The sequence below is a fragment of the Chionomys nivalis genome, chromosome 1 (genome assembly GCF_950005125.1).
Source record: "Chionomys nivalis chromosome 1, mChiNiv1.1, whole genome shotgun sequence".
NCBI lineage: Eukaryota > Metazoa > Chordata > Mammalia > Rodentia > Cricetidae > Chionomys > Chionomys nivalis.
In genome coordinates, this window is record NC_080086.1 from 77,198,177 (window position 1) to 77,342,355 (window position 144,179).

Consider the following 144,179-nt stretch of genomic DNA (forward strand, 5'->3'; position numbering starts at 1 on the left):
GGCCAAATTGAAGTGCCCAACACTTTCTTCCTCCTTAAAAAGAAACAATCAGAGCAGTGTTTAGGTAGCTGTATTATAGGAGGGTGTTGAAATCCAGAAAGAAAAGTTGGAACCTTTTCATGACAACAGTAAGAAGAGCATGATGTGCCAGTCCTTGTCTTCTCACCTCCCCAGATAGATCAGGACTCCATCCACATCACCAGCAAAAAAGGTGATGAAGGGAGTCCCAGAAAACTCAACCAACCCATGTCCATGGAAACTTTCATGGGCTCCACAGCTTGTATCACAGTTAAGAGAGAATAATGAGTCTAAAAGAGTATTTTTTTAATACACACTGTCATGACCAATTGTAGGGATATAGCCCCACCCATTGGGAGCGTGTTCGCCTTGGGCTAATGTTTACTGATAAATCTGCCGGGCATGATCCCAGCAGCCCCTTTTCTCCGCTTTTCCTGTTCTCCGCGGGAACCTGTGGTCCTGTAAGTCTATTTCCTTATTAAAGCTGTATATATATTTATAATCTGTCTGCATTCATTTACGACGCCACATTTGGCGCCCAACATGGGGCTCGAACCCACGACCCTAAGATTAAGAGTCTCATGCTCTACCGAACCTGAATAGTCTAGAAAGCTAAAAGCTTAATCTCATCTTGAGAAGGGAGCAAAAATTTATACTGTTCCAAGAGCCTTAAAACTCTATACACCCCAATCTGTGAGCATCCCAACACATTTGTGTAGGGGACTGCAACCCAATGAACCCACATTGATACAGCAGAGTGAATGCTACCCTGAAGACCAAGTGTATACAAATCTCTGTACTATAAGTGTGGTCTTAGTCAGGGTTTTATTGCTATGAAGAGACATAAAGGTAAACATTTAATTGGAGCTGCCTTATAGTTCAGAGGTTTTATCAGTGGGAAGCACGGTGGTATGCAGGTAGACAAGATGCTGGTGAGGTAGATGAGTGTTCTACATCTGGATTGCAGGCAGCAAGAAGAGAATGGACACACTAACGCCTGGCTTGACCTTCTGAAACCTACACACCCTCCCCCATGACACACTTCCTCTAACAATGCACCACCTACTCCAACAAGGCCACACCACCCAATGGTGTCAGTCCCCATGGGGCTGTTTTCATTCAGACTACCACATGTAGTTTATCTTGGAAAGGCCTGAGGATACACAGAAACTGAGGTGTGAAGCTATGTCTACCCGTGGACATAAAGTACCATAGCCAATTGCATAGAATAGAGGTGATTCTATGGTTGGCATTGTGAGCATAAGCATCTTGCAGTGGGCCTTAACCAACACTGCCACAACTAAGAGTGAGCATGGTATAGTTATCTGATGCCACTTCCTTCCTCTACAGCCATCCAGATAGGGGTTTCTTGCACAATGAAGTCTGACACTGAGAAAAAAAATATAATATCACTGTCCTGCATCACTACAATTCATTCCATTGGGTAACCCCACTATTACCAGATCTGAAAATGAGAGTGGAGCAAGGATACCTTGTTCGTAATTTCCCCATCCTAGGCAGTTAAATGAATCTGGATTTCTACCAGGATGCTGAGGTTCTCCGACACTACTGACGGATTATATTCCACATCTGTGAGTAGGTAAAGTGGTTCCTAACCACTACCTCCCCCTGAATCAAGTTACTTGTGAGTCCATGTCATATGATAGACTGAGGGCAGATTTGTATATGTTTGCCACTGCTGGGGTTGTCAGTGCCAGAGATGACTGAAACACACTAAGATTCACCTCAGTTACATAAAAACATCCCCATCGGTGAGATGACCATATAAGGACCACTCCCCTCCATCACTATGTATATCACACACATTAAAAGCTAAAATTTTCCAGCCATATATATCCCCAGAGAGAATAAAAAGAGAGAAAACACAAGTAAATAACAATGTAGAGGGGAAAAGTAGATAAAGCAATTGATGCCATGCAAATAAGAAAATATCATTAAAAACTAATGAGCAACTATATGTGCAGAAATTAGAAAACCGAAAAGAAGTGGACAAACTTCTGGCCAGGTATAACCTACTAAAACTGAACTGTGAAGCTACAGAAAGGCTAAATAAGCAACAAGAGTGAGTCAGTAATATAGACGTCAAGTTCAGAAGTGTATGCCTTGGCCACCGAATTCAATTTGAATTATATTAAAAAACTAAAACTATATCCTTTTCTAAGTCTGTTTTAAAATAAATAAATAAATAAATAAAATGACCTTTAGCTTCTATAGCTTCAACTTTGCCCTTTGAGGTGTTGGTGGTGAATATGGCACAAGGGCCCATGCCAGAGAAGCTGTTGACAGCTGATGTCTTCTGAGGTGTAGAGATCAGTCTCCTTTAAGAGGGAGGCTCCAGGTAGACCATGCCCCAGTGGATGATTACACCTATGACTATATGGGCAGCCCAAATTGGAATCCACAGAGCATTTTTTAAAAATCAATATTGTGGGGTGATATGATCAAAATATACATGAAATACTCAAAAGATTAACAAAAATATGATGTTATAAAACTCAAACAAAGCAGCAAAAAACAAACAACCCAATCAAGACATTAGTTTTGGATTATAAACAGAAATTTCTCAAAAATAGAAATAATAAAGCTATGAAATACCAAAAAATAAAAAAAATTAAAATAACTCTTTTGAACTATTCCTTAAAGTTAGGATTATACACTAAAAATCACCCATCAGGAGTAAGTGGAATGTATTCTGAGAATACAAATACTGTCCAGCAACACAAAGTAATCAAGGAATAAGGGCCTGGGTTAGAGCTAAGTGGTAGCCCTTTTGCTCAGCATGTGTGGAATCCTGTGTTCTACTTCTCTTACTGAAAACAAAGAAAAAGAAATGTTTAAATACATGTAACATCACATGAACAAAATGGGTAAGAAAATCACATTTTCATAATTAATGCAGGAAAAGCATCTTGTAAAATAAAACATATGGCTTTATAACAAATCTCTGAAAAAAAATAGGTAGAATAAGCCAAACTTCTAAATAATTAAGGTTATGTGAACAAACCTACAGCCAACTTCATACTGAAGGGGAAGATCTGGGCCAATACGAGAATATCAATCTCATTGTTCTTATTCAACAGAGTATCTAAATCTTTAAGCAAGAGAGAAAAAATAAGACACATAAGTAGAATGGGAGGAAGTACAATTACATCTGTTTTCAAACTATGAGTATGTGTCTAATAAAATACTAATAGAATGGGTACATAAACTCAATGAAGTTATATGTTACAAAAGTAGCATGCAAATATCAGCAGAACTTTTATACATCAACACTGAGAAAGGGGTTACCAAAGAAATGCCAGTTACAACAACTATAGAAAAGGAATAAATTGAACCAACAAAGTTAAGAGCTCTGAGGTAGTATTAAAGAGTTCCTCAATAGTTCAGAATGGAGTATAACAAAGGTTTATTTGTTTGGGGATAAATCACAGTAAGGGTATGTATGCATGCTCTGGGAACTGGGAACCGAATCCAGCAGAAAAAAAAAATGGGCCTCAAACACTTTTTGTCTGCACTTATAGTACAGAATTGGAGAAAAAAACTGTAACTATCATCTGAAAAATGATGCATGTCCAGCACATAAAAGAACTTTAAACCCGACTATGGCCCACAGTCCTGGCAGCTTTACCGAAAGCCAGAGAGGTCCCAGGGAAGACACCGCCCACTAAACCCCTTTAAGCCTGTACAACAACCCCAGACTTCATCCTCGCCCCGGGCTTCACTCTAGGGCCCATAACACATACAGCATACTGGACTCCAGAGTGATCCTAGGGACCCCCAGGGAAGACACCACCCACAAAACCTCTTTAAGCTTGTGCAACAACCCCACACTGCAAGTATAGCCCTCCCCCCAAGACTCCAAATTCTGGTCTACAACTTCCGAAAAAGACTTCGGCTTTACCAGAGACCAGGTCAGATCTAGGAATCACAAGTAAGATGCCACCCACTACCTGCTAAGCCCACTCTTCAAAGCCCACTCAGCAATCCCAGACTGCACCCAATCCTCTGGGCTCCACACAAGGGCCTACATCCCCAGCAGCTGTGCTGAAGACCAGAGACATCCTAGGGACCCCAAGGAACACACCTCTCACAGCTTCCTAAATCCCTTTCAGCCTGTCCAACAGCCCCAAACTGTACCCTCACCCTTGAGCTCAAAATCCTAGCCTACTACTTAGGGAAAAAAAATAATTGGCTTTACCAGAAACCAGGCTCCAGGAACCTCAGACTGCATGCTCTCCCTTTGGGCTCAGTATCCAAGCCTACAACTTCAGAAACAGACTTCAGCATTACCAGAGCACAGGCAGGATATAGGGAACCTCATCCCCAGACACTATACTGGAGGCCAATCTGGTTCTAGGGCTCCCAGAGGCCAGACTAGATCTAGTAGCCACAGACAGCACCCCCTCCCCCTGGGCTCCATATGCAAATTTAGAAGAAGGCTTTGGCTTTACCAGAGGTCAGAAGACCAAAGAGAAGATAGAAACCAAGAAAGAAAGCACCGATCCAACAAAGTTTAATGCAGGAATCAAAACCTAGACCTATAGTCATCTCAAATCCAGAGGCCTAAACACCAGTATAAGAACATAATCAATAACAGAAAAGGCAATATGGCATCACCAGAGCCCAGCTATCCTACAACAGCAAGACCTGAATAATCCAACACACCTGAAGCACAAGAAATGACCTTTAAAAATAATTTAATGAAGATAATAGAGTTCCTTAAAGAGGATATGAAAAAATTACCTTAACAAAATTAAGGAAAAGATAAACAAAAAATTGGAGAAATCAATAAATCCCTAAAAGAAAAACAAGAAAAAGCAAACAAATAGATGAAGAAAACTGTTCAAGACCTGAAAATGTAAATAGAACCAATAAAGAAAACATGAATGGAGGAAAATGTGGAAGTGGAAAATATGGGTAAGTAAACAAGAACTACAAATGCAAGCATCAACAACAGAATGTACGTGATGGAAGAGAATCTCAGACATTGAAGGCATGATAGAGAAAATAGATTCATCACTCAAAGAAAGTGGTAAAGCTAAAACATTCCTAAACAAAACATTTATAAAATCTAAGACACTGTGAAAAGACTAAACATAAGAATAGCAGGTATAGAAAAAGGAGAAGAAATCCAGTTCAAGAATGCAGGAATATGTTTAACAAAATCATAGAAGAAAATTTTCCCAAACTAAAGAAGGACATGCCTATAAGGGTACAAGAAGCTTATAGAACACCAAGTGGATTGAATCAGAAAAGAAAATCCCCTTTCCACATAATCAAAATACTGAACACACAGAACAAAGAAAGAACATTGAAAGCTACAAGGGAAAAAGGCCAAGTAACATATAAAGGTAGACCTATTAGAATCACACCCGACTCCTCAACAGAGACCCTAAAATCCAGAAGGAACTGGACTGATGTCTTGCAGACAAAAGTGCCAATCAGCATAGATGGAGAAAACAAAATACTTCATAACAAAGTCAATTTTAAACAATATCTATCCACAAACCCAGAACTACAGAAGCCCTACAAAAGATACAAGAACAAAAACTCCAACCCAGGGAGTTAACTATACCCACAAAGACACAGATAATAGTTAATCCATGTGGTACTGAAAAGAAAGCCTTATTCAGGTGAAATATTCTGTAGATACATGTTAGATTCATTTGAGTTACAATATCTGTTATTTATGTTATTTCTCTATTTAGTTTCTGTCTGGATGACCTGTCTATTGGTGAGAGTAAAGAGCTCAAGTCTCCCACTATTAATGTGTGGAGTTCTATGTGTGATTCAAGCTTTAACAATGCTTCTTTTAAAAATGTGTGCCCCTAAATTTAGGATATAGATGTTCAGAATTGAAACATTATCTTAGTGGATTTTTCCTTTGATAGATATTAAATGCACTTCTTTATCTCTTTTGATTAATTTTGGTTGGAAGTCTATCTTATTAGATATTAGGAGAGCTATACCCCCATGCTTCTTGGGTCCATTTGTTGGAAAATCTTTTCTAACAGTTTACTCTGAGGTAATGTCTGAGGTGTCTTTCTTGCATCAAAGACAAGTTACTTTCATAAGGTGTGAGAAGTGTGTTTAGCTGTGAGGATAAAGATAAATGTTTGGATTGTTGCTAGGTACTATCCTGGCTTAGTAAAATGGCAGAAGATGCTTCTCCAAGACCCATTATTCTAGTTAACTGGGCAAGTTTCCTGCACCAGGACTATTTTCTCTCTTACAGAATAGGTCTCAAGTTCACTTAAAGAGCTGTTGGTGAATGCTAAGATACGCATGCCAATACTGGACTCAGAGAGATATTGTTCTATTTTTGTCATTTCATTGTCGTAGTTCATAGGTGTTATAACTGGGTAGGACTGTTGGTTGCCTGCTTCCTTTGGAAACTTCCATGGTGATTTCTAGTACTGTGAAAGTCAGTCATCAGGAGAGAAGCATTCAGGTCAGTTCCAGATAAGCGTGAATTGAACAAGGGCAATATTAATAGGCATGTCAAAGTGGACAGGGGAAAGTTCACTCACCCCATGACCAAAAAGTGAAAGACAGAAAGAGGAAGCTAAGTCTCAATTGATCCTGTAAAGACACTTCATCTACCCAGAGATTCCCCACTACATCCTATCCCTTAAAGGTCCCCAGTAGCATTGCTGGAGAAGCTTTAGTACACAGACCCTTGGAGGACAGATTTGATCCAGACCACAGCTTTCATTTACAGGGAAAACACAGGTATATAGATCTTCGGAGGACAGTTACGATCCAGACCACAGCTTTCATTTTGCAGAAAAATGGAATGAAGTGCAGGTCATTATGTTAAGTGAAATAAGACAGAAATATCACTAGCACCTATTCTTTTCATATATAGATATTTTAATGTTGATTAGACTATATAGCAGAAATTGCTAGAGTCTGAGAAGAGAAAGGAGAGGCGAGATTGAAGGAGACGATAGTAAATGTACCAAGACACAGCTAGAAATAACAAGTTCTCATATTCTATAGAGCTGAGAGGCAATAATAGCTCACAGTTACACAGTGTGGAGCTAAGCACAAAGTGATTATAAAGAAAGAGAAACATTAATTACTGTTAATAACTGAGTGTTAATAACACTCAGGAGCCTGCAGCAGAAGACTCATGAGTTCTACCTGGGGCTACATAGAAAACTCCAGACCAGCCTAGGCTGTAAACTGATAGCCTGTCTTGAAACAGGAAAAAATGCCCACACATATGTAAGTCTGTGTATATCCACATATCATAGATAGATAGATAGATAGATAGATAGATAGATAGATAGATAGATAGATAGATAGATAGATAGATGCATGTATTGCTATACCGTATAAATGTAATCACTATGTATCAACCAAAATTTTTTGAAATGTTTGAGAAGGTTAATGTTACCACTCTGATTTGAACATTGACTGCAGTTTGCTAATAACCTGATACTGTTATACAGTTATGACAAGTTATCTTCTCTACATCTGTCCAATACAATTGAAAAATGACTTAAAATGCCTTTTAAACTTCCACTGGGAAAATGTAATTGAACAACTGTCAATGATTGAAAATATTTGAAAGCAAATTGTCTCATCTTGTAGTTCATTGAACAACCATACATTTTCAAAATGTGGTAGAAGTATAATTAGCAGATATTTTTCACATTTTACTTCCACACCTGACTTGGAAGCCTGGTGAGTCTGTCATCAATGAGAAAAGCTGGTACAGAATGTTTGGGAAATGTTTATAATAAGCATCACAGCATTTGAAATGCCCGAAGACCACAGTTTATTTTTAGCAGCCTTCTTCATTAGCACAGCATATGACAGTGGTATGTATAGTATGGGATTGTGTAATTCCATGTTAACCAGTCCTTACCACATAGTTAAACAGGGTACCTAGTAAGTACTAGAAAACTTAATTGCTAAATCTTTATCTATCCATTTGATAGAAATTAAATAATAATTAAAGGTATATTTATTTTGATTATAGTGACTTGATAAAACATTTTTGTTGCAACGTTAAGTGAGAAAAGATATAGGTTACCATGATACTTTGGGACTAGTATTCTCTAGAAGACATTTCCTTTCCCATGGCCACACAAGTCCTATAGGCCACAGGGTGAAGTGACAGCATTACAGCCCCTTCTTCCTGCAGGGACAAAGGGGAATCCAGTGATACTGGCTGATGAAAGGTGACATTTGTCAGTGTTGTGAATTCCTTTGCAGGTTATTGTGTAAGTCTGAAATATGGAGCGACAGGGCTCAACACTCTGTTTCGACTGCAGAGACTACTTGACTATGGGTTCTCTAATCTTAGATTTGCCCCTTCAACATCCTTAGCTTCAGTTTTATATCTACTAAAGAGCTATCAAGAATAAGTTGCTGCATGTGTCAATTATTAGAATTGAGTTCAATAATTAATTGAATTTTAATACTTGGCATGCTGTAATGGCATGAAATTTGCTTTTTTATTTTCATGCTGGGAAGATTTTCCAGGTGAAATAAAGCATATGTACTAATGTATTCCATTAATTAATTAAGACTAAATTAATTAATAGTTAATGGGATTCATCCTCTGTAAAAACCTACTTCTTAACATAGTTCAATATGCTCCTTTCCTGGTAAATTAGCTATTGTAATGGTCACTACCTCCTGGAATAATACAGTGGAGGATAGCGTTAAATAATGTGTTTAATGTGCTTAGCACACTACATATTTAAGAATCAATAAAGTGATTGTCTTTAAAAATTAAGAGAAATGGTCCCGTAAGGGGGCTCAGATGGTACGAATGATTGTCCCCAAATCTGAAGACATGAGTTCAATCCCTGAAAGCCCCAGTGTTGATGGCAAAAATCAAGTCCTCATTCTTGTCCTTTGACCTCTCCACACATGGTGTGCATGTGTGCATACAAACACAGACACACACACATGCATGAGCACTAAATGAACAAATACAGGTGAAACATTTTAAGTACAATAACAAAGTATATGACTGTAATTCATCCCCTGTTCATGATTTTAGTTGAGTGTTCCTCCATCAGATTAGCTGGCTGAATCTGACCAAATGCTTCCTATAAATGAAACCATGCAGGTGCAATATAAATTTGCACATTGAAAACTACAGGAGGCAGCATGGCAGAAGTGTGTGCCAAGTGCTAAGTGAAATCCTCCCCGGTGTTTGTAAGAAATCGTTCTTCCCTAAGTACACAGTACTTCAGGTTTTCTGCTTTGTTGCTGCAAAGAAGGCATCATTTCTGGCTAAGGGCAAGAAACGGAGTCTCAGAGACTCACGACAGCAGCTCTGGGAGTTTCAAAAGGGAAAAATGTGACTTGGGTAATTTGATAGTGATTTCTTTTCAAATTTTGGAGAAAAGAGTAACTAAAACAGCTGAGTTTTCTAATTTGTATTTTACTTAAAATGCCTCTGGGTGTTCCCTGAAATGCTAACGACAAAATTCACTCAATGTGATGTGAGAAAGAAACCACTAGAAGGCTTGCCCAGGAAGTCACCACCAATGAAATCTTCCCCACTGTACCCGTCAGAATGGAGGAGTCACTCAGGCAAGCTTAAAGTACAAATGGAATGTAGGGGGTTAATACTGGGAGCACTGGGATCTGCGAAACATTACCAGCCCTGCTGTCAGATGGAAAAGTTTGTTGTGAAGATTTTAAAAGTGTGAATAGAGGACAGCCTGTCATTTACTGCTGCCAGCCCTGTGATGATCTTCGGGCACTGGAATATGTCCTTCTGTGTGTGTACATACACCCAGAGATAGTTATAGAAATACACACAAACATACTCACATAAGCGTGCAAACACATACACACAATAATATACACACAAACTTATACACATACATGCTCATATAGACATGTACACACTCATGTAGGCACACAATCACATGTATACACACAAATATAACCACATATACATACATTCACAAATACATAAAATATTCACATATGCACACTCACATATATATACATACATACATACACACAATATTATACCCACACATGTACATAAATACACATGCACACATGTACTCATATATATGCACACATACACACAAACACACTCATACACAAATACATGCATATATACACATACATATTCACATATATACACTCATAGATACACAGTCTCATATTCAAATATGCACACATATAAACACATATACATACAAACATTCACTAAATCACATCGACATATACATACATGTATACACAAATTTACCTATGTACAAAAATCTCTCAAGGAAGTTGTTGTGTAACAGTTTCCTCTAATATTAAAGCATTAAGTCCTTCAGGGAAACTTCTAGAAGGGGAAGGTAAACAACTCAAAATACCTTCAGAAAGTCCCTGAAACTGTCCAGATTCACTAGGCCCCTCCCTACTGAGGAAGAATAAAAACTGCAAGTCCCTCCCAAAAAAGCAGAGCCAAGCTATAAAGAAGACTGAGACCTGACCAGTTGCCTGGAAGAAGCAGACACCATCTCAGCTGCCTAGAAGAGGCTTCGACCAACTGAGGTACCAGGAAAGGACACTCGCCAGCCTGTTGAGCTGCAGGCTGTGCAGTGTGCTCCAAGTCCCCGAGTTTGTGAGTTCTCACCCACATTGGGTGGGCTTTGCTGGTGCAGCTGGTTTTTGAGTCATCTCTGCTTTTGTAAGTAACCCCTCACCCATATTCCTATAGGTAACCCCAATAAGACACATTAGTTCATCTAGTTGGACTTGGTGGTATCCGTACTTTTGTCTGTCATGGGTTCCCTCTCTCAGGCAAATAGACGTATGTGCTGGGTCTCTCCAGAAAAAGTTTTGTTATGCAAGAGAGTAAAGTAATGTCCCCAATGTTTATTGATATCCATATCATTAGAATGAACAAAAAGGAAGCTGACTAAGTTTATGGTTATGAAAAGTAATATCTATGGTTTCCAAAGCATTTTCACAAATATTATCACATTGCTCCTCATGGTGGCTATGTGTGTTAGAAAGAAAGAGTGACACTGTTCCATTTAAATTAAGAGATAGAAATACAAAACAGGTGTGGATTGAATGTAAAATGCCCCCAACAGGCGCACGTGCTTGGTCATTTGTTCCCCAGCTTATGACACTGGAGAGGTGGCTGCACCTTTAGGAGGTGAGTTTTGCTGAAGGAAGAGAATCAGTGGAGGGTGGTCAAGGCTTTATAGCCTAGTCCCACCTCCTGTTCCTTCTCTGCTTTGGAGTTTACAATATTGTGATGCCCTCTGACTGTGAACCAAATGAATCTTCCATGATTTGGCTTCCTAGAGATCTTGTCACAGCAAGAAGAGGCAACCCATACAATAGAAGAGAAGACAGAATTAAAATCTCAGTCAGTAAGGTGTAAACAGCACACATTTCTTTCCTCCTCTGAGGATGAGAAAATAAATAAGGAAGAAAGAAAGAAAGAAAGAAAGAAAGAAAGAAAGAAAGAAAGAAAGAAAGAAAGAAAGAAAGAAAGAAAAGAAGGGAAGGAGAAGAAAAGAGGGAGGGATAGAGGAAGGGAGGGAGGAAGGGAGGGAGGGAGGGAGGGAGGAAGGAAGGAAGGAAGGAAGGAAGGAAGGAAGGAAGGAAGGAAGGAAGGAAGGAAGGAAGGACACTGAAAAAGCTGTGTGGCACTAATCCTTTGGAGTAACATAGAATAGCCAGCCCTTCCTGCGCCTCTCAGGCATTCCTGGGCAAGGCTAACCTACCTTAAGTAGCATGGGAAACTATTACCTTGGCGCATCAACTGACAGACTAATCCATTCTGTCTTAGTTACTTTCTTGTTGATGTTGTAAAATAACCTAAAAAAAAAAAAAAAAAAGCAACTTGAAGGAAAAGGGGTTTAATTTGGCTTACAGCAGCTTAAAGATACAGTTAGATCTCCATGATGGACAGACATGGCAGCACACAGAAAGTGTGGTGAAAGAACCAGGAGGGTGACTGACTCTTAGGAAGCAGAACATGATTGGGAAGTGGGGCCTGGCTAACAAGCTGGCAACATGTCCCCAGGGACACACTTCCTACAGTAAGAGTCCACTGAAGGTTCTCCAGCCTTTTAAAATGGCACCACCAGGTCAGGACCCAACGTTCCATGATGAGCATCTAAGGGACATTTCTCGATCAAATTGTGACACTTAAAGTGGCGGGGCAGTGAACGGTGGGGCAGATACCAAGGAAACTACCTTGAAGTGTTCAGGAGTCATCTCCCCTCCTCCCTCATTGACTGACAGGGTAGCAGAGGCACATTCTCATAGCCTACAGTGCTCAGCAGTGAGCAATCATGGGGTCTTCAACACTTTTCTCACACTCCTTTTACATAACCAGACACTACAGCTCAAAGGCAGCTCTTTGTAAAATAACCCAGTGTCACCACCGGCTGCTACTAATTCCCACAGAATTCCAGCTGACAGCTGGCCCTCCAGGGTGGTCACACTTTGTCTAGGAAACCACGGCAAATGGTCTCACCAGCTGAAAGAGGCTGAGGAAAGTGAAGTTTGTAAGCCACAGTCTCTATCCCACTGTGTGTACTAACATGCATCCTTTCTTTCTTCTCCCTAACTCATGGGTTTATAAGGATTGAACTGGATTGTCTTTTGCTGTGAATGTTTTTACACTGTGGGTGTTCTTTGTGCATCTTCTATGTTAGACTCTCGTCTAATATACAATCTGTGAGTGCTTTGTGCTATTTTACAGGTTTTCTTTACACAGTCTTTATCTGTAAAGAATTAGAAACTTTATGTTTAACAAAGTGCAATTTATTTTTTCATATTATTTTTTTCTCCTTTGGGTTTCTTTTAGAAGAAGCAATTTCTTTTTTTTATATAAAAGTTGGTTATACTTTTACTGGATACTATTACTTCTCAACCTCTAATCATATTGCTCTACATCTCAGAGAATACAAGCACCAAAAAGTCCATCTTCAGGGCAGTAGATTGGAGATAGGAATTTTTCACATTTCCATACCTGGATATTTTATGAATAAGCTCTTTGACTTTTTATTGTTTGAAAATTTCATATAATTTTGCTAGGAGAGGAAGAACTGGACTCTCACAGGCATGATCCCCCCTTCTTGATTGTTCAAAGCAGAGTGGTCAGCCCTTAAACCACATACATGTAACAAAAATGTACTCATAAGGTTACATTTACATATTTGTGCATTTATACATATCTATGTATGTAACAATAATAATCAAAGAAAAAGAGGCTATGGATTTATTTGAGAGTAGGGGAACATTGGAGGAGTTGGGGGAAGGGTACTCAGGAAGTACTGAAGGGAGAAAAGTGGGGAAGAAATGTAATTTTATTTTAACATATATATGTAAGTATATACATATATGAAGAGTTTACACAACTGGTTAATGTGCACAGAATAAGAGACTGCAAACTGATCAATTCTAAATGGGACATCTATATCCCATCCCCTCCCCCCAAGACTCAGGGATTCTCATGGAAGAGGAGACATTCTCATAGAAGAGGGAACAGAAATATTAAAACAACCGGAATATTTTCTAGACATTATAGGACTGTTACACATAAGTAATCATAATGGTTGTGACTGTCTGCATAAGACCCACACAAGATCAAACCAGACAAAATCCACCACAGACTAGGGAGGAGCTCATGGAGTTCCACTATAGCTGAGGAACTGTTAGCAACTGATGGATGCCATCTCTCATTCTTCCCATTCAACATATGTATATTATATATTTTATTTTAACTTATATGTGTGTGTGTTAAAAATAAAATTACATTCCTTTGTTTTCAGATGAGATCCCTGATAATCTCCAACTCAAATAGATAGTCCTATAACTGTGCATGTACTGATAACAATAACTGTACTTAGTGGGTTTAAATGAAGAGCACATGAACTTGGGAGGGAAATGTTTGGAAAACAGGGAAGGAATTGAAGAGAAGAAAGTGTGGTAGAGTTAATTTTTAAAATTAGAAGAATCAATTTCTAAATTTACCCTTATGCATTGTTCTAAGAATTTTATGTCCTTTCTTTATCAAAATATCATCCTAAATGCCAGTAATCCCAGAACTCAAAGGGTTGAAGATGAGGATAGCAAGTTTAGCTTTAGATAATCATCTCACAATGCAAGACCATGTCTCATAAAAATAATACATTATACAGCAAGAAAAAGCTTGCCTCCTTCAGTGAAGGTAGCTTTAGCTATCAAGCATCATGTCTTCTTTTATCTACGTATGATTTCCCACCAAAAACTTTGCTTCAACTTCCTCAAGTGTTCCTTTACTTCTAGTCAGCTCACAACTTGCCTTTCCCAGAGATACGGCAACACATAGAGTTGCACACCTGTATAGATATGGCTAATTAAGGATGCTTTATTAGCTTGATGTTATGGAATAGAAATATGTAAGTTTTTTTTGTTTTGGAGTGTGTTTTTTTATTGTTCCCATAATTTTTAGTTTAAAACCATTTTTGAGAAAGTCAAACATGAATATATTTACATAATTGTCATTTCCTCTTTCTGACTTCTCCCATGATTCCTCAATCCCTTTCAAATTCATGATTCTATTTTCTTTAATTATTTAATGAATATTCCCAAGTGCGTGTGTATGTGTGTGTGTATGTGAGAGAGAGGGGGAGAGATTTCTGTAACTCTTCATCTAGAGCTAGGGACTTGTGACAGTTTCTCCATCCACATTGGCATGCCAACTGATGTCACTGTGAAGATCAAGCTTAAGTGATTATGTTAAAATTTCATGGGTGCAACTTCCCTGTCATATAAGGAAACATAATCTGAAAGCAGAGATCTTGGCCCGCTGACTCTTACAGCTCTTCCACACCTCCTTTTGCAGTGTTCCCCAAGCCTTAGGTGTAGGTGTTGTATTTACATTAACTTGGGTTGGAAACCCCACAGCTTCTTTCTACATTTAATCAGTTATAGTTCTCTGTAATGGTCTCTGATGCAGGAAAAAAGCATTTTTAATGAGAGTGAGAGCTACACTTATCTGTGGGTATAAGGATAAATATTAATAATGTGATTAGAAAATATACATATATAGGAAACTGATAATAATAGATTATTCCTAGTTCCTATGATCTTACCAGTCATAAATAGTGGACTAGTTTTAGAGTTCCAGGCATGAGTTACCTACTATTAAGTATCTCTTAGGTAGAATTGGACAGTCATTGACTGGCCCCAGGACATTATATCTTGCCAGGCTGATCATTGTTCTCAAGCATTTAAAACGTAGTAGGAGCATTGACTATTTTTTCTCTTTGGCAGCTTGCATAATCCCTCCAGTACCATGAAAGCCAGTCCTTAGAAAGGAGGCTTCTAGGTCATTTCCACCTCTGTTTCTCAAAATCCTACATCAGAAGTGTACCATGCCTTTAGTAATACAGTCCTACCTTCAAGTTCCAGGAGCCAATCCAGGTCAACAGCAATCTCCTGTATTATTTTCAGAGTCTCTAGGACTCTGCTTTTGGGAGATATCCTATTTCCAACACTAAGATATGTGTTAGTTTGTTTATTACAGTTGTAGGAAGACTGTCACCCCAAGTAGCATAACTTCACTCAAATTAAGGAAATATGTATTTTTAAGGATGAGGAAAATGGCAAGAAATATGAATCAATTGTTAAAAAACACTTGCTGCTCTTCCAGAAAATTGAGCTTCATCCCCAGCACACATGCTCATGCCATCTGCAAAGTACAACTCCAGGGCACCTGATGCCCTCTTCTTGTCACCCTGGGCATCCTCATGTATATGGCACACAAACAAAACCCAAAAACACATACATAATTATACATATATAATAAAAATAAAAACAAAATAGAAACAAAAATGGACGCACAAGGAAATATTTTCTTCCCTTTTCCTGTTTTTGTGCTAATGCTCACTGTGTTCAGTTACTTGAAAGATGGCCTTTTCCTACATTATCACTCTTCATGAAATCCTTATGGAAGTGACAGCTGCAACCAAGCATTTAAAAATACTGAAAATGCCAGCCATTGTGCTCAATGTCCTTTCTCTGCCATTAGGACTCCTCTGCCAGCTGCTTCTTGCAATCGTTCTTAACTTTTAAGTGAATGGCTACATTTTAAGATGAGAAAACACTGGATAATAATTCAAGTTCAGCTCCATTTTTCTCTTGGAGTTAAGCAATAGTATTCTTACCACAGATTCATAGGCAGACCCCATAAGCACAAATATACCTGCCAGTTCTAATGAAACACATGTTTATCTTTACACACTGAAGCCTGGAAAGGCTCAGCTTGGGGAAAACATTTATCAGGGTTTATGTTCAATGAAGGCACTCATCTGGTTTAATCACACCAAGAACGCTCTTCCTGGGATCCTCTGAACCATGCAGGATTTAAAGTGCATGCAATGTTTTGCTAACACTGCTTGGTTCATGGAGGGTCTATGGCAGGGCAAAGTGGAATGGCGTCCCACTCAAGATGGAGAAGTGACCTTGGCTTAGCAGAAGAACAGACAGAAAGTTTGTGACTCATCCTGTTCTGAACTCTAATGGGAGGAATAATTTCTCCTGGAGTTATACTCATGATGAGATATGAGAAAGCAGGAGAAGACAACGAGACAGGAAGCAGAGCTCTGGCTACCACTAGATAAAGCAGACAAGAGAAGATTCAATTCCAACCCATCTAAAGAAGTCAACAATTTACTAAGGGTTGGTATTAAAGATGGGCTACTGGGAGAAGGATCAGAAATAAGGCAGAGTGGATGTCAGTCTTGTCTCACAGACTCGGTTATTTAATCATCAAACATGTGGAGGTGGAAGGACAACTTACAGGATTCCGTCCTCTCCTTCCACCATGTGTGGGTCCCTGAGATTAAACTCAGCTTGTCAGGTTTGGAGGCACGTGCCTACCACTGAACTATCCTGCCAGCCCTCTCAAAAGTGTAGGGAAATAAATGGTGAACTAGACAAATGATTCCTCTTTGTTTACATCATGGTAAAATGGGAGGAAGCACAGGGAAGCTCTATAAATGAAAATATGCATGTATGTATTAAGTACTATTTCAAAAGTAGAATAAAAGAATGTAGAACTATGTTGGAGATATAATCAAATTATTGAATAATCTGATTTATATTACTTACAAGGCAAACATCACTGTTGTTAGAAAATATGTTATAAAGGAATCAAAGGGACTAGTTATGATGATAGCTGAGAATGTGTGTTGAACTGAGATATAGTTTGTAAGTGTAGTATGTTCATGTAGTATGTGTTTAGTATATAGTGCAGAGATGCAGCTAGACTTAGCATTATTAATTAAACAAAGATAAGGAGGAAGGAAGGTGATAAATTTGCAAAGACAGAAACGACTGATTAAATGACATTTTAGGTAAGTGGCATCTACTTTTTTAGAAAGTGGGGCTGGCCCTCACTCAAAAATGTTATATAGATTAAGGGAAACTCAATCATCATAACCAAGCTCTTTTATTTTATTTCCAGAAATTAAGAAGTCACTTTACTAGACTATACTAGATAGTATGGAATGAGTATATCTAAGACTGGATTATCAAACAAACAGAGCTCAAACCACCATCTTAACTTGAAGACAGATACTGCACAGTTACACTTGAACAAGATGGTTCATGAGGTTAAAACTCTGTGCAGTGTGTGGAGGAAAGCCAGTGTTGAAGCTTCATGCCTCTATCAGCTTTCCATATGAAGATGGCCATTATGACCTTGTTACATTATATTCTCCATTTCCTTCCCTCGTCTAATGTAATTGCAAATGAAGCCACATTTTCATAGAATTGCTTTAAATTTCTTCTGGTCAAATAAGGCGAGTCTCAGCAACTTAAGTTAGTTTAGCATCCCTTGGCAAGTTGTAAGAACACTTAATGAAAAAAACATGGAGATTTCTTTCCAATTACTGAAGCATCCTTAATGATTTGAAGATTAGCTGTAGATCAGAATCATAATCGAGAGAGGAAAAAAATGAGATTGCATTGGAATTCTCTCAAATTTAACCTGGGATGACTTTTCTAATAAAAAAAATGCAAGCTCAGGATAATTCAGTTTAAGGAGAAAAAAAAGTGCTATAATTAGCAGTTAAGAGCGGACTGAGCAATTATGAGTAAATGACCTGAGGAGAACATAAAGGGAACACTCACTAAATATGAGTCAGCAAAACGGTCATCGAGCTGAAGTGCGCTCCCAGAGACTAAGAGGAAAGTATGAGAACCAGAGAAGTTAATAAAGCTGGGCCATTCAACTTGAACCCTGGGAATCTGAGGCACATTTTCCAGAGAAAAACAGGGATGTTTTTATATAGCAAACATTGAAATCAGAAGATATGGACTGGCCCAGATTCATTCCTAATGAGTGAAAAAAAAAATCCTTGTCAATTCTTTAAACACTGGATGGTTTGTCTATAGCTTGTGTGTGATAAAAAAGAAAACAACTTATGTTTATCATTCTAAAGAAAAGTTTTTGATATAATTAAAAGTATAAAATACAACATATCCTAAAAGCTATGAATTGGAACTGTCAGGGAACAAAATCTAAAGCAAGGTGTTGGACAGTGCAATACAATAAGAAAGGCAGAACCAGGATTCCTAGTTTAGGCAATCCCAATGAAATGATCAAGATAGTAACAATTTTAGGATTGTACCGATTAAGCAATAAATCAAGTATGGGGAGGTGTGACCATGAGCCCAGTGAAATGATTCAGGTTGTAAGTTCAGGAAGCTGGTTCTGTGGACATGAGCAGTGTTCTATGATGTACTCTCTAGAGAGAATGGAACTTATGTATTACTGTTTTGGAAGCTGTCTTAAGGTATATAGGGTAAATATCCCTACTGCTGATTCTCAACTGCAGTGTCTCCTTCAAAGCCTCTGAAGCTACTGAAACACAAAGAGTTCTGATTCCAAGGACTAGAAAATTAAAATCATAGAGCATCTATGACTGATGTTTGAAAGGCTGAGAGAAAAACCGAATAAAGAGAAAGAGAGAAAGACTGAATATTAATTATTATTTTAATGACATAAATACGAAAAGTATGTAAAGAATATTTTATAAACCTCAACAGGCAGAGTATATTCTAACAAAGATAAATGACTAATAGTGACAAATATATACCAAGGTCTCAAAATATGAGAATTGTTTTAAGAGATAACATGTCCCTGGCCACAGATCGAGCACAAGAAATGGCTAAATGGGAAGCCAGAAGACTTGATGTTATCAGTTAGTGCTCTGTATGTCTAGCCTTCCTTGAAAGAGACATTCTGGGAAGAATATGATGTCTGGGGAGGTAATGAGCAAAGCAAAGGGAAGACCTCTCAGTGCTGCCTGTTACAGAGGAGATTGGGATGGAGAATGAGGCATGTTTCTAGAGAGTATTTTAAGTAGTATGACACTGTGGGTTTCTTCAATCTACTTCTTCATCTGAATTAGAAATTCACCCGGGGCAGACTGTTAAAAAGGAACCATGCTACAGTGAGACTGTTTGCCACTGTAGATGCATAGACTAGGAAGGCAGTGAAAATCTCTGGGTTCTACAAATGTTTTATATTGACCTAGGAAGTGTTCACTCTCTTATACCCTCATAAAGTCAGAATGTTCATCTACTATTGATGTACTTACTACATCTTTCATATGTTACACTATATTTTGGTTTTGGGGAGTGGTTGTAATTTCTCGGTTTTGGTTTTGGTCTTTTGAGACAAGATTTCTCTTAAAGCTCTAGCTTTCCTCTGTAGACCAGGCTGGCTTCAAACCCTGGGATCTGCCTGCCTCTGCCTTCCAAGAGCTCGGATTAAAGGTATGCCCTCTGCCTCTTTGTTACATTATTTTTTTAAAAAATGAAGACATTATTCAAGTATTAAGGGACACAGTGTAGAACCTTCATGATCTACAAGCTCTCTAGGTATTTCTTGTATACATTATAATACACACATAAGAATTATCTTACATACATAGGAATCATCCAATATGCAAGCATGTTAATGTCCAAAGAAATCAACTTATTTTTCCAAAGGTTGCTTTGCGGGTTAATGGAGCTTTCAAAAGACAGGACATCTGGGCATTAAATAAAACAGTCCACGTTGTGACAACTTCTGAAACAGTAATACATAAGTTCCATTCTATGAGGATATACGAAACAGTGTGCATGTCCACATAATCAGCTTCCTGAACTTGCAACCTGAATCATTTCATGGGGCTCATTGTCACACATACACCCCGACTTGGCTTGCTACTATATCATTACAATCTTAAAATTGCTAATATTTTTGAACATTACAATGAGATTGTGTAAAGTAGGAATCCTGGTTCTGCCTTTTTCATTGTACTGTCCAATACCTTGTTTAATTTTTTCCCTAACACTTCCAATCATAGCTTTAAGGATACAATATATTTTATACTCTTCTATTTATATCAAAAGCTTTTCTTTAGAACTACAAGAGTAGTCCAAGGCTAGCAACTGATCCAAGATAGCATCACAAGTTAATAATAAAGGATAAAAATAAAGAGAGATTAAAAATGTACGTACACCCTGAAAAGACCTAAGAAAGTCAAGACTCTTCCAATTCATTTTTGTTTTAGTTAACAGTCATAAAATGTTTTTGTTTTGTTAGTTTGTTATTATTTTTGTTTTTAGAGAAAAAGATAAAAGAAGAACAAGAACTTTGGGCAAAATAGTTGCAAATAATAGGTTGAATTCTATCTGCAGGAACCCGGAGTATCAGCAAAAGACAGTACTAAATTAAAACAGTAGTATGTGAATTAAAATAAAATGCAGCAATGAGAGTTGAAAAGAAGAACCAGATATATTTAGTACTGATTATAATAATAGAGATCACTGGGAACAGTCCCTAGGCATCTATTGTTTGCATTTGTAATCTTTTCATCACTTGGTGCCCTCAACAACCCTATGAAAAAGATAGTTTCTTCACCCCATGTTTTATAAATGAGAATATTTAAAGGAGAGAAGATAAGCCCATGTCAAAGTCACCGAGACAAAAGCAAACCTAGATTTTGAACCAAGTTATGTCTGATTCCAATTGTTCTGTTGTTTTCTTTAAAAGAGAGAGAAGAAAGGGAGTCAAAGATTTCATGCAACTCTAGGTGAAAGCTAGGTGGTGTTACTATTAGATGGAATGAGGGAAGAACAGATTTGATGGCCAACGGGATGAGTTCAATTTATTCACTTTGACTCTGAGGGTCATTAATTTTTAATATTCCCCTACATTAGCATGTGTTACCCTCTGACTGAACAAAGGAGAAAGGGACAAAGCAGTACTTTGGTCGCTCCTATTTTATAACTTACTTTATAAAGCTTTTGCAAATATCTAGGTTCATTAAAATGTATCTAGTTAAAAAATCTTCCAGAATGCTAATATGCCTTCTACAAGGAAATTATAGGTATTACTATGCCCTCAGAACCTCAGAATGTTTTTGGAGATATGTTCTTTATAGAGATAATGTGAAAATGAGGTCATTAGTGTGGCCTTCGTCTAATATAATTACTATTCATATGAGACGAGAAGCTTAGAACACAGAAGGAAGACCACGAGAGGATCCACCACTATCCAAGGACAGAATTCTCAGAAATCAACTCTACCGTCACCTTGATTTTGTTTTTCAGCCTCCAAAGTATGAAACAATACATTTCTGCTGTTTGAAGTCTGCAGGGTGATCATTGGTTGTTACTGCATTCTAGATATTTACATTGCTATCAAGGACCCTTGGTGTGTCATTGCTGTTATACTAGCCTGTGAGAACAGGATCGGAGATCTTGGTTAAATTATCATAAGCTATAACTATTGAATTAACTGTCAGTTTTCCCATCATCCGCATTGGAGTGGCTTCACTTACAGAACAAAAACCATTGTGGTTCTTGGAGACACAGTCTGGACATTTCCTTAAAACAGGCTCTTTGCATATATGGTCATCTTGTCTGTGTTCTGTGGCACGGAGGTAGCAGACTCCTGCGTTTCTCTGTACTGACTCCTTTAAATTAGGCCTTTTGTAAATGTTCAGAGTAAAAGAGAGCCATTGTGCTTCAGGAAAGCACAATCTAAAATAGAGTAAGCAGCATAATGTGTAAGACTGAGAAAATGAATGGCAACCCTACAAAGAACCTACTGTTGAGTGTCAAAGGCAGTGTCAAGGGCATCAAATTTAGTAACTCCGCTACTGAAAATGAAGGAGGGAAAATCTTCATACATTAAAGAGGAAAACCAGCATACCTGAATTAATGGGTGGTGATTTATAAGCTGATCTTTTGGGAAATGATGGAGGAGTTAATTTCATTGGTTAAATAAAGAAACTGCCTAGGCCCATTTGATAGGCCAACCCTTAGGTGGGTGAAGTAAACAGAACAGAATGCTGGGAGAAAGAAGCCGAGTCAGGGAGTCACCATGATTCTCCCACTCCAGACAGATGCAGATTAAGATCTTTCCTGGTAAGCCAGCTCGTGGTGCTACACAGAATATTAGAAATGGGTTAGATCAAAATGTAAGAGCTAGCCAATAAGAGGCTGGAACTAATGGGCCAGGCAGTGTTTAAAAGAATACAGCTTCTATGTAATTATTCCAAGTAAAGCTAACCGGGTGGCGGGACGTAGCCCTGCCCCCGCTCATATTACAACAGGGAAAGATGCATCTCCTCCACTATACTGTGCACCAAAGAATGGCAGGATGAACAAATGAAGAACTAGTGAGGCTCGGAACATAAAATCAGCAGACTGGAGTTTTGTTCTAGTTTTCATCAGCATCTCCAGTGAAATTGTTGATAGTGCTATCTGAAATGTCATGTCACAGGGCTCTTTCTCCGTTGGAAGGCAGATGCCATCAAAGGTCTGTACTTAAAGCTAAATGTATGCCTTCATGCAATTTTTAGCATTTTGCATTAAAAATAGATTCATAACTTTAATTAAAAGGAAGGAACTTAAAAGTAGTGAATGTATCAGAATTAAAATTTAAGCATTAAAATAAAACACTTTCATTTTTGATTTAGTGGCAAAAATCAAAATTTTTAGTTTTCAAATAGAAAATAGCGCATGTACAAATGTGCAAGTCAAAAGTCAATGCTTGCTTGATGAATCACTCATAGTAAATCCACCTATTGCAAAGGCTGTTCAGACCAAGAAATGTAACCTGGAATAGAGAGACAGCTTGGTTGTTAAAAGCACGTACAGGTCATAAGGGGAACTTGATACCATGCCAGCATCCACATCAGGTAAGAGACAGCTGCCTATAACTCCAACTCCAGAGGACCTGACTCTCTTTTCTGGAACCTGTGGGCACCTACAAGCATGCATGCATACACTACCCCAAAACATATATACATAATTTTAAAAAAATATGAAAAAAGCAAGTAAAGTACATGCAGGACCTTAGATACCTCCTCTGGCATCACAGCTTTGCAATAGAATTTGCAGACTGTTGTGAGTAGAGCAGATGTCAGTTCTTGTGTATCTCTCATGTCCTTCATTTTCCCTGTGGAATTCATCCATACTGTGCATTTGCTCACAAATATTGAAAACTGTATCACACTATCGGTTGACTTTTATATTGTTGCCATTGTGTAGCTGCATTGACCATCACTACTGCTTATTGATTAAGCATAAGTATATATACACATATATGTGTGTGTGTGGATATATATATATATATATTTCTTTTTTTTATTCTTTTTTAATTAAAATTTCCAACTGCTCCCCATTTCCCATTTCCCTCCCCTCCTCCCACACATTGCCCCCTCCCCCCACTCCCCTCCCCCATCCCCACTCCTCTTCTCCTCCCCCCAGTCCATTCCCCCTCCCTCTCGATACTGAAGAGCAGTCCAAATTCCCTGCCTTACAGGAAGACCAAGGTCCTCCCACTTCCATCCAGGCCCAGGAAGGTGAGCATCAAAACAGGCTAAGCTCCCACAAAGCCAGTTCATGTATTAGGATCGAAACCTAGTGCCATTGTCCTTGGCTTCTCATCAGCCTTCATTGTCCGCCATGTTCAGAGAGTCCAGTTTCAACCCATGCTTATTCAGTCCCAGTCCAGCTGGCCTTGAAGAGCTCCCAATAGATCAGTTCCACTGTCACAGTGGGTGGGTGCACGCCTCGTGGTCCTGATTTCCTTGCTCATGTTCTCCCTCCTTTTGCTCCTCATTTGGACCTTAAGAGCTCAGACCGTTGCTCCAATTTGGGTCTCTGTCTCTCTCTCGATCTATCGCCAGTTGAAAGTTCCTGTGCCATTCTCCTTGGCCTCTCGTCAGCTCTCATTGTCCGCCACATTCCGAGAGTCCGGTTTTATCCCATGTTTTTTTTCAGTAGCAGTCCAGCTGACCTTGGTGAGCTCCCAATAGATCGGCCCCACTGTCTCAGTGGTTGGGTGCACCCCTCATGGTCCTGACTTCCTTGTTCATGTTCTCTCTCCTTCTGCTCCTCATTATAACCTTGGGAGCTCAGTCTGGTGCTCCAGTGTGGGTCTCTGGCTCTATCTCCATCCATCGCTAGATGAAGGTTCTATGGCGATATGCAAGATATTCATCAGTATGATTATAGGATAGGTTCATTTCAGGTTCCCTATCCTCAGGTGCCCCAATGAACTAACTGGGGACATTGCCCTGGGCATCTGGTAGCCATTCCAAGTTCAAGTCTCTTGCCACCCCTTAGGTGGCTCCCTTACCTAAGGTATGAGTTTCCCTGCTCCCCTATCCAACCTTCCTTTATCCCCAATCACCCCAATTCCCCCAGTTCCCCTCATCCTCTCCTTCACACTTTTCTCTCCCCATCACCCCTCATCCCCATCCCACCCCACCCCCAAGATTCCAATTTTTTGCCCATCAGTCATGTCTATTTCCCATAGCTGGGAAGATATCTATATGTTTTTCCTTGGGTTTACCCTCTTGTTTAGCTTCTTTAGGATCACAAATTATAGACTCAGTGGCCCCTATCCATGGCTAGAAACCAATTATGAGTGAGTACATCCCATGTTCTTCTTTTTGGGTCTGGGTTACCTCATTAAGGATCGTATTTTCTATTTCCATCCATTTGCATGCAAAATTCGAGAAGTCATTGTTTTTTACCGCAGAGTAGTACTCTAATGTGTATATATTCCACACTTTCTTCATCCATTCTTCCATTGAAGGGCATCTTTCACGATAGCCACAAACAGCATAAAATATCTTGGGGTAACTCTAACCAAGGAAGTGAAAGATCTATTTGACAAAAACTTTAAGGCATTGAAGAAAGAAATTGAAGAGGATACCAGAAAATGGAAGGATCTCCCTTGCTCTTGGATTGGGAGAATCAACATAGTAAAAATGACAATTCTACCAAGGGCAATTTATAGATTCAATGCAATCCCCATTAAAATCCCATCAAAATTCTTCACAGATCTTGAAAGGACAATAATCAACTTTATATGGAGAAACAAAAAACCCAGGATAGCCAAAACAATCTTATACAATAAAGGAACTTCTGGAGGCATTACCATCCCTGACTTCAAACTCTATTACAGAGCTACAGTAATGAAAACAGCGTGGTACTGGCATAAAAACAGAGAAGTCGACCAATGGAATCGTATAGAAGACCCGGATTTTAACCCACAAACCTATGAACAACTGATTTTTGATAAAGGAGCTAAAAGTATACAATGGAAGAAAGAAAGCATCTTCAACAAATGGTGCTGGCACAATTGGATGTCAACCTGTAGAAGAATGAAAATAGACCCATATCTATCACCATGCACAAAACTCAAGTCCAAATGGATCAAAGACCTCAATATCAATCTGAACACACTGAACCTGATAGAAGAGAAAATGGGAAGTACCCTACAACATATGGGCACAGGAGATCGCTTCCTATGTATAACCCCAGCAGCACAGACATTAAGGGCAACATTGAATAAATGGGACCTCCTGAAACTGAGAAGCTTCTGTAAAGCAAAGGACACTGTCATTAAGACAAAAAGGCAGTCTACTGACTGGGAGAAGATCTTCACCAACCCCGCAACAGACAAAGGTCTGATCTCCAAAATATATAAAGAACTCAAGAAACTAGACTTTAAAAGGATAATTAACCCAATTAAAAAATGGGGCACTGAACTGAACAGAGAATTCTCAACAGAAGAAGTTAAAATGGCCAAAAGATACTTAAGGTCATGCTCAACCTCCTTAGCGATCAGAGAAATGCAAATCAAAACAACTTTGAGATATCATCTTACACCTGTCAGAATGGCTAAAATCAAAAACACCAAAAATAGCCTTTGCTGGAGAGGTTGTGGAGAAAGGGGTACCCTCATCCATTGCTGGTGGGACTGCAAACTTGTGCAACCACTTTGGAAATCAGTGTGGCGGTTTCTCAGAAAAATTGGGATCAACCTACCCCTGGACCCAGCAATACCACTCTTGGGAATATACCCAAGAGATGCCCTATCATATGACAAAAGCATTTGTCCAACTATGTTCATAGCAGCATTATTTGTAATAGCCAGAACCTGGAAGCAACCTAGATGCCCTTCAATGGAAGAATGGATATATATATTTCTTTTAACAAATGAACTCATGGGTGAAATAACACTTAGGAATAAGGCCATCTCATAGAAAGACATTAACCAAATAATTTTCCAAAGTAGTCAAAAAGAAATGCTATCTATATCTATCACTGAGAGTTCTAATCTATGAATTTTGTTGTATTCCCAAGATAAACCCTACTGGACAAGAAATTCTCAAACTTTATATATTGTTAGATTGAATCTGATGATGTTTGATTACTTATGTAAAAGAGGGCCATAAAATAGAAATTTTTTTTATTCTTTTCTGGTTTTTTGGGGGCAAAATCATTCTGAATTTCATAGTATGATCTATTTCTATAAGTATTTATAATGGCACTGCTGATTTTCTTCATTTATTTTGTCTTTAAATTGCTGTTACAAATCACTGGTGGGGTTGGAAAGATGACTTAATACTTAAAAAAACACTTGTTACATTCCCAACAGATGTGGCTTCTATTCCCATTACCCACACAGAGGCTCACAGTCATCTGGAAGTCCAATTCCAGGGGATCTTATGTCTTCTTTGGGCCTCAGAGAGCACCAGACATATAGACATTCATTCAGTCATAACACCCTTGCAGACAAAATAAAAATAAATGATTTTTTTAAAATCAATGGAAAGATTACCCTGGGCAGATGCACGCGCAGGGCGGAGACCGGCAGGCAGACGCACGCGCCGGGACAAGACTGGCTCGCAGACGCGATGGAGACCGGGGCACAGACACGGTGGATATGGGATAGTCCAAGCATGAAACAGTGAAGCCCACACCAAGAGCAGATCGCCCCACTACAATTAAATCAAGTAGGTTTCTTGGGGCCTAACCTGCAGAGTGGGAGGCCTTTTATTGGCGAGGTCCTCTGGCAAACGGAGAGATTGGTCCTGTCCCTGAAGACCTTCCTGGGTGGGAAGAGTGTTCTTGGTCAGCTGCGGGACACAGGAAACGGAGCAGGGACATTCCCCGACCCCCTTGACCCTCCGGTTAGTCTGCGAGGTCTGGTCCCCTCTATTGGGGCTGCTCCTCCTCTGCTGCGACCTCTCTCTCCCTGGCCCACCCCAGATTGCACCCAGGGGCCTCCTTCACTCTCCCTCCCTTCTGCGGGGCCACAGGATCACCCAGTTTAGCCTGTTTGGGCTCTGGGTCGGGAGATCAGGACAGAGGGCAGCGGGAGTTTCTCTGTTTTGGTGGCTGGACTGCAGAGTGGTAGACCTTTTGTTGGCAAGGTCCCAGGCAAATGGGGAGCCTGGTCCTGTTCCTGAAGACCCTTCTGAGTGGTGAGAGGGATCTCGGCACACGGCAGGAACCAGGAAACAGAGCAAGGGCATCTTGTAAGTGGGGCCCCTGGTCAGCAGAGAAACCTGATCCTGTTTTAAAGACCCATTAGATAGCATTGATAGGAGGAGATGGGCAGGCACCAAGGCAAGAATTCACCCAACAATCTGAAAAACAACATGAAAACACCAGAACCCAATGATCTTACAACACAAGGACTTGAACACCCTAACACAGAAGAAGTGGAAAAAAATGACTTTATAAAAGCAATAGAGTTCCTTAAACAACATGTAAAAAACGCCCTTATAGAAATGGATGAGAAGTATAACAAAAACTTTGAAGAAATGAATAAATACGTAAATGATACCCTGGGAAACCAAGATGAAATGATCAAACAGGTAATGGAAACAGTTAAAGAATTGAAAACTGAAATGGAAGCAAGGAAGAAAACACAAACTGAGGACCAGCTGGATATGGAAAATCTAGGTCAACTAGCAGAGACTACAGAAACAAGCATAATCAATAGAATACAAGAGATAGAAGAAAGAATCTCAGACTCTGAGGACACTGTAGAGAAAAGAAACACACTGATCAAAGAAAACAGCAAAGCCAACAAATTCTCATCACAAAACATTCAGGAAATATGGGACACAATAAAAAGACCAAACCTAATAATAATAGGGATAGAAGAAGGAGAAGAGTCACAGCTCAAAGGCCCAGAAAATATTTTTAACAAAATTATGGAAGAAAACTTTCCCAACATAAAGAAAGATATTCCTTTGAATATTCAAGAAGCATACAGAACACCAAACAGACTGGATCAAAAAAAAAAATCCCCTCACCTTATAATAATCAAAACACAAAGTATACAGATTAAAGAAAGAATATTAAGAGCTGCAAAAGAAAAAGGGCAAGTAACTTATAAAGGTAAACTGATCAGACTTACACCTGACTTCTCTATGGAAACCATGAAAACCAGAAGGTCCTGGATAGAGGTACTGCAGAAACTAAGAGACCATGGATGCAAACCCAAACTACTATACCCAGCCAAGCTATTGTTCACTATCAATGGAGAAAACAAAATTTTCCAGGATAAGAACAAATTTAAACAATACGTAGCCACAAAACCAGCCCTCCAGAAAGTTATAGAAGGAAAATCACAACCCAAGGAATCCAACATAGCCAACACTGCCTACAATAACTCAGGCATCTAGCAACCCTTCACCAGCACGACTCAAAGAAGGAAGACATACAAACTCTACTACCAAAAACAATAAGAATAACCGGAGTAAACAACCACTGGTCATTAATATCACTTAACATTAATGGTCTCAATTCACCTATAAAAAGGCACAGGCTAAGAGATTGGATACGAAAACAGGATCCAACATTCTGTTGTTTGCAAGAAACACATCTCAACCACAAAGACAGGCATCTACTTAGAGTAAAGGGTTAGGAAAAGGTTTTTCAAGCAAATGGTCCTAAGAAAAAAGCAGGTGTGGCCATACTAATTTCTAACAAAACTGACTTCAAACTAAAATCAATCAGAAGAGATCGAAATGGACACTTTATACTCATAACAGGAACAATTCATCAGGATGAAGTCTCAATCCTCAATATCTATGCCCCCAATATAAAAGCACCCACTTATGTAAAAGAAATATTACTAGAACTTAAGGCAGACATCAAACCACACACACTAGTAGTAGGAGACTTCAACACTCCTCTCTCACCAATGGACAGGTCAATCAGACAGAAACCTAATAAAGAATTAAGAGAATTGCTGGAGGTAATGAAGCCAGTGGACTTAATAGACACGTATAGAACACTCCACCCAAATAGGAAAGAATATACCTTCTTCTCTGAAGCTCATAGAACCTTCTCAAAAATTGACCACATACTCGGAAAAAAAAGGAAACCTCCACAGATACAAAAAAATATTAGTGTCCACCTGTGTCTTATCAGATCACCACGGATTAAAGTTAGAAGGCAACAACAATGCTACCCCCAGAAAGCCGACAAACTCATGGAAACTGAACAGTCAACTACTGAACCACACCTGGGTCAAGGAAGAAATTGAGAAAGAAATTAAAGTATTCCTTGAATTTAATGAAAATAAAGAGACAACATACTCAAACCTATGGGACACGATGAAAGCAGTGTTCAGTGGAAAGTTCATAGCATTAAGTGGCCACTTAAAAAAAATGGAGAAAGCATACATTGGGGACTTAACAGCACACCTGAAAGCTCTAGAAAAAAAAAAAAGACGTGCCCAGGAGGAGTAGAAGACTGGAAATAATCAAACTGAGGGCAGAAATCAACAAAATAGAAACACAGAAAACAGTCCAAAGAATCAATGAAACAAAAAGTTGGTTCTTGGACAAAATCAACAAGATCGACAAACCCCTATCCAAACTAAATAAACGACAGAGAGAGAACACGCAAATAAATAAGATCAGAAATGAAAAGGGAGACATAACCAGAGACACAGAGGAAATTCAGAGAATCATTAGATCTTACTACAAAAGCCTGTATGCCACAAAACTGGAAAATGCAAAAGAAATGGACACTTTTTTAGATAAGTACCATATACCAAAGCTAAACCAAGACCAGGTGAACAATCTAAATAGACCTGTTAGTCGCGAAGAATTAGAAATTGTTATCAAAAATCTCCCTTCCAAAAAAAGCCAGGACCAGATGGTTTGAATGCTGAATTCTACCAGAACTTCCAAGAAGAGCTAATACCTTTACTCCTTAATGTATTTCACAATGTAGAAACAGAAGCGTCATTGCCAAATTCCTTTTATGAAACTACAGTTACCCTGATATCAAAACCACACAAAGACCCAACCAAAAAAGAGAATTATAGGCCTATCTCACTCATGAACATCGATGCAAAAATTCTCAATAAAATACTGACAAACTGAATTCAAAAACACATTAGAAAAATTATCCATTATGATCAAGTAGGCTTCATCCCAGAGATGAAGGGCTGGTTCAACATACACAAATCTATCAATGTAATCCACCATATAAATAAACTGAAAGAAAAAAACCATATGATCATTTCATTAGATGGTAAAAAAGCATTCGACAAAATTCAACACCCCTTTATGATAAAGGTCTTGGAGAGATTAGGGATACAAGGGTCATACCTAAATATAATAAAAGCTATTTACAGCAAGCTGACAGCTAACATTAAATTAAACGCAGAAAAACTCAAAGCCATCCCACTAAAATCAGGAACATGACAAGGATGTCCACTCTCTCCATACCTCTTCAGTATTGTGCTTGAAGTTCTAGCAATAGCAATAAGACAACATAAGGGGATCAAGGGGATTCATATTGGAAAGGAAGAAGTTAAACCTTCATTATTTGCAGATGATATGATAGTATACATAAGCGACCCCAAAAACTCTACTAAAGAACTCCTACAGCTAATAAACACCTTTACTAATGTGGCAGGATACAAGATCAACTCCAAAAAATCAGTTGCCTTCCTATACAATAAGGATAAGGAAACAGAGAGGGAAATCAGAGAAGCACCACCTTTCTTGATTGCTACAAATAGCATAAAATATCTTGGGGTAACTCTGACCAAGGAAATGAAAGATCTATTTGACAAGAATTTTAAGTCTTTGAAGAAAAAAATTGAAGAGGACACCAGAAAATGGAAGGATCTCCCTTGCTCTTGGATTAGGAGGATCAACATAGTAAAAATGGCAATGCTACCAAAAGCAATCTATAGATTCAATGCAATCCCCATCAAACTCCCACCAAAATTCTTCACAGACCTGGAGAAGACAATAATCAACTTTATATGGAAAAACAAAAAACCCAGGATAGCCACAACAATCTTATACAATAAAGGATCGTCTGGAGGCATTACCATCCCTGACTTCAAACTCTATTACAGAGCTACAGTATTGAAAACAGCTTGGTATTGGCATAAAAACAGAGAAGTCGACCAATAGAATTGAATAGAAGACCCAGACTTTAACCCACAAACCTATGAACACCTGATTTTCGATAAAGGGGCTAAAACTATACAATGGAAAAAAGAAACCAATTATGAGTGAGTACATCCCATGTTCTTCTTTTTGGGTCTGGGTTACCTCACTAAGGATCGTATTTTCTATTTCCATCCATTTGCATGCAAAATTCGAGAAGTCATTGTTTTTTACCGCAGAGTAGTACTCTAATGTGTATATATTCCACAATTTCTTCATCCATTCTTCCATTGAAGGGCATCTAGGTTGCTTCCAGGTTCTGGCTATTACAAATAATGCTGCTATGAACATAGTTGGACAAATGCTTTTGTCATATGATAGGGCATCTCTTGGGTATATTCCCAAAAGTGGTATTGCTGGGTCCAGGGGTAGGTTGATCCCAATTTTTCTGAGAAACCGCCACACTGATTTCCAAAGTGGTTGCACAAGTTTGCAGTCCCACCAGCAATGGATGAGGGTACCCCTTTCTCCACAACCTCTCCAGCAAAGGCTATCCTTGGTGTTTTTGATTTTAGCCATTCTGACAGGTGTAAGATGATATCTCAAAGTTGTTTTGATTTGCATTTCTCTGATCGCTAAGGAGGTTGAGCATGACCTTAAGTATCTTTTGGCCATTTTAACTTCTTCTGTTGAGAATTCTCTGTTCAGTTCAGTGCCCCATTTTTTAATTGGGTTAATTATCCTTTTAAAGTCTAGTTTCTTGAGTTCTTTATATATTTTGGAGATCAGACCTTTGTCTGTTGCGGGGTTGGTGAAGATCTTCTCCCAGTCAGTAGGCTGCCTTTTTGTCTTAATGACAGTGTCCTTTGCTTTACAGAAGCTTCTCAGTTTCAGGAGGTCCCATTTATTCAATGTTGCCCTTAATGTCTGTGCTGCTGGGGTTATACATAGGAAGCGATCTCCAGTGCCCATATGTTGTAGGGTACTTCCCATTTTCTCTTCTATCAGGTTCAGTGTGTTCAGATTGATATTGAGGTCTTTGATCCATTTGGACTTGAGTTTTGTGCATGGTGATAGATATGGGTCTATTTTCATTCTTCTACAGGTTGACATCCAATTGTGCCAGCACCATTTGTTGAAGATGCTTTCTTTCTTCCATTGTATACTTTTAGCTCCTTTATCAAAAATCAGTTGTTCATAGGTTTGTGGGTTAAAATCCGGGTCTTCTATACGATTCCATTGGTCGACTTCTCTGTTTTTATGCCAGTACCACGCTGTTTTCATTACTGTAGCTCTGTAATAGAGTTTGAAGTCAGGGATGGTAATGCCTCCAGAAGTTCCTTTATTGTATAAGATTGTTTTGGCTACCCTGGGTTTTTTGTTTCTCCATATAAAGTTGATTATTGTCCTTTCAAGATCTGTGAAGAATTTTGATGGGATTTTAATGGGGATTGCATTGAATCTGAGAGCATCTTCAACAAATTGTGCTGGCAAAACTGGATGTCAATCTGTAGAAGAATGAAAATAGATCCATATCTATCACCATGCCAAAACTCAAGTCCAAATGGATTAAAGACCTCAATATCAGTCTGAACACACTGAACCTGATAGAAGAGAAAGTGGGAAGTACTCTACAACACATGGGCACAGGAGACCACTTCCTACGTATAACCCCAGCAGCACAGACATTAAGGGCATCATTGAATAAATGGGACCTCCTGAGACTGAGAAGCTTCTGTAAAGCAAAGGACACTGTCACTAAGACAAAAAGGGAACCCACTGACTGGGAGAAGATCTTCACCAACTCCGCAAATGACAAAGGTCTGATCTCTAGAATATATAAAGAACTCAAGAAACTAGACCATAAAAGGCTAATCAACCCAATTATAAAATGGGGCACTGAGCTGAACAGAGAATTCTCAACAGAAGAAGTTCAAATGGCCAAAAGACACTTAAGGGAATGCTCAACCTCCTTAACGATCAGGGAAATGCAAATCAAGACAACTTTAAGATACCATCTTACACCTGTCAGAATGGCTAAAATAAAAAACACCAATGATAGCCTTTGCTGGAGAGGTTGTGGAGAAAGGGGTACACTCATCCATTGCTGGTGGGAATGCAAACTTGTGCAACCACTTTGGAAAGCAGCGTGGCGGTTTCTCAGGAAAGTCGGGATCAACCTACCTCTGGACCCAGCAATGCCACTCTTTGGAATATACCCAAGAGATGCCTTATCATACAACAAAAGCATATGCTCAACTACGTTCATAGCAGCATTGTTTGTAATAGCCAGAACCTGGAAACAACCTAGATGCCCTTCAATGGAAGAATGGATGAAGAAAGTATGGAATATATACATATTAGAGTACTACTCAGCAGTAAAAAACAATGACTTCTTGAATTTTGCATACAAATGGATGGAAATAGAAAACACTATCCTGAGTGAGGTAAGCCAGACCCAAAAAGAGGAACATGGGATGTACTCACTCATATTTGGTTTCTAGCCATAAATAAAGGACATTGAGCCTATAATTCGTGATCCTAGAAAAGCTAAATAAGAAGATGAACCCAAAGAAAAATTTATAGGCATCCTCCTGAATATTAAACTTCATCAGGCGATGAAAGGAGACAGAGACAGAGATCCACATTGGAGCACCGGACTGAAATCTCAAGGTCCAAATCAAGAGCAGAAGGAGAGAGAGCACGAGCAAGAAACTCAGGACCGCGAAGGATGCACCCACACACTGAGACAATGGGGATGTTCTCTCAGGAACTCACCAAGGCCAGCTGGTGATAAAACCGGACTCGCTGAACATAGCGGACAATGAGGACTACTGAGAACTCAAGAACAATGGCAATGGGTTTTTGATCCTACTTCACGTACTGGCTTTGTGGGAGCCTAGGCAGTTTGAATGCCCACCTTACTAGACCGGTATGGAGGTGGGTGGTCCTTGGACTTCCCACAGGGCAGGGAACCCTGATTTCTCTTTGGGCTAACTAGGGAGGGGGACTTGATTGGGGGAGGGGAAGGGAAATGGGAGGCGGTGGTGGGGAGGAGGCAGAAATTTTAAATAAATAAATAAATAAATTTTTTAAAAAATTTAAAAAAAAAAAGAAAGAAAAACAAAACAGCCAGCCACTGTTACCTTTACCTCAATCTGAAATGATGGTACTGCCTCAAGAAATCTTCAGAATGAGACTATTTCTGTGAGCTGATTCCTCCTGTCTTGTATTCCTCTGTAGGGCTGGGATTAACTGTGTGCACCACTACAACCCGGTTTCTATGGCAAACTAGTGTGGTTACTGGGATTAAAGGTGTATATACCACAGTCTGTAAGGCTGACCAGTGGGGCTGTTTTACTGTTTTACTCTCTGATCTCCAGGCAAGCTTTATTTATTAAACTACAAATGAAACATCACTACAATAAATAAATGAAATTGAATTAAAATTAAAAGTGGTTACATAAAGCTAATCATCTGCCCCTAGAACATAGCAGGTTCTTATTTTCCCAGTGTCTTCCTTGATGGGTAGATGATTCCCTTCATGCTGGGAATGCTATTCTGTATTTTCTCTCTCCGTGGATGAGAATGGCCATGGCTGCCCCACCCCCATCCCTCTAAGGAAATCTTTATGCTGTTCTCTCGTTCCCAGTGTCCTGAAGTGCCCAATCATCTTAGACATCCCTGAAGCTGTAGTCGGGTTGTTTCTTCTCTGTCAGAGTTTCTCAGCTACTGCACATGTGCACTAACTATGGCTCTACAGCCTCCAAGACCCCAAATTCATTAAAATATGGATGGCATGGTGGTTTAGAGGTCCACCCCTTTTGATGGGCTCTTCTAGAGGACCATGAGGAGAACTTAAATGTGAGGTCTAATTCACCATGACTTGAAATGGAAAAAAAAGAAAAAAGGTCACTTACCCCATGAATATGTAGCCTACTAATGAATATTCATTCAAAAGCTTCCCTAAGATCTACAACACAGAAAGCACCAGGCTATCCTGCCAACACCCCCCTCTTTCTCTCTCTCTCTCTCTCTCTCTCTCTCTCTCTCTCTCTCTCTCTATCTCTCTCTATCTCTCTCTCTTTCTTTCTCTCTCTCAATTTGGAATAGCATGCTTTGGAGCTCTTCATTTGCTTTGCTAAATAAACTTCTGCATAAACCAAAAAAAAAAAAAAAGAAAGATTACCCTAACAGTCTTCTAAGCCTTACTTAACCTTTCTGTCCAGTACAGAAATCTAACCAGCAGGGAGAAATCTTCTCCGTCAGTATTGACTTGATTTCTACATGCTTTCTCGTCAAAGGGAGTTATTTCTTAAGCAATAGGATCTTTTTATCAATCAAGTTGTCGTGGACAACCAAAAACAATGGCAATATCCTAAATTATTTTAGAAGTCTCCAGATCACCCTTGTACAACAACTTGAGGGGAGGTATCCCATACCTGACATTTGGTCTTTTATTTGGCATCTGATAATTTCTGATATGAGCATAATCCTCTGTTTAGGATAATTCCAATTAAACTATTGGGCTATTATACATATACATATTTGTGTATGTCATGTGTATATGTGTGTATACATTGTGTGTGTATGTGTGTGTGTGTAGCCTATAAAATTGCAAGATTCTATATGACTTTCGCAAACATCCTTGGTGTTAGCTGCACCATACCTCTGCCCCCCAATAATCTACACACTTCCATCTCTCTTCCTGCTTAAACCTCTATGAGGAGAAGAAGGGGAAGAAGGGGATTATTCTTTTATATTGTCTGTATGAGTGTATGCCACGTGTATGCAGGTACCCAGAGGTCATAAGATGGTTCAGAAGAGATGATTGACATGGATGCTAGAAACCAATCTCAGCTCCTCTGGAAGAGCAGCAAATTTTTTATTATTTATTAAATGTATTCATTTATTTTACATCCCAACCACAGTTATCCCTTCCTCCTCTCCTCCCATTTCTTCTCCCTACCTCCTGCCCAATTCACTACTCCTTTATTTTTGTTCAGAAAGGAGCAGGCCTCCCATGGGTGTTAGCAAAGCATGTCATATGAACTCAAAGAAGGACTAAGTTCCTCCTTTTTTATTAAGGCTGAGCAAGGTAACCCAATATGAGGAATAGGTTCCTGGATGCCAGCCAAAGCATTAGGGACAGGCCCTACTTCCACCACTAAGAATCCATAAGTAGATCAAGCTACACAACTGTCACATATATATAGAGGGCCTAGGTCAGTCCCATTCAGTCTCCCTAAGTGTTGGTCCAGAATCTGTGAGCTCCTAATAGCCCCAGTCTGCTGTTTCTTTGGGTTTTCCTCTGATGACCTTGACACTCCTGCCTCTTAGAATCTCTTAGAATCTACTTAGAATCTCTTCAACAGGATTTCCCAAGTTTGGTCCAGTACTTGGCAATAGATTTCTGCATCTGTTTTCATCAGTCACTGAATGAAGGCTCTCTGATGACAATTGGGGTAGTCACAAGTCTGATTTCAAGAGATGGCCAGTTCAGGTTATCTATTCCCTATTGCTAGGGGTCTTAACTAGGGTCATCCTTGTAGATTCATTGGAGTTTCCCTTGCACAAGGTTTCTACCCGGTCCCATACATCAAGATGTTTCATTACTCTGACCCTTCATCTATCCCCCAGCCAAGTCTCTCATGTTCCCATCCCTGCAGGCCACCAGTCTACCCAGGAGATCTCATCTATTTCCCTTTTCCAGAGAAATCCATACATCCATGTCCCCCTTTGTGATCTTCTTGTTACTCAGCCTTTCTGGGGCTCTGAATTGTAGCATGGTTATCCATGAGCAAGTGTCCTTGTGGTATGGTTGGGCATCCTTTGCGTATATGCCCAAGAGTATTATAACTGGGTCTGAAGGTATATTATTTCCAATTTTCTGAGAAACCACCCTATTGATTTTCAAAGTGACTGCACAAGTTTGCACTCCCACCAGCAGTAGAGGAGTGTTCCCCTTGCTCCACATCCTCTACAGCATAAGCTGTCATAATTGTTTTTTATCTTAGTCATTCTTATGGGTATGAGATGGAATCTCAGAGTCGTTTTGATTTGCATTTCCCTGAGGGGTAAAGATGTTGAAGAATTCTTTAAAGTCTCTCAGTCATTTGAGTTTCTTCTGTTAAGAATTCTCTGTTCAGAGTTGTACCCCATTTTTTATTGATTCTATTGAGCTATACGTTTTTCTCTGCTCCCCTCCCTTTTTTCCCCTCCCCTTCTACCCTTTCCCATGGTCCTCATGCTCCCAATTTACTCAGGAGATTTTGTCTTTTTCTCTGGGATTATGACTTGTAGGCTAGTTTTGTTCTTCTGATGACTAATTTCTTGAGTTCTTTGTATATTTTAGAGATCAGACCTCTGGTCAATGTGGGGTTGATGAAGATTTTTTTCCCTTTCTGTAGGCTGCCATTTTGTCTTGTTGACCATCCTTTGCTTTACAGAAGCTTTTCAGTTTCAGGAAGTCCCATTTATTAATTGTTTCTCTCAGTATCTGTGCTGCTGGAGTTATATTTAGGAAGTGGTATCCTGTGCCAATGTGTTCAAGTGTACTTCCCACTGTCTCTTCTATAGGTTCAGTATGGTTGGCTTTATGTTGTGGTCTTTGATCCATTTGGACTTAAGTTTTATGCATGGTGATAGACATGGATCTGTTTTCATTCTTCTAGATCTGTACCCCATTTTTAAAAATTGGATTATTTGTTATTTTGATGTCTATTTTCTTGAGTTCTTTATACATTTTGGAGATCAGTTCTCTGTCAGATGTGAAGATATTTTCCCACTCTGTTGACACTTGTTGACAGTGCCCTTTGCCTTATAAAAACTTTTCAGTTTCACAAGGTTCCATTTATTAATTGTTGATCTCAGTGTTGTCTGAGCTATTGGGGTTCTATTCAGGAATTTTTCTCCATTGTATTCAAGGCTCTTTACAACTTTTATGTATCAGTAGGATTAACATGGTAAATGTGGCCATCTTGTCAAAAGCAATCTATATGTTTAATGCAATCCCCAACAAAATCCCAATACAATTGTTTATAAACCTTGAAAGAACAATACTAAACAACATATGGAAAAACAAAAAACCAAGGATAGCTATACAATAAAGGAACTTACAGAGGTATCAACATTACTGATTTCATGTTCTATTACACAGCTATAGTAATAATAAAAAAAATACCTGCATGGTATTGGCATAAAAACAGGCAGGTAGATCAATGGAATCAAAGACCCTGACATAAATCTGCACATTTATGGACACCTGATTTTTGACAAAGAATCCAAAATTATACAATGGAAAAAAGAAAGCATCTTCAACAAATGGTGCTGGTGTAACTGAATGTTGGCATGTAGAAGAATGCAAATAGATCCATATCTATTACCCTGCATGAAACACAAGTGCAAGTAAATTGAAAACCCCAAAATAAATTCAGTTACATTGTACCGGATAAAGTGAGAAAGAGGAAATACTCTTAACTGCTGAATCATCTTCTTTCCAGCTCTATACTTTAAAAAAAATCCTTTCCAGCATTTTTAAAATAAATTCAAATTTTTAATTTTTCTACTTTACTTTCTGATTAATTTTGTGTCCTCCTTTTGGTTCTTTAGAGTATCTCTTTGCCTTCTTAATCTATGAACTCTACCTTGAATTGAGATGACACTCCATGTGCAATGTAAGAAACTTACAATGATGCCTTTGTGTTCCTTTTGCCTGTACCCTTATTTAGCACAGGAATTTATGGTATATTTTTCTCTGCAAACTGAAAAGCAGGCTTGCTGGGACATTTACCCAGTACTGGTCTGCTAATGGCAGCTATCTCCATTTTTGCTTGTCTGTAAATGTCAGTATTTTGACTTCAGTTTCAAAGGAAGTTTTTATAGACCTAAAAATTTAGATTGATGTTTGTGTTTTTCCTTTGAGGCCACTGAAGATGTCTTTTTATTGTCTTCTGACTGGCAGTCTTCCTGCACCAAAATGAGTTTACATTCTTGTTGTTGCTCGTTCTATGACTTTTTTGTCAATGCCTGATTCAGAGATTTCTTCTTTGTCTTTGCTTTTCAAGTATTTGAAGAAGAAATCCTAGTGTGATTTTTCTCACTGTTTATCCTGCATGACTTTCTTTAGCCTAGTATTGTTTTCATCTGACTTGGGGATGCAATTGACTTTCTGAAAATGCTTTTCTGTCCTAATACCTCTCTCTAGATGTCCCTGGAGATGCCAACTGCACATATATTACAATGAATTTAGATTGTTCTTCATGAAACTGAGGGAGCGATCCTTCATTTCGGTCTCTTTTCTGTCTCTGCTTCAGTTTGAATGGTTGCTATCACCCTGTCTTTAGAGAAACTAATCTTGTCCTCAGAGCCCAGTCTGCTGCTCCACCATGTCATCTTTTTATCTAATCGGATACCCACTTCAGTCCCAATACTTCCAGTCAGCAATATTTCATATCTGACATTGATTTACTCAGATTTCCTCAACCTATCTGGTTTTTGTATGTAGTTTTTATTCTGAACTCTAAAATGTAGTCTTCAAGCCTACAGACTCTTGGCTATCCATAGTTTATCTAAGAGGTAAATAAAGATTCTGTTTTATTATATAAGGTCAGCATTCTAGCATAACATTCAAGATATAAATCACTTTTATTAGAATTATTAAAACTTTTTATTGAGGTAAATGGCTGGGAGATGGTTCAGTGTGTGTGAGCCATGTACTATATGTACATGCTAATGACTTGAGTTCAAATCACCAGAGCCCAAATTATAAGATGGATATTGCTAAACATGCCTGTAAACCCAGAAAGGTACAGGGTACAGACAGGAGAACTGGGAAGATTGGAGCTTGCTGCCTGCCAGCATTGCTCCAGATTCACTGAGAGACCTTACCTCAAAGGAATGAGCTAGATAATGATAAAATCAGACAACAGACATGATCCTCTGAACACCACACATGTGCTCAGGAGTGTACACCTGCATGTACATTCAAGTGTATACCACCACAGATACAGACACAGACACACAGATACACACACACACACACACACACACACCCCATTATCATATACCCATACACTCAAAAGTGTATTAAAGTGATTTTCATGCAACATAAAAATTAACACTCTAAAGAGATTAATTTATTGGCAGTGTTGTATGTAAAATGCTGTGCAATCTCCATATCTATGTACCCCTGACATATTTTGATCAACCTCAAATAGCTTATTGCCCAGCTAGAATTCCTCTCTACCCTCCAGAAGCCACCATGCCCAGTTCTGCCTATATATACTTATCTATTCTGGAAGTTTTGTATAAATGGAATTGTACATATGTGAGCTTTTTCTGGCATTTTTATGTAACAAAGTTTAAAACTTCTGTGCAGTGTAACATGCATTTAATTTCATTTATTCTTATAGGTGGATAAAATCCCACTGTTAACAGGTATCAAAAGTTACCTCTTCATTCATCTTTGGATATATATTTGGGGAAATATATACATTATATATATATATATATATATATAATACTGCTATGAATACCATTGGTTAATATGAAACTGGACTAATCTGATAAGGTATAACAGAGATAGATGGGTAAAACTAAACTGAATGCTGGGGGAAGGAAGGCAGAGTGAGGAGAAGCCTTGTAGCTCCACCAGAGACAGATGCTGGAATTTTACTTGGTAAGCCACAGCCTTGGGGTGATACACAGTTTACTAGAAATGGGTTAAATTAATTTTAAGTGTTAGTCAAAAAAAAGTTAGAGCTAATGGACCAAGCAGTGATTTAATTAATACAGTTTCTGTGGTTATTTCGGGAGTCTGGGCAGCAGGGAACAAACAAGCTCCTACTAAAATTAGAGGGCCAACATGGTCAACTAAAATTTGGAAAAGAATTCTAGGAGAAAAAAGAAAAAAGACAGAGTTAGACACAGCTTAATGCCATGGCTCCTTTAGGAAAGGTCTTCCTGATTCAATGGTAGCAAAAAAATAAAAATAGTCATACAGTTTTGAAACTGTGGCTTCCTGGGCTGTGCTGCTAGCACAAACTCTGCCTCTTTCAGGAGGCCGAGCATTTAAATGGAGTTTGTGAGCAGAGCACTACAACTTGCTGAATGGCCACATAGACCAGCTGTATGCCTGAAAATGGGGTTGTGAGCATGGCTCGGGCTAAACAGACCTCTACCCAGCCATGTTGAACTGGATAGAGCCAAAAGGCAAAGCAGCCTTAGAAGTGCATAGTATTTTAAGAAATGCTCCTGGACAGAAAAAAAAATTACAGATACACAATAGGACAGAATCAGACATAAAAGAACTCTAAATGAGTCACAGTGTTGGATTAATGTATGTAGACTTAGGAGAGAGAAGAAACAGAGTATAGAGAGTTCTTATCTTAGAGTTGGCAAGAGACTTGACTCTAGAGGGGCTCGCAGGTGTCCAGGGAGATGTCCCCGGCTAGTACCTTGGGCAAATGAGGAGAGGGAACCTGAAATGACCCTATCCTATAGCCATACTGATGAATATCTTGCATATCACCTTAGAACCTTCATCTGGCAATGGATGGAGATAGAGACAGAGACCCACATTGGAGCACCAGACTGAGCTCCCAAGGTCCAAATGAGGAACAGAAGGAGGGAGAACATGAGCAAGGAAGTCAGGACTGCGGGGGGTGCACCCACCCACTGTGACAGTTGGGCTGATCTATTGGGAGCTCACCAAGGCCAGCTGGACTGGGACTGAATAAGCATGGGATGAAACCTGACTCTCTGAACATGGTGGACAATGAAGGCTGATGAGAAGCCAAGGACAATGGCACTAGGTTTTGATCCTATTTCATGAACTGGCTTTGTGGGAGCCTAGCCTGTTTGGATGCTCACTTTCCTGGACCTGGATGGAGTGGGGAGGACCTTGGACTTCCCACAGGGCATGGAATCTGGACTGCTCTTCTGACTGGAGAGGGAGGGGGAATGAGTAAGGGTAAGGGGAGAGAAGTGGAGAGAGGGGAAGAGAAGTGGGAGGAGGGGGAGGAGGGAGAGGGAAATGGGAGGCAGGGAGGAGGCAGAAATTTTTTCAACAAAAAAATAAAAAAAAAGAGTGGAATACAGAAAATACCTTCTTCTGTTGTATCAGAGCATATCTAACCTCCTATGTCTATTGTATCCTATTTTGTTTCATAAAATTTGAGTCCCAAAATTTGAAAAAAAAAAAACTTACAGCTTTTCATGACAATGAGACACATCTGCCCCTGGCAGCACCAATTACTTCAAGAGGATGATGGGCATCAAAGAGACGCTTTATGGAATTTGTTAGCTATTTGGGCAAAAAACTGCTCTTTCCTGGACTGCTTGATGTTATGCTGTGTGAATTGGACATGCAGGACCCACAGAAAAATGACTGCTCAAGTTGCCTAAAGAAAGTGAGACAGTCCTTTGGTTTTTCTGCTATATGAAAGAGTTTGCCAGACATTCTGCAGGACACAGAAGAAAGTGATTGACAAACTGACAATATAGGGAGAACTGTCTTTGAAATTTCCTGCTTTGTGGAAAAGTCTGTTGGATATTATGGGCCTGTAGGCTGAAGATAGATGCCCCAATGGTACAGAACTTTGGGTGACTGTCCAGACACCAAGATGTCTTTGTCTATTCTAGAGTTTTGGAATTTGCTAACAATGCACTTCCTGTTTACTTAGGTAATATATCCCTTTGAGATCTTTGATGGAGTTGAAGAATCAATAGTTATAGTTATAGCTTTCCTTAGTTATGATAAAAGATAAAGTAGATATAAATATTGTAACTGTAATTCTTGTTTGATACCTATTTTTATATGTAATTTTAATATGTTAAATTTAAAACCTTCCTTTTTTATTTAGACAGAAAAGGGGAGGTGGTGTGGGATTCCTCTCTGTATGCTGTGAATACCATTGGTTAATAAAGAAACTGGCTTGGCCTTTTAGGGTAGAACAGAGCTAGGCAGGTAAAACTAAACTGAATGCTGGGAGAAGGAAGGCAGAGTGAGGAGAAGCCATGTAGCTCCACCAGAGTCAGATGCCAATACTTTACCTGGTAAGTCACAGCCTCATAGAGATACACAGATTACTAGAAATGGGTTAAATTAAGATGTAAGTGTTAGTCAAAAAGAAGTTAGAGCTAATGGGCCAAGCAATGATTTAATTAATACAGTTTCTGTGTGGTTATTTTGGGGATGGGCAGTCAGAAATTAATAAGAGGCCTCATACAACATACTGCTGTGACTAATAAGTCACTATATAACATGCCTGTGTGGAAGATAAGCTGCTGCTAGTATTACATGTCTACATGTGTCTGCTTAGTGCTCCTTTTCAGTTCTTTTGAGTAGGGAAAATTGCAATATTAAATATTAATTTTGTATTTAATTTTATAGAGACTGTCAAACTTCTTTCCAAAATGACCTACCTTAAATTTCCACAGAACCATGCCAGAATTCCTGTTTTCCTACATCATTGCTAATACTAAACATTTTATCTTTTTAATTTTATTAATGCTGTCCTAGCACTAAAATACAAGGGCCCTGTTTGGTTTTTTAATAATTTATATTTTTATTTCATTTTACATTCTAACCACAGTTCTCCCTCGTACCCCTCCTCATGTGCCCCCTAGTCTAACCCCCACCTACTCGTCCCAAGGTATAAGGGCTTCCATGGGAAGTCAATAAAGTCTGGCACATTAAGTTAGGACAGAACCAAGCCTCAACCCACTGCATTAAGGCTGAGCATGGCTGGGCTTCCCAGCACAAAGAATGGGCTCTAGCAAACTACCTCATAGACCAGGGATAGATCCTGGTCTCACTGCCAGGGCTGATTTCCAAAATATATAAAGAACTCAAGAAACTGCACATCAAAATACAAAATAAGTCAAATTTAAAAGTGGGGTACAGAACTAAACAGAGAATTCTCATTAGAAGAATCTCAAATGGTCAAAACACTTTAAGGAGTTGCTCAACATCCTTAATCATCAGGGAAATGCAAATCAAACAACTCTGAGATACCATGACATTTGGTTTTGATTTTCATTTCCTACTGAACAATTGTCAAACATTTTCACGCTATTTTTTTTTCTGATTTTATTCTAGGCAAGATCTCATGTAGCCATGGCAGTCCTCAAACCCACTGTGTAACCAGAGGAGAGCCTTAAACTCCTGATGTTCCTGCCCCCATCACCTGAGGTCAGGGTTACTGCACAGTAGACAGCTGAGCTTCATTCTGGCCATAGGTTTTTATACTTACATTGGCTTTACACACATATATTTTAGTTCTTTGTCCATTTTAATCGAGTTACTGTTTCTTTCATTGAGTGGTGGGAGTCCATTATAAATTCTGGATTTAAAGTTGTCATATATTTTGATGAAATCAAATTTACCTACAGTTTTCTTTGTTCTCCATGTACCTGAGAGTGTATCAAGGTATAAAAGATATTTCTGCTATTATATTAAGTCACTGATTTGCTGCCACTCACCTTCCACAGATGCAGAGTTGTCTGACTAGGGACTGTGCTAATCCATTTTGGCCAAAACTATTCAGTTTCTTACACTGTCACTGAGAGCACCTCTCCTAGCTAGTGTGGAATGGAGAGTCTTGAAACAGTGGTACTGAAGATAACTATCAACAACTCTGTCTCAGCCTTAACTTCCTGCCTTACTGACCCGAGAAAAGGACCAAAAGAGCTGTGTAGGGTTTGCTCAAGTGTGTCTGGATATGCACTCAGTGTAGGAACGCCCACATGTTTACAAATGCTCTAGTATTCACTGGCGCATTTTCATGCTAAAATTTCCAGAAGAAACTCCCTTCATTCTGCTCTCAGACCCTAGGATGGGTGTTACATGTAACAGTCAAAACATACCACACTAACGTTAGTCTTCAAGTAGTGCTCACAGAGCTTAGAATAAACAAGTGCAATTATTTATTTCTATAATACATTAAAGATTATTCAAACACCTAATTCAGTAATCCTTTACAGTTAATAGTAATGTCTGACCTCTTATATAATGGTAGAAGTCATTCTTTTTAAACTACTTTTACTTTTTAAGATTATAACATAATTTACTTCCTTCCTTTTCTCCCTCCAAACCCTCCCATATACTACTCCTGGCTCTCTTTCAAATCTGTGGCCTCTTTTTCCATTAATTTTGCGTATATATGTATATATACAGCCTTCTTAGTATGCATAATGTAACCTGTATATTTTTATTTATGTTTTAGTATGTATAATGTTATTTGTATGTATGTTTCAGGGCTGACATTATTCACTCAATTAAAATATAGCTTTAGAAGCTGGAAAGATGGTTCATCAGTTAACAGCTGTTACTGTTCTTGTGTAGGATTCAATACCCATGTCTAGTGGTTCACAACCACTGACAGTTCCAGTGCCAGGGACTCCAATGCCCTTTCGTCATCTTCACACTAGTGGTCCATTTACACCCACACAGGCACATACACATAAACATAATAATAATTTAAATAAAAATATAATGCCGCTTAATTTGTATTTAATGTTTGATATTCAAAATTTTTCTATTCCAGTTCATACATCCATAATTCATCAATCACATGAGCTAACCATATCTCACAACTAACCACTTCCTGAGATCATATTCTAATTTCTTTCCTAGCAACACAATTTTGTGCATTTTCTCTACAATAAAACAACATTATCGTTTTTAGTTCTACCCATTTATCTAGTTTCTGTCGTTCTTTCCATAGATACAAATTCTAATTTTCAAAATTAATGAATCACAATGTTTTTAATATAAAGAGTACATGTTATTTACCCCTGTGTCTTTTCATGGGAGCTTATTGTACTGATTCTGGAAGGAAAGATCCGCAGATCAATATGGGCCTAGGTTTCCCACCTTGGTCCCTATGCTCTCCTGTGAGTCTCAATTCTGATGCGTATGCAAGGATCACACTAAGATGTTTTACCTGGTTAATGGTGTGCTTATAGTTTTATTTTTTAATAAGCTTAGCCACAGGAGCCTCCCAGAAAGAAGGTTCTTTTAAGAGATAAATTGGTCCTTGCTCTAAGAACTTAGGAAAAACTTCCCTTCTGCAGGTTTTCTTCTCACTTCACTTCACCCAATTTGTTCAGCAAAAGCTTATGTATAAATATTATGTTAAGAGCCTCGTGGGAAAGGGTGTTGCACAGCCTTGGAATAAAAGCCAGTAGATGAATCTAATTGTTGAAGTTTTCAAGTGACCACAAACCATGAGACAACTGGTTTTACTCGCTACTATAGCCAATGACTGAGTGATTGAGACTCCAAACTCATGACAGAGAAAGGAAGCAGTATCGGTTTGTTCCTGTTGCAGCAGAACAGCAAAGAGAAACACCAAAGTGGGATGCGTACACTTTTACCAAGAGCGTGTGACCCACCTAAAATGCATGGATGCATCATCCTGAGGACCCTAACAGTGATGCTGAAATGTGGTTCATTCCAGGTTCTGGAGTCAGTGCTTTCTGTCATTAAAGTTCTACTCATATCCTTGCACGTGTTTCATGGATTAATGGTTAGACAAGCAATCATGTTACAACTTTCTTCCCATCTACATTTGCAGGTTCTGCTCAGAAGAGCATCATCCCTCGATAAAATATCAGTCCATAAAATGTTTGAAGCTAGATACCATGTATCTCCTCAAAAACAAAAGATGTCTTGTAGTGTGACAGAAATGATCTGGCAGTATATATAGAGAAAATAGTCCAAATTCCTGTACTGTGGAGTGCTGTGTTCCAGGAAGCGTCACAATAAGGGTAGAAATGGTGACTTGACTCACATGTGTCCTCGCCCCGGCTTTCAGGAGACAGAAAAGATAACCTGCTTGCTCATTTTCCCAGCAGCTTCCTCTTCGCATTTTCCCCTCTTCTTTGCCTTCCTCTAATGTCTGTGGTTTTCAATAGGCATACCGCCTTAGATGAGAGTCATTCTGATTAAGCTGTAAAGCTACCCACTTCTTAAAAGAAGGAAGCCAGCCTTTCAAAGCCTGCAGAAAGAAATAACCATGGGGCAAGGCAGTTTAAATAATTTAGAGATACCCAGTGAGAAGATTACTCCGTAAATATTTAAGACCTGAAGGAGCAGGTCCTGCCCAGTTACTCAATGGTTTTACGTCTGGGAAAGCTGCCATCAGGACCATTGCTGAGTCATCTACAGCTTCTTAAAAGCTTTGAGTCTTAGAACTCGGATGTCAGGCATAATCAAGGATGGGAAAGCCAGGTAGCTGAGGTTCTTGACTCCTAGCTTGGATATAAAGTGGCTCCTTCTGCTACAGACACCCAGACTCTCAAAATGAGCTTGAAAGCCATTGTCTTCAATACTTCAGAAATACGAGTTAGAAAATTAAAAGTCTTTCAAGGAAGTCGGCATGCCAAATGTAGCAAGACACAAGGAATTGCAAAATGGCTGTCACTACTTTAAAAGCATGCTATCAGAGCATTTTGCAAAAATGCAGAATAACTTGACTATAGGCTACAGAGGTGGTATGTAGGGGAAAAATTAGCATTTAAGCTGGGCTTTGTTTATGAATGAGAGTTAAAATAAAGGAAGAAACTATCCATGATGGGAAGAAAACAAGGAATTGTCACATGTCCTTTTCTTCTTCGGGTTTCTAGCAAATGCAGCATGCCTATAGAGCAAAGATCTGACAAAAAAGAAAAAAGAAGAAGAAGGAAAAAAAAGGCATTTGAACAAATATTCTCCTCTATCAAATACAGAGATTTTAGTTAAATATGTTCAACACTGATGATAACAGGGCATTATGCCTTTCTTAGTCCTTTTTTTGTCTCTATAGATGATTACAAAGACCGGGTAATTGATATACAATAAAAATGTATGTAGCTTCTGATTGGAAAGTCTACATGCATAGCCTATCATCAGAAATAGCAAGAAAAGGTGAGGGCAAACAAGAGATTAAGTCATGATCTCAGCCTAAGTCCCTTTTTTGACACCATTGACCCATTCAGGAGGATAGAGTCCTCCTACCCTCCTTATTAAACACTACCTTCCAATCTTACTGCATTGGAGATAAAGATTTCAAGATATGAATTTTAGGGACTCATTCAACTATAGCTCTGCCTTTCATATTAGAGACAGCTAAATGAGTCTATCATGCAGATAGGGCCTCACTTCCTGTTCAATGAGAATAAGGATAAGGGATTCTGCCAAGCACCACATGGGGGTATTTATAGAAGAAAAACTATATACACCATCTATATCTAAAGCAACAATACAGAAAATACAGTCATTTTTCAAGCAGAGTAACTGTGCCAAATAACAAAATGCCACTTTTCTTTCTATGGAGAAAAAAACAGCAAGTATATATTGGATTCAAAATTCAACAAGCCATATAACTAATGGTGTTCAAAATGTTAAGGGATGAAGGTTTTTCAGTCCTTCTTTCCTCTCTTTGCTTTTCCACCATTGATATCAACTGTGAATCTACTGTGTCAGAGAAGATACCAAAGCTTATAACTTTGCAACTGTAATCTTCAAAACTGGACAAATTTTAAATATAAATTTTAAAGACCTATCTCTCGATCTTCTGAAACAGGACAAAGAAGACAGAGAGAGATAGCCCATCTGCATCAGGGGAGTTGCCTCTGTACGCAGCTGCTTGAACCACCTAAGGAGAGTGTGTATCTAACTTCAAGTAAGAGATATTAAGAGACATGAGTCTTCATTATGTCTCTATAGAGTTCTAGGATCAAAGCCTAATGTCGCATTTAATCACTGCCTTTGTCCCTTCATTTATACCTGTGGAGGAAGGAAATAATACATTTGTTTCTTGGTTCATAAATTTTATAGTCATTTGTGGAAAGTACTCAGAATATAAGAAAAGTGTTCTCTATAAAGGACATGGAAATCCAAGCTTCTTGGCAAGGAAAATAAAAGCCAAGGAGAAGAGAAAGAAAATCAGATTGCCCTTATGTTACCCCCTGAAAGTTGATACTACAGAGACAAGAATACTGACGTCAGGTTTAGAACTAAGCATGTAGATCAAGCAAGGGACCCCATGTTAGGGGCTCTTGGTGAGGAGAAAGTTTGGAAGCTCTCTAGATCTCCTCAACAACTCAAGACTCATGTGAGCTTATCTCATGATAGAAAGGAAATGAACACAGGAGAGAAATGGCAGATGAAAGGTTAGTCCTGTTTTCAGTTCTCCCTCAGCTCCTAGATTCAGGGTGAAGAAATCCTAGCTTGTTATCCAACTGACAGAGTTGGTAGCTATAGGCCTTCTGTGAGCTGACATTGAAGAGGCCCAATACCTAAAGGAACCAGGTAGATTAACCTCATGGTTTAAGATGTATAGATAAATAAAGATCAGTAAGAGGAGGTAAATCACAGATAGAAAGGACTTGGACCTTGACATAACCAAGAGTGTACAGCACACATTTCAAAAATTAGCTTTTAGCAGCTACTAATGGGTTTCTTAATATGTCATGCAATGATAACCATTTTCCTACCAACCAGGCAGACTACCCCAGGCAGAAGAATATGTGTATGTACGCTAATATTCCCTGATCACTAATCACTCTAGAGGAGGCATATGGAGTTTGTCTTGTAAGTAGACATCTCTGCACTATATGCAAAGAGAAGCAAGTGATTCCGAGCCCCATGATTGCATTGAGTAGGCTTATAAAGGCTTATCATAGGTAATTGCCGTATTTTTCCAAACTGTTCTTGATGTCCTCATGTTGGTCACTCTTGGTCAGTTGTAATAGAAATATTTACATCATGTGCCTTGATGAATATTTATGGGCAGAATTTTTTCCTTGCACACAGGAAACTTAAGTTTTTACAAGCTTTTCGCTGCTTCATCTTCATATATCCCTCTCCCTATGTCCAGGTAGAAATGGGGAGAGATGAAATTAGGTATGTCCTCCCTTATATCTGGTTTATCAGCAATCACAAAGCTCATATTATACTTCTGAAGGATAAAGGAAGGCTAGATTTCAGTGGTGTTTAAATGGCAAGTCAAAGGATTTGGCTTTCATCTCTTAATTTTAAGTAAACAAATGTCTTGTACAGAAGGAAATGAAATTATATGGGAAAATTAGTTATCGTATAGCAGATTGGATGATGTAACTCTATTAAATGAGTATTTTAAACACCTATAATGATATAGTATCTAGTGATCCAAGAGTGACTTGATAAAGGGGTAGGTAAGGCTAGGGTAACTGCATTAGCCTATTTTTATGACTGTAGTGATACCAAAGACAAGTTACTTTAATTTTTTTTAAAAAAGCATTTATTTGGTTCACAGTTTGGTATATACAAATTCTAGGCTCCTCAACTGCTTTACTGCTTGGCAGACCAAGTGACAGTTGGCAAGAGGCAACATGAATGTTTTTGTTCATATCCACAAAGATTCTACTATGATAGTGCCCTCTAATGACTTTATCTAACCTTCATCACTTTCTGAAAATATGCCTTCTTGATGTGGGATTCCCCTCTGTATGCTGTGAATGTGTTTTATTACCATTGGTTAATACAGAAGCTGCTTCAGCCTATAGCAGGGCAGAATATATCCAAGCTGGAAGAGCTATAGAGAGAGAGAGTAGGCAAAGTCAAAGAGATACCATGTAGTTGCTGAAGGAGACAGACACTGGAACTTTACCTGGTAAACCACAGTCTTGGGGCAAAACACAGAATAATAGAAATGGGTTAATTTAAGGTGTAAGAGTAAGTTAATAAGAATCCTGAGCAAATAGACCAAGCAGTGTTTTAATTAATATAGTTTCTGTATGATTATTTCAGTTCTGAGTAGTCAGGAAACAAACTATCAGTCTCTGCCTATACCTTCTAAATATCATAGAAGGATTATTCCCATCCATACCATATTATGTGACTTTGTGAATTAAACTCTAGAGTGAGTTCAGAGGAACAATAAGATGAGCTGTACAACCCAGATTAAGTAGAAAGAGAGAAAAATGGGGGAATGCAGTTATGATAATCAACTTTCATAACTAGCCATGTCCGTACATCAGCCACATATACTCATTTTCTCCTAGGGTCATTTTGCCTGTGACAGACTTTGGTCAAAGCTACAGTTAGCCAATGCATCAACAGAATAAGGTCCCAGGCAAGCCTGCAGAGATGATCATTACAGCACATGCTCCTGAGTTCTACTTCAGCCTGTCTGAATCAGAATCCCTAGAGATGACTCCAAGAATCTGTTTTACATGTCACTCCTGGGTGATTTTTATGTATTATAATTCTAAAGTCAACTTTCCCAATTTAATCATTTTTTTAATCATGTATGTATGTTAAATACATTTTGGTGTTCGGCTGAGATTTGCTGGAGCAGAAGGGAGTTGTGAGGTATAACTTTGTAAGTGCATATGGTTAATGTGAGTTTAAAATATGTGGTTTCACCTTATTAACTTTATTGGCCACAGATTGCAAGCATAATATTGTCTCGTTAAAGAATTCCTCTACTTTTTCTACTTTCCAGTTCATAGCCTTCTTCTTTCAAGTCTTGGGTGCACAAGTCAACATTTTTCTTAACTATCTGAATTATTGTATCTGTGCTGACTGCTTTTGACTGATTCTCTTTCCCATGATGAGGTAGGAAAGTGACTCTTTGGCCTAAAGAAGTAGATGCCTGGCACAGCTAGCTCCAGATGCAGAACACATGGAGTTTTACTTAGTCCCTGATAGTAACTGTTTTATACTCTTATACTTGTGAATTTCAGACCTCAGTACTGTTTGCAGAAGTGTCTGTCCCACCCAGTCCTGCCCATTCAGTCCCTAATAAACACAAAGAGGCTCATCTTAACTATAAATTCTTTAGCTGTTGCTCAGACATATTACTAACTAGCTCATACAAATTCACCCATAACTCTTGTGTATGTTTAGCCACGTGGCTTGGTACCTTTCCTCAGTAAATCATTCTCATCTTTCTATCTCTGCATCTGGTTGTTGACTGTGTGTAAACCTTTTCTCTTCCTAGAATTCTCTTAGTCTGGTTGCCCCACCTATAATTCCTGACTGGCTACTGGCGAATTAGCGTTTTATTAAACTATTAAAACTGACAAATCTTTAAAGGGTACAAGAGCATTATTCCACAGCACAGTACACTCATGCATTAAATAAATGGAAAACATCATTCATAAAACAATGAAAATTAGCCTTGAGAGATGACTTAGTTGTTAAAGTGCTTTTCACACAGGTCCAATATAAAAATGCCAAGAGTGTCAGCATGCAACTAAAAATTTAAGAAGATGTCCCTTTGGGAACAGGAGAGTCCCTAAAATTCACTGACCATCCATTCAAGTCAAATTGGAGCATCAGGCTCAATGCAAGAGACTTTGTTTCAGGTAATAAAGTAGAAAATAATTGAGAGGAAACCGAATGCTGACAAGTAATTTTTGCATGGAATGTGCACACACATGCACAAGTACATGTACTTGCACGAGGGTTGCATGCATGTGTATGCATGCATGCACACACACCCACACTCAGACAAATTAAATTTAAACTGCTCAGGGAAAGTGTCTCACACTGTACCTGTTTGAGAAATTCCACTTCCTGTTTTTAATTTTCTTTGAACCAGATCAAAATTACTGTCCAGACAGTGGACCTTATGACTAATGCATAGTACAATCATTCCTATAGTACATAAATCAGACAACCTTCTCATCATTGTGTTTGGTCTTGGCATTTGAGCAGATGATTCTTACAGGTCATCTTCTCTCACACTGGCTCACTCTCTCATCATCACACCCTTACCTCCTCTTTTGTTGGCTCCTCTTAATCCTTTAAATTCCTGGCATCACCTGCTGCCTGAAATGGCCTAGGTCTCTCTTTTTCCAGGACTTGCATGTTCTGACAGCCAACATCTCCATTCAGAGACACTGGAAAATTGACCTCTAAGTGGCTGCATCCCAGCTATCTCTTTCCTGCATTAGACATTTTGTTTCTTTTCCTTTGTTTCTTGGTTGTATTCTCTTTTAATTGATTTTATTGAGCTCTACATTTGTCTCTGCTCCCCTCTCTGCCTCTCCCCTCCCCTTCTACCCTATCCCATAACCCCCATGGTCTCAATTTACTCAGGAGATCTTGTTTTTTTCTACTTCCCATGTAGATTTGATTCATGTATGTCTCTCTTAGTGTCCTCATTGTTGTCTAGGTTCTCTGGAATTGTGATTTGTAAGATGGTTTTCTTTGCTTTATGTTAAAAAACCACTTATAAGTGAATACATACGATAATTGTCTTTCTGGGTCTGGGTTACCTCACTCAATACGGTATTTTCTAGCTCCATCCATTTGCCTGCAAATTTCAAGATGGCATTATTTTTTTTCCTGCGGAGTAGTACTCCATTGTGTGAATGTACCACATTACAGTCAAAAGGCATTTAGGTTGTTTCCAGGTTCTGGCTATGACAAACAAGCTGCTAAGAGCATAGTTGAGCACATGTCCCTGTGGTATGATTGAGCATCCTTTGGATATATACCCAAAAGTGGTATTAATGGGTCTTGAGGAAGGTTGTTTCCTAATTTTCTGAGAAATCGCCAAACTGACATCCATAGGGGTTGTACCAGATAGCACTCCCACCAGCAATACAGGAGTGTTCCCTTTACCCTACATCCTCTCCAGCATAAGCTGTCATCAGTGATTTTGATCTTGGCCATTCTTACCAGTTTAAGATAGAATCTCAGAGCTGGTTTGATTTGCATTTCTCTAATGACTAAGTATGTTGAGCATTTCCTTAAGTGTCTTTCAGTCATTTTACATTCCTTTGTTGAAAGTTCTCTGTTTAGGTCTGTACGCCATGTTTTTATTGGATTATTTGTTTTTTTGATGACCAATTTTTTGAGTTCTTGTATATTTTGGAGATCAGACCTCTGTCTGATATGGGTTTGGTGAAGATGTTTTCCCATTCTGTAGGCTGCCATTTTGTCTTGTTGACAGTGGTGTCCTTTGCTTTACAGAAGCTTTTCAGTTTCAAGAGGTCCCATTTATTAATTATTTCTCTCAGTGTCTATTTTACTGGAGTTATATTTATGAAGTGGTCTCCTGTGCCAATGCACTTCCTACTTCCTCTCCTAAGAGGTACAGTGTGGCAGGTTTTATGTTCTGGTCTTTGATCCATTTGGACTTGCATGGTGATAGATATGGATCTGTTTTCATTATTCTACATGTTGATTTCCATTTATGCCAGCACCATTTGTTAAATCTATTTTCCTTTTTCCATTTTATATTTTTTGTTTCTTTGTCAAAAATCAGGTGTTCGCAGGTGAGTGGATTAATATCCAGGTCTTCGATTTGATTCCATTGGCCCTCCTGTCTGTTTTTATGCCAATACCGGGCTATTTTCAGTAATGTAGCTCTATAGTAGAGTTTGAAGTCAAGGGTGGTGAAGCCTTCCGAAGTCCTTTTATAGTATAAGATTGTTTTGGGTATTCTGGGGCTTTTGCCTTTCCTTACAATGTTGAGTAACATGCTTTCAAGGTCCGTGAAGAATTTTGCTGGGATTTTGCTGAACATTGCATTGAATCTGTATATTGCTTTTGGTAAGATTTCCATTTTGAATATGTTAATTCTGCCTACCCAAGAGCAAGGGAGATTTTTCCCCTTTCTGGTGTCTTCTTCGATTTCTTTCTTCAAAGATTTAAAGTTCTTGTCATACAAGTCTTCCACTTGTTTGGTTAGAGTTACTCCAAGATATTTTATGCTATTCAACAGCAACACTAATTCAAGAAAGACCTCAAACATATAGAAATTAAACAATGCTCCCCTGACTCAAGGAAGTAATAAAAGGAGAAATAAAGACTTCCTAAAATTCAATGAAAATGACCACACATCATACTCAAATTTATGTGACATAATGAAAGCAGTGTTAAGAGGAAAGTTCATAGCACTAAATGCCTACATAAAGAAGCTGGAAAAATCCCACACTATTGAATTAACAGAACAATTGTAAACTTTAGAACAAAAAGAAGCAAACTCATCCAAGAGAACTACACCACATGAAATAATCAAATTGAGAGCTGAAATCAACAAAATAGAAACAAAACAATACAAAGAATTAGTGAGACAAAGAGTTGGTCCTTCAAGAAAATCAACAAAATAGACAAACCTTTATCCAAACTAACCAAAAGACAGAAAGAGATTATCCAAATTAACAAAATCAGAAATGAAAAAAGGGACATAACAACAGACATGGAGGAAATCCAGAGAATCATCAGATCATTATTTTGAAGACCTATACTCTGCAAAGTTGGAAAACTTAAAGGAAATGGACAACTTTCTGGATAAATATCATTTACCAAAATTAAATCAAAACCAGATAAACAAATTAAATAAACCTGTAACTGCTAAAGAAATAGAAACAGTCATCAAAAGTCTCCCAACCAAAAAAAGGCCCAGGACAAGATGGTTTCAGCTCAGAATTATACAAACAACAATACTCCTCAAATCGTTCCACACAATAGAAAGAGAAGGAACATTCCCAAACTCTTTTTATGAGGCTACAATTACCATGATACCCAAACCACATAAAGACATTATCAAGAAGGAGAATTACAGACCAATCTCATTCATGAACATTGATGCAAAAATGCTAAATAAAATACTGACAAATCAAATCCAAGAACACATCAGAACCATCATCCACTACGATAGTGTTGGCTTTATCCTAGAAGTGCAGGGATAGTTCAACATATGAAAATCTGTCAACATAATCCACCATACAAACAAACTTAAAAATAACAAACATATGATCATCTTAATAGATTCTGAAAAAGCTTTTGACAAAATATAATATCCCTTCATGATAAAGGTCTTGGAGAGAGCAGGGATATGAGAAACATACCTAAACATAATAAAGGCAATATACAGCAAGCCAACAGCCAACATCAAACTAAATAGAGAGAAACTCCCAGGAAATCAGGAACAAGAATGTAGTTCTTGAGGTCCTAGTTAGAACAATAAGACATGAAAAGGAAATCAAGAGGATACAAATCAGAAAAGAAGTCAAACTCTCACTATTTGTTGATAATAAGATAGTTTACATAAGCAACCCAAAATATTCTAACAAGGAACTTCTCCAATTCATAAACACTTTCCATAATGTAGCATGATATAAGATTAACTCAAAAAATCAGTAGCCTTCCTTTACACAGATAATAAATGGACTGAGAAAGAAATCATAGAAACATCACCCTTCACAATAGCCATGAATAGCATAAAATATCTTGGTTGCATTCTTTATGATAATACCCCTCTTTCTCTACAGTCTCTACTTTCTCCTAAATCCCGGAGAACTTCTATGACTACAGTTCACAGGAATGTTCCCGAAATAATGGCCAACCTCATAGCTCCCTATTTCTTAAATTAGAGAAAATAAATATGTCTCAGGGCTTTAATTTATTCCCTGTTCATTTCTCTTGAGCACAAACATTCACATTAGCTTCATAGCACTGATTCTATCCAGGAATATATATAACACCCTTGGACATAAAAGAATATATGAGAAGAAATTTGAAAAATCTAATGAGTAATTTGAATAAGAGCTTAATTTAAATGCATTTGATCACATTTTAGTAAATGATCAGTTAATGTCCAAACAGGACTTAAATGTTATAACCACACGAAGAAGATGAAAAGAGTTTTGTGAAGGATTGCTTATGGTTGTGTGATTAAGTGGAAATAAGGCAAAATTTCAGGAGCAGAGAGGTTCATTCTTTGCAAAGGACTTGAAGGAACTTGGAACGGTCTGAATATATAATACAAAATATCCTGCAACTGAAGATGTGCTATTTGGTGGAGGAACTCCTTCATTTGTAACCCAGAAGAGAGAGTGTGATGTTAATGAGAATTGTGCCCTCTCTAGCCAACTACACTCAAGTGCATACTGAGTAAATCCAACTGTAAGCCAGAGAACAAAGAAGGCCCATTAAAGCTATTCATATAGGTAGCCATGTAGTCTCAGGCAGGGAGAAAAAACAAGTGAATATATATAAAACAAATTTAGATATGAAAAGCTATGTCAAAATTGTAAGCCTAAGAAATAACACATGAAAGAAAATAATCTTGAGAAAGACACAATTTGGCTGACCACTATGTTCAGAAAGTGAATTTAGGATTATTATTAAATGTCTTATAAACAACTGAAACCAAGGTTTAAATAAAAGAAAAAGATTTTCAAAGGGTGTAGTGGGAAGATTTTATCTTCCTCATAGGCTTATCTGCCCCCCACATTACATATAAAGAATTCCCTGGTGCATTTTATATCATCTACACTTGTCTCCATCCCAAAAACTGTGGCAAAACATGTCATCCCCCTTTACCCTGTGGAATCTCTTCCAGAGAATTGCCTTAACCCTTCATAATGGGTTCAATATCATATTTTTTCCGGGAAGCTTAACTATTTATATTGCTGACTCTGCGATTTTTGAAGTGTTCAGAATTCTAGAGGTACAAGAACATTTGGTGAATTAAAAATTGCTTTCAAAAAAAAATTGCTTTTGGTTCCCAAGCCACATTGTTTTGTGTTATGGCTTTGGCACTATGTTTGACTCATTGAAACGTAAGCTTGTGAACTGAAGACACACTTTATTAGTTTTGAGGTGAAAAGCAGATCAGAAAAAAATTGAAGCTATAACTTGAAGAAGGCCTGGTAAAGTATCTGCTGAATGAGCATGAGGACCTGAATTCAATCCTTATAACCCATGAAAAATATCAGGTCATGCTGGTGTGCACTTCAATCCCCAGAACCCATGGAAAACATGAGGGCATGGTGGTGTGCACTTCAATTCTCAGAACCTATGGAAAACATCAGGACATGGTGGCATGCACTTCAATTCCAAGAATCCTTGGAAAATATCAGGTCATGCTGGTGTGTACTTCAATCCTTAGAACCCATGAGAAACATCAGGGCATGGTAGCATGCACTTCAATCCTCAGAATTCTTGAAAAACATCAGGGCATGGTGGCATGCACTTCAATCCTCAGAACCCTTGGAAAATGTGGGGGCATGGTGGTGTACACTTTAGTCTCTCTGCTGGAGACAAAGACAGGTAGATAACTGAGACTCACTGGCCAGCCTACCTGAATCTGTTAGCTCCATGTTCAGAGACAGAATTGTCTTTAAAAAAAGAAGCAAAGGTGGATAGAAATTAAGGAAGAAACATCAAACCCTGCTCTACATTCACACCCACAACCCCCTCCACACACACACACAAACAGAGAACAAACATTTCCACACACATATACAAAAATAGTTCAAGTGGACCCTTGTACTATGTACTTAAACATAGTGGCTGACTCTAATAATTGTAGGAGTAGTGTTAGCATTTTTATCATCTTATACATTATCACCACTCATTTAATGTAATACAGCATAATACATATACTAGGGATAATACAATTAGTAGATAATATAATCTACTTTCAAAACTAACTAAAAGAAAAGTGCCATGATGCATCAAAACCTCATGGGATTTGTATACAGCACTGCAACATTATACATAGTATTTTTAGACTTAGATGTTCTATCCCTGCATAGCGCCTCTCAAAAATGGACCTTATCCAACCCCAATGACCTGAAGATAACATTAAAATGAACATCCTGCCTGAATCAGTCTGAGAGTTTCAACCTTCCACATCCTTAGCAAATTCCCGATGTTACTGATGTGACTTCTGGTACTTAGTCTTTGGTCTCCTACTTTACATTTGAAGATAATTTAGGATATGTGTAGTCCACCTGAGATTACAGAGACAGGCTTAAACAACAACAAACAAACAAAAACCCCAGCTGTTTTCTTCTATAAAAATGACTCTCAGGACCATTCTTGAAGTATGGAATGACCAAAGCACCACCTCACACTGAGCAGCTATATGAGCCAGTGTCTTCCCAGAAGGCGTGAGGCATGAAAAAGCGAGGCAAAAGGACAATCTTTACCGAGCCCAGCCTTCATTCAAAGAATGCTGGATACTTTACAATATCTAATACTCAGAACTCTTTCCCTATATGTAATTTTACCAAATTGTGATTTTTGTAAGAAAATACATCCAACAAACATTTAGAAAACAGGTCTGCTCTGTGCTGTCTTAAAAAATGACACTGATAAATCAAGTGTGATCAGGTATTTCATGTAACCGTGAACATTAAAGCCATGTAATCTCCAGCTTAGGGACAGGGGAGTCTGACCCATCCATCCATGTACACCTAGTAGACCCTTTAAGTAATCAAGGGCAGACTATCATTGGAGAAACCTGGGAAATAATTTAGCCCTGTTTTATTTCTTTTTAAAAATAAATTTTAATAAATGTTTTTTGAAAAATTCTATACCTATATGTAAGGCATTCTGATTACTGTCGCCTCTGCTGTCATCTACCTATTTTTACCCTCCTTCTTTGCTCCAAGTCCCTTTCCCCTATTCATGTCCTTTGCTTATGACTTCTTGAATTTAACTAGGGCCATCCTTGTGACTATGAGTTTGGAACTGTCCATTGGCATCTAAAGGACTCACAGGTAAATATACAACTGAAAACATTTCTACCCTCCAGTAGAATCCATGAGCCCTCAGTAATTCAGCAGAGAGGGCCTGGGTGTTTTGAGCCTCTCTAATCTACAATTGACTGTGGCTAGCACAGTGTTGTGTAGGCCATTGAGGCAGCCACATCTGCAGAGAGATCATGACTACTTTCTCTGTGTTATTGCCAGAAGACAGTATTTCACAGATTTTCTATCTTCTGGCTTTGATATGGCTCCCCCAACATGTTTCTGAAACCTCAGACAGGGGCATATAGTCTCCTGTTTAGGGATAAGCGCTCAAGCATCACTTGCTCTCAGCACCAAGCAGTTATGTTTCTCTGTATACTGCAAGAATAGTCTCTGATTAGGCTGAGAATAACATTTGTTTGTGGGTATACAAAAGATATACAGAAACAACTTAGGGCCATGACAATTTAGATAATCAGCACTAATAAATTTCTTCATAAGACTTACTCAGTTTTTGAGGTTACCAGGCATGAGTTCTCTCCTATAGATTGGGCCTCATACCTAACCAGAGAGTTGTTGACTCCATAATAGCCATGTCACTGTTTCCCCAGTGTGTATATCCTGCCTAAAAGGTTAGTTTTGAAGTTTTTAGGGTTCACGCAGATGGGTAAGACTCCACAGCTTGCATGGAACTTTTCAGCATTGTGAAAGCTAACCAACAAGGAGGAAGATTCCAGCTCCACTCCATGTTGTCTCTGTTTCTTGCTATTAAAATATGTGGTATCTTCAGCAATAAGTTTTTGTCAACTAGATATAGTGGGCAACTAAGAAGATTAATAAGAGATAATAGAGTTTGGGGCCAGGGATCTGGAAACTCTCTTGCCATGACTTTTATGTACATCATTAACTAGCCCTACAGAATAGCTCCCTTCTAATTTTAACTGTCCTTGGCTTACAAAGTAGTATGTGTCTGGAAGGCATTTTCATGTACCCTGCATTTAGGTTGAATTTCTCTCCCTTCTCTCTTACCTCTCCACTCTGCTACACCATCCCTCCTCAAACATCCTTAGTTTTCCTATTTATTTTCTTATCACCTGTTCTCTGTAATGCCCCCTACTTTAAGGCATACACTATCTCAATGGACCTTCTCTACTTCCCTATAATATAAAATGCTAAAAGACAGATTTGTCTTTCCGGGTATGGGTTATTGTACTCAGTACATTTTTCTTACTTCTATTCACTTATCTAAAAAATCCTTTTTTATAGCTGAATAAAATCCCATATATATATATATACATCATATATATATACATATATAATGTATATATATATATATGTCACATTTTCATTATCTATTCATGTGCTGGTGAACACTGGGGATCTGTGCCACTTTTAACCTCATCAAGAAAGACTTTCTTTTTTGGTGGGAAATAGATTATAAAGATATAATTCATGCCCTAAAAATTGACCCGCTTAAAGAACGTATTTAAACTGCGCAATTCTTCCCCCAGTACATTTTAGAACATTTCCCACAATCCAGAAATAAACCCTGTGCCCTTTAGAAGGGCATTCTCCTAGTCCCCACAGCTTTAACCAGTTACTGATCCACATTTTGGATTCACAGATTTGTCAGCTATGAGTATTTTATACAAATGGAATCATACAGTGTAAACTTCATGGTCTGGCTTCTCACACTTCCTTCTCTGCTGAAAAAAATGTATTTGTGGGTCACTGCTTTCTGAACTTGAATGAAAATACTGCATTGTATAGAAGTGTGTTTTTAATCTATTCATAAATTAAATTGAGCATGTGAACTCTTTCCAAACTTTTGCTATTATGAATCATGATGATAGAGATATCTGTGCAAATTGTACATGTATATTTCATTCTGCTTTAGTATGGGCCTAGAAGTGGAATTGCTGGGATAATAAAAGGATTCAATAATGAATGGAAATCTGTTTTAAATAATCTTTTTAAATGTTAATTCAACCACACACACCCAAAAAATAAATATAGACAGTCCTTAACTCATAATTAATTTGCAATAGTTTGACTTCTGGTAAAGAGAAAGTAATGTGCACTGTTGTAGGATCTGCGGGCTGCATTCCTGCCACCCAGCTCCCAGCCGCCTGGCTAGCTTATGCCCTGAAATAACAGCACACAAACTGTATTCTTTGAAACACTGCTTGGCCCATTATATCTAGCCTCTTCTTGGCTAATTCTCACGTATTAATTTAGCCCATTTCTAATAATCTGTGTAGCACCCCAAAGTGTGCTTACCGGGAAGATTCTAGCCTACGTCAATCCTGGGTTGGAGCTTCATCATGTCTGCCCTGGGGAGCAGCTGCATGGCATCTGAGCTCACTTCCTCTTCCTCCCAGCATTCTGTTCTGTTTACTCCACCCACCTATGTTCTAACTTATGAGGGCCAAGCAGTTTCTTCATTATTTAACCAATGACCTTCCTCCATCATTTCCCCTTTTTCTTTTTAAACAAAAAGGAAAGACTTTCACTTTAACATAGCAAAATTACATATAACAAAACAGTTATCAAGCAAGAATTACAGTTACAATATTTACATCTATTTTATCTTTTATCATAACAAAGGAAAACAGCTATAACTATCTATTTATTCTTCAACACCATCAAAGACTCCAAAAGGATATAATATTACCTAAGTAAACAAGTAAGAAACTTCCGAAACTCTAGAAGTGACAGAGACATCTCGCTGCCTGGACAGTCACCCAAAGTTCTTTTGTACCGCTGGGGCATCCATCTTGGGCCTTCAGGCCCATAGTATCCAGCAGACATTTCAATGAAGCAGGAAATTTCAAAGGCAGTTCAGTCACTATCTGCTGTGTCCTGCAGAATGTCTCGCAGACTCTTTCATGAATCAGGAACCCCGAAAGATCATCTCACCTTTAGGCAAGTTCAGTAGTCCTCTCTCTGCGGGTTCTCTGTGTCCAATTTATACAATAGTCCAGGCAAGAGCAGTTTCTTGCCCAAATGGCTATCAAACTCCATAAGGATCCTCTTCGATGCTCGTCTTCCTCTTGAAGTAGATTGGTGCTGCCAGGAGCAGATGTGTCTCATTGTCATGAAGAGTCCAAAGTTATTAAAACATTTAAAATGCCATATTCTCTAACCTTTGAAAGATATGATGAATGCCTATCTGAAATATATCCATGCACATCTAGAAAATCTAACTAACATGACTACAAACTTGACTATTATAGATGATTAACTATTAACAACATATATACATTACATTTTTACATGAACTACACAATCACAATACCCTAATCAATATCAGAAATATATATACATATAACAAAATTGACCTTAAATTTAAATCACTAAAGCAAAATCCATATCAATGCAAATTATTCATATCTATATTATATCCCCCTCTAAATGTAAAAGAACATTTATAAACAATATTTGGGAACATAGGCACAGTTATTTCTCTCCAAACTGCTTCCTGCTGAATGGGGGCGCTGTTATTTAGGTCTTTCATGGTATAACCTGTGTGCCAGGTTCATCTCAGTTGGAAGTTGAATGAAGTAATTTTCTGAAGGTGTTCACAGCATGGTCTATCATACCATATTGGGATAGAAACAATCCACAGGGTTTCATCCTCTGTGAAAACAAAAGAAGAAACTCTTTTCCAAAGTATCATATTCTTAGATCCAAATTCTGAAGTCAAGGTATTTTCCAAATATCTATGTTGGATTAGTTTAGCAGCATTTATAAACAAATATCTTTTAGCATCTGTTGCTCCTTCCTCAGCATTCAAACAATTCAAACAGAGCATAATAGCATATAGTATCAAGATTCTCATTGTGTTTTCCATCTTTGTGCAGCTTTATTTTAACCTCTATTTCATTTATTTTTACTTTTATTTTATATTCTCTGTATATCTTTGTCCTGGAATAACTCTGTAGACCAGGCTGTCCTTGAACTCTCAGAGATCTGTCTGTCTCTGCCTCCCAGGCATTGGGATTAAAGGTGTGTACTGCCACACCTTGAAGTCACAGAGTTCAACTCCAAGGTCAATCTACCTCTGCCTCCCAAGTGTTGGGATTAAAGGTGTGTACTACCACACCAAACTACTTTTTTTCTTGCTTTTATTTACTTTTAAGAACTTTAACTTTTAGCCTGCATATATTTTTAACATACTGTAAATCATTTAAAGGTTTTCTTTGTCTTTGAATCTCTCTTTACGATATATCTCTCTTTTTCTGACCACATGAGCCTTTAAATTACTGAACAATATAGGTAGGATTAAAGCCGTGGCTTTGCCAGCTAGATCCAACCCATTCCTTAGCTTTCCAGCCTCATGGCGGAGGTACTGCTGGAGCCATTTTTATCGCCACTACTCTGTAGTGTTTCAAAGTCCCTGCCAGGAAGCAAGTTGCAGCATTCTGCTTACAGATCACACTCATTCGGACTGACTGCCTGAAAGAGTAAGAGTTTGCCCTGGCAGGACAGACCAGAAAGCCAGCATTTTAAATAAAACAGCACAACTTTTTTCCTGCTATGGCTGAAAACAAACAAGCATGCAGCCAGCTTTTATCAATACCATTTAAGTGTTTCGTGGCAGGACCTCTTAATGAGCTGCAGGGTTTTGCAGCTAAAGCTGAGTCAGGAAGTCTCTCTTAGATGAGAGTGCTTGCTTGCCTCTAGCAAGCAGAGCAGACACAAGAAATTGCTGCTACAACATTGGGCGCCATTCTGTTGTAGGAGCTGCATTCCTGCCACCCAGCTCCCAGCCGCCTGGCTAGCTTATGCCCTGAAATAACAACACACAAACTGTATTCTTTTAAACACTGCTTGGCCCATTATATCTAGCCTCTTCTTGGCTAATTCTCATGTATTAATTTAGCCCATTTCTAATAATCTGTGTAGCACCCCAAGGTGTGCTTACCAGGAAGATTCTAGTCTATGTCCATCCTGGGTTGGAGCTTCATCGTGTCTGCCCTGGGGAGCAGCTGCATGGCATCTGAGCTCACTTCCTCTTCCTCCCAGCATTCTGTTCTATTTACTCCACCCACCTATGTTCTAACCTATGAGGGCCAAGCAGTTTCTTTATTATTTAACCAATGACCTTCCTCCATCAGTGCACTTGTTTTAATTGCTTTTCTTCTGCTTTCATAAGACATCATGACCAAGGCAACTTATAGAAGAAAGGATTTATTGGAGGCTTATAGTTTTAGAGGGTAAGTTCATGATCATCATGGTGGGGAGGATAGCAGCACACAGGCATTCAAGGCACTGAAACAATAGCAGCTGGGAGATTATATATTGATCCCCAAGCACTAAACAGAGAGAAATAGTAGGGAATGGCATGGGTTTTTGAAACTTCAAAGCTCTACCCCAATGACACACCTCCTCAAACAGGACCAGATCTCCTAATCCTTCCCAAACAATTCCACCAACTAGGGAACCAAGTATTCAAACTTATGAACTTTTGGGGGCCATTTTCCTTCCAACCACCACATGCACACATTGAACCTTTACTGTGGGGAATGCTTGCTCCCTCTCAGCCTGTTGGCCCCAAAGCTGAGAAGGCAAAAAGCAGGAGCAGCAATAGAAAGTTTTGTACGGGGTTCATGAACATGAACAGAAGCAAGCCTCTGGGACATATACTTTGGTGAATCAGCTCAACTTTATTCCAGAGTATAAGAAATATATAGGACTGGGGAGCTTGGGGACAAACCCTAATTTGCATTAAGTGGCACGCTTCTGTCATGAGACTTTGTATGTGACAGTAAGGTCCTATCAAAATGGCTATAGCACTTGCCAAAATACTTTGTGGGCTGTTGCAGGTAACAAGGTCACCCTTGAGATAAATCAGGCATTCTGGGCCTAGAGAAGTCCTCCAGGTAAGGACAGATAGAGAGCAGGAAGCTTTGCTGTGGAAGGAAAGGAGTTTCCATATTGACAAGCTTAGAGAGACCTGCTAGGCTATGGTAGACTATGACCTCTACCAGCCAGCAGTGTCTTCCAACATTTTATCTTCTTCTATTCTAGCAATATGCAAAATGGACCCTCAAGATGTTGTACAATGACAACCTATAAGTCACAATCAGCCAGAAAATCATGAGGATAAATAATTTGCATTTTATACTGTATTGTGTCACTGAAATCTTATATTTGCCAGGTTAGCAATATTAGATGAAATTTTGACTTAAGATATTTCCAATGGATTTATTAGGAAATAACTTCATCAAGAGTAGAAAAGTTCCTATAGTGACATTTTATCTCAATTCACTTATTGAAAAAGACTGGGCAAATTAGTCCTTCAGTATATAATAATAAGATAACAGAGACCAAGAATCTGGGTTCTGCCACCAACTACCTAAATGCCCATATATAAATAACTACCTGCTAGTTTCTACACTGTTCTTACCTGAAAAATGAAGGATTAGAATTTTCATTGTCTAGCATCCTTCCTCCTTTTAATAGACTGTAATTTTACAAACATGTGTGAAAGCATTTTGACACATTAAAAGCAGTTTTAAAATATCAGCCATCATTATCACATATTGCATCCTTGCTGAGAAATGGCTGTATCCCATGGTGAAATAGCATCAGCATTCAGTCTTGTAGAAAAGTATGCCCCAAATAGAGCATTTTCTCAAAAAACAAGACTATATATTTTCATGCAGTTCTCAGGTTCTTATGGGACCTCTCAAAGGATGGGAAGCACATTTATTTTTTCTGTGTAATTCTATTTTCTTGAACAAAGAATACACTACAAGGGGAATCTTCCATGAAATATATTTGCACAACTTCCCTGGAAATATAAATGGCTTTGAAAGAAGACAGTGCGTTATAGCCTCCACGTAATTGGAGCCATGGTGAAATTGTCCCATGGTGTACTGTGTTACAGATTTGGAGAAAATGAGAACTCAACACAGAAAATTTTAAAAATTACAGTTAACTGTGTGGAAGGCACACACAATCTAATTTTAGCAAAACCTCTCAGTATTATTCGACTTAGGAATCTCAGAATGTTTCTTCAATTTCCTGAGTATTCCCAGTTCACACAGGAAATGAACTTCACACTCAGTTATGAAAAGCTTATTGTCGCTTGTACTTCTGTAGGTTGACTAGATTTACCAGGTTGTTTCAACATGGTTTCCCTTCAAAAGGTTGCATATACCCCTGAGGTTGAAGTTTTTCAAATATGTATCACATAAGGTAATTTGGGGTATTGGGAGGGTTGCTCATCTAATCTCTATTTTATTTCTATACACGACTGAGAGTGGAATGCAAGATCTCTACCCCTGAGCCTTATCCTCAGCCCAAAATTTTAATACTTCATATCAGGATAATTTATCTCAGTTGCCTTTGGTGTTTAGGAAATCTATAAAGGTATGCACAGTGAAGTTTAAATATGGAGTACTTAACTAAACAGAGAATTCTCAACAAAAGAATTTCAGATGGCCAAAAGATACTTAAGGAAATGGTCAACTTCCTTAGCTATTAGGGAAATGCAAATCAAAACAATGCTGAGATACCATCTTACACCTATCAGAATGGCTAAGATCATAAACACTAACGATAGCTTATGCTGGAGAGGTTGTGGAGCAAGGGGAACAATCATCCATTGCTGGTGGGAATGCAAATTCGTGCAACCACTTTGGAAATCAATATGGTGGATTCTCAGAAAATTGGGAATCAACCTACCTCAGGATCCAGCAATACCACTCTTGGGCATATACCCAAAAGATGCTCAATCATACTACAAAAGCATTTGTTCAACTATGTTACTAGCAGCATTATCTGTAATAGCCAAAACCTGGAAACAACCTAGATGCCCCTCAACTGAAGAAAGGATAAAGAAAGTGTGGCATATTTACACATTATAGTACTACTCAGCAGTAAAAAACAATGACATCTTGAATTTTGCATGCAAATAAATGGAATTAGAAAACATGAGTGAAGTAACCCAGACCCAAAAAGATGAATATGGTATGTACTCACTCATAAGTGGATACTAGCTATAAACAAAGGACATTGAGTCTATAGTTCATGATCCTAGAGAAGCTAAGTAATAATGTGAACCCAAAGAAAAACATATATGGACCCACCTGGGGGTTGGAGACAAACAGGGTCACCTGACAAGATTGGGGTGGGGCAGGGGGGTTAGAGGATGGGGAGAAGGAAAGGGTTAAAGAGAACTTGAAAGAATGGGATGGTTGAGATGGAGGGGATACAGATATGAGAGCAAGGAAAGAGATATCTTGATTGGGAGAGCCATTCTGGGGTTGGCAAGAATCCTGGCTCTAAAAAAATTCCCAGGAATCCACAAGGAAGGAACAATGAATTGGTATTTTTTTTAAAAAAAAAATAATAAATAAAAAGAAATATATGACATTAATTTCTTATTTATGGAAGCCATTTGCTTGCCCACACCTTACTCTTTGCCTTCAGGATATTGCAGTAAAAGCCTGATATCACCCTGACTGTAAACATTCTCCTTCACTTATCTATCCAGGCATTATGAATCTGGGTGCTTATATAGGAACTACTACACACTGCTACTTCCCCTTTCAAATAGAATGATGAGTCTCTTCTCCCAGGTGTTTTATAATCTTTTGAATCATGAACAAATGGCACTAGGGATTTGTCCCACTTTGAAATGTAAAAAGATACTCATAAGATATAGATATTATCTCTAGAGGTCTTAATCTACCCCATCATCCTGAAATGTTAATTGTTTGTTCTTTTACCCAACTTTATTTGGGGGGGGCATAATATGTAAAGATAGCAACACTCCTTATTCTAGGACCCACATTAGTGGTTCAAAGCAACAAAATCTTCATCCTACTGGTCACCTTATGCTACAAAGTCTGCTATATAGTTTTTATGCAGAAAAGAGTTCACAGATCCTTCCTTCTGCACAAATTCTCCATTTAGTTTCAAATTTACACTCTGGATTTCTAGTCAAAATCCCCATAAACATGCTTTGGGGTGGCATCTGAAATGGAACATAAACTCTCCATTTTCTTTTTTCTGTCCCATTCATTTCCCATTTTCAATACTTACTCTTGTTTTGCAACCATAGATTTAAGGAAATAAAGCTCCTGATAATCCTCTACATTTTCTGCAGCTTCTCTCAACCTCACAATTTAACTATAACCCAGGCACTGAGAATCCAGTCATGACTAAAAGAATAAAATTATCTACTCCAGACATTTCTATCACAGTAGGAAGGAAAAAATCAAATAATTATAGAATATAATTTGTGGAAATAAATATTAAGGATAAAAAGGAAACAATATATTTGAACTGTATTGTCAGGCAGGATCATACTTTAAAATGTCATCTTTGGTTTCTGACACAAGCCTTGAATTCTGAAGAGCTGTGATTTAGCTCAGTGATAGAATATTTGCCTTGCATTCATAAGGCTCTGGATTTAACTCTTAGCACCAGGACAAAGGAAGAAACAGCTTTGACTTCTGAATCAGGACAACTGAGTCAGGCAGGTACTAGCATGTATCATTTTAATGCAGCAACACTGAATGAACATCCCTCAAAGTAAAACTCTTCCCAAAATAGAAAGCATGACAGAGATTCTTGGACTTTGAACCAGGATCTGACTCCCAACACCTACATTCAGTTCTTCTGCACATTCTACCCCATGGTGGTTCAGGTTCATTGCATCCTTAAGTACCAAATACTGAAAAGACAGGGGAGAAAGTGAATACTTTACATTAAAATATAATGAATATTCTGTGCTCCACCTCCTCCAAAACCACAACTATAGATATCATGAAAAAATCTACATTGTATATTTAAAGTTGAAGAGAGAATTTGTTCAAAGACAGAGATAATAAAAAAACTCAGCTCTCTTTCTGTAGAATTTATGCATAAAAAGCATATGGTAGGTTTTGTAGCATCAGCTCCCCAGGAAGATGAAAGTTGAAAGCAAAGTGCTTTAGGCCTTATAGCATTTCATACATCTCTCTGTGGGGAGAGTCACCATTTTGTTCATATTGTGCATAAAGTGATTATACATATATACTCAGTGGTGATGTTCTGGCCTCATTTTAACCAGATTTAACTACGTATTTTTACTACACAAGATATGTGATGGAAGGTGTGTGCAGTAGTTTGAATGTAGTTGGCCACCATAATGTCCTAGGCAGAAGCACTATTAGGAGATGTGACTCTTGGAGTGGGTATGGTCTTGTGGGAGGAAGTGTGTCATTGTTGGGGCAGGCTTTATGGTCTCCAAAGTTCAGGATACCAGTAGCCTAGTATCTTAGTTCAACTTCCTGTTGCCTGAAAGATAAAGCACTCTCAGATCCGGCACCACGTCTGCCTTCACACTATCATACTCCCCGCCATGATGATAATGGGAAGAGTGGCAATAAAGGCCTTAACTGAAACAGTATGAATAACAGTATAAGTTATAACTCTCATGTCTGATCATCTTACAATAGAAATGATGAATTTATGAACTTGATCAAGAAGAAAGTGGAAGCAGTGAGACATAATAAATTGATAAACATGAAAAAAGTACTTATTTTATGGATAACTAACAGCACTGTAGGGAAACCTGGGCAAATGAGACAAGACTGATGATCAAAAGTGAAACCAAGAAGTCAAAGTGCAAGCTGCACATGATATTGAGGACTTCTTGTGTCACAGGCAAATGCACGGAAGGATTCCAATATCTTAGGTCTACTCTGGAAAACATAGTTTGTTTTAGGGTTCTAAAAAAGCTAAACATCCCACTTGCATATAAACCTTAAATATTAATGTTAACCTATATTCTAGCATTAAGTATGTGCTGCTTACATACAAACGTAGGAAGAGACAGATTGTCTTGAAGTGACACAGGGTAGACTACACATGTGCTACTTTGGAAGTAGGAGACCAGCACTAATGAGATCAATATGGAAAGATAAATGGGTTCACGAAACAGACAGTATCCAGAGAAACACAGCATGAATTGAAAATAAAGAAAACCAGGAAAGTCTCAGAAATACATCTTTTCCCTTCTCCATATGACTGTAATTTATTTGTAATTAAATAAAATGAAGTGATAGACAAATTGATTTATATTAATAAGTGATATATATTAGCAGGTGATAGATAGTAGTAGATAGACAAACAACTAATAGAAATTACGTAAATAGATAAATAGGTAGAGTTGAAAAATAAGTTAGAAAATATTGGTAGAAAAAGAAGCTGGACTTAGCAAATGGTCTAACAAGGAAGGCCCGTAAAGGTTATTATAAAGAGCAGCATTATGGTCATTTTCTATTTCTCTACCATGTCTTCTTACAGCTAGATCCTAAATAAATCCCTCTAGACAGAAAGGTAGAAATGGATATCATCTTTAGAATTAATAACACAAAATGCAATAATGACCACAATTAACTCTCATCAAGATTATGACAGCATAATTAGTGTCTCTAGTAGAGAGTACTATACATTATTATACATCCTTATCAAAATGGACTTTTAAAAATGTAATTGCTCTGTAGTCTTGTAAAATCTTTCCTGTTGGAATATATTTTTCTGAATTGAGATTTTTCTTTTTCTCAAAACTGTACATCAGTAGTCTTTGACAGTCAGGTTAAAATGCTGATGTATCTTCCAATCTCATCTCCCTTCCTGCTTCCCAAATTTGATTCTGCACACCATGAGGAGTGCACATGAGAAAGCGAAAAATTCTACTCAGAAACTCTCTTCATTTGTGGATCAAATAAGTGATTTCCATATAGAGCAACAGTTCATCTTCTTAATTGACACCAAGAAAAATAAAGCAAGTTGATTATTTGAAAAGAAAATTAACCCTATTGGCATCAAGGCCTGAACTTCCCCATAAGAATTACTTCTTTCTTCCAGAAGTCTTTTATTTCAGCCACACGAATTCTTTTCCCAGGGGACTGGTACAATAGAATCTTCACAGAGATGTACTAACCCGTGTCAAATCATCTCTTCGGGAAAAGGAATGCAGGCAGCAAACAACAAACAGTAGACAGCACTGTGAAAGAACTTTATTTCTCACAGATGAAAACGTTTCTGTGCAGTTGCTACAGCTTCCCCTCTAAGAACATAATTGCCACATCTTAAATTTAGGGCTGGCAGAAGAAAGAGGGAAAACCAAAAGAATAAAGCATAGTAAATAAGGAACACTAACAAAAACAGACCACCATGCTTGCCACAGCAAAATTGTTAGCAGTATTTTTCTTTCCTTTCCCAATAGATTTGCTGTCTGAGTTCAGAGTGTTAGCTGCTGAATTCGCAGGTGCGGGTCTGAAAGGTCTAACAAACTCAGCCACACCCCCATTGCAACCTCTTTCTCTTTCATATGCCAGGAAGACATGGCAGGGTCCCTTGATAGCAGGCATGCAGCATAGATTACATATGAATCAAGCCTGCTGCCTTGTGGTGTAGGACCACACTCCCCAGCAAAGACTTGTAAGAGCAGGTACACAGCTTTGTCAGGGGAGAGTGGAACTTTTCTTGCTTCAGATTCCTGCTATTCAATTTGTGGCATTAGTAAGGAGAAAAAGACAAGCTACTGAAGATCAATCGCTTTTCCTTCAAACTGAAACCTTCAGCATTCTCTTGTGGTGGCGCAAATGAATGTAGACAGATTATATAGATATATACAGCTTTAATAAGGAAATAGACTTACAGGACCACAGGTTCCCGCGGAGTACTGGAAAAGTGGAGCAAAAGAAAAAGGGCTGCTGGGCTCACGCCCGGCAGATTTATCCGTAAACATTAGCCCGAGGCGAACACGCCCCCAATGGGTGGGGCTATGTCCCTACATCTCCCCCTTTTGTCTAAATAAGATAGAACCAAACCAAATACAACTATATACAATAATAACAAATAATAAATATAACAAACAATATTGAGAACAAAACTTTTGTTAAACATTTTATCTTAAGGAGTCTAAATAACATAGAGAGTAACTACAATTATATAATCTTTAACTCCGTCAAAGATTTGAGAAGGGAATAAATATTACTTAACAATCGAGAGATATCCAAAATGTGTAACAATTGACAGAGACAATTGACTACCTGGGCAATCACCCAAAGTCTTGTTTGCAATGTTGAGTCAACCAACTTTGGCTAAGGCCTAACATAACTGGCATACCATTATTAAAGGCAAGGAACTTTCTTAAGACTATCCTACCCTGTCTTGGCAAGATAAGACAATCCTGTTTTATCCACTTAGGGATATTCTGTATCTTTGTCAGAAGTTGAGGTATGGGCTTTTCTTAACCCAAAGGCCAGTTCTGCCAAGAAGACAAGCTCCCAGTGGAGTGTCTTTGGTGCTCAACGTTCTCTCGGGAGTAGAGTGGTGTTGCCAGGAGTAATTGTGTCTCTTTGGCACAGAAATTTTAGGTTAGATTAAAGGCCATTTTCTACAGCTCTTCGAAGAGGCTGAAGATCATACTATCTATACTAAATATAATCTCTATGTAACTAAAAGACCTGATTAACTTAAAAATAAATATGACAAACATATAATTTTCAATACCTATCTAACTTTGAAGGCTAAAAGAATAAACAACTGTGTAATATATGAAGACAATGATCTTTAACTGTAAACAATGTCATAGTATCAGAGGTAGAAATGTACAATGTAATATGGTAGATGTATCAATACAATATAGACAAAGTTATAAGCATACTCATACAAAAATAGAGGTAGGAACACTCACATTTAATATTTAACATATCAATATACAAGAAACAGTACCAGTACAATTTTCTATAAACAGTAATTCACAAATACCAATCATCCCAAAAAACCAGCTCTCTCCTTCTATAGAAAACTCAACTTTTAAATTTTATAGGCAGTTTTTTTTTCCTGTGAAATTTTTAGGAGTCTGAAAGTGATGTTTATTTGCAGTAAAGATCAGGTAGAGAAATATTTGTCCATTCCTACCAATAAATACAAGAGAAGTGTGCTCAGGTGAAGACACAAGATGGTTGATTGAAAGAGAAGACTTACAACTACCTACTGGTTGTATTGTCTACAGAGCAATAGGTTAGAAATCCTCCCTATGCTCTGCCGACAAAAGAGGACCAGACTGCAGATAGCAGATCAATTTAAAAGTTCAAGAATGAAAGAACTAGGATTTCTACAGTCAATCGTGACTAACGACATCAGGCCCATTTGTCTGCCGCTGAAGTGGGATCAGACAAGATCCAGCTCAAGTAGTAGAATTTAAAATGATCTACACTCACAACATAAAAGGTTCAGGATTTAATAAAAAAATGATTCTTCAATAAAAAAAATTTAGGTGAATTCCAAAAACAATGAAAAGAGACACTAGATTACAACACTAATGTGACAGAAAGTTGGAAAAATGATACGTTTTTTAATAACCCAGTGCTGAATACATAAAATCATTTAAATCAAGTTAAACAGTGACAAACTTGAGCAAAGAAAAAGAAAATGTAAGCAAAGAATGGGGTGGTAGAAGGAACAATGAGACAAAACTTAGAGAATACAATTTTAAAAGACAAAATGCTCAGTATAAAAGCCCATTCACAAAATGGACTCAGCCTAAAGAATCAGTCACCTCACACATAGCAATATGGTGCATCAGAAACCACTGATGTTATCTAAATAAAGAGATGGGCTACACAATAAATCTAGGCTAACAGGAGCTACATAGCAAGACTCTATCTCAGAAAAGTGGAGGCAGGAGAATGAGAAGTTCAAGATTATCTTCAACTGCATAGTGGCAGTCTGTCCTGCATGAGGCCCTATCTCAAAAGAGAGAGAGAGAGAGAGAGAGAGAGAGAGAGAGAGAGAGAGAGAGAGAAGGGTAAGATTGTGACCATTGGAGAAAAGGGCAGCTTTCTCATCAAAAAGCAAGAAATAAAGCCAGATGGTGGAGCACACCTTTAATCCCACCACTCAGGAGGCAGAGGCAGGTGGATCTCTGTGAGTATGAGGCCAGCCTGGTCTACAAGAACTAGTTCCAAAGGTTCCAGAGCTACAGACAAACCCTGTCTTAAAGCACCGCAAAAGAGCAAGAAATAAATCCGAACATCTTCCAGATGGTGACATAAAAAAAAAAGTTATTCCAGAAAACTAAACTATAAGCAGTAGGAATATCCCTCCAGAATGAAGGTGAAAGTGACATATTCTCCCTAAAACAAAAAGGTAATCTTTCTACTCCTACATCTTCTGAAAGATTGTAAGCAATCCCATAGACAGAAAGCACTAAAAGATCTTTGTATCATGAAGAAAAGAACAAGAAGAATGTGATAAGCAAAATAAGAACTAAGAAACATTTCTGAAACATGTCCAGACAAAATTCAAGAGACTTTGAAGTGGTTTTAATGTCTCTACAGGAAATATTTATCACAATTATTAAAAGATAATAGATTAGGGAATGCAAAGGTAAGTAGGGTCCCACATGGCGCTCGAGCTGACAATGTGCTAGAGGAATAATAATGATAAATAATAAAATGCATAGAGGAATCACATACAGAGCTCTGCAAATACACACTCAAAGGTGCAGTTGTGACGCTAGTGGAGTGAAATTATCTTGTCCATAAAAGCCTAATTGCCGGACATACTTTTTAAAACTCTGGGAAATAAGATTTATAGCATTACAGACAGCCCTTGCTGAAAACAGAAATAAAAAATCTGATTACTTTAGTACGAACAATAAGCTTTATCATGAAAGGATTTTTAATTACATTTGCTTGTTTGTTAATTTAGTTATTTATTCATGTGTGGGCATGTGTGACGTGACGTGGAATGTCCTGTATATATGTTGCTTTTATTGGCTAATGAATAAAGCTGTTTGGCCAAAGGCTTATCTATAGGCCAAGCTTTCATAATTAATAAGAAGTCTCCATGTTATTATTTGGGAGCTAGTTGATAAGATAGAAAAAGACTTGTTACATGTAAGTAGAAATAAAATTCGTGTCAGTCATTCAAATCTTAATTTCTGATGACACATGAATGTTCCCAGTGAAGAACACAATTTGCTTGAAGGACAAAGTGTGAAGCAAGCAATTAGTTTCATTCTAAACTTCTATAAAGTACTGGATTACCTGTGCATGCTCTAACCTGTGTCCAGCAACTCTTCGGGATACCACCGAGAGCTTAACTACACACCCAACCGAAGCACCTTGACAGCCCTGCTCCAGCTCTTCTTTCTTTAGAGCCTCTTCAACACCCAGTTAGTAGACCATCTCGCACTTGCACGCTGCAGGAAGTACACTATCAACTTAGTGAAACACTATTGAGTTATCTGCCCACTTTCCTGAGAGCTATTTTTATCTTATTCTTTTTAGGACACCATTTCTACTTCCCATGGCAATAAGAGAAAGGAAAACATTTATAGCACTGCTAAGGGAATACCACTTCCCAACAGTGATGAAGGCAACAATATTTTTCTTTTCTTTCTCGGTGAAGCAGAAATACAGAAAATAGCATGTGTTCAATTAGTGGTGCAACCTCCAACTCAGCAGGTTTGAAGTAGGACACCTAATACCTCTGCCTGTCAGATCTTTTGCCATTAAAGTAATAATAATTTTCTTTCCTAGGTCCTACTGCAAATGACCATGAAATTATAAACAGACTCAACTACTGGGATACAATAAACCATTCAGGAGAATTAAACACTGTGGAGTTAAAACAAAATAGACTCAGAGATGAATGAATGAATATAGGGTAGATGTTAATATTGTAATAATATTGTAACACAATAAAATCAAATAATGAAGGTATACCCTTCACCTGAAAATGATAGTGTGAGAGAATGTTCTAGAAAAAAGCTATGGAGTGACATGATTATGTTATTGTCTGTTGGTAATTATAATGATTTATTAAAGATGCACAGACATCTAAAGCCATGTTACATTTGGTCAAGACTTGGAGCATAATACTGGATTTGGTCTAATCTGATCTAGGATAGACGTTTGCTTCAGATGCAACCAGGTCAAGTTAATTTTCCCATGTGTGTATCACACATATTTTAATGTTCTTTTTTAGAGTATTGAGTTAATGAAGGACTGTATAAATGATATGCAAAAACAAAAGCATATTTGGGGAAAAATAGCGAAAAGACACTAACAGAAGTAATATTTTGTGCACATGCTTCCCACGTGGCTCTTCTCTCCTTAGAGTCCTGAGACTTTCCAAAAAGGGAGCAGGAGTTAATGTTATGTCTCCTGGTCCGGCTCCTCAAAGCATGTATTGTTTGTTATAGGTTGCTACAGGTTTGTTTTCTAGTAAACAAAAGACCACTCTGTGAAATTATGTAATGAACTTTATTTAACAAGCTTGCAACTAAAAGTGATGCTCTTGCTCACTGCTATTGGAACCAAATAATAATTGATAATATCTATCATCTACCAACATTAAGCACAACAGGGTGCTTTGATATCAATGTTCATGTTTATTTCACATCTCTGATCAAATTGAAGTATTATCCTGGTTAACCAAAAGAGAGAACACACATCTGATTAATATAATCTCATAAAATATTGTTGCTGTGCTTTGTTAAAATACCTTTAGAGCTACTCTACCATCAAGAAATATCCATTCAATTGCAATGGACACAAATTCTGAAGAGTGGCTTGACACATGTGCAAGGGCTTAGTCTGAGATGGAGGGTTACAAAAGCACCCGCCCCTCACAGTGCTGCAGCCTAGTTTCATGTCTACCATAGTACACCTGGTGCTCCTAGGGCTCCACTCCGCTCCTTCATTTCTTCTTTAACCTTTCCCCTCTTTTTCTCACTTGTTCTGCCTTATTCCTTTATTCCATATATTTACTATTCCACACCCATTCTAAGTCATTTTTAAACTTTCTAACGTACCATATATGATTTCCATTTTCTGTTTTATGGTCATTATTGGTGTGTTAGTTGGAGTTAATTGAATTTGAACTTGTTTCTTCTGCTGCTTTGTATTTGTTTTTACATTTTTACATATCTAAGTTTGTATACTGACCACTGTGAAATATTTTTGTGTGTGGCTTGCTGCCATTGCTGTTACCATGGTATTTTATTTGTTCTGTTGTTGTATTTTTTCTTCTATTTTAGTGGTGCTGGAGAGGAGACTCTCGAGAAAGGCTTTCTCAATACAAAAATCTACAAATAAAAGCAGAAGAAATATTCAAACCATGTCACAATGTAGAAACATCAGAAAGGAAGACAAAATGATTCCTTGCAAGATGTTGTTCCTTCATTATCAAGTTCAAGGATAATGAAGCAAGCAAAATGCTATTTAAATTTACTATTAAAATCACCAAAGGTCTCAGTGATACAAACAAGCAGATGAATTCAATCCAAGTCAGCAACATGTAAAAATGAGAAGTTCTACAGTGTGGATTAAAAAGGAATCTACTGGGAAAATATTCAGCAAATAAATTGAAATTTAAAAAATATAGAAATGAAAAACTCAGCGAACAACAAATATCAGAGATGGAGGACAAGGCTGAGATAAATACGTTAAAATACCTATAAAAAAATACTGGGATGGGCTGGATGGTGGTGGCACACTTCTCTAATGCCAGCACTTGAGAGTCAGAGACTGACAGATCTCTGTGAGTTTGAGGCCAGCCTGGTCTATACAGAGAGTGCCAGAATAGGCTCCAAAGCTACACAGAGAAACCCTGTCTCAAAAACCAAACCAACAAAAAAAATTCTGGGATGCAACCAGGAAACCAAACCTAAGAGTTTACAGGATAAAAGTAGCAGAGTAAAAATTAATGCCACAAGCAATTTCTTTTACTGAAATTGCAGAAGAAAATTTTCCAAATAGAAGCATAAATGGACATCAAGATACAAGGGTACTTAGACCCCCCCAAAGACATGACTATATATAGATATATATGTATATATAAATGACTTTCTATAGAGAAAATATATGGTATATATAGAGAAAAATATCTCCAAGACATATAAAAGTGTCAAATATTTGACATACTAATATATTAAAAATACAGAGCAACAAACAATATTAAAACATACATTGGAAAATATGCATCTATGAAGGCAACCAGACTAGAATATTTTTGGGTCTCATATCAATAACTTGGAAAGCAAGGGAAGCCTCAAAGAGCTAAATTTTTAAGCACTAAAATAAATAAATTTAAACATTATTATTATGCCCAGCAGTTATATTTTTTAATATATAAAAAATGAGGACATTTTGATGCTAGCAAAAATAATTAGTAATGCTTAATTATAAATTTCTAAGCAATTAAGTATATATGTTCTGTGTGTGCACATGTGACATTAGATACCCTGGAATTACAGGTGTGTGTGGATCACCTGATGAAGATGTTAAGAACCAAATTCTGGTTCTCTACAAAAGGATTAAATGCTCCTAACTGCTCAAGTATCTTTCCAAGCCCTTCATATCCTCTTTCTAGTCTTCACTAATTACATGTGATATAATAGGTCACAATGTGATTGATAAGGCAATAAACAACCGTTTCTACTTCTAGTAGTAGAAGCATCTATCAAGAATGTAGCTTAAAATGGCTCACAGAATTTACTCTTTATAGTTTCTTAAAACATCAACTTAAATAAGTGGATTTCAGTTATAGAGTCATATTATATGCCTTCTTGTCTTTGGGGTTCTACTTTTATGACAGAACACCAAGACCAAAATCTACTTAAAGAGAAACTATTTATTTCAGCTTAGAGGTATAGTCCATCATGAAAAGAAGGGAAGACAGGAATTTAAAGAAGAGACCTGGAGGCAGGAGCTGATGCTGAGGTCCTGATGATGAGGGGTGCTGTTTACAGGCTTCCTCCTTATGGCTTGCTCAGCTTGCTTTCTCAGCTAGCCCAGGGCCACCTGCCCAGTGATAGCCCACCCGCAGTATGCTAGGACCTCACACATCAATAAGTAATCAGTGAAATGCTCCCATAGACTTGCCTAAAGACCAACTTTATAGAAGCATTTTTTTCTCATTTTAAGATTCATTCTTCCCATATGACTACAGCTTGTGTCAAGTTGAAAAAAAAAAAAAAAACACCTAATGAGTATGTTAGTCTTAAGGTCTAAAACTTCAAACCAGAAACCAACATCCATTGCTAGGTAAGTTAATAAAATGCTCAAGGCAATCATATCTCTTCATACAGGAAAGAATTTAAATTTGATCAAGCTGTTCCTCATTCTTCCCTCCAAATTCTATGAGATTCCTCCCCTCACACCTCCCTCCCAACTTCATTTCCAACCAGTACTGTCCTCAAGCATGCAAACACAGGAATGTCCACTATAGCTTAGGCAGCCCCAATGGGTCCAGGACTGAAGAAACTGACTTTCTCTCCAGCTGGCGATTTCTTAGAGCTTCTCAACCAGAAGTGGGACCTTGTGGGCATACCCTTCCTCATCCGTGCTGGAATATTGACACACTGACTCTTGTAGTACACAAGCAAACATATACATAGCAAACCCAGCTGTTGCAAGTGCTCTGAAGACATATTCCTAGTTGTCCTCCTTAACTTCTGCCTCTTAGAAACTTTCTTTCCCCTCCTTGACCTTGTTGCCCAAGCCTTGTTTGTAAGGGTTGTGATATAGATGTCTTCTGTGGAGCTAAGTACCCCTCAAGTCACTTAGTCTCTGCATTTTGATCACTTGTGTTTCTCTATTTTAACCACTGTCCCCTGAGAAAATCAGCTTCTCTGATGAGCAGTGAGAGCTGTACGACTCTATAGGTATGAGGTACATCAGTTTAGCAACCTGACGTCTGTAGGTTCTCCCCTGGTGTCTAGAACCTCTCTAGCCATGTATCACTGTCCAAGCATACAACATGAGGCATGAGCTCCCTGTGGGTGAGTTGGCCTTAGCAATCAAAATCTTGTTCAATATCTAGAATTTTTAAAGAACTCGACAACTCAAGCACCAGAAGCCAAAGCAACCAACCAGTAAATGGGCCAAGTAACTGAATATATTCCCAAATAATGAAATACAAATGGCCAATAAATATTTGAATTAGACTTCAATATCCTTAGCCCTTAAGGGAAACACAAATTAAAAGTAATCTGAAAGTCTATCTCAAGTCATAATGATGATCATCAAAGCAACAAATGGCGAGCTTGTAGGATGATTCAGTCAGTAAAGTGCTTGCCTGCAAGCATCTGGACCTGAACCAGCATTTAAAAACAAACAGACAGACATAGTGTCATGCCCTTATAATCACAGCACAGCAATTTTCAGACGAGAGAGAGAGACAGAGAGACAGAGAAATTGACAGATACAGAGAGAGACAGAGAGACAGAGAGGAGGGAAAAGAGAAGGAGAGAGAGGGGGAGAAGGGAGAAGAAACAAATGAGGATGCAACAAGGATGCAGAGAAAGTGGAATCCTGCTGGTTGTATGTAAACTTTCACAACCACCATGAAAATCACAGTGTTTTTTTTTTAATAATAATAATAACAAACTAAGACTAAAATACACAAACACACACAGACTCAGATACACAGACACACAAAGACACTCAAATACAGCCATGACGATAAAAATAAAAAAAAAATGAGAAGGGAGTGTCTTTAGGAGTGGGAACTGAAGAGAGTCATGTAATGGATGGGACATGACAGCAAGAAGGACTGTATAGCAGAAGGACAGAGAGTAGCAAGAGGGGAATGAGAGAAAGGGAAAAGACAGGGCAGGAAGAATAAAGACCAAGTACAGCATGAGTGTGAAAATGTTACAATGAAACTTATTACTCTGTGTGCCAAGTAAAACCATAATTTTTTTAAAAAAAACTAATTTCAAAATTAGTCACATGACTTCACAGCTAATACTACAGGGCTCTGCAGGGACTATATATTATTAAAGTATCAGAAGATATAACATAAAAAATAGCACACCCATGCCCACAGTTTTATTTTTCCTGTCTCATTTCCCAATCATTAGTTATAGTTTACAAATTAAATTATGTTCCATGGTGAAGTCCCATGGTAGAACACCTGCCTAGCTTATACAAGGCCCTAGGTTCACTCCTCGGAACCACAGAAAAAAATCAAATTTTATTTATTTCAGAAGTAAATGAGTCATGAATTTTAAAGTGAACTTTATTCTAAGAAACATGACAAACTCTCTGTTGACATGTGCCAATCCGGGAAAGAAATCATCTCCATGTCCTGTGAGGTCATGCTACAAATGTCACCTGACCAGCAGCCACATGGGAGCATCATGGCTACCATTACTGCTGTGATATCAGAGTACTTGTATTCAAGTATTAATAATGATCCAAAAGTACAAAAGTGTGGATGCTGACAATTCAGATGTAATTCAGAGAAGCCATAATACATTTCCTTTAGTAAACAAAAATTTCCTTGTGGCATATTTTTAAATAATAATTCTTGAGACTCTCTTACATATATACAAAACAAGATCACATCTATTCACCATTTCCTCCCTCCAACTCTCCCTACATCCCTCCCAACTTCAGGTTTTGGTTTGGTTTTTTGATAGTCCGTTAAGTCTAAGCAGTGCTATCCATCCATATGTGTAGGCCATCCACCGGTGCGTGGGAACTCTACCAGGGGCCACACCCTCAGAGAAAAACTAATTCTCCCATACTCATCAATTCCAACCTAAGACCTGACGCCCGAGTTAAAATCAGAGAGTACATTTCAACCTACAGACCCAGGGAAGGGCTTTCTGAGCAAGACTCCAACAACACAGGAAATAAACCCAGCAGTTGACATATGGGACTGCTTGGAAATGAATAGTCTCTACAGAGCAGAGAAAAATCAAAGCGAGTTAATAGGCAGCCCACAAAACGGAAGAGGTCCTCCACCAACTACTCATCTCATGGAGTATTATTGTCTAGAATACACAACAAACCAAAAAGAACAGAACAACAAGAAAACAACCAACCAAATGTTTACAAAGAGCCATGGAAATGAATGGAAAATTTTCCATAGAAAAGATTTAAGCAATGAGTAAACCCTTTAAAAATGGTATGTCTGTGTACTTTGATGCATTAGAGTGTGTGTGTGTGTGTGTGTGTGTGTGTGTGTGTGTGTGTGTGTGTGTGTGTGTTCAATGCATTGCTGTGCATGGGTGTAGCTCATTGTTGTCTGTGGTTTCAAGTATCTTCGGGGGTTTTAGGAGATTTGCTCCGCAGGTAGTGTACAGCTTTTCCTACAACCTAGGAACTTAGAGCAATACCTCTACCCAAGAAGTGCTGCTGGGAGATCTTACTATTCCAAAGATGACAATGGGAGGAGCAGGTGCCCTCCAACCAGCACCTAGACTTTGAGATTCTTGCAATTCCTGGCTGTCCCCAGTGATGAATTTCACAGGTTGAAAACACTGGCTGAAATTCTGCTTTATACAAATATGGAGATTTAAGGAATTGCTATCAGCAATATACTTCCCAGAAATGAGGAACTCCTATCCATGTCTGACAAAACATGTGACCATGAGGCCAGGACAAGGGAAGCTAGAAACATGAGGTGAGAATCTCCTGAGAGAAAGGTTCTCCACAGCAATTGGATCATCAAGTTCATAACATAGGAAGTTCATTTTAGTGGTTGAAAAGAAAAGAAACTTAATGCTAGCTATTTATGGATAAAATATGAATAGTTTACAAGTTATTCAGATTTAGTGGTGGCAATTTCCAGTTTTGATCTGAGAATTATCTAGAATTGAAAATCTACAAAGATATGAATTCTGTCCTTATCAAATTCTATTTAAGATAGCTTAACTATGCAATTTCACTGTCCTAATATCAGATAATAATTTATAAATATCAGGACATGCACCAAAACATGCTTTAAATTTTCTCTAGTATATTTGCTAAGTAATAAGAAATTGAATGTTTTACATTTTAAAAAGCTATGGATCAGTACTGTCAATAAAAAGGGGAGAATCAGATATGCACTATAGATATCAGTGTAAGGATATAGCATTCTGCATATTAAAGATTCTTAGACTCCAAGAAAAATCATCTTTGAACCCTTGAGATATATTTCCCTCATGTGTGACCTTGGGCCATGCTTGCCATGCTTCTAAAACCTAGATTCCTGATGTACAAAATTAGTCTGAATGTCTTCTTCCTATGCTAAGAGACACTACAGAGATAATAAAGCAAGTGTGTTTAACAAGCTCCCGTTTCTGGATAATTGTCAATGTGAAACTATATATGACAACTGAGGCAAAGGGTAAATTAAGGCAAACTGACCAAGTTCTTTGTACTTTAAGATTGAAAAATTCCTAAATGTAGGACTTGGTAGACAATGAAATGCTTTTGTTTGGAATTACCCCTCCATCTGGCCCTGTTAAATATTAGAGGTCCCTATATCACAATTTTATATGAATAAAGGCATTAAAACTTCAGTTAAAAACCCACATGTTTGGTGTATGCGGTAGATAGACTAGCAGCTTCTGAAGAACTCTACATATAAACTGGAAATATGCTGCATTCCAGGCCACAGATAATTACCAGATGCCAGGGCCTCGAAGTGGGATGATTACCTGGCTTACATGGGTGAGAAAACTCCCATCACATAATCATTAAAAATGGAAGAACTCTCCCTGGCCGGATGAGAGAGTCAGCAGAAAGAGACATTCAAAAGTACTGATGAACTCAACCTGTTATAGATGTTTTTAAGTAGAGGAAGGGGGCAAATGTTGGCAGTCTGCTAACAATTGGTATGAATAGGAAGCAAGTCACCACCCTGTCCATCAGGGGTCCCAAAAATGAGCACATTTTGTCTTGATATAAGCCCAGCAAAATCCATGTCAGACTGCTGGCTTGGGAATTGTAAAATAAAAGTTGTGGCACTCAATCTGCCTGTGGTAAGGAGTTTGACTTCACCTGCAGTTAGTTTCTCTCCTAAGTAGTAATGTCTAGGTTCTCAGAATGTCCTACCTGATAAAGGGGTCTTTGTCTGACATCTTTGGCCCCACATAGCCTAAAAAAATTATTTACAATGGAGACTTTGTACAAAACTCTAACTCTTCTAACATCTAGAAGAACTGGAGTCTAATGTGAGCAGTAAATTATTAAACCTCAATACAAATTCTAGACACGCAGGGCTTGGGGAAGCTTCCCTGTTGTCAGTACGCTGAGGATGTTGTCAGATATAACCACTGGGAGGAGCTATCACCATCCATGACTCCACTTGGTGAGGAGGCACAGGAATCTGTTCGAATGACTCCCTTTAAGACTACTCCTGTGCCTCTTCCTGTGGTGGTTTTTCATTTGTATTTTAATAAATAAAACTTACCTGAAGATCAGAGAGTAAAACAGCCCCACTGGTCAGTCTTACAGACCAGTCAGTGGTGACACACATCTTTAATCCTGAAAGACCCGGATAAATCCAGACCCCTCTAGCAGGAAGAGAAGAATCAGAAATCTAGGATTAGCCAGTTCAGTGACTCTGTTTCAGGAACTAGCTGAATATAAAGTTAGATTGTAATCTTGAGAATAATCTTGAGAAACATGGAGTTGCCCCCTTGTGATCATCACTGGTATTTTCAGAATTTTCAATGACTTGGATTACTGGGTTGTGGTTTCTTCCCTTAAATACCCCATTCTCTCAGCTACTAGGGTCCAACTCCTCCCCTGCATGGGTTATGAGTCTCGGCCCCAGTGCACTGGCTCCTGTCAATAAACCTCTTGTGATTGCAGCAAGGACGGTCTCTCATGAGTTACTGGGGAGGTTGTGTTACCCCGAGACTTGCGTGAGAGTCTTCCCACACCGGGGGTCTTTCAATCCCAGTAGCTACACTAGTCTGCCATAGAAACCAGGCAGTAGTGGTGCATTCTTTTAATCCCAGCCTTAGAGAGGAAGGCTGTCTGTCTCTGGACTTTTATAATTGTGTTTCCTTTAGCTAATGATAGCCTATTCTTTTCTCCATGCAAAATCATAAGTATAGTAGATTTCAGTGGGTTCTGTGAACCAAACCTAAGGTCTGGTGGGAACTTGAATTTTCAACAATCTAGCTTGAAAAGAAGGTTCTGAATTTATGACTAGGTCTAAAATAAGTCCCTGAAACTGTTACCTCAGACTATCTGTCTGTCTCAAGGAAAGACACTATGAGGGACATTCTCTAGTGAAGCAGATGCACAGTTAATAAAAGCTCAGAGAGAGAAATTGGAGTTCATCCTGAAAATCTGAAAAGCAAAACAGCCAACCACTCACTCTTACGTCTACCTCAGTCACAAATGGTGATCCTGCTTCCAGGAATCTCAAAATGAGACTGTCTGAGGGCTGTCTCTTCCCATTTTATAATCCTCTAAGGTTGAGATTAAAGGCATGTACCACCTGGTTTCTATGGCAAACTAACATGGTTACTGAGATTAAAGATGTGTGTTACCACTGCTGTGAAGGCCCAAAAATGAGCCTATTGCCATCTTGTCTGAAGGTCAGAGAGTTTGAGATTGCTCAAAATTGTTGACAACAACTACAGCTATACATCCTGACCTAGGATGTGATTACTTGGTCCTTTTGAAATTAAGATGGCTCATACAGGTAGATCCACTCCCCCCTGACCAAAGATCAGCAAATTCAAGCATATTTCTGCTCCTTCTTTTGAAATAGGAGGTTTGACCTTAGGAGTGGTTGCCTTCAGGATACTTGGTCTAGGGTGGGTTAAACAACAGAATGTTAATGATTTGATGTCTCAAAGTATTGAAACAAATAACTGTTCTAGTTGTCCTTTGTATCATGTTAAAGCAGTCTTTTGTCTTCTTCCCCTTTTTGTATTGGGGTATAAAACTATATGGGAAATAAACCCTGGGGAATTCAGCATTCAGTATTCTCTGAGTTGCCCTCCCATTACTATCCTATCTCTTGGTGATTCATTCTTATCTCTGTTCTTCCTACTTAACATTTTTCTAAAATTCTCATGCCCCTACCCTGGTAAGTGGTATTCTTGATTAAAATGGTCCCCAACACACTGCCTAGTCTGTAAGGCTGACCAATTGAGATGTTTTACTCTCTGATCCTCAGGCAAGTTTTATTTAATAAAATACAAATGTAATGCCACTATACTCTAGTTATTATTATATCAAAAAATAGTCAACCAATAATTTTTTTAAAGGCAGGAGCTCTGTGTTGCTGTTTGAAAGTGAAATGGGGCTGGAGAGATGGCTCAGTGGTTAAGAGCATTGCCTACTCTTCCAAAGGTCCTGAGTTCAATTCCAGGGAACCACATGATGACTTACAACTATCTGTAATGAGGTCTGGTGCCCTCTTCTGGCCTGCAGGCACACACACAAACAGAATGTTGTATTCATAATAAATAAATATAAAAAATAATAATAAAGTGAAATGCCCATAGACTCTTGTGCTTGAATACTTGATCTCTTCCTGGTAGCGCTGGTTAAGAAGGAGTCGAGATCTTAAAAAGTGTAATTTTGTTGAAGGAAGTAGGTCACTAGAGGATGGGTATTGAGATTTTTATAACCCCACCTACTTCCTATTCACTTCCGGCTTCCCTATACAATGTGACCAGATGCCTCACTCTCCTGCCAACACATTTTTGTTACCAAGGTGAACTGTAACCTCTTGGACTGTACATAGGAATATGCCCCACCCCCATATAAGTTGCTTTTCTTCAGGTGTTCTGGTCACAGCAACAAGAAAACTAGCTAAAGTACTGTAAGTGTAAACAGTTTGCCAGGAACAAACACTTTCAGAAGCAGGTAGGAGATGATCATTTTTGATGGGAAATATGTCTGCAGAACAGCAAGGGGAAGTCAGTAGCACAGGAAGCAGCAGCCTGGGTGTCAATGAAGTGAAGTCCACACTGGGGCAGGACCTGGTGCAGTTTGAAGAGCTATTCAGTCAGGGAAACAAAATTTCTAACAGGTCACGGCCCCATTAGGGCAACCACTTGTCATTTAGGAGTTTCTGAAGGTCAACAGATTTCCTTCATATACCTGCCTTTCAAAGTGAGGCTAAGAAGTCTCTCATGGACACAATTACTATTGAATAAACCTCAAACTTTATGACAAAAGTCACAATAGCAGCATTTTTCTAGTAACTCACTGTATTTTTGTTTGTTTTGTTTTTAGGTGTGTGCTGTCCATTCCTGTCTTCAGATCTGCTTGTGTGTGGATACATATGAACAGATTCCTGTGTGTGTGTGTGTGTGTGTGTGTGTGTGTGTGTGTGTGTTTGCATGTGAGAGCCAAAGGTTTGCAGGTAGTTTTTTCAAAGGCTCTCTATCTTACATATTGATGCAGTCTCTCACTTGAACACGGATGTCCACTTCACCCAGTCTAGTTATCCATCTTCTTTCAGGATGCTGTGTGCCTTCATCCCAAATGCTGATATTATAGGTGGCCCACAATATTTGTTCAATTTTTGCATAGGTACTGGGGGTATGAACTCCATAAAGTATTTTAAACAATAGTGATCTCTCTAGTCCTCAGAACTCTTTCTCTTTTTTTGGATTGGTTAACAGAATAGGAAGTTTCTTTTTGATGTGTAATCTCTTACTTAGTCTCATCTAAACTCATGATGCAGCCATTATAGAACACCCATCTTTGGAGTCAATGAAAGCACTCAATAGCTCTCAATATAAATAGTGAAAATTAGCTTCTCTAAATTTTAAATTTAGACCTTCTAATGAGTACTGAGTCTTTGCTTTTTGAAAAAAATATTATTTTATCTTTATGTGAGTATGAGCATGTGACTACAAATACCTGCATAGTCCAGAAGAGGATGTCAGAGCCCAAGAAATAGAATACAAATGGCTGTGAACTACCCAAATGGGTGCTAGGAAGCAACTATGGCCCTCTGGTAGAGTATGTAGTTTCAGTTCCTGAGCCGTCTCTCCAGCCTCCAGTTTTATTTCTGTTACAGATTCATGCTGCAGACAATCATATTTGAAAATATCCCTTACGAAGATTTTAATTAGCTGAGTTGAAGATTTGTGTCATTTAAAGAAGGAAGTGGAAAAAAAGTAGAGGTTAGGAACATATTGCTTTCCAATAAATTCAGTTGGGGAGTAAAGAGTTCTGGTTTCACCGAGAAAGAGGCTCACCTCTTCACTATGCCAGCTTCTGTGACCATCATATCTTCTCAGTCATGCACTCAGGATTCTAAGCACAGAGTCCTGATGCTGGACCTGGAAAGGATCCCATCCATGACACCTGGAGTTTATTTAGGCTACGTCCTTTCTTCTAAGAGGATGTCCATCTGTTCACAGATTGGGCACTGATAGTGAAAGGCAGGATAAGCAGTGTTGGGCATTAGACAAATTTCTCTATACAATTTTAGAGAAAATCACTCCACCTATCAAACAATTGCTGAGAAACAAAAGGTCTATTTTAGGGTTTGTGAGGGGAAATCCAGTAAGATGCTTGTTCTCAGAGCCATTCTCAAACCAGTGCTTTGACTTTGGCTCCTCCTCCTGGGGTCCCAAGGAAGAAATGGGAGGTATGAGGGAGCAATTATCCAACACATCACTTTGGTGTGAGCAGTTCTGATTGAGCTACGGTCATCAGGTTACTTGGGAGCTTACTCTGGCTCTTTGTAGAGGAATGCCTGTAAGAACTAATTTACTTTCCAAGTGGAACCTCATGCATTTTCCAGAGGTAGCACAGAGATATGTCAGCACCAATCTGATCAGATGTCCTCAGAGTCAGGCACAACTAAACTCTCCTTCTACTGGGAATCACAGCTGCTGAGCAATAGAAATAGAAAGCTTGCATTTCGTGTGTCCTGTGCTGGGGGTGGGGTGGTGTTAGGCAGTGTGTGCTAAGAAACCAAGTAGAAGAAAGTGCTTCTCACCCATGGGTGGAGTCCTGGGCACTGGGACTGCCTGTCTGTACAAAGTTACTCTTCACCATTCAGCCCATCTCAAGGACTTTTGCCATTCTTCTATGAAGTGTCCTATAGTCATTCTTCCCTTGGCCACTGTTTAACAATCCTTAAAACTAAGACTGCTATCACCCATTTGGTCTCCAGATGACAATTTACACTGTACTCTGATGCCCTGTCAATCTTTCTGCAACCCATTCAGGACCCAGGATACAAGTTACCTCTCACTTGTGTCCAGACAACAGAACCTGGCTTGAAGGTGTGGCCATGTTGGCCTTATCCTTTCACCTATGTATCTGTTTTTTTTACAGATCATACATAAATTTATTTATAGCACTCTGAATACAATGGTTGCTGGTTTTTTCCTGGTGTGACTCCTTTTCCATAGTATATATATAGAGGTCATATGTTAACTTGTGGAAATCTGTTCTCTCCTTCCAATAAGTGGGTCTTGAGGATTGATCTCTGGTCTTCAGGCTTGGTGGCTAATGCCTTTCCTGATGAGTCATCTCATTGACTAGGATCCCTTCCTTTTTTCTCATATTTACTTTACTTTGCCTTAGACTCATATCATGTTTTAGTTCAGCTATTGGAGTATCCTCAAACCATCAGCAGACTATCACTCTTGCCATGCTCCCTTAGCAAAGCAGACTTCAGCTTTCATCTAGCACTGATCACACTGTCGTTCGTGCACCAAGTTATGAACCCAGAGAAAGCAGAATTGCTTTCTGATATAACTCATAGTCTGTCGTTGTGTGCTAAGAGCCTGGTGTAGAAGGAGCTGTGGGCCAGCCTGGGAGCTGCGGGCTGTGTTCCTGCCATGCGGCTCCCAGCCGCCAGCTAGCTTATGCCCCAAAATAACAACACACAAGCTGTATTCATTTAAACACTGCTTGACCCATTTCTATTCATGTGTGTAGCACCCCAAGGTGCGCTTACCAGGAAGATTCTAGCCTATGTCCAACCTGGGTCGGAGCTTCATCGCATCTGCCCTAGAGAGCAGAGCTAAGGCGTATGAGCTCACTTCCTCTTCCTCCCAGCATTCTGTTCTGTTTACTCCACCCACCTATGTTCTAACCTATGAGGGCCAAGCAGTTTCTTTATTTTTTTAACCAATGACCTTCCTCCATCAGCCTAGCATATAATTCAAATGCGATGAACAATTCACTCTGCTGCTTTGGCTTCCCATTTGATCACCTGGTTATTTAGAGAGAACTTAGAGTGTGATGGTTGAGTCCATCATTTGGAGATCAAACTATCTAAATTATAATCTCCCACCTGCCACCTAGTATCTGTTTGATCTTGGGTAAGTTACTAACAGGAGATAATAATGACTTCAGGGTTACTATAAGAATTAAATGAGTTGGTAAGAGGGAAGCATTCTAGGGCAGTACACAATTGGTAAAGGTTAGCAAATTCATTTGGCTGAACTTTCTACAAATGGTGATCACGGAAGTACAAAGAAATGGCAATGATTGGCAGAAAGCATTGCTTAGAATGGGGCAGGAATTGCTCTCTCCTCTTAAACTGTTAGTAGCTGTCACCATCCAAAGGCAACCTGCACAAGATCAGGCCCTCTAACATTTCTCCATGATGATGGGAAGAGTACAGGAGGTTCCTCCTCCTCCTCTAAATGTGTACTTAGAAAGTGCTTGGTGGGGGAAGGGACCCATTAGGACCTACCCTTATCCTCCTATAGGTGGGTAACAGTTAAGGAGATTTTTCTTTTTATTTTGTGGAAAATCATCCATAAGTTACTATGGTGGTTTGCATAAGAATGGCCCCCATAGGCTCATATATTTGAGTGCTTAGATACCATGGAGTAGCGATATTTAAAAGTATGGCTTTTAAATACAAGGTGTGGTCTTGTATTAAGAGGTGTGACCTTCCTTGAAGGAAGTATTTTACTGGGGGTGGGCTTTGAAGTTAAAAAAAAACATACCCAGCCCAGCCCAGAGTCTCTCTCTCTCTCTCTCTCTCTCTCTCTCTCTCTCTCTCTCTCTCTCTCTCTCTCTCTCTCTCTCTCCCTTCCCCCTCCCTCCCTCCTCCCTCTCTCCTTCCCTCCTGATGTAGCCCCCAGGTATTGCAAGGTTTTTACCACCATGATAATAATGGACAAAGCTTTTGAAACTCTAGGAGAACTCCCAATTACTTTTCTTTTAGAAGAGTTGCAGTCATGGAATGTCTTCACAGCAAGAGAGCAGTGACTAAGACACATGCCTTTGTCAGTAATCCCTCATCTATGCTTCTGTAAATATCTTCAGTTAAACTCCTTGGTTCATCAGGCTGTACTTGGGTAGAATCGTATCTGCAAATTGACTGGTTTCCTATCTAAGATAAATAGAACATTGTTTACAACCTCAGAAAAAGTTCGCAAAATCCATGAAAGAAAATATTTGGAGTTAAAAATGGCCTGGCAGACGCTACAAATTAAAGAAAAAGCAAACTAAGATAAGAGATCACAAAGTCAGGAAGGAGCAGGAAGATCCACATAGGTAGAAGAGCACAGAGTTCAGAGGGGCAGAGAGATAAATAACCAGAAAATACTCATTCCCAGAATAATTTTGGTTTATTGCTCGCTCCAGCTTTGGGGAGTGAAACCTGGGTAATAACACAGCCAGAGGAAACCAAACCGTAGGCCCAGTCCTCCAGAAGCAATGACATAAAACTGATTAATCCTACATTGCACTACTGCCCATATTCCCAGGGTTTACCCCACACGGCTGTATCAGCACCCAGCTCAGATTTGAACAATGTGTCTTGCATACTTTTTTTTACCTTCCAAAGTTATAAGTTGCCCTTCTAGGAAATGTACTAGCTGTGAAGAACACAACACAGAATGCCAGTCTCTGTCTTCTCCCTTCAGCACCTAACTCATTTTCTCCTCATAAAATATTCAGAGCATTTAAAATTATTACTTTATGCCTGAGTCATAATGTTGTTAAAGCTTATAAAAATCATCCCAGTGTTAATTCCCCAGACCCAACTTTTGAAATATATTCCTCCTCAGAATCTGTCTATAATATAACTAGCAATGGTTCTGTCTCTTGAAATTAACTGGAATAGTCAGAAAATAAATGAAGTAAAGAAGATAAAATTCTGGTTAAATGAAGACAAGGTTTTGATCTGGGAGACGTGAGCATGGTTCACAGACCACTTTGCTGTAAAAAGAGCACTTTCGTCCCTGGTCACATCTACCACTCCTTGTGGACTGAGCAGGAAACTGTGCCAAGAAGAACATTTACAATGAGCTGGAGAAATGTCTCCACAGATAAGTGCATTCGCTGCTCCTGCAGAAGACCCCAGTTGAGTTCCCAGTAACCACATCAAGTTACTCCCAGCCATCTGTAACTCCAGTTCCCACACAATTGATGCCCTCTCTGCCTTCTACTGACAAGGCACATATGGAGTATGTGCAGAAAAAAACACAAGCACTTAAATAAAAATAAAATTAGAACTACTTTTCAGTTTTTTCTTACCACTGTTGATAAAAACAATCTAGGAAGATTGCCTACTTATTATTTCTTTTATTGCTTTTTTTTTTGAGATTACAGTTTTCTGCCTCTTCCTTCCCCACTCCAAATCATCCTATATTCCCTTTCTTGATCTTTCAAATTCATGGTCTCTTTCATCATTAATTATTGTTACATACACATATGGATATTCACATACATGTATATTTCACATACATAATTACAACCTGCTCAGTCTATATAATTTTTCTTGTGCATATATTTTCAGGTATTCCCATTTGGTATTGGATAGTCAATTTGTGTGCTTTTCCCTGTGGAAGACTAGTAGAGTTCCTTAGTTGCCTGTAGCTCTTTCTGCAGGGTTGAGGACTCAGGATCCTTCCCCTGTCCACTTTGGTGTGTTGTCCTTGTTCAGCTCATCTTTATGCAGTCATGCTTGTGAAACTTCATAGGTTTTACTAGGAGACACAGTTTCACAGCAAACTCTGTTCCTCTTGCTCTTACAATCTTTCTCCCCTCTCTCCTGCAACGTTCTCTGAGCCTTAGATGCAACCGCTAATTTGTATGTGCATCCATTGGGACCAGACTCGATAACTCTGCATTTTCATTGGTTTCAGTTTTCTTTAATGATCTCCATCTGTCGACAAAAGAAGTTTCCTCTATGGGGGGTGAAAAGTACACTTACTTGTGGATATAAGAAAAAATATGATAAAATATGTGATTTTTCTTTGAAATTCATTTCTGTCTCACAAAGAGGCATATTCAGGAACCATGGCTAAACCTGCCAACCACAAAAAAGGAGACGGTAACTGGATCCTGAGTTGCTCAAAAGAGGTACTAGCAAGAGTTGTACACAAAGTCTAAGCCAAAGGTGCCAAGAACTGTGTGATATTAAAGAGGGTATGGTCTAGTTATTAAAGAGGTTATGGTCTAGTTACCACTTTTCTGAAAATACATCATTGTTTCTCATCAAGATGGTATAAAAATGAACTATGTCTCAAAAATGATTAAGTCACCACCTCAATGGTCAAATAATAAGTCAGGCAACAATGTCCTAAAACGGTGTGTCAATAAAATGAACTCTTAGAATGTGCTTGCATGAAAAATTAGCTTCTCTTTATCATAGACGGATGCAATTGTACAGGAAAGTTCAAATTCTAGGTGAGTGCCTGCAAGCACAGAACATGGCTTTAATACTAAAATGGATGGGGTATGACCAAAGAGGTCCCATTTTGATAATGCAGAAGATAATGAGAAATTACTGACTATTTGAAAAAAAAGTCCTCACACATTCAAACAAGTTGGGGTGGCCTGTTTATCTACTTGGTTGGGAGTCTTAGTCCTTAACATGAAGACTACCTTTAAGTCATGAAAGAATGGCAACCCAAGTACCAAAATGAGATACAAAATATCCCAGAGACACCTCAAGTTTTATAGTATAATCAAGTAAGATAGATGATGGATTTACACATTGGCATTACAAGCTCCGCTTCTAGCACTGTACTTCAGTTGGCAGCCTCACTCCCAGTTCCCAGTGCCTATTATCAGTTTACACGATGCACTAAAAGTCATAGTTAAGACACACTGCATTCCATAGATGGGCCATTTCATATCCCTGCCTCATGAGTGAGCACCTGTTATTAAGTACATTCTGAACAGCTGAATAAAGATATCCTGCTTATATTTCTGTTTGCTGACATTAATATTCAGAGTTGAAATTGAGACCACTGAACAGAAAAGAGAGTAGCAACTGGAGTATTTTTAAAATAGAAGCCCCCCATAGGCTCATGTATTTGAACACTTGCTCTCTCCAGTCTCTGGTGCTGTTTGGGAAGGTTACTGAACCTTTAGGAAGGTGGGTCTTGGGAGTTTATAGACTCTGCCTGCTCTAGTGCATGCTCTCTGAGGTTGCAGTGTGATCTCCCAACTTCCTGCTCTTGCTTTCTTGACATTATGGACATCTCACCTTCTAGAACAACAGGCCCAAATAAACCCTTCCCTCTGTAAGCTGCATTTAGTCATGGAATTTTATTACAGCCACAGAAAAGTAACCAGTACAGAATTGCATGCAGAATCTTAGAATGAAAATAGCTCTTAGCAGAATAATCAAGCAATGCATATTAGTATAAATGGTTCTGGTTCTGAAAGTGGAAAAGAAATGTCTAACAAGATGCCTGCAATTACTCCAAGGGAAGGGGATTGTGAGAGCTATTACATTTGACATTGAAACTGTGACTCTAATAAGCACCAATAATAACATAAAGCAGAAATGCAGAGCATCGAGTAACTATTAGCTCAAATAACAGGAGCTCCCCCCTTCGTGTGTGTGTGTGTGTTCATGGGGAGACCAGAAGAAAACACCAGGTATGATTCTTCAGGTGCTGCCTACATTTCTATTGTGGGACATGGTCTCTCACTGTCCTGGAGAAGCCAAGTAAGCAAGGCTGGTCAGCCATGAGTCCAACACTCTGCTTTTTCTGTCTCTCCAGCGCTGGGGTTACAAATAAACACCACAGCACCTGGTTATTTTTAACACCGATTCTGGGAGCCAAAGCTGGTCATTTTGTTAGTAAAGCAAACACTTTACCAACTGAGTCTGGGCTCCAGCTCCTCAGGTTCCCTTTTTCTCTCAGATGAAAAATGGTGATATTTTAAAAATTGGGATGAATATTTGGGATTTGGAGGGTTTTAACACAGCTGTTCTCAGCTCAGTGTAGTTGTAATTGATTAAAGTAGTCATTTTCATCTCTTAAGTGGAAAATGTTTATTGGACTCATTTTGGAATGTTTTAGCAGTAAGATATTAGAATCTTGTAAATAGAAGCATGATGCAATCAAATTTTATTTCTAGAATAGTGTTAATTAAAATATCCTATCACAACAAAAATCAAATTGTCTTTAAAATATGAATATATAAAGGCTAATACTTTTCCACTTTACTTTTTTAAGCAATAGCAGCCAAGCATGATGGTGCTTACCTGCCAACCCCAGCTCTCAAAAGGCCAAAGGAGGAAGACCACAAGTTCAAGCTCAATTAGAGCAACTTATCGAGCCCTTGTCTCAATACAAAATGCAAAGAAGAACTGGTGATGTTGCTCAGTGGTAGAACACTTACTGAATGATGGGGATGGACTAACGAGAGAGCTATACAGAACTTCAGCACACTTCTTCCATGTTCTCAACATGACTCTTTTGAATGTTTTCTGGTCATCCAGATGTTTTATGAAATCTTGAGTTACAATCTTTAAAACCCCAAATCATTATACTTATTTTCTTTGTTTTAAGAACATCCCTTAGAAGCTGCTTACAGTAATCAAGGCATTCTGGCCTTCTTTCTTTATAATTCAATACAATTGATACTATAGAATTTTAGTGAGATAAAAATTGTTTGTAACACATAGTGTTAGCCACACAACAGTATTAGCCATTTCTTTGTGTGTGATATACACCTGCCCAAATTCTATTTGAAGATTTGAGTTCCCAATTAGGTAATTGTATTTTCCCTTAACTTAGGCATAATAGTGATGGTGATATTCTAGAATGTAGACATTTTATTCAGTTTTCTGAAACAAAACAAAAATTAATTTAAAAATAGTGTTTGATTCACAGAGTCCCTAACTCCCAACCTTGCCTGGTCATTACCTCCTCCCCATTTTCCTTTATCTATTTTTCTCTATACTATATTCTCTTGGACTTTTATCCAGACACAACATGGATACCTTAATGTTATGACTGTTCCTGTCCTGCTGAAGGGTGTTGCGGGAGGTCCTTCTGCTCCTCCAGCCAATAGCTGCTGAGATACCAGCCCATTGGGGCGTGGTCTCTTTCCCTCTAAAAAAGCGGCTACTTCCCTCCTCGCTCTTTTTACTTCCTGCTCTGGTTCCAGCGACTAGACTTCTTCCTAATTGCACAGAGGGCTGTTGTCTGGGACGGTGATCTGTAAGTTTTTTCCCCTTTAAATAAATACCACCCTATTAATCATAATTCCAAACTGGTGTGGGATTATGACTTACACCTTCATCTGGCGCCCAAGCTCAGAAAAGGCTGATTCAGTAATCACATATCTATTGGAAGTTATGGCCATCATGGGAATACCTGCACAAATAAAGACAGACAATGGTCCAGCATATGTATCTAAGAAAATGAAACGCTTTTTTGCTTATTATAATATAAAACACATTACAGGTATACCACATAATCCCACAGGTCAGGCAGTTATAGAAAGATCAAATCGTACTATAAAGAATATGCTGAACAAACAGAAAGGGACTGAAAATACCCCCAGAAATAGATTACATAATGCTTTATTGACCTTGAATTTTCTTAATGCTAACGAGAAAGGAACAACAGCAGCAGAAAGACATTAGATAATGGAAAAGTCTGCTGAACTAAATCAACCAATTTATTTCAAAGATGTGCTGACCTCTCAATGGAAGCCAGGAGATGTGCTACGTTGGGGAAGGGGTTTTGCTCTTCTTTCCACAGGAGAAGAAAAATTGTGGATACCATCAAAATTAATAAAGGTTCGATTTGAAGAGGAGAAACCTCTTGGAAAGGAGAAATGACAACTCATCCACAATGATGATATTCCTACAGGTGGTAAGAAAAACATATAGAATGGGAGCAGGGTTCTGTTCTTATCTCCACAGAAAAACACTCATCTTTGAAAAATTCAAGGGATCCTGGATATTTGGATACTGACAGATGGAAAAATACCTACCCAATAGGAACTATCAAGAAAACTGAATAGGTTGTGTAAGTAAAATATACTAAACCATATTTCTAAATTTATAGAGCTGGCTTTGAAGTTGGACTCTGGCTCAGTCCCTCTCCAATTCCAAGCCTGTTGGTAAGAGAAAAACCCAGAGTTTCTGGAGTTTCTGTCTCATGCCAAGAGCCATGATAGGAGACAGAAAGAAATATGAGTTTAGAAAACATCTTTGCTTTTCTTCATATCTATCATATGTTTCACTGAATATATCTATCATGCCTTTCATTGAATATATATGTTTATATATGTCTATATGATTAATGTTTAAGTTTTTTACAATGAACAATGAGATTTTCCTGAAGTGACATTTGAAGTTTCCAGGAAGAAGATGAGGCCCCATAACAACGACTCCACCTGGTTGATATTACATCATGATACTGATAGTGCTACTACAAGACCTGTTTTGGGTACCAGCTGCACAAGACAATCCCAACTTGGTTAGCTGAAATGGTGCACATCTTATACAACATTCTGGCCAGACCTGCACAAAATACTCAGAGGCTATTTGCAATTGTAAGACATTGATCTTGAAATTTAACCATCATTTTACTTTCACAGGATCCCCCAGAAAGAACGTCGCCCCCATGACAGCTGGAAGTAACTCTAGAGGACGATGTCCCCTCTCCCAGTAAAGTTTGCCCTTGGGTTTAGGGACATCATTTAGGGGTTGATTATAATTGGTATACGGTTGAGGGTTGGGGAAGGAATTTTATAAGCTCAGGGATCATTTGAAAAAAAAAAAAAGAGGGATAATAGATTGGTACTTGTTGGTACTTGTGAGTTATTGTTTTGAGACAAATGTATTGGTATCGATTCTTATGTATTGATACAAAGTGAAATTATATTGACTATTGTATGCATGCATGTTTCTACCACTGTTTAAAAACATTTTTTATGTATTGACATATATTGTATTGATATATATATAGTATATATTCACCATATTGCAATGTACATTTCTACCTCTGATTAAGATACTTATATATTGTTTGTATATTGATATATATTTACCATACTGCAATGTATATTTGCACATTGTTTATATTTGGAGGTCATTGTCCTCATTTGTTTCACAGTCGTTTATTGTCTTAGTCTTTAAGTTAGATAAGTATTGAGAATTATATAGATCAATAGTATTCTAAGTTTGTCATTTATAATTAGACTAATCAGGTTCTTTAGATGCATAGAGATTATACTCAGTATAGATAGATAATCTTCAACCTCTTCAAAGAGCTGTAGAAAATGGCCTTTAATCTAACTCAAAATTTTGTGGTAGTGAGACACAATTGCTCCTGGCAACACCGCTCTATTCCGGAGAGAATGTTGAGCACCAAAGACACTCCACCTGGAGGCTTTCTTCTTGGCTGAACTGGCCTTTGGGCAAAGAAATGCCCACACCTCAACCACTGACAGAAATACAAAGTATCTGTGAATGGAAAAAACAGGACTATCATATCCTGCCAAGACAGGGTAAGATAGTTTTGACAAGTTTCTTGCCTTTGAAAATGGTATGTCAGTTATGTTAGGCCTTAGCCAAAGTTGGTTGCTTCAACGCTGCAAACGTGACCTTGGATGATTGCCCAGGTAGCTAGTTGTCTCTGTGATTTGTTGCATGTTTTGGAAGTTGTTTGATTGCACTTCCTAATTACTCAGGTAACATTATTTCCCTTCTCAGATCTTCGATGGGGTTGAAGACTATATAAATGTAGTTACTTTCCACTCATGACTTAGCCAAGCTATTTATTATACAAGACCTAAGCTAGTTAAGAATAGGATATTTGTACTTATTGTATATAATTTCATAGTAGGTTTAGAATTCTCTTACTTAAACAAAAGGGGGAGGTGTTGCAGGAGGTCCTTCTGCTCCTCCAGCCAATAGCTGCTGAGATACCAGCCCATTGGGGCAGCGGTCTCTTTCCCTTTAAAAAAGGGGCTACTTCCCTCCTCTCTCTTTTTACTTCCTGCTCCAGTTCCAGCGACTAGACTTCTTCCTAATTGCACAGAGGGCTGTTGTCTGGGATGGTGATCTGTAAGTTTTTTCCCCTTTAAATAAATACCACCCTATTAATCATAATTCCAAACTGGTGTGGGATTGTTTATGACTTACGCCTTCAGAAGTGTGCATTTATAATGGGGGTATTAAAGTGATTCATCATCTTAAACAAGTGTATCAAGGATGCTAGAAGGGAACCAGCCACAGTATGTTAGAGACTAGTGCTGAACACTCTGAGAAATATACCCATGGTATATTTGGTATAAAGAAAAGTGTATCCCCCCTCACTGTTCTCATCTAAGGAATAGTGCTATTGTATTTATCCTGCTGTTATTAATATATGATCATGAATTTTTGGACAGCTTATGTGTCCTAAACAATGAATGCCTCAAGAATTCAAAGTAAAAGTTTTCCAGAGATGTTAGTAGTGAGCAAGAAAGTCTATCTTTCAATGAGTTGGGTGGCTTTAAGGACTGATTTGGCCTGTTTGCACAGAGGGAGAAGACAACTGCATATTGGCAAAGATACCAAACCCAAAATATGAGCACAGGAACTTTATATACAGACAAGTTGCCTAGACCAGTTAGCACAATCATCATAATGTTTAAGTAGTGGGCAGTTATGGAATCCTTTGACCTGAAGTCAGACACATTATCCATTGCACCACTGGCCCACTGAGATGGGCAGTTCTGTGTTCAGGAAATCACTAAACAGTTGGGTGAGCTCAGGCGATAAACAAGAAATTGTTCATGGGTTTTATTTGATTCTTTTCATGGTTTTTTTTTTGTTTTGTTTTGTTTTCATGTCCTGTGGTATGAAATGAGAGTTATTATCATCCTGGACCAATCTAGGAATATTTGCCTAGTAAATCAATGGATGTGACTCAAATTGTATGGACTAGTGAGTCAGAGCCATGAAACAACCTGAAGATCACCCAGGTTATGAATTTTTTTAAAAAAAGAATAGTCTGTGAAGACAATGTGACCCAGAGACATTTCGTGTAGTCCAAATTATCAATTGAAAATATGAGTCCAAAGGTTAAAATCTCAGGTTTCACATACAAATCTGTTAGTGGCTTCACATAAAGCATATTGAGCTATACGATAGCACGAGCTTCCCCTTCAAATTAACAAGGTCTGAGCAATAAAGGTTTTTTTAAATAAGAATAGGAACTATTTATTATAATAGCATGAAAATAGGGAAATTTCAATAGATAAAAAATTATTTCATGCTCAGATAATGTAGGAACTCTAGAGTGGGACAAACATTTTACCATCATGGTAGGTCTGTTTTCTGGAACATTTGGGTTCTAAGGCACTGTGGAGAAAAGAGCTGGAAGAAAGAACCTACCTACTCACTTCACAGATTATACTTGCCACTGACACTCACTGTCCATTGGCAAGGCTGTCACATGGACCAAACCTAACTGCAAGGGAATCCTGAAGAAAATGATCATAGTAAGGACCATGTCTGCATAGAAGAAAACTTAGATTGAAGGAAACATAAATTCACCTAAAAGCAAGAATTAGAGTTGGTGACAAAGCTGTTGCCTTAACAATTGGAAAACAGAATAGTAACTGGCACAGGGGAATGGAAACAAATGAGACAGGAAGAAAGAAATATGAGAGGGGGCAAGAGAGGAGTGTATCAAGTCTTTTTCTGTCCCACCAGCCAGCTCCCAAATAATCACAAGGAGACTTCTTATTAATTATAAAAGTTTGGCCTATAAGATCTTGTTCCTAACTAGATCTTATAACTTAGATTAACCCATTTGTGTTAATCTATATTCTATCACATGGCATTACCTTTCTTCCATCTTGTACCTCCTGTTTCTTCTCCATGTCTCCAGATGTCTCCTGCATGCCTAGATTTTTCTTTCTCTTCTTTTTCCCAGAAATCCTGCTTATATCTCCTGCCTAGCTATTGGCTCTTCAACTTTTTATCGCAACAATCAATCACAGCAATACACTTTCAGACAATGTACAGAGGAGGGAGGAAAAGAGAGGAACTGGGGAATAGTGATCTCATGAGATAAAGACATGCATGAGAGAGAAATAAATCTGCAAACAAGGTGCATTTAACTGAGTTTATTATGATGACCAAAGGAACAAATTTTTTGTGCTTATATATTATCACTAACACACTGAACCATCTTAATTTCCTTAAGCAAATAGGAAATACTTTAAAATTCAGAGCATGCATTAATCCATGGGGTTAAAAGCAACAGAAGAACTGAAATAGCTGTTGTTTGAATGGTAAATGCCCCTCTAAAGACACATTATTAATCATGGTTCCTAGCTTGGTGCTATGGAGGAGGTACCCTCAAGCCCTTGAAGGAGATATTGGAACCTGGCCCCTCCTCCTTCTTCTTTTGCTTTCTTCCTGGTTTTTAGGAGAACCATTTTGCCACACAGACCTCCAGCACCCTCATAGAGGCCTAAAAGCGACAGATCTGTCCAATCACATACTGGAACTGCCTCTATGAGACAAAGAAAACTTTTTTATTTGTAAATTATCTCACCTACTTATGAATGTTTAAGAGAATTAAAAATCCTAGCTGTTAAATGTTTTATAAGCAAGCTATAATCCATATATCCACAGACACTAGATACAAATTAAGGGACTAGATAGAGAGAAGGAACTTCCTAGAAAAGGGAAAACCAGTTTTTTCCCAACCAAGACTCACTGAGTATACAGACCATACTTAAGGGCAGTTATGAATGGTTGATATGGGGACAGGGAGTGGAACAGGGAGATCAAATAGGGAGAGAGATGGAAGATGGGGCCCATGGAGGAAATATGGGGAAGAACAGCTAAAACTAAGGAGCATTTGAGGCATCATATAGAAAACCACTACAGTTTAAGTTTCTTAAAATATATACACATCTAAAAAATCTAAATGGTAACACCAAATAATGGAAGAGACAAAACCTCAAGTGAATATCCCTTGCCATCAAATACACCTAGAGCCATCACCCCTAGTGACTAAGTCAAATACACCTAGAGCCATCACCCCTAGTGACTAGGTTTCAAGGTACTGGAAGATACCCTGCACACTACCAGAGAAAGGTAAACACCATTCCTGAAACAAATCCTATGATCTTCCTGCAGGATACACTGGTGCAATAGTAGCACAAAGTTGTAGGAATAATCAACTACTATCTGATTAGAATTAAGGCCCACTGAGATGGAACCCATGTCCAACACTGCTCAGATAGCCAAAACCCGGAGACTAGATAGACTATGGACCTGGGGAGGGGGGAACAAAGACTACTTTTCTGCTAAAGCAATGCAGCAATGTAGCAATAAAATGACTCCTAATAACATTTGAACATACTCAAATTTCTTGCTCAACCATCATCAGAGATGCTTCATCCTGTAATAGATGGGAACAAATACAGAGGCCCACAACTGCACAAATGTAGACAAAAAGAGAGATCTTAAAACAGTCCTAAATGAGAAGCCTCCATCAAATATCTCCCCTTAGAGTTCTGGGAACCCTGTGGAAGAGGAGGTGAAGAGACTAAGAGCTAGTGGGGAGGGGATGAAGGACACCAAGGAAACAAGGCCTTCTAGACACAAGTGAGCTCACATAGCCTGTGGCAGCAAGCACTAGGCCTGCTCATGTCTAAGCTAGATGAATCCCAGTGCAGCAAGGGGAAGCCGACACAAGCCTACATGCTTAACCCAGAAGGATCTCCAATTGCTAACCATTCACAAAGGAAATCGATGTTCTCTAATGGGGTCTATTTTATCTTTTTAATTTTATTTGTTATTTTATTCTTATATGTGCTTGTTTGCTTTCTAACAAGAAAGAGAAAGAAATAGTGTGGATTAGGATGGGTGGAAAGGATTTGGGAGGAGATAGGGAAGAGGAAATCACATTCAGAAAGCATTTCATGACAAATCTATTTTCAATCAAATGAATAAAATGAAAGAAATAATTTTAAGAAAAAATAATTTTAAAATGGAAGCAGGAGGGTCTGTGTCTTGGCTAAGATGCTAATGGGAATTGATGGCTGCTGAAGGAATAAAGAGTCGCCTTTTTGTGAAGAGAAGCAGACATTGGTAGGTTGACCACACTCCAGAGGATGCCCACACAAGTACATACAGGCAGCACTCATTGGGTTTAGTGGATTTGTAAACACAAGGCACGTATTTGGGAGGGAGACAGGGACTATTTTAGGACTGGTTGAAGAAAGCTGGAGGGAGGAAGTGGGGAATGGAGATAACCAAGATACACTGTACCTAAATAGGAAATTTTCAATAAATTAAAAGAGGAAATCAGTTCTAGTAATGTTCTAATTACAAACAAACTAAAACATGGATTACTGAAATATTTGTTGCAACTATATTTCTATTGTAACAGAAAGTTAACAAACACCTAAGGGTAATTATTGAAGGATAATGCCCTTGACTGACATACCTTTGTCATTGTAGGTAATGATAGCATAAAACTGACTGGATTTGTTGATGATTATCTAAGACAGAGAGGCCTAAAACAGTACAGGACACTTGCAAGAACCCTCTCTTTTCAGTCTGATGTGTTCGTTGTCTCCTATTTATCTCATTGATAAGTAGTAGATTACTAGGTAGTTACAGGGAGGGCTGAGCACATTACCACTAACACTTAGTAAACAAGACAGCAGATTGTTAGTTATATAGACTGAGAGCCGTGGACTGGACTATATCAACCTCATGCAATGCCAAAAAGGTTGTAGTCAAGAACTCGTGGCTCCCGTAAGAAAACATTTGGCTTGTCTAAGAAACTGCAGGTAACTGAGCCTGTGCTTTGGGATTAAGAGGGAACTCAGCCTGATAACCCAGCACGGGGGAGGCTTGGAAAGATCTAGTACCTGGAAATTAAGTGATGAAGGAAACTTGGAGCTGAGCCATTTGAAACACTCCTGCCTTTCTCGGATGTCAAGAACATATAATACAGTGTCATAATTTTAGGCATTATCCTAAATCAAGGAACCAGCATATTCACATGGAACTCAAAATCAAATCCAAATCTCAGCAAAGTACAGATCCAAGAAAGGGAAAGAACATGGCAGGTACAAAATGGATGCTTGAGACATTTGGTGCTTATAGAGGGGAAATAAAGAAGAAAATCCTGGGAAAGTAAGTGGCCACTCTCTGCCAGAAAATCTGACATGCCCTAAATTGTCGGGTTTAAATTATCAATAAAACTGTGAAATGATCCATACTATTACAAGGAAATAAATTCTTTTTTATTAATTAATTAATTTAATTATTAAAGATTTCTGCCTCTTCCCCGCCACCACCTCCCGTTCCCTCCCCCTCCCCCAATCAAGTCTTCCTTCCTCCTCAGCCCAAAGAGCAAGCAGGTTTCTCTGCCCTGTGGGAGGTCCAAGGACCACCCACCTCCATCCAGGTCTATTAAGGTGAGCATCCAAACTACCTGGGCTCCCACAAAGCCATTACATGCAATAGGATCAAGAACCCATTGCCATTGTTCTTCAGTTCTCAGTAGTCCTCATTGTCCATTATGTTCAGCGAGACCGGTTTTGTCCCATGCTTTTTCAGTCCCCGGCCAGCTGGCCTTGGTGAGTTCCCGATAGATCATCCCCATTGCCTCAGTGTGTGGGTGCACCCCTCGCCGTCCTGAGTTCCTTGCTCGTGCTCACTCTCCTTCTGCTCCTCCTTTGGATCGTGAGACTTCAGTCCAGTGCTCCAATGTTGGTCTCCGTCTCTGTCTTCTTTCATCGCCTGATGAAGGTTAATATTCAGGGGGATGCTTATATGTTTTTCTTTGGGTTCACCTTCTTATTTAGCTTCTCTAGAGTCACGAATTATAGTCTCAATGTCCTTTATTTATGGCTAGAAACCAAATATGAGTGAGTACATCCCATGTTCCTCTTTTTGGGTCTGGCTTACCTCACTCAGGATAGTGTTTTCAATTTCCGTCCATTTGTATGCAAAATTCAAGAAGTCATTGTTTTTTACTGCTGAGTAGTACTCTAATATGTATATGTTCCATACTTTCTTCATCGATTCTTCCATTGAAGGACATCTAGGTTGTTTCCAGGTTCTGGCTATTACAAACAATGCTGCTATGAACATAGTTGAGCATATACTTTTGTTGTATGTTTGGGCATCTCTTGGGTATATTCCCAATAGTGGTATTGCTGGGTCAAGAGGTAGGTTGAACCCGACTTTCCTGAGAAACCGCCACACTGCTTTCCAAAGTAGTTGCACAAGTTTGCATTCCCACCAGCAATGGATGAGAGTGCCCCTTTCTCCACAACCTCTCCAGCAGAGGCTATCATTGGTGTTTTTGATTTTAGCCATTCTGACCGGTGTAAGATGGTATCTTAATGTTGTCTTGATTTGCATTTCCCTGATTGCTAAGGAAGTTGAGCATGATCTTAAGTGACTTTTGGCCATTTGAACTTCTTCTGTTGAAAAGTCTCTGTTCAGCTCAGTGCCCCATTTTATAATTGGATTGATTAACCTTTTACGGTCTAATTTCTTGAGTTCTTTGTATATTTTGGATATTAGACCTTTGTCAGTTGCGGGGTTGGTGAAGATCTTCTCCCAGTCAGTGGGTTGCCTTTCTGTCTTAGTGACAGTGTCCTTTGCTTTACAGAAGCTTCTCAGTCTCAGGAGGTCCCATTTATTCAATGATGTCCTTAGTGCTTGTGCTGCTGGGGTTGTACGTAGGAAGTGTTCTCCTGTGCCCATGTGTTGTAGAGTACTTCCCACTTTCTCTTCTATCAGATTCAGTGTGTTTGGACTGATATTGAGGTCTTTAATCCATTTGGACTTGAGTTTTGTGCATGGTGATATATATGGATCTATTTTCATTCTTCTACAGATTGACTTCCAGTTTTGCCAGCACAATTTGTTGAAGATGCTCTCTTTTTTCCATTGTATACTTTTAGCTCCTTTATCGAAAATCAGGTGTTCATAGGTTTGTGGGCTAAAGTCAGGGTCTTCTATTCTATTCCATTGGTCGACTTCTCTGTTTTTATGCCAGTACCAAGCCGTTTTCAGTACTGTAGCTCTGTAATAGAGTTTGAAGTCAGGGATGGTAATGCCTCCAGACAATCCTTTATTATATAAGATTGTTTTGGCTATCCTGGGTTTTTTGTTTTTCCATATAAAGTTGATTATTGTCTTCTCCAGATCTGTGAAGAATTTTGATGGGATTTTGATGGGGATTGCGTTGAATCTATAGATTGCTTTTGGTAGAATTGCCATTTTTACTATGTTGATCCTCCCAATCCAAGAGCAAGGGAGGTCCTTCCATTTTCTGGTGTCCTCTTCAATTTCTTTCTTCAAAGACTTAAAGTTCTTGCCAAATAGATCTTTCACTTCCTTGGTCAGAGTTACCCCAAGGTATTTTATGCTATTTGTGGCTATTGTGAAAGGTGATGCTTCTCTGATTTCCCTCTCTGCTTCCTTATCCTTAGTGTATAAGAAGGCAACTGATTTTTTGGAGTTGATTTTGTATCCTGCCACATTACCAAAGGTGTTTATCAGCTGTAGGAGTTCTTTGGTAGAGTTTTTGGGGTCGCTTATGTATACTATCATATCATCTGCAAATAATGAAAGCTTAACTTCTTCCTTTCCAATACGGATCCCCTTGATCCCCTTATGTTGTCTTATTGCTATTGCTAGAACTTCAAGCACTATATTGAAGAGGTATGGAGAGAGTGGACATCCTTGTCGTGTTCCTGATTTTAGTGGGATGGCTTTGAGTTTTTCTCCATTTAATTTAATGTTAGCTGTAGGCTTGCTGTAAATAGCTTTTATTATATTTAGGTATGCCCCTTGTATCCCTAATCTCTCCAAGACCTTTATCATAAAGGAGTGTTGAATTTTGTCGAATGCTTTTTCAGCATCTAATGAAATGATCATATGGTTTTTTTCTTTCAGTTTATTTATATGGTTGATTACATTGATAGATTTGCGTATGTTGAACCAGCCCTGCATATCTGGAATGAAGCCTACTTGATCATAATAGATAACTTTTCTAATGTGTTCTTGGATTCGGTTTGCCAGTATTTTATTGAGAATTTTTGCGTCGATGTTCATGAGTGAGATAGGCCTGTAATTCTCTTTCTTGGTTGGGTCTTTGTGTGGTTTTGGTATCAGGGTAACTGTAGCTTCATAAAAGGAATTTGGCAATGATGCTTCTGTTTCTATATTGTGAAATACATTAAGAAGTATAGGTATTAGCTCTTCTTGGAAGTTCTGGTAGAATTCTGCATTGAAACCATCTGGCCCTGGGCTTTTTTTGGAAGGGAGATTTTTGATAACTGTTTCTAATTCTTCGCGACTAACAGGTCTATTTAGATCGTTCACCTGGTCTTGGTTTAGGTTTGGTATATGGTACTTATCTAAAAAAGTGTCCATTTCTTTTGCATTTTCCAGTTTTGTGGCATACAGGCTTTTGTAGTAAGATCTAATGATTCTCTGAATTTCCTCTGTGTCTCTGGTTATGTCCCCCTTTTCATTTCTGATCTTATTTATTTGCGTGTTCTCTCTCTGTCGTTTAATTAGTTTGGATAGGGGTTTGTCAATCTTGTTGATTTTCTCCAAGAACCAACTTTTTGTTTCATTGATTCTTTGGACTGTTTTCTGTGTTTCTATTTTGTTGATTTCTGCCCTCAGTTTGATTATTTCCAGTCTTCTACTCCTCCTGGGCGCGTCTGCTTCTTTTTTTTCTAGAGCTTTCAGGTGTGCTGTTAAGTCCCCAATGTATGCTTTCTCCGTTTTCTTTAAGTGGGCACTTAGTGCTATGAACTTTCCTCTTAGCACTGCTTTCATCGTGTCCCATAGGTTTGAGTATGTTGTCTCTTTGTTTTCATTAAATTCAAGGAAGACTTTAATTTCTTTCTTAATTTCTTCCTTGACCCAGGTGTGGTTCAGTAGTTGACTGTTCAGTTTCCATGAGTTTGTCAGCTTTCTGGGGGTAGCTTTGTTGGTGGCTTCTAACTTTAATCCGTGGTGATTTGATAAGACACAGGTGGACACTGATATTTTTTTGTATCTGTGGAGGTTTCCTTTGTTTCCAAGTATGTGGTCAATTTTCGAGAAGGTTCCATGAGCTGCAGAGAAGAAGGTGTATTCTTTCCTATTTGGGTGGAGTGTTCTATAGATGTCTGTTAAGTCCATTTGATTCATTACCTCCAACAATTCTCTTAATTCTCTATTAGTTTTCTGTCTGATTGACCTGTCCATTGGTGAGAGAGGTGTGTTGAAGTCTCCTACTACTAGTGTGTGTGATTTGATGTCTGCCTTGAGTTTTAGCAATATTTCTTTTACATAAGTAGGTGCTTTTATATTAGGGGCATAGATATTCAGGATTGAGACTTCATCCTGCTGAATCGTTCCTGTTATGAGTATAAAGTGTCCCTGTCGATCTCTTCTGATTGATTTTAGTTTGAAGTCAGTTTTGTTAGAAATTAGTATGGCCACACCTGCTTTTTTCTTAGGACCATTTGCTTGAAAAACCTTTTCCCAACCCTTTACTCTGAGTAGATGCCTGTCTTTGTGGTTGAGATGAGTTTCTTGCAAACAGCAGACTGTTGGATCCTGTTTTCGTATCCAATCTCTTAGCCTGTGCCTTTTTATTGGTGAATTGAGACCATTAATATTAAGTGATATTAATGACCAGTGGTTGTTAACTCCGGTTATTCTTACTGCTTTTGGTAGAAGAGTTTGTGTGTCTCCCTTCTTTGAGTTGTGCTGTTGAAGGGTCGCTAGATGCCTGGGTTATTGTAGGCAGTGTTGGCAATGTTGGATTCCTTGGGTTGTGATTTTCCTTCTATTACTTTCTGTAGGGCTGGATTTGTGGCAACGTATTGTTTAAATTTGTTCTTATCCTGGAATGTCTTGTTTTCTCCATTGATAGTGAACGATAGCTTGGCTGGGTATAGTAGTTTGGGTTTGCATCCATGGTCTCTTAGTTTCTGTAGTACCTCTATCCAGGACCTTCTGGCTTTCATGGTTTCCATAGAGAAGTCAGGTGTAAGTCTGATCGGTTTACCTTTATAAGTTACTTGGCCTTTTTCCTTTGCAGCTCTTAATATTCTTTCTTTAATCTGTATATTTTGTGTTTTGATTATTATATGGCGAGGGGACGTTTTTTTTTTTGATCCAGTCTGTTTGGTGTTCTGTATGCTTCTTGAATATTCAAAGGAATATCTTTCTTTATGTTGGGGAAGTTTTCTTCCATAATTTTGTTAAAAATGTTTTCTGGACCTTTGAGCTGTGCCTCTTCTCCTTCTTCTATCCCTATTATTCTTAGGTTTGGTCTTTTTATTGTGTCCCATATTTCCTGAATGTTTTGTGATGAGAATTTGTTGGTTTTGGTGTTTTCTTTGATCAGTCCGTTTATTTTCTCTATGTTGTCTTCAGAGTCTGAGATTCTTTCTTCTATCTCTTGTATTCTGTTGATTATGCTTGTTTCTGTAGTCTCTGCTGGTTGACCTATATTTGCCATATCCCGCTGGTCCTCAGTTTGTGTTTTCTTCCTTGCTTCCATTTCAGTTTTCAATTCTTGGACTGTTTCCATTACCTGTTTGATCGTTTTTTCTTGGCTTCCCAGGGTATCATTTACGTATTTACTCATTTCTTCAAACTTTTTGTTATACTTCTCATCCATTTCTATGAGGGCGTTTTTTACATGTTGTTTAAGGGACTCTATTGCTTTCAAAAAGTCAGTTTTTTCCTCTTCTCCTGTGATAGGGTGTTCAAGTCCTTGTGTTGTAAGGTCATTGGGTTCTGGTGTTTTCATGTTGTTTTTCAGATTGTTGGGTGAATTCTTGCCTTGGCGTCTGCCCATCTCCTCTTACCGATGCTATCTATTGGGTTTGATTTAATTGTAGCGGGGCAATTTGTTCTCAGTGCAGGCTTCACTGTTTCTTGCCCGCACTATCCTGTATCCAGTGCCTCCGCCACCTGGGCCTGCCTGCGCGCTGGTGCTTCTGCCGCCCGGACTTGCCTGCGTGCTGGTGCCTCCGCCGCCCGGGCCTGCCTGCGCGCCGGTGCTTCCGCCGCCTAGGCCTCAGGAAATAAATTCTTAAGAAGATTTTTATGTAGATATTAAGAAAAACAGACTCCATTTGCATTCAGTAATTACATTGTTCGCTCATTGATGATGACATAGGCTGGGAACAGGGCACAGGAAGTTGGAATGAGTAGAGTCTCAACGGAGATCTTGATAAACTCACAGGAAGCTAGGGGCTGGGATGGCCCCGATGAAAAGCTGGGCACTCACTCCTGCATCAACTAATCATTACAGACAAGCTGTCAGCATGGAGGAAATGCGACCTTGAGGAAAGGCAGCTCCCTGAAGTTGAGGCAAATCTCAGGGGAGGGACTCAAATCTGTCAGGCACAAAGGAACTTATTTACCGAGAGATTAGGCATTGATATCTCAGAGGGAAGGATCTGAGTGAAACACCACAGAATACATTGCAAAGGTGTAAACAACCTGCCCATATTCACACAGTTATAATTCTTTGCTGCCAGACCTTACACCCAAATCTATTCTGTTCCAAATCCATGTTCATCTTAACAGTGCCCAGTTAGCTCTCTGCAGTGCAGAGCTGAGAATGTCCTCCTCTAACACATGCAAACCAGATCCTGCTGTTAGGTCCAGCACAGACCCATGAAGACACACCCCTGGATACCCTCTCCCCTGGCTTCTTCTGTTATTCACCCACTGCCATCAGAACAGAGACCCTATATTCAGGTGGCTTTCACCAAGCTTTTGCATAGGCTGATTTTGACCATCAACATCCTAAAACAGGTTGTAATGTGCTCCTTTGCCTTGAATCACTGCAAAACCTGTTTAATGTGTATGTAGTACACATAGCTTATACATACAACATGTATCATATGCAGAATGCATAAACATATATATCAGCAAAATTTCTACATTTAATATCTTTTGCCTCAAATGTCCATTGTTACCAAATGCATATTGCCCGAATTTGCTGTCTCTTGCTTTGATAAATCACTGGCCACCATCAAGGGAGGGAACTCATGGCAGGAACCTGGAGGCAGGAACAGAAGCTGAGAGCATAAAGGAACTCTGCTTACTGGCTTGCTTCTCCTGGCCTGCTTAGCTACCTTTCTTATACAACTCAGGCCCACCTGCACAGGAGTGGCATCACCCATCACTGCACAGGAGTGGTAGGCTGGCCTTCTCATATCAATCATTAATCAAGAAAAGGCCCACAGGCCAATCTGATGAAAGCAGTTCCTCAACTGAGATTTCCTCTTTCCAAACAACTCAGGTTTCTGTAAATACACCCAAAAAAGAAAACCTCACCATCACACACCTATTTTCTGTGCATAAGTGTATGGTGTGTGCTGTGTATATAGTCTATAGTCTACAGACATTATAATGTGCAGATATACCAGTTCATGCATACACATGTGGAGAACAGAGGAAGATATTGGAGATATTGTTAAAGGAGATATGTCTTCCTTTAACACTCTTCATCTTAATTTTTTTAGGAGGGAGGTAAGACTTATTTTATTATTTTTGTTCTCTCTCTCTCTCTGTGAGTAAGTGTGTGTGTGTGCATGCATGTGTGTGTGTGTGTGTGTGATTACCATGTGGTAATCATGTGGGTAGCAGAAGGGGGTGTCAATTCTTCTGGAGCTGTAGTCACATACGGTTGTGAGCAGCCCAACATGAATACTGGGAATCAAACCCAGGTTCTCTAGAAAAGAAGCAAGCACTCCTAACTGATGAGCCATCTATCCAGTCCCTCAGCTTTTATATATATATTTGTTTGACACAGGGTTTTTCTGTGTAGCTCTGGTTGTCCTGGAATTCACTCCATAGATTCGGTTGGCCTCAAACTCACAAAGATCTGCCTGTCTCTGCCTCCCGAGTGCTGAGATTCAAGGCATGCACAACCACCACCAGGCATATCACCTTGTTTACTAAGACAGAGTCTCTCATTTAAATACAAAGCTCACTATTTTGGGAAGAATGGCTGACAAGTCATTTCCCGGAATTCGCTTGAAATCATATGCGTGTATAGTCAAGTATGCCTTTATGTGTGCACTGAGAGTTTGAACTCAGTTCATACATTCACAGAATGTGTTCTTACCCACTGAGCCTTCTCCCAGCCATGATAAACAAATCTTTATGAATCAATTTTTTTTCTTAGAACATAAAATGATGGTGAAAAGAAAATATAGAGGATCAAACATATATACTGCATAAGGTCACTCAAAATGAGAAGGAAATCCAATTTCAACCCTACATCCTTGGGCAGCAAAGGGAATTAGTAGATTTTGAGCATGTAATTAGTCCAGTCCACATAGAGTTGGTGGGAAAGTGTTCAGTCAGCTAATTTCACTGATTAGAAATAAAAAACAAGTGTACTTGTCAGAAATAAGACAGATATAAAACTGTGTGTTTGAAAGTGTGTGTGTCTGTGTGTGTATGAGAGAGAGGGGGAGGGAGGGAGAGAGGGAGATCGTGTTATAATGAATGTTGTCTGTATTGCCTGTCTGGGAGATACAGTGTGAAAATAACACGCATTTGAACAATGCACTCCAGTTTAGCAAATGGGAGGTACTAGTGTACTCTAAAGCAGCTATTCAGCCCTGCCGCCCTTTATCTACCTCAGTGCAAATCTGGAAGGAAGGAATTCCAATTCAACTTCACATCTCACTACCTAAAAATGACGGAGACAGTTTTTTCTTTCTCGGAAGTTCAGATGATAAGTAGAAAATCATAAGAAGAATCTTAACAATTAAAGTTTACAATCCCTGAACTTTGTTGAGCAAAGCATTCTCCTGTGACTAATTATCGTAGCGCCTTGAACTCACAGTCATAGCTTCACTTTCAGTGCTTTACCCAAAGTCCATTTTGTAGATTATAAAAGAAAGAATAAAAAAAAATCAACTTTTTTTCAAGACCAGGAAAGCAGATCAAGGGGTTAGATGCATATCTGTCTTATTTCCAGATACAGAGCTCCTACTGCTGAAGTCAGCCTGTGCAGAAAGCATTCTGTTTACATCCAAAGGTTGAGTGAATGCCTCCCTTTCGCATAACGACTTTTACAAGATTGCCATGATGGCTTCTGTTTATCAGTCTCTCTGTGAGGTCGTCATAGCAGCCACTTGAAATCTCAGTCTCTTGAATTTGGTTGCTGGGCCTACCAACTATTTGTTAGCTGCTTCTCTCATTGCTGTGACAAAATCTACAAATGAAGGAACTACACAAAGGGAGATTTTTTGGCTCATCATTTATGTTGAATCCGTTTAGGCTAACACAGTCCAATGTGTTCAGTATGGCAGAGTAGCAGCTGGTCCAATTGCCTGTACAGTCAGGAAGCAGAGAAAATTAGGTGATGGTGCTCAGTTCACTTTTCCTTTTCACTCAGTCCAGGGGCCCAGTCCACAGAATGGCTCCCTATGTTTAAAGTAGCTCCTCCCATCTCAGTTAACCCTTATAGAATCTCACTCCCAAGCATACCCTGAGGTCTATCTCCTAGATGATTCTTGGCACATTACAGATAGTCAGGTAGCACTATTACACCTATTACCCATACATCCAAAACACAGAAGGGAATAATAAATTCTGGTCCTTGTGAAATGACCAAGATAAGTGCTATATGCTGGACCATCCTCTGCCTACTAACTTTCTGGAAACACCACTGCTACTTAAAAAATTATCCCAAAGTTACTAGTTACCAAGACATTTAGTCACTAGTCTATGATTAAATGTATTCTATGTTCACAACACATTGGATGAAACATCCTTAAACTGATTGAGAACAACCAAATTTCAATGAAATAGTTAGAACAGTAGTTCTCAAACTTCTAAATGCAATGACCCTCTAACACAGTTCCTCATATTGTGTGACCCCCAAGAACAAAATTATTTCGTTATTACTTCATCCCTGTACTTTTGCTAATGTTACAAATCAATGTAAGTATCTGATATGAAAGATAGCTTATAAGTAGACCCTCTGGTGCTGCGACCCACAGGTTAAGAACCATTGATCATAGAAGGTATAGTGTTAACCTGGATAAAACCATTAAACTGATAATAATCTTAATTCAGATCATTGAAATTATGATTTGACCGAAGGTTTGTTACAGATTCAGTTATCACAGGCCAATGGTAGTCTGAAATACTAAAAGAAAATTTCTAGAAAGCAACAACTTGTAAATTTCAAATTGCACACCATTGTGAGTTATATAAAGAAATCTGATGCCCCTCAATTTCACGCCACCTGGAAAGTGAAATATCTCTTTATACACTGTACCCAGCTCTGTGAATTGTCATGGATAGCCAGTCACCAGGCATTCATGCTATCAAATTGATGGCAGAGTTTATATTCAAGTGAACCTTATTATACTTAACAGCTCCCAAAGGAACTGACAATTGCAATATGTCAAAGAGAAGCTGAAAAATGCTAACTTTAAATGAAATGATTCAAATTCTTTACTTATCAAGCAAAGAAAATAATTCTGGGATAAGGTCTTGAGAGCCACAGTGGGAGCAAATCTTCTGTCTATGTAATTGTACAGAAAGGTGAAGAAACTCATGAAATTTTGCTGTCATGTATCGAGTTGCCAAATTACAGCCATACTTACTGCATGATAAATGTTTAGTAGAGATAGAAAATGCCTTGTGTGTCTGAGTAGAAGACAGGTACAGAAAACATGTTCTGACTGCTGGCATGTTGAACCTGAGTAGCCAAGGCTGTGAGAACTCAGCCACAGATGCTGAAATAAGTGGCGCCAGGCCATTGATGCAAGCAAGGAATGGCTCAAAATACTCTGGAATAAACTTCACAGGAAGCATAAAAGTCACTTGATGTGGGAGGGTCTTCCTTTTTGTGTTGATTTCACTGATTAATAAAGAAACTGCCTTGGCCCATTTGATAGGCCAGCCCTTAGGTGGTTGGGGTAGACAGAACAGAATGCTGGGAAGAAGGGAAGTGAGTTAGTTGCCATGATTCTCCAACCCGAGACACGGTGGAGCCAGCCGCCAGGTCAGACATGCTAAATCTTTCCCAGAAAGCCACCACCTTGTGGTGCTACACAGATTATTAGAGATGGATTAAACAAGATGTGAGAATTAGCCATTAAGTGGCTGGAACTAATGGGCCAAGCAGTGTTTAAATGAATACAATTTGTGTGTTGTTATTTCCGGGGCTAAGCTAGCCGTGCAGGAGCCGGGCAGGACAAAAAGCAGGCCTGCCCCCTGTGCCATCTACAGTCACTCTAGAGAATGAGTCTGTCAACAAAAATAGAGGAACAGAAGAATCTGATTGGAGAGAAAGAATACCATAGAAAGCAAGTCTTCAGGTATAACGAAACCTGGTTCTGTTGGAAGGATCTATACACAAATGTGCTAAGGAGTCTCCAGAGCAAAAGGCATGGAAGGAGAAATTAACGGTGGTGATTTTGTAATTAGAGGCATAGACATGTGAGTGCCAGTGCTAATACTGCGGGGTATGAAAGAAAACTATGTAAGCGATAAAGGAAAAAAAACTCACACACTCTGAAAAACTAAAACAAAGTGTAAATACCATGTTCTGGTGGCACAGAGACACGCTAACAAGTTGTTTACATAGTGACTCTGCCAGACATGAAAAAAGTGCTTAAAGGAGTGGTAGAACTTACACAGTGTTAATAAGAGACATTGCCTCTGACTCTCCTGAGTTTGTTTGCGATGAAAATACCAAGGTTGTTTATTTACCTCAAAAATCCAAGCTCTTTGCTTCAGCTCTTTGTCTGTTGTCAAGGTGACATACATTCACCCATCAAGAAGTGTTAGTGATGGGGAATCAGAAAAACATGTCGAGTCATTTGCAAAAAAAGAGGAACACACTGAAAAAGAAAATGAGGCAGAAATACTCGCGTGGACATTTCTGAATTCTGCCAAAATTCAAATCACAAAGGTAAAATTCTGGACTATAATCCTCAGTTGGAAAGCAGTAATAAAATCACCAAATAGTCAATATAGTATTAAAGTTTGTGTAGCAAATTTTGATGAGTTACAGAGGAAAAACAAGAGGAAAAAACTGTCAGTGTCCTCTTAGAATGTTAAAAATACGATAAGTATCTTTCAACTATCAGAGATGCCCAACCAACAATCTTCAATATTCCTGCAATCCCAACATGGTCACTGATCCAGGGTTACTTGAATCCAATGACACTTCCACCCCCTTTTAGTCAGTGTATCCTAAATCCATGTCACAATGCCTGGGTGACTCAGCTCACTTCATCGTATCTGGTATGTATTTCATTATCTCAAATAACCCAAAGTAGTATAAGCACAGTACAAAAATATATTTTCAGAGACAAGGGGATATTCATGTAACTTTTATTATATCTTAGTTAGAGTTTCCATTGCTCTAAAGAGACACCATGACCATGGCAACTCTTACGAAGAAAAACATTTAATTGAGTGTGGCTTTTAGTTCCAGAGGTTTAGCCCTTTAACATTGTAGGAAGCGTGATGACACACGGGCAGACATGGTGCTGAAGAAGGAGTTGAGATGAGAGTTCTACATCTGGATCCACAAACAGCAGGAATAGAGAGTGAGCCACTAGGCCTGGCTTGAGCTTCTGAAGCCTGAGAGTCCACTCCCAGTGATATACTTCTTCCAGCAAGGCTGTACCTACTCTAACAAGGTCAAACGCTCTAATAGTGTCACTGACTATGGGCATAGAGAAACCATTTTCATTCAAACCCCACATAGTATATTATTAGAATAATTCTGTTTTTATTATTCAGTTTTGCTAATCTCTTATTGCACTTAACTTACATATTATACTTTATTCTGGGTGTATGCACTAAGAAAATCAGTTTACTTGTGTTCAATACTAGCTGTAATTGCAGGCAACCACTGAAGGTCTTAAGACATTGCAAGCACATAGAGGACATGTGCTACAATCCCATCCTTTGTGCACTAAGGTTGTAATAATAATAGGTGAGAGAGCCTACTTTAGGAGCAGGCTGTCTCCATAATAGCTGACACTTAGACGAAATTAATAATCCAGCTCTCACAGTGAAAACAATAGGCCACCAATGATACTGAAGCTATGAATACACAGACTATGAAGACCTCTGCTTCGACTCATACATAATCCCAACCTCCGACTTCACTCTCCTTGAATTCCTTGAACCCTTTCATGGGTCTTGAATTCTGAATGATGCACAAGCTGAAAATTCTACCTTTTATACACTTTCTCTACTTCTCAAATGAAAACCAACCAAAAGGTCACGTGTGTAGTCCCTAGATCTCAGGTAACATTCTTTCTTCTCTTCACTGACTATTTGGATGTTCCCAGGTTATCAGTTAAGGACCTCCCCCTGTCCCTCAGAGAGCAGCCAACCAATCCTATTCTGAAAAACTCAATATCTTACAGAAACATTACGACTTACCTTGATGTCTGAGAACATACATCAGTATTTTCTGTAAAATCTTGGCATCAGGACTGGTTGGGAGATTCTGGTGAGGTAGTGTGTCTTTGCCTCTGCAAGCCTTCAGCGCCTTCCAGCAACACTCCAGAAGTGGTTGGTCTCTTGATGCTCAATTATAAAACCTGTCAGCCCTTCCTGGCTTGGGGCACATCCTCTTGTCTTTTGGAGAGTGCTTGTTTTAGTTTTAGAATAAATCCTGTGAAGTAGTCTATTTCTCCTTTGCCAAAGTTGAAGAGTCTCTTACAGAAAGGAGACCCCTATGATAGCCAAGACTTCCTGGGGAGCTGAAAGTGTCTTTTTCATTTCTCTGTTGGGAAAGATTGGGAGAGTGGGGTGGAGCTGGATGTTTCACCAGGTAAAGAGAAAAAACTTCAGCTGCTTTTAGATGAAAGACACAGCTTTTCAAGGGCAAACAAAAGCTTGGAAGCTGCAGCCTACGATGGCAGCTGAATGATGGCAGCTTTGTGCACTTCCCTTCACAGAATGACCTGGGGACACAGATCATAGTTTGAATAAAATATATTTTATTCATTTATTCATGGCTTTTTTATTCACTCAAAGTTCTGGTTTTAAAAAAAAATCTCCAGTAGTTTCTTATAGTAAACGCACAGGCTTTAGCCTTGCCTCGGGTAATAAGAGCTGCAAGCCTGACATTGGTGAGGGGGCTCTAGTACTAAGCATGTGTGTCTCCAGTACCTGGGTTAAGGAGCCATAACTCTACAGACCTGTCAGCTAGTGGGCTGAATCTGGGAGAGTAGCTTTGGTGTGCCAGTGTGTCGTCGGAATCAAAGAGATCTGAGACTTGTTCTTTATGCCAATGCCCTAAAAGACAACCACATCCAAAATAGCCCATCTCAGCATCACTCGGTCATGAATAACTGAAGGAATCAAGACATGGCAGCAACGATGGTCCTTGTGGTATGAAAAATGAAGTGTTATCCACGATGAGGGAGACCTTTGTCCAGTTCTTAGTGAAGTGGTGGAAGAAAGTCTTGGTGCCCGCAATGCAGCCCTCACCTTCTAACACAGAACTATGATTCCACCAAAATGTTATAAATCTAAATTATTAATTAACAGGAAATACTTTCACATATTGAAGAGGTGCAGAGTGACATTACAATACATGTGTGCAATATGTATTGATAAATCAGGGTAATTAATATTCCCATATCCCTATCACCCCTTCTTTCGGAGTCTTCAAGCTTATCACCTTTGTTATTGTGAGCTACAGCTACCCCACTGTGCTGCACATGGAAGTTTTACATCTGTGTTTGAGTGTGAGCTACAGCTACCCCACTGTGCTGCACATGGAAGTTTTACATCTGTGTTTGAGTGTGAGCTACAGCTACCCCACTGTGCTGCACATAGAAGTTTTACATCCGCGTTTGAGTGTGAGCTACAGCTACCCCACTGTGCTGCACATGGAAGTTTTACATCTGCGGTTAAGTGCCCATGATGCAACCTTCCATCATGTTCCTTGTGATGACTGATCCTCATTGTCACCTTGGCCAGATTTAAAAACAATTATAAGACTGGGGTGATATATTTCTGGGAGTATCTGTGAGGTCATTTCCTGAAAGACCAACTAGGAATATTTAACTGGAATATGGGAAGCACCATCCCAAATAAGTGCATGGAATTAAAGGAAAGTGGAAATCTGAGGTGAGTGCTGGCATTCCCTGTTTCTGTGTTCCTCTGTCATGATGTGACCTGCTCACTGTGCCCTCCTACTGAGGGACTAATGATGGACTGAGCCTCCTGAAAGCATGAGGAGAATAAACAGTCCCTCCCTTTCAGTCATGTATACCAGGTATTTGATGAGAGTGTTGAGAAAAGTAACTAATACAGCCTCACTCCTGGGAGTCCACACGCCCAGACTTAATGCTCTTCTAAGCCACTGCTGACTAGCAAATGGAATCTAGAGTGACTCTCTGGAGATGGAGAACATTTCTTTACTATCAAATCCCTATAATAGACTCACAGTGGAGGCAATGGAGCTGGTTCGGCCTCTCCCAGATGCCTTGGGTGATGAGGCTACTGCATAGCAGTATGGATAGAGACAGAACAGCTATTGACCTGCTGGATTCTCAAACTACAAAATTCTAGTGTAAGAAGAGCCTACACACAGCTGTGGTCCAGCAGGGAGCTTCAGCACCACAGTCCCACATCTGCATATCATTCGGACTGCCAGGGAAAAGGTCTCAGAAGTCTCCTGTTCCACTCTGTCCACTTCTGCCTTCTTACCGCATCACCTGTCACAGTCTCTGTTCTGCTCCGTTTAGCCTACAAGGTCCAATACAATGATGAACTTTTTCTCATCAGGCAGAGGAAAGTCAGAAGCCCACAAAGGTCATTTGATGCCCATAGTGTCAGAAATACATTGCACTCTCTCCACTGTTCCATGTCTCCTTCTAGGTTTTATATCTATCCTTTTCTTTGCTTCCCCTAGCCCCACAGAACAGAATAAATCACTTTCTGGGAAAATGAGGCACATAATTAATTTTGTATGAATAATTTTAATCATACAAACCTTAATCCTTACTTTGTTGTTAAAATGTATGCAAGAACATTTGTGAATCTTACTTGTTTTTTCCTGTTGGGCATTGACTTTTCTACCATTCCTTGTTGTTTGCAAAGCACCAGGTTTTTTTTTTTTTTCATAAAAGTAGAACATTTTAACTGTTTATTTCTGATTAAATCTACTTTACATTTTAAAGCTCAACTGCTTTCTATCTTCTGGAGAGAAAACGTACACATCTTGAAAGAGGTGACATATAGTAGTGTTTCACTTTAATAAATCATCTAGAATAACAATTCAAAAATATTTTTCATATCTTATCTGTCTTAAATAATATTCTAAATCATTTCTAGGAGTCTGTGAGAGACTTTACAATGAGAAATAACCCCATTTTACTTTCTTCCAGTAGTTGTGTACACCGCTCCCTTTAACTGTTGAGAAAACAGAACAATAGATGAATATCTCCATCTAGAGCCTGTTCGGGGAAAATGTCATTGTTCCTAAGCAGTCACTTATTATTCCAATAGTGTGCTGTGGTGCAACCGCTCATCAATATGTCAGGAGGAAGCATCATCAATAGGACCAACCTTGCGTTGGAACGGACACTGTGTTACCAGGTTTATATCCCCAGGATACTGGTTTAGCGTCTATTAATGTGTCCTAAGATTGCTGTGCACAAATTCAATGCTTTATGGCTAAGATGAACCAAATGGAGCTCTAACTTTCTTCTGTGCATGATTCCATCCCTGCAGAAGCAGCAAATAAATAATTTAGAGTCTATCTGGTAAGCTCCGTCATAAAAAAGTGAACAAAAGATGCATTTAAAGAGTCAGGGACTGGAAGCCAATCTCGGCATTTCAAGGAGAGTCTCCTGGAAAAAAAATGATATATGAATCAAGTCATAAAAATATTTTAATAGGATTTTATTTTATTGTGTACGTTTTATTTATGTTGACCTCACACATTCATCTTATTCCCTTCCTGCATCTTATTTGATCATTTGTCTACTTTCCTACTTCTACCTTTTCAGTTTCCGTTAGCAGCTTTTTCCTAGACTAAAGAATTTTTAGCCTGCCCTGCACTCTCTGGCTTTACCAACCCTTACAGCACGGGTTATTACTTTCTCCCCAGAAACTCTTCCATCTTGTGGTTTTCGTGACACTTAACTGTGGTCAATCTGAAAAAGGTTCATCCAGTCCATTTAATATGCCCATGCGTGACAGCCCAGACTTAGAGACACCAGCACCAAAACACTCTCCTGAAGAGTCTCTCAAATCATTAAAATCTCCTCATCTGAGAGGCCAGAAATGTCAGGAACTTACTCCCCCTAAGGCTAATCCCTACCCAAGGACTCACTGTGACTGGTGTGCTGAACCTTAGGTCTCCTCAGACAAGACAATCCTGGCCTCTTGCCTGCACTGCTCCTCAGATCTCTTCCAGAACATAAGCATTAGTAGCTCACATCTGTAAACTGCAGGATGCATTCTCCTTATTCTCTCTTGTTTCTTCTCTATCCCCACCCTTTGTCACTCCTTCCATAGATCTTCATGGACCATTAATCAAATAAATTTGAACTTGTTAAAAGTAAAGCAAGCATGTCTGTAAAAAAAGAACTAGCACAAAATGACCTTTCGGAATGAATTTATTAGGAGAGAGAGTCTTACAACCACAAGGAACCTTGAAGTAAGCATACACTGGAAGAGATGGTGCATGGTAGCCATTGATAGCAAGAAGGGACACTGGGGACACAAATGGAGAGGCAGACTATTCCGTTCCAGAGAACAGGTGCGTGAGGGCCATATGGTGTGATCTAGCTATCCTAGCCCCTATGTCAAAAAGGGAGGCAGAGACAAGTAGGATGCAAAAATTTAACAGCATAGCATACTTTCTTATCAACTGTTTTTCTCTAAGGAGGTGGGGTCTGAGCCATGGGGAAGGGGAGGAGCCTGATTTGTGGGAGAAGGAGACAGTGGATGTGCAATTTAACAAACTCTTGTCTTGGATGTGTTTTTTACAGAATGAAAACTTTTAATTCTGTGGCTGATTCTCTGTACTTCTGTACTCAGTTATGTCTGTTCTCTCACCATACATCCTGAGAGTTGTTTAGGTGTTGGTAACTCTTCAGTCTCTGTTTCTTAGCTCATGTTCATATTTTTGCCTTCATCTATCATGAAAAAGTAATGACTTCCAAGTCAATGTCTTTAGATCTAGTGAAAACTTGCCAAGACCTATCTTCACCACAATGACTCCAGACCTTCCTAGATGGTGAATTCATTGAGCACTGGCATGCATCTATTCACTTCCTTATGGCTAGATTCTAAATAGTACCTGATGTTCACAGACATTAAGTTAATAATATTTGAATTGATTATAAAAATGAAAGTGGTAGGGGCTGGAGATATGGCTCCGTGGTTAAGAGCACTGACTGCTCTTCCAAAGGTCCTGAGTTCAATTCCCAGCAACCACATGGTGGCTCACAACCATCTGTAAAGACGTCTGGCGCCCTCTTCTGGCCTTCAGGAATACACACAGACAGAATATTGTATACATAATAAATAAATATTTAAAAAAAAATGAAAGTGGTAAACAAATTTTAATTTGCTTTTTAGAAAATACTACAATTATTCTGTGCTTGCCTATTAAAGAAAATCTATTTGATTAGTTTATGCAAAATATATTTAGATATAGGAAAAAAGTAGAAGGGATGACGTTGCTTTGGGAGCCCAGTAATATCCATACCCATATACCTGACTGAACCTTTTGTTTTCCAGTGAAGGTTGCTGGTCAGTCAATTAGCATATTAAGATCTGAAAATGAGTATTTAATCATTTTATTTTTCACTATCTTTTCGGTAAATCAGTTATTTGAAGACTATCTGGCCTGTAAGTTAAACAGATCTGCCCAGTGTTCAGATATGTCAGCAAGTAGGGCCCATAATTCTTATGCTTGAAACAGGAAGATCTCTGCTCTCCACTTTAAAAATGGATGTCTGCCACACAGCATCTTGCTAATAGCTGACATTCAAATGGTTGCTTTATCAAGGCCAATAAAATATTTCATGTGTAAGCACTAAGGTTGTAAGCAATAAATTAGGTGCTTTTCTGTTATATCTATTAAAATAGCAGACTGACAGCTTCTGTTGCAGTTTAAATCAGCCACCTAATTACATAGGTAAAGAAACCAAAATTCAGGCATATTAGATAGCTTGTTTCAGACCAGAGCACAAGTAGAAAGCCCACTCCAAGACAATTCCCTCCTGACTGGGGAAAGGACTATTCCTTTGAGTTTTTGTATGTGTATGTCTGTGGGGAGTGAGTATATATACAAGCACTCACATGTGTGTGGGTGCATATGAGAGAATGTATCTGTGTGTGTGTATGTGTGTGTGTGTGTGTGTGTGTGTGAAGCCATGAGTAATGTCTTCTATAGTTGTTTTGTACCTTGTATGTAAGGCAATCTGTCTCACTTAAATCCAAAGTTCACTAATTCATCCAGTCTAGCTAACAACTTTTTCTGAGGATCCCTGTCTCTGCTTTCCAAAGGCCAGAATTAGAGCAGACCACCATGAACACCCAACATTTACTTAGGTGCTGGGAGTCAACTCTGGCCCTAGTGTTTGCACAGCAAGCATTTCACCACTGAACTACCTCCATGGACCTTGTGGTTTTCATCAGCACTTTTTCTACCCTGCTTGTTTATTGTTCCAAAAGTGTAGCGGTGTAGCACCCGAGACACAGGACTAGGGATTTGTGCCTTAAATTTATAGGGAGAACTTGTATAGAATTAGAAAAATTCCAACATTCAATCCATCTTAAAGATCACTAAGTGCAATTATTTTCCCTCACAAAAATATTAATTCTCTCTCTCTCTCTCTCTCTCTCTCTCTCTCTCTCTCTCTCTCTCTGTGTGTGTGTGTGTGTGTGTGTGTGTGTGTGTGTTTGTATTATAATTATATTATTCCTGGTTGGAAATGAAAAAATTAGGATGATTACTAACATGACTATCTGCCTTATGACAAATAATATGAAATGCTTTGCCTAGCCATCTATTGCAGAACTGACACAAACAGCGCATTCCCCTAGAAACCAGGGAATAGCAATAGCAAGATCAAAGCTTTCCAATGCATATATGTGGATTTGAGGACACCATTGTTGGTCAAGGTAGTCCAAGTGGCTCCCAAAGCAATATAGGCCATTTCTATTGCCCTTGAGTGTCTCTCAGAGGTTGAAGGTAAGTCCCTATAGCTGAAGACCCTACATATTTCAGACACAGGAATCAGAAAATTCAAGCTGGATCTAACTTGAAAGCCCCCTTTCTGAAACCTACCTTTCATAGTATGAGAAGGAATTATGTGATATACTAAGGGAGAGAAGCAACTGATTCTTCTAACAAGCTCTGATGTCTATAAACCACAACAAAATGACAAAATATGCCTAGAGATGTAATAATGGCACTCATATCTTGTATTAGCTAACGGCTATATAATTGGACTTAAGACCCATTCAAAAGGAGGGAGAAACATGCTTAGTGTTAGAAACATAGCCAGGTATCAAGGACTAGTGGGGTCGTGGATCTTAGAGGAGAATCTATTACCTCCACTTTGCTATACTAGCATAATTCCTAACCATATTCTAAAACTTATCTTTATATCCACAGATAAGTGCAGCTCTCACCCTTCAGCAAAGAAACTCTCTTTGCAGCCAACAGAAACCATCACTGTAAGCTACAACTGGTCATAATACAAGAGACAATTAATGATGAGGAGCCCAGCCTCGATGGATGTATCTACAGCACAACTCCATCTACACTCAGGGACCATCACAGAGGATGGGGCAGAAATAGTGTAAAAGTCTTCTGTGAGATTGTGTCACCTAGAAATGACAGAGAAGCTACACCCATGATACCACAATAAAATGCCTGCCCCAATAAGACCTAAATAATAACAACACCAATAGATAAGTTAATGTGGAAGACTGAGAAATTCCATGGGGCCCCACACACACCTAGATGAAGAACCACAGACATATAATGACTGAGAGGGTGAGAATCAGTCTCTCTCAGGTATGAGTCACCTAACTGATAATCCAACACAATGTTATTAACCCTAAAATCATATACACACAAGCTAAAAAATGGATCAAAATATTTTCCTTATATATTTATGCATGTATTTATATATGAGTAACAATAATAATCAAGGGAAAGAGGTTGTCAATTTGAGAAAGACTGAAGGGGAGACACAGGAGGGAAGGGAGGGGAAAAGGGAAGAAGAAAAGTGATGTATGACATTTTAATTAAAAAATTTAAATTCTCATTAAAAGAGAGAAGGCATAAAAAATAAGAAGATGTATATAAAAGAGTCCAGAGCAATGGCTCAAAAACTACTACAGATAGGCATGATAGTAATCCAATAGGGATCACTTTAACATCAGTGGTCAACAGACGGAGACTCTCAGAGTTGATTGAGGATAATAACAGGAGACTCAATTGTATGATGCCAATAAAAAATACAGACTGAGGGAGCAGAGGGAGGAAGTGGGAGGATGACTGTGGTCGTTGTATGATATTTACATGTACACAAATGTCACAATGTAAGGTTGATCTGTATACCTGATACGAGTTATAACAGAGAAAAAGCAGGAAGTGGAGAAAGAACTGACCAGGAAAGGCAGGCTTTAACAACATACCAAGGACAGTCTGAATCCTCATACGAATCCTCAACGGTTGATGCCTGTTAGACCTTGCAACACAAAATGACTCCTCCGTGGTGACCCTAGTGGTCTCTTGTTTCAAATACATAGTACGAACAGCATGTGGCACCAATTGCATAGCTCACACCATGGTATTTGCTTTTGAGCCTGATGCGACTTTTTAAAGAAATTCTAAAATCTTTCTAAGGAAGAAGAATGCTATATATTTTAATAAAACTAAATGGGACATTATTTTACACCACAGTTTTCTAAAGTCTTATGGTTTTGGCTTTAGTGTTTGGATCTTGACCTACCTTGGACTATTCTGTGTCTACAGGAGGTGGTTATTTAGATGCAGATTTTCCATACCTCAGCCATCTAATCTCTCTGGTTTGTTGCAATCACTTTCCTCCCGCAACCTTTCACTAATTGTTCTTAGTGTGAATTGTCAAACGTTACTTGGCCTTTTAAGTGTGTTTATGTTTCTGGGGCTTTGTTTCTGTTCCACTACAGAGTATTTTAACAACTAAAGCAACCCAATGTTGTACAGTATTAACTACTGTATCTTGAAAGAATATTTGTTAAGAAGGAGAAAAAGATAAATAAATGCAAAATGTAAACTATGCTAACACTCACCAAGAGAAGACAGAGTAGCTCTTTTAATTTCAGACACAACCAGTTTCTCAGCAAGAAAAATGAAGACTAAAAGCACATCATTTAATGACAAAGGACTACTCCACCAAGAGACACAGCAATCTTTAAGGTTGTCTTAGTTGGGTTTCTATTACTGTAATAGAACACCATAATCAAAAGCAACTTGGAGAGGAAAGAGTTTATTTCATCTTACAGTTGTAGTCTGTCATAAAGGAAAGTCAGGGGAGGAACTTAGGACAGAAACCTGAAGGGGAGCCAATTGTAGAGCAGTGCTGCTTACTGGTTTATCCCTATGGCTTGCTCAGTCTGCTTATTTATACCACACAGGCCCACCTGTTCAAGGGTGGCACATCTCAGAGTGAGCTGCTGCCCCCTCCACACATCAATAGTTAAGCAAGACAATGTTCTAGAGACTTTCCCAGAGGCCAATATGATGGAGGCATTGTTATCAACTGAGAGTATTCTTTCCAGATGACTCTAGCTTATGTACTGTTGACCAAAAACAAAAAAACAAAAACCAAAAAACCCAAAACGCAAAAAATAAAAACAAAAGCCAGAACAAATGTCAATGTGTATAACAATAGAATATCAAAATACATGAGACACATATATATAACAAATATTTTATATATTTGAGACACATAATTTATATATGTATGTGTGTGTGTGTCATTTGCATTTCATACTCTGGTGATATATATATATATATATATATATATATATATATATATATACACACACACAAATAGGGAATATTTAAAATGGATAGTTGGAAAGAGAAATAGACAAATGTAGCAGACAGAAAATTAGTAAGGACAAAGTTTAATTATAACTTATCAGGCACAATCAGCTTATCAGATCTAACTGACATTTGCAAAGCATGTCATACCACAGTAGAATATACATTCTCTCATGTAGGCAGAGGCTGCTCATTCATTTCCCGGCCATCCAGACATAAATAATCACACAGAAACTATATTAATTACAACACTGGCCACTGACTCTAGCATATTCCTAGCTAGCTCTCACAACTTAAATTGATCCATTTTTATTAATCTGTGAATCACCATGAGGCTGAGGCCTACTGGTAAGGTTCCAGCGAGTCCTCTTTGGGTAGCTACATGGCATCTCCCTGACTCCGCCTACTTTCTCTCTATATCTCTGTTCAGATTTCCCACCTGGCTTTACTCTACTAAGTCATTACCCAAAACAGCTTTTTTAATACCCAATGGTCATAAAACATATTCATAGCTTACAGAGGGGAATCTCATATCACTCCCAAATTCACATAGAACAAGCACTAAGAGACAACATTCTGAGCCCCGTGATACATTTTAATAATTTTAAGAGAGTAGAAATCATTGTGCCCTCAGATCACACAAATAGCATGATTTGGAAAATAATCAATGTAAGATGACTTGGGGGAAAAAAATCTCCAAATATTTGGAGAATAAACCTGAGTTCTAAATAACACAGTGAGGAACCACAAGGATTTCGTGTCACATTCAACATATTTTCAAGTAAAACACAGTGAAATTTGAAAAATGCACCAAGAGAAGCACTCACAAGCAATTCATTATAGCAATGAATGTAATAATTAAAAAAGAAGTGTGATCAAAAGGCTTAAATGGGGCTAGAAAGAGGAATCAGTAGGAGAGAGCACTTGCTTCCAAGGCTAAGGATCTGAGTTCAATTCCCCAGGTCCCACATGGAGGAAAGAGATCTCTATATACACTGTGACACACATGCACGCCACATGTGCACACACATACACAAATAATAATAATAATAATAATAATAATAATAATAAATGTAGTGAAAGCACACTTCACAGGAACAAAAGGGAGGAGGGTTTTTGACAGAGCAACATGAACTGTGAAAAGTATTGTCAGCTAACAATGGTGAACTGATTTGTGACGTCCTTTGTCTGAAGCTCAGCATTAATATATTTGCCCTTGATTCCTATACCACATATTCCCCTACCTGGATACCTTTCTTGTGACTGGAGAACACATATTTTTCACTCCTTTCTATCATCCAAATTTCTCTACTAAAGTTTTCAAGTTTTAAAATTCTTACATTTTCTCAAGTTTTGAGGACCAGTTGAAAGCAATCAACACTGTGATATTCCCACAGGTTCCAGTGCCTGCTATATGTATTAATAAGATCTCTTTGTAGAAAGCGGTCCAGACTGCCTGAAGTATGTTTACTGTTTAACTATATAAACTTACCCACCTAACTAATGGTTTTCAGCCTTGACTATGCTGTGGGCAGGTAGATAGAGTATAGAGACATCCTTAAGAACTTATTTGAGACCTATCCACTATGTCTACATTTCTCCATGAAATCCTTATTTCATAAATGCCATGTGAGCTCCCATGTTGCTCAGAATCTCTCCTCCCAACCTAGCTCTTTAGAAGACACCAGAGAAACAAATTCAAGGGCAGTGCCCTTAAAGAATGCTGTTATCCAAGTTGGAATCCCTTTGTTTGTAGGTCATTGACCCCTGTAGAAATTCTGTTTAAGCTAAGGACCCACACTTTAAAATAATACATATACAAAAGATTTTGTGTAAGTTCAAGAGGTACATAACGATCTTATGAAAGTGATCTTTGCACTGAGCAAGGATCCCAGGGCCTTAAGTGAGAAAGCCCTAGGTTAAAGCATAATGTAGACATAGCATCAAATGTCAGACACTCAACATGTGTCTGTTTGCTTACTCAATCTGCTAACTGCCTTATGATACAATTAGAGCATATGCAGATTCTCTAGACTTCATATTAACAAAGATGTTTGTATTTTCCTGTAAGCAGTAGCTTGACACCTTTGACACCTTGATACCTGTGAAAATTTATAGAGTGGGTATGTTTCTAAAGACAAAACAAAGACAACATTTCAAAAGTCAAATCAGACTGAATCAAGGTCATCCTTTTAGAAAAAAATATAATCATTCTTATTGCCTAAAAACACAAGTCCTCAATTATCTTGAAAGCACTGCCCCAAGACCTCTAGGGAAGTAAAAATACAATAGTTCAGGTAAAATTACTTCATTTACTTAAATGAGATTTCTTTTCAAGCAAAATTGAACTTTCTTTGTCAATTGGGCAAGGCCTCATAAGATTATAAAGAAGCCTTTGGTCTCAAGTCACCTTAGAAGTTAAATTACCCCCGTATTGGTTTATTTTTCTCTTCCCTAATTCTCAATCCTTTCATCTATAACTTAGAAACCCAAAGATGAAAAGCCTTCCAGGGTAAAAGATGAAGGACAGAAGATGATTCAACTAGAAACCCAAGCATGTGTGTGAAAGACAATCTTTAAGCAAGCACCATTCCCGAGGAGAGCACTTTTGTAGTAATTCCTATTCTCGTTGTCATGGCAAGCACCTGACACAGGAGGAAGGAAGGGATTTTTAGCCCACAGTATGAAGCTATAGCCCCTCATGATGGGAATCCATGGTTGTAGGTGCTGGTTACACGCACCCACTGGCAGGAAGGAGAGATGAATGATGCTCCACTCAGTGCACTTTCTTCTTTTCATTAGGCAAGGAACTCCAGGCCAGACATTTAAAGCGCATGTTCCTGTCTCCAGTACCCTAATCTATAAACTCTCAGATATTTCCAGAGGATTGTCTCCTAGGTTACTCTAGAGTGGCATTGTGGAGTTATAAATATTAACTATCACAACTATAAAATTTTCCCAAGTGGAAAACTCAGCCTAATGGCTCAAGATAGTAATCATCTCTTCATTGCTTGACAAATACCATTGTAGTTCAATAGTCCAATAATGGTACTTGAATTTGTACCACCCCCTCACTGTTCCCTCTTACATAAGGAGTGGGGAAAGAAAAGGGAACACAGAGAAACCTGGAATCCAATAATTACAAAATATCATTGTGGTTGCTTGGATGAGAAATGTCCTCCAAAGATTCAAATACATGAATTGGTGTTGTTAGGGAGGTTATGGAACCTTTAGCAAGAGAAGTCTTTCTGGAGAAATGATGTCACTGGGAGTGTGAATGGCCTGGCATCACTTCCTATTTTCTCTCTGCTTCCTGTGTATGGATGAAAATGTGATCAGCCAACGCACTGCTCCTGACACTATGCTTTTTTGATTTTCCATGTTTTCCCAACCATTGAAGGCTCTGCTTCTTGAACTATAAGCTGCAGTAAATACTTTCCTCCCTAAATTAGTATGGCCATGGTTTTAATCACAGCAACAGAAAAATAGCTAATATAACCATTGAAGAATGAAACATAAGTCCAGCTACTTGAATAAATACTTGAATACCTTTTCCAATCCACTAACAATTTTAGCCTTAATCATCTTTTCATGGTAGAGATGAGGAATATTATGCTCTATAAATGTTAACCATCTCAGTAAAATGACAATTCCATAATACTATTTCATTTTCCAAAGCAAAGAAAAATCAGCTTTTCACACCATATAGTATCACCCAATTTTGTACTTTCCACTTACCAGAAGAAAGACCTAAGGACAGGATTCAAATGCTAATAATCTCAAATATCTTTTCATCTTAAAGTCTTCTTCCTATTCTAGGAAATGAGCAAAAATGTCTCCAGTGGTAGCAACCACAGTGTGGAAAAATTTTAAAAATTACAGTTTTTCCCAGTATTTCAGAAACATTTTAGATTGGTTTAGCTAATTTATCTTCAAGTGAATATATTTTATCTTTCTACTTATAAATTTTACTTTATGCATTATACATTATTTTGCATATTCATATCTTATATGTATTTATACATCTTAAGCCACATAAAACTTGAAAATCTTTTTTCCTATGAGAGTGTACATATAGCTCAAATATTAAATATTTGGCATCCAGATTTTAGAGTAAATTTTTCTGTTTTCCTGAAGAATATTTGATGGAATATATATCCTCAAGGTAAATAGATGAAAAACAAACAACAAATAGCCTCTGTTCCTACAAAGAACGTCTGAGCTAAAACACAGTGTGTATGCCCTTGGCAAAGAAAAATCAAACAAGACAAAAGCACAGGGAGTTACAGTGAGATGCTTCTCACACTTCTCCCCAGGGGGATACCATTCCCTAGAAGATGGTACACATGAACGTTTCTGCTTGTGACTTCCTATGGTTCTCCGTGGTAGTGACCGTACACCTAATACACAAATACGACCTGGTAGGTGAGCCTCATATTCTTAACCTAGACTCTAATAAAGACAAGATTTCTCTGGAAGACTCTATTGGCCATAATGTAACCTCATACAGAAAGCAAAGGTCAGCCACAACCAAGCATTGAATAATGAACAAATCACCACTGTAAATGGTGTTGGAAACCATGCTAAGGAAGAGTCTATCAGCCTTTGTGCAAATAAATATTCAGTGAATATGGCTTAAAAGAAAATATCTTCTAAAGGTTCAGCCATTTGAATATCTAGTCTGGGTTTTGCACTGTTTGGGGGGAGTTTAGGAGGCTTTGCTAGAGACAGTACGCCACTGAGGCGGGCTTTGAAGGTATATATCCTTGTCCAACCTCTAGTTTGTTCTCTCTGCTTTGTGTTTTCAGTTGAGGATGTGAGCTCTTGCTGTCCTGCTCCAGCCAACAAACCTGACCCTTCCTGCCATGCTTCCCTACCACAATAAAACCATCCTTCTGGAAACACATTCCTTTCTATAAGTTGCTCTTAATTGTGGTGTTTTAGCAGAGCGGCAGAAAAGTATCAGATACAGTGAGCGTATCCAATGTGCTTACTGAGAAAAACCAATCTTTGTATGCACGAGGAAATACACAGGATAAAATGAGTACACATAGGGTTTCTAACTTCCTAGACACTGACAATTGTCTATATGGACCTTCTCCAACCCCACCATTGTTAGCTCCTATAAATATAACACTTCCCCAGCCTTGTGAGCCAAAGTCATACCAAATGCTTCTGCTTTCTGGAACAATTCTTGGAAAGTAATTTGAGTGTACAAAATAATGCTTGATGCTCTTACTTGTAAATGCAATGTTTGCGGAGAGAATTAATGACTAGAAGCTCATCAGTTGAGCATCTTCTGAATCTATACTCAAAGACTGTGGACTCTGCCAGCTGTCTTCTGCATCTCAGCAGTAGGCTACCTTCTGGTTTTCTCCTTGGACAGAGTAAGGAACTGGCAGAAATGACGTGTGAATTTTTTTTCCCTCCAGGTGCCAAGAAGGACCACAACCACATCCCAGGAAACAGTCCACTGTGTGCTCTCTCTAATGGAGGATTTTCTTCTTCTACTCCAATATCTAAGTGAGCTTTTCTGCTGTCCAAGTTTCTGAGCCAACTCCAGATCTGGAAAACATAGCAGGCTTGCAATGGCTGGAAATTACTTCTGTGATTTTTGTTGTTATTGTTGCAAATACCTAAACAAGGCAATGCAACTTCTTTCCCCAGCTACTAATGTATTTCCTCATATTGTGACTAAATGTTACTGCCCATCTGAAAGCCACCTTGGTGCTGATAATGACCGCCTTAAAAGCCAGAGCTGTTAACCTCACTACTAGTGGTCTGTGTCGGAACATCACCAAGGAAAACATCTGCTCATTGGAGGGAAAGCCAACAGCAGTCTCTGGAATCCCACAGACTTGTGCATCTCCTCTTCCTCTGCCCCAATTTAAAATTTAAATGACTCCAAGTCAGAGAAAGCAGACTCTCTTCACCAGATGCCACTTGCCACATTCCAAGAGCCCATCTGCTCCATTAAATGCCTCCATTGGCCACTTCATACAAGGCTCTGGGAAGAGCTTCTAAATTGATCTGGGTTCCCTCCAGTTGATTAAGCTGATTTTCACAAGCAACCTGCCCTGTGAATGTGGCAGTAACTGGTACATCATAGTCATCCACTGATCTTCCAGGACCAACGTGTGAACATTGATCTTTGTTTGTTTGTTTTGTTTTTGTTTTTTGTTTTTTGTTTTTTTCTGTTCCCAGTCATTTTGCTGATAAGGAGCTGTTTGATCCCATTAGAACGCTAAGTCTCCTTGAAGCTAGAGCAAACTTAGAAGGAAGCATTTGTTGTAGTCTAAATGTGAAGGGTCTTGGGAGGCTCTGGCATTGGATGCTGTATTGTTTTGAAAGTTTATAGAACTTTTAGGAGGTGGAACCTCTCTGAAGAAGGTGAGAATTGTTTGATAGCCTAGTTCATTTCCTCTCTTTCCTGACTTCAATGTAACCAAACACTGCCACCATACCTTCCTCAGCATGTTGGGCTGTACCCTTTCTTAAGCTCTAATCACACACATCCTGCCTCCCTTAAGAGGTTGCTTGCCCAATATTTGGGAGCAAGAGAGAGATAATGGCTCAGTGGTTAAACACGCTTGCTACTCTTACAGAAGATCAAATTCAAGTCTCAGTACCCACATGGCACTCACAACCATCTACAATTCTAGTTCCAGAGTGACCCAAACCCTCTCCTGGCCTCTACCTGCCTGTGGTACATTTACATACATATAGGCATGAAAGAAGGGTAAACAAATATTTTTGCAATGCATTGTATAAGAAACAAGTGATAAAATTTCAAACACTGCAGATTTTAGACCCTGCATTTCGATACTTAGCCAGCTGGAGTGAAGAGAGCAGGGGTTTGATTTTGTGAATATGCTGGAATCTAAAGAGGAAATCATTCAATAATATCAATACTATTGTAATTGTGGGTTTTCCTTCTTCCTCTCCCTTTCATGTTCATCTAACGGGTAGGTCTCCTGGGTTTCTCAAAGAATCTTCTGCTAGAGCACACCCACTGCAGACTGCACACTGACAAGGTCAACCCTGACAAGTCCAACACCAACCACTGAGCCTGACCCCTCCCTGAAGCCCCTTGACCTCTCCAGGTACACTCTTGAAGGAGACTCTTTTCAGACAAAAGTCCATTTGAGAGGCACATACCTGTCATCCCATCAATTGGGAAATAGAAGCTAGAAGAGAGGGAGTTGACAGCCAGTCTCACAGCTGCATTGTAAGCTTGAGGCTAGCTTATATAAAACCCAGCCTCAAAAAATAAAATAAAATAAAGCAAGTACTTGCATGAAATTTCCATGATGAAACCCATTACTTCATAAGTCAACTGGGGGAGAAAAAAGCTTTAAAGCCCAAAGCCCAAAGTCTGAAACAAATAATACAGCAACATGCCATATTTTTAAAAAAGAAAGGTCTAGAGAGATGACTCAGAGTTAAAATCCTGTCATTTACATCTGGTGGCTCAAAACTGCCTGTCGCTCTAGCTCCAGGTGATCCGACACCTCTAGTTTTTGCAGGCACTGCATTTACACACACACACACACACACACACACACACACTTACAAATAAAAATAAATTTCAAAAAATATATAAGAAAGCATCAAGTCATCTCTGGGTCCAGCATGAGACAGGCTTTAAATCATCCCCTCTCTGCTTCTGTTTCTGGAGGAAAACATGCATGGTTTCTATGTCCTGTAAAGGCTTTATGTAATTCTCCAAGAGGGGTAGTGCCCACTTAGCAAGATGTGAACACTTGGTCTAGGGAACTTCAAAATGCAATTTGGGGAGCAATGTTACATCAATTCATGAGAACCTGACATAAGAAGCAGACCCCACTCCCTAAAGCTCTTTCCCGTCTCCTGGGCTCTGTAAGGACGCCCTTCCTGGCTCTGTAAGGCTCTGTAAGGCTCTGTAACGATGCCCTTCCTGGCTCCCTTCGAGTCTAACGCTGAGTCTCTACTTCCACCCATCTTAGCGCCTCATGTTTGCCTGCCTTATCTACAATATCTGAGTAAACTCTCTTGTCTAACCTGGACTTATGCCCTCCGTATCTGTATTTCTACCCCAATCCTGCTGATACCACATTGTCTGCCTAGCTGCCTACATACCCTACATACCCATGTAGTCAAAGCTGGAATATGTGTTTTTGACAGAGAGCTTAATAGAAACCAACCTATGGTAATAGCACTGTCATCCCAGAGGCAGAAGTTAATAGTAATCCTTCAACATTTTCTAATTCAATAGCCACATCCTATAACTTCTCATTCCTGCCAATTTTATTTCCTTAACTGCTTCCATTTCTGTCTCTTCCCTCCAGCCTACATCTGCATCTACTTCCTCTAATACCCTCAGTTTAGCAGTTCCGCAATCCAGCCTTCATCCTATTGGTCAAATACCCTTTACAAACTCAGATCCAATCTTGTTGCTCCTTTGGCTCCAGGTTTGCTATAAGGTAAAGCTCAAATTGTTCAGTGTGGCTGCACAAGGTTCTTAACGGCCAGTACCCAAACCAACACTACACTTACCCCACAACATGTGCAACTCGTCCTGCCATCCCACTTTCCAAAGTGACACCCTACCTGCTCCCAAAAGACTTTCTTAGTCTGTGCTGTCTCAAAAGCAGGCTCTCGGACAAAAGTTCTTATTGGGAAAAATTGCAAAGATTCTTAAATTAAAAGAAAAAGAGAGAGAGAAAGGTTGCCAAGCTAACCGGTATAGTTCGCCCTCCCAAGTTAGCTCTCCCCTACTCTATCTTTGAGCATCTTACAATTCTACAAATTACAGAAGACAGCCATTTATGTCCATGATTCTTGTACATGGCCCTACATGCTGTGTCCAGTGGACTCCAATAGATTGTCATCCGATAGCTATTGTTCAGTTTGCCATTTTTTGTCTATTTATAAATTTAATTCAGAGATCTTTGCAGTAGTTTGAATTCTCCTTTGATTAGGTTTGTCATTCTTAACATAAAACACAAAATAGTCAGACAGACTTGAATGCTGAATAGGCAGTGATTGGGGGGGGTACACATATCAAAACACTCTAAGTTTTATCTAAAGTTCAGTTTCAACTAGAAATTTTGCACTTTAGCAATCATGCCTTTGATTCAGTTTTGACATCTTACTGGTTGCCTTGTGAGTAAGTAAAACAAAACTTTTAATAGGTATTCATTTCCTGATTTTGCCTTAAAATTATCCTTAACTGTATATTTGTCATTTCTTTAAGAATCAGAGGAATGGGGATGTGAGAAAAGGAAGGGAAGTCAACTACTAAGTTACTAGTGTGGCCACCTCCAGCTTATTTCCTGGGGAGCTCCCACCAGTGAGGTGAGCAGCAAAGGAGCTATGGCCTTTGCCACAGTTTCTCAGTTTCATCCCAGCCTTGATCCCTCTTGGCCACAGGTCATGCGCTTATGAATGGTGGCTATGTGGAAAGGAATAACTTGAAGTATGTTTCACCTATTGTCCATTGACTAAAGAGTCAGCTCCAATGATAATTAAAGTATTTTCCTTCAATGTTATAACAGCAAAAGAAAACTAGAGGCAAGTCACCAACATCTTAGGCTCTGGCCCCTTCCTGCCTTTGCGTCCTGTCACCATAGGTGAACGGCTTAGAATTGTCACATGTTCCCAGCATGGTATATGCTGCCTCACCACAATCAGGAATCATGGATCTCAGTGACCACGGATAGAAACCTGTGAACCAAAGAGCCAAAATAATGTATCTTCCATGAAGTCGAGTGTTCAAATGTTTTGTCATAGGCATGAAAGCCAACACCAGGAAAGGCTCCCTGCAGGTATCCATCAGCTCCTCCACGGAGCTTATAAAAGCATAGCTAGAGTGTATACTTACTCTCTTTCAAACTATAAAATAATAAGAAGAATGTACTATCCGCCTTCTATTTTTAAAGACTTTATTATTTGTGTGGTGTGTGTGCGCATGTGTGTGTCTGCGTGTGTGTGTGTGTGCATATGTTTCTGTGTGCACATATATGGACATGTATTTAGGTATCGCAGAAGCCAGAAAAAGGCATCAGATTCCCTGGAGCTGTAGTAACAGGAAGTTCTAAACAACCCTGTGTGGGTGCTTAAAATCAAATTCAGGTCCTCTGCAAAAGCAACAAGTTCCTTCAACTTCTGAGCCTTCTCCCCAATATACCACTCACCTTTAGTATGACACCTTTGCTAACTCTCAAGGTCAAGGGAAGTCCATTGCTTTGTAAATGTGTTACCTTTCGTAAAACTCCTCCAATAGAAATGACAAATATTACATTCTGTCCTGTGAGGGACAGAAATCAGAATAAGTCAGTGAATAAAGAGACATGATTTTCTAAGGCATGTTTTGTCTCATTCTGTTCTATAGGAAATGTTTCTCCTCACCTAGATGCTTTTCCACCCTTAGTTCTTAAGCATCTAGGGGGTACTTTTGAGGTTTTTAAAAAGAGTGGTTTAGCTGTGCTGTGGTGCTGTTTACCACAGATTCTCACAGAGTGAATTTCTCCCAGAAGCAGAAGCAAATGTTCCATCAAAAGCAATCAGCACTGAAAGGTACTAGCACTCTGCCACGTCTCTCTAATGAGGCCACGGATCGCATTGTAGCTCCTAAGCAATTAAGATTCTCACACCATCGCCAAGGTTGGTAGGTATAGAAAGTACATAATTAAAGCCATTCCCTTTTGAGTTGCTTACCAAGAGAGTATCAAAAGCATGAAATGAAAAAACTAATGTAAAACCTCCTTTTGTATTCTGGCATAACATCAGATTGCCCAACATATAAAATGGCTTGTTCTGTCAACTCAGTAATGATGTCCTGAATACAACTGTCACTCTTTCCTGGGAGTTAGTAATTTTTTATTTAAAAGCTAAGAAATAGAAAAAAATAAGAGCCAATGTAGGCTAGCCAATTAAGAAATGTTGGGATCTATGAGAACTTAGAAAGTATGGTGACTAAAATTACTGAAAACAAAATAAAAATTAATCAAGTATTGTTAACTAATAGATTTCTTTTACACTGAGAAATTTAAGAGTTTTGAGGAAAAGAGAGGAGACATGAAAAGAGCCAAAGAATAAGAATAGAGGGGAAAGAAGAGGAGGGGAGGGGCCGGAAAGGAATAACTGAATAGCCAGTGTGTTTCTTCCCTGTGACAATGATGACAGGGATGTGGAGACATTCTGATCTTGGTCAGGAAGTGTACCAGGTCTTTCTATGATCAAATGAGCAATGGGATAAGAAATCTGGAATGCTCATCAGAATTTTAAAAACAGAGGGTACCACCAACTGTGTCTTCATCCTATCATTTTACAATATCTTTCTTCCCCCTTCTGTAGGAAAAATTACCAAATTTTGGTAGAAGAGTAAGTTCAAACTTCATCCAATATTAAAAAATACAAGCAATGAACAAGAAAGGGTAACAGAAGGCACCTAAATATTTTATAATCATCAAATTAAGAGCAACATCACAATACTGTTTTTCATACCATGCCACATGTGTATTTAAATTGTTCAATATTGATTAAAAGAATATATAAGAAGATTGGCTCTTAATAATCTGAAATCTTTGTGCACATGTGTTGATATATTATAAACCAGTATTATTATTAAAAGTAAAAGATTTTCTTCCTTTGTTGCCATTTTGTTTTGCTCTGGCCATCTACCACTGGGCATGGGACCTGCCCTTAAAGAGTGGCTTGTATCCTCAGGGAGACTCGGTTGACTAGAACTAATATTTCATTTGAAAGTAGTTAACAATTAGAGATAGATGCTGGGTTAGGGATGAGGGAATGTGTTCAAATCTCCTCTCATCCCTACAACCCCATCTGGCATAGAGGAGTGTAGACTTCAGCATGCTGCAGTTTTTGTGTGTTCTATGGGCAGGTGTTGGGCCTGCCGTGTTTAGAAGACCTTGGTTTTTGGGTGTTTTTGTTTTTGTTTGTGTCCTCCATTCTCCTTGGATTTTACAATCTTTGTGGATCCTTGTCTGCATGGTTCCTTGAACCCTGGGGTGAGGATTGGACAGAGACATCCCATTTAGGACTGAGTAGTCCAAGTTCTCTGTTGTGAGGAGCGGCAGGCTGTGTTCCGCCACCCGGCTAGCTTTACCCAAAATAATTACACGGAAACTGTATTCTTTTGAACACTGCCTGGCCCATTAGTTCCAGCCTCTTATTGGCTAGCTCTTACATATTGATCTAACCCATTTCTAATATTCTGTGTAGCACCACGAGCTGGCTTACCAGGAAAGATCTTAACCTGCATCTGTCTAGAGTGGGAGAATCATGGCAACTGCCTGACTTGGCTTCTTTCTCCCAGCATTCTGTTTTGTTTATTTAGCCTACCTAATTTTCTGTTCTATTAAAGGCCAAGCAGTTTCTTTATTAATTAACCAATGAAAGCAACAGATAGAAAGATGACCCTCCTCCATCAGTCCTCTCGCTCTCTGCACATTGTCTGGGTGAGGGTCTGCAGCTACTGTATTTGTACCCATCTCTGTTGATAGCTGAGCAATCTATCTATACTCTATGAGTATGCCAGAATGTCATTAGGAGTCATTTTAAGGCTGTAATCCTTTAAAAAAAAATAGTAGTATTTGGTTTTCCTCTAGGTCCCTGGTCTATCTGGTCTCAGGTTCTTGGCCACCCAAGCTATGTTGGGTGTGAGTTCCATCTCATAAAGTGGACCTAAAGTCCTGTCAGATATTGGTTACTTACTCCCACAAGCTTTGCATGACGATTACACTGGCTAATTTTGCAGGCAAATCACCACTGTAGTTAGAAGAGTTTATAGCTGGGTCAGAGGTTACCTTTCTTCTTTTGTAGCATGCAAAGCACCTTCCAGTACCATGAACACTAGTCAGAAGGGGTAAAGGCACTAGGTAAGCACCAATTCAATTTCTCCCTGCTCAAAGAGTTGTGTAGGTGTTGTGTTCAGCAACAAGTCTTTATTGTCAGTTTGTGAAGAGCAACTAATTAGTTGGCGACAGCTTAGATTGTTTTGGGGTTCCTACAGGGGGCTACTTTGACCAAGAATTTGATTATATGTAACCCATTCCTGGCACTAAAAGCTTAATTTGGTGATGAGATATCCATTTGGAGATCTGTTTTCAGAGGCTGTCTGTGAGAAATTACAAAAGGTGGCCATTAAAGTTCAGATGTCAACCCACCAGAGGAGTGATTCTGTGATGGAGGTTAATCCTGTTCGGCAAGGCCTGCAAGACCATTGACTCCAGAAACTGTTGTTCACATTTGCCAAAGCAGCTTGATGTCTCCACAATACCTGCACTGCAGTATGTAATTTCATGTGATGTGTATATGTAATAGCATGACAACATCTCAGTCTTATGGGCACATATATCTGTGGGTGGTCAGGAAGATGACTTCATTTGGCTGTATAATTTTGATATATAGAGAATATACTAGGACATGTTTAATTACCAGATCTATTTGTTCTATGAGAACTGTAGACATTTGAAAGCCTGATTTGCTCCTTTTTGCTCAGACTAACTGCAAACAATTAGTTCACTTTTACCTCAGAACAAGTTCAAATTAGACTAAAGGCTTTTTGTTTTTGTTTTTGTTTTTTGTTTTGTTTTTGTTTTTGTTTTTCGAGACAAGGTTTCTCTGTAGCTTTGGTGCCTGTCCCGGAACTAGCTCTTGTAGACCAGACTGGTCTCGAACTCCCAGAGATCTGCCTGCCTCTGCCTCCCGAGTGCTGGGATTAAAGGCATGTGCCACCACCGCCCGGCTAGACTAAAGGCTTTTGTAAGGTAGATCATGAGTTTAAAACTTTACAGCTATGCACAAGATCAGAATCACAGATGTCTAATCAAGATCACTACAAAATTCACCCTTCAAAAAACAAACTTGTTCTTCTCTTACCAAGTCTAGCTGACAAGAGACCCATAGACACTGTGTCATAGGGCTCTTATCACAGTCCTACTTCTGTAACCTCAAAACCCTTATGTTGCTGTGGTAAATGGCTCAGCTCCTTCTTCACTTACCCTAGGAATGTGCTTTTGACCAATTAGAGAAAACTCTTGTAACTTTTCTTTGCTTCAATCCTCCTGTAAGGAGAAACCTTTGAGGGTAGAGGAGAAGAAGCTAGGATGAATTAGAATTAGGGCAAGAGAATTCAAATAGAAACAGGAGAATAAAGAGACTTGTTGGAAACAGCACACATGTAAAATAATTCTTTTGGCCTCAGATACCTTAAGAAAAAAGTTCCTTTCTTTTCTGAGTCTCAAATCTGAGCCCTGAAGAGAACATTGGGGCTGGACCACGAAGTCCCTTAATAATCTGTCTCCTCTGTTATTTGGCAGTTTCATTTGAATTGCCTTCATATTCATGAAATATGTATATATTTTAGGGAGCATATGCTGTATTAGGTTTTCATATCACCCCTCAAATGGTCCTTAATTTTAGCTGCCCTTTTCAGTATTTCCTCGCTAACCCCCCTCTTACTGTCTCTCCATATTTGATTCTCCAAATCCAGTCACAAAGACAGACAGAAACTTTCTCTCTCTCTCTCTCTCTCTCTCTCTCTCTCTCTCTCTCTCTCTCTCTCACACACACACACACACACACACACACACACACACATCCATATCTATCAATTGTGTTTCTTCTTCCTATGGATATCCTCCTCCCCCCTTATTAGTCCCTTATACTATACCTAACCTCTATGGTAACATGGATTGTAGTTTGGTTATAAAACTTAACAACTAACATCTAGATATAAACAAATATGTACCATATTTGTCTTTGAGGGTCTGAATTTTACCTTACTCAATGAATTTTTTCTAGTTCCATCTATTTAACTGAGAATTTCATAATTTTTAACACTTGAGTAATATTCCATTGTGTAAGTATGCCACATTTTATTAATCTATTCATCTGTATATGGACATCTAGGCCTTCTCCAGTTTCTAGCTATCATGAACAAAGCAGCAAGAAACATGGTTAAGCAAGTGTCTCTGTAGTAGGAAACAGAGTAGAGTCCTTTGGGTATATGTCCAAGAGTATCATGGCTGATCTTGAGGTAGATCTATTCCTAACTTTCTGAGAAACTGCCACACTGATTTCACAGTGGCTGTGCATGTTTGCACTCCCACTAGCAATAGATGAGTGTCCCCTTACTCCATGTCTTTACCAGCATGAGATAACATTTGTTTTATTGGTTTTGGCCATTCTGACTGATGAAATCTCAAGATAATTTGATTTGCATTTCCCTGATGACTAAGGATGGAAAAGTTGTGAGAGAAAAAAGATCAGGGAGTTTGCTGTGAGACTGTGTTGTAATTATATTATGATCTCAACAACAAAAGAAATATTTTTAAAAACCAAAAAATTAGTGGTTCTAAATTTTAAAAAGTTCTCAGACCATTTTCAAATGCGATTTTTATGCTAAACTGAACACAATTAGTATTTTTGTAATCTTAATAGGAGTTTGATTCTCTTTTGCTCTCCGCTGCAGATACACAGTAATTAAATCACCCTCCATTGCTCAGGAACCAGACAGTGTGCAGTTCACTGAACGCTTTTCTGCCTCATCTAAAGATGCAACAAACTTAAAGAACAGTTCCTACAGCAGGGATGCCCAAGTCTACCTTTGCTGCATGGGAGGGGCTGCAGAGGTGACGCATGTGACTCTGGCCAACCTAACACATGCTGCAGAGTTGCACACCCTGGTGTGGACCTTGTATCCAGGTACACTCCCTAACCAGTATAACCCATGCAGCAACACCCAGAATCATGGGGGACTAACGGGGCTGGCTGAGGGCAGTGATCCTGTGAAGTGGATTGTGGCAGAAAGAGATTAGATTTTGTAACTAAGAAAGAGAGGAAACTTTGGGAAACAGAACAGTGGAGTCCTGAGTACTTTCTGA